This window comes from Pelmatolapia mariae, linkage group LG1 (assembly GCF_036321145.2).
Source record: "Pelmatolapia mariae isolate MD_Pm_ZW linkage group LG1, Pm_UMD_F_2, whole genome shotgun sequence".
In the NCBI taxonomy this organism is placed as follows: domain Eukaryota; kingdom Metazoa; phylum Chordata; class Actinopteri; order Cichliformes; family Cichlidae; genus Pelmatolapia; species Pelmatolapia mariae.
In genome coordinates this window covers 31,954,018-32,098,196 of record NC_086227.1, presented here as the reverse complement: position 1 = coordinate 32,098,196, position 144,179 = coordinate 31,954,018, and the positions used below count along the sequence as shown (strand labels likewise).

Below are 144,179 nucleotides of genomic sequence, written 5' to 3'. Positions count from 1 at the left end.
TTCAAGTGTTTGTATTGTTAGGTCGCTGTCATGTTCACTGTGAGGTGATTTAAGCTTTGTGGTTTGTTATTCTGCTGGAAGTATATAAGATAGGCATGCTGTGGTCAAAAGAGTATGGGCTTGTTGGCTTGTTGTTAAAACATTAAGGGGTGCAAAGTTTGCCCAGGAAATATCACCTACAGCATTACACACCCATCAAAAGCCTGACCCATTTATACAAGGCAGGATGGATCCGTGCTTTCATGTCAGATTCTGACCCTACTATCAGAATGTCTTAGCAGAAATGAAGACTTAGAAGTCAGACCAGGCACTGTTTTTCCAGCCTTCTATTGTCAGATTTTGGCAAATCTGTGCAAATTGTAGCCTCAGTTTCCCATTCTATTCTTATGAGTGGCACCCGGTGTGGTCTTCTGCTGCTGTAGCCCATCTGCTTCAAGGTTTGACATGTTCAGAGATGCTCTGCATACCATGTTTGTAACAAATGGTTATTTGAGTTACCTCCTGTCAGCTTGAAGCAGTCTGGCCATTCTCTTCTGCCCTTTGGCATCAACAGGGCATTTTTGCCCAGAGAACAGTGTGCAGATCAGCAGCTTCCAAAATACTCAGACCAGTTCCTCTGGCACCTGCAAACCATGGCATGTTCAAAGTCACGTAAATCACCTTTCTTCCCCATGTTGAAACTCGGGTTGATCTTCAGCAGGTTGTCTGTATGCCTACAAGCATTGAGTTGATGCCATGAGATTGGCTTAGAATTTCTTTTTTTCGAGCTAAATAAGTGAAGTGGCTGGTGAGTGCGTATGGACAGTGTGAAAAATAATAGTGCAAAATGATAGAGCAGATGTGAAATGTGCAATAGTGTGATACCAGCTGCAGTCATTTTTATTTTACTGACTAGAGTGCGTAGAGTTTAGTTCAGTCCAGTGCCCAGTGTAATTCCTGCGGGTATTTCAATAACAACTTCAACACAGCAGATATATATTAAATATGAAACTCATCCATGCAACAGTTAATGGTCGAAATAATTTCTGGATTTCACAGTCACCAATGTATGTATACCCATGACATCACAGAAGGCAAACAAGAGAATACTGTGGAACTGAAAGAGAGGCTTTTCAGATTTTTCTTACTCTGCAACGATAGAGGTATCCATAGTAATTAAGTAAGTCAAATAAAACCATTGATAGTACAGTAATGAAATAAGCCATGTTATGACTGAAGCCTCAGAGTCTTGGAGAAGCTATTGTAATTGAGGAGCAGTTGTGTTATCCCAAGCTCCATTAAAATTTCATCACCCTTGCACATTTCCATGAATGGCATTATTGAAATTATGCTAAATCACATCAGCTTGCCTGCTTGGCAATGCAACGTTGCCCATTACAATGACCGAGGCAAGATTTCCAAAGTCTAGAAAGGGTCTGCATTTGATTTAACAGCATGCTTCATATTCTAAACAGATGCTGAAAAGCTACTGAGTATTGGCCCTTGGCCTCTGAATATTTGGATAACAAAAGAGTAATAACATTGAAACCTACTCATTTTAGAGGAACCTTGGTTTTATTTAAACAAATGTAGAACATGTTTTGAAATAAAGTATGAATTAAACCGACTTGGGAGGCAGTTAGACCTCATTTTTAAAATTCTGTAGCTGTATTCTCTTTATTGTATAGCTATTTTGTGGATCATACTGTTGTTCATATTGCTGGTATTCAAAAATATTCACGTATTTAATCTCTGCATTTACTAAATAATGTTGGGGGAAAACATTGTCCCATATATAAGAAATTGATTTACATACAAAATAGCATCATGTTATTCAAAATGCAGTGCAATTCATGCTGCACAAAACACATACAGAAAAGCCCATCGCAGCTTGACACTGTGTTGTTATTGCATGTAACTTGGTTTGTGGTGAAATATTCATCTGGTGGAGAGAGTGCCTACTCTGCTGCTTCTAATAAGTCACCTGCTAACACACTGAGTGTTACCTGTCTTAACCTAGGCCACGAGAACATTATTATGATTATAGCAGTGATTTCATGATACCTTCCTGTTAATAATACATGATAAATAGCTGGATGAATGGAACAAAGCACTGTGTAATATTAGGTGACCCCGTGTTATTAGCACTGAGAGGAACCATTAGTGGGTTGCCTTAACCTGCCTTAATGAGGTCTCCCTGCTCTGGGACTGAATGGGACGATTGGTGCATACAATAAAGAAAGTTGAGGCTGGAAAACCCACACAGCAGTGTCTGTTGAGGGAGCGCTTCATTTGAAATGTTATTTTAAGGATGAGGAATTTGGTCCATAGATAGGTTTACTTTATTGATTTTTTTTTTTTAAATACTGCCGAGTTTAAAAAATAACCCTTGCCAACTTAATCTTATTATTTTTTAATCTTTTGTTGAATACACTACACTTTGATCTTCCATCAGTCTATCAAACATCCATGTCAGACATACTTAATTTTAATAGCTGTTCCACAAATATAAATCCATTCGTGTTTACACTGTACACTGAACCATTCAGTCTATAATGGGATTAAATAGGAAAACCAAATACTGTGTATTATTGAAGTAGTAGTATTAATAAAAATTATGTAATAGACAAGTTCTGGTAAACTGCATAAACATAACATTGAGATAATGATAAGCATAAAACTTTCATGGATATGAGTAAAACGTTGGGCTCTGGTTTGAGGGACAAAATAATTTGCTCCACCACCGAGCTCCAAATGTGCCACCTACAAACGTTTTCCCCTAAAAATGAGAAACTATTAACTTAATGTTATGTTCCATATGCAGAAGCAAAGGTACATGTGGGCAAAAAATTGTCTTCAGGGTTACAAAAGTCAGGGTGTTAAATTTGTGTGTAAGAACATGAAAAAGCTGGAAAATCTGCATCCAGAAAGACAAATCAATGATAATAATAAATAAATGTGGGTATTTTGCAAATGGCTTATTATTTTACTATCAGTTGTGGCTGCTTCCTGCTACTTAACAAATGGCTAATGTAGGTAACTGTGAACAGTTAAACAGCTAACGTTAACATGTGTGCCTGTGGGGTTAATGTTCATGATAACTGTTTCATACTTCAGTGTAGTTGAAATGGAAATTTACTAACCTCTACTTAATGAACACTGGGGTGCCAGTCTTTAATATGCTTCACCAAGTTTGTTGCATTACTGTTTGTGTGTTTAGTTGTTAGCAAGGGCGAGGGGCTGTGTGCCAGTCTGCAGTGGTGCTGGTGCAAATGACTAAAATGCAAATGACTCTAATCTGAGTTTAGTAGGAAGTAGTATCACTTAGTATATACAGTATACTGGCTATGGTACCTACTGAAAAAATAAAAAGCTGGATTTTCAAAGTTGTGGTGAAGAAAGGAACCATAAGTTGTGGTTATAAGTTATAACATATCCAGTTATGGTGGCATCCCTACATTTTACTAATAAATTATGTTATAAACAGGTAAATTAAAAGGGGAGTGGAATACATTGAAAAGCACATCCATTTAAATTGATATCTTGTCCCCCAAGCATCCAGAATTCCTGTTTTTACACTGGCAGGAGCACCCAGACCACCACAGTTGTGATGAGCAATTTCTTCATTCTTGTCTGGCATGTAGTGGAACAAAATATCTCTTTTGCATCACTCAGCGCTACAGCTCTATCAGCATGTTGCCAGTTTCTAAAGTCTATTCTAGCAAAATAATTATTGTCCTTGTCAATCACACATTAAAGGCGAGCCCAGTCTCGATAGAGTAGAAGTCAATATTTAGAAACTTTTCCACGTGTGACCCAGAAATTACATGCTATGAAGTAAACAACAAAGGAAGGTAAAGAAACATTTCATGGGTGCAGTTTAAGCTCAATTGTGCTGTATGTGCTGGCTAAATGACGTAATGTTTTAAATATACAAAGCCATAAAGCTAATTAAGCGAGTCAGTTAATTAAGTAGTGTAGTTGCTTGTCCTCTCTAAATGAAGGGAAGGTATGTGGGAGGACTTTTAGCACAGAAGATGGGAGGAAGGGGGCTTAAAGATGTGCTACCAACGATTTATGAAGTACTAGACCAATCAACTGGACGTGACAGATGGCTGCCAGACTATACAGATAGATGTCTCATGGATTTGTGTACTATTTGTGTATATCAATATATGAGTGGACTAAAGATATGTGAGCTGTTGTGTGACAGATTGTGAAGTTGCAACCACAGGGTTTGCTGTGCTGTACGCCCACATACTGCTGTACATTGTTAATAGAGAATAATGTTGTCATGTAGAGCCGCATCTTTATCCAGTTTTCTAGTTTGCAAAATAATCAGCAGTTTATGTCACATTTATTCCTTCTTATGTCATTTCAAAAGATAACCATTACTGTGTGAAAATGGAAATTGACCGCTGTCTCACTTGACAAAATAAATTTTAAAAAAAAGTCCAAATAAGAAGACATGGATGTGACAAGTTTGCAAGGTGACATGCTGAAGTATTATTATTGTTATTGTTTGAGGTATTATTTTCTGGCAGCAACTTGCATTTCTTCCTGTGGGTGTCAGGTGATTGACAGTAAGCGCAGCATAAAATAACGTGCCTGCTGAGATGAAAATACAAAATGCAGCCACAAAGAAAAGGCAACAAAACAGACACATTGCCAAAAAACAGACCGTTAACCTAATTAAGGTATTATATTTACCAAGACAAAATGATATGGGTTTCACAATTTGCAACTACAAGATGAATAAATGAATAAAAATGCATGTAATTCAAAAAAAAGAAAGGGGTGCTCTTTAGAGACACTGCTCAGACTAATTTTATGGTTATCAATCTAAGACATAAAAAAAATCACCTTGAATGTAATGCTTTTGTAATATTTGGCCTGTTTGATTACTGATGGGGTAGTTTATATTAATGACCTGTATGTGGACAAGATGGACATGGAGACACATAGGGAGTCATCGAAATCAGAAAAAAGAAGCAGCAGGAACATTACTTGTCAGTCATGTGACAGACCCTCATTACACTCACACATTACCAAACCAAGTGTTTATTACACTGGGAATCAGGGAGAAATCAATCTAAAATGACAGCTGTTCGGTCCAACCCTGCAGAGAGTGAAGTTGACCTGTGCATAGTGTGCACCTTAGTGACTGGTCTACCTGAAATTACTGTGTTCAGCTATCCAGGGTGAGATGCTATCTTAAGATGTTATCTGGTTACATTATATCTTCTGCTGGCAGCATTTTTACAAGAGCGAAAAAGAAAGATCAAAGAAAGCAAGGTTTAAAATGAGTGAGCAGAGTTGTGCAGAGTAGAAAAATTAGTAGAAAAGAGACACAAAAAAATCCCAGTCTAGTTCAATAAAGCTATCAAAGCAATAACAGGAAATAAAGCACTTCATCCCCAAAATACCGAATATCTTTTAAAAAAGAAATATTTCAGTTACCCACAGATATTCTTGAGAGAAAATGGAAAGAGTTGTTCCTTTTCTTCATTCAGAATGCTGCATTTTCAATATATACGGTTCCCAGAAGGATAAAGAAATGAACAACTCCACTAAGCAACACTTCTTAGTATGATGTGCTGTTCTGGGTCTATGGGGAACCCAGAGCATAGCACAGCTGTTAAGTACTTTTAGCAGTGCTATTGTTCAGTGAAACAAAAAAGCCCATTCAGCTTGGCTGGTTTCCAGAGCACTCCTATAGTGACCAAATGTTTATCATTGTTTTGACACTGCATAGGACAGGACAGCATGGGGTATGCTTATGGATAGCCGTGTTGAATCTGTGTACTAGTATGCGTGTAGGGAGGAAGGTTGCACAATTCATTATCCTACAGTAACAAATGAATGCTATGTTGTACCTAACTTGGCTCTTTGATAACTCTTTGTAACATGCATCCTTTTTCTTTCTTCTACTTAATTGGGATAAATCAGAATCTGCAGCTCAGTGAAGAAGATCACGTAGAAAATTTAGAACATTCAAAATCTAACGTGTTTCAGTATTAAAGGGAAAAGGAAAACATGTGTTTTTATTAGTCGTTTTTCCTATAAGCGATCTTTGTTCTGCCTCTAATAATCACTGTTTTCTTCCGCCCTTGAAGATTCCAGAATTGAGTCAGTCTTTGTTGTAACAGTATAGGACAGAAATGAAAGGTGTTGCATTATCTGTTCTGACTGCAGTCCGATAGCTGCTGCTGCAGTGATTGTGCTTCCCCTTTCTCCTTACCCATTTAATCTCTTCATTCTGGCAGTGTGCACAGCCAGGACAGTTCTGCTTTATTCTAATTGCATACTTTCGATTAAAAAAGCTTGTTTTCCTTGATTACTTTGATGTTGAAATGGGAGCAGGGGAGCAATTCACATTCATTCGGCAGTATGTTTTTCCCCCCCGCTCTTTTGTGCTAACAGCAGAATTCCTATTTATATATTGGCAGTGGAACTAAATTACTGCAAACATCTCTGTGGGCCAGCCAGGCATAACAGATTGGCAGGCTCCTGTATTATATCAGTGCCCCCTACTGGCTGTTAGAGGAAATGCACTATTGTTCATTCCGAGCACGTATGGCATCAGGGGCTGGTAGAAACACAGTGGAATAGGCTCCTCTTTTTTTTTTTCCTTGCTGGGCTGCTGGATATTTGCTAAATAAATCCCTCATGACTAGGGTTCATCAGCCAGTGCACTGCTATGTGCACATACCATGGATTAATCCACTTTAGCTCTACATTTTACACATTTAGCTTACACTATTTTCTAGGAAAACTTAACTTGCCTCTAGCAGGCGTCATCTAAAAAATCAGAAACATTAAGTTCCCTCTGGCTTCTCAAAAAATGAACTTTATTATTGCATGGAATTTGTGTATAGTTTCCCCATGTCCATGCTAAGATAATAAAAAAATGGACTAAAAAAGTCAGATAGAGAAGAAAGATATGAGGTTGGATATGAATCAAAGGGGAAGGACTGACATCCTTAAAGAGATGAGTATTCAAAAGAAAGTCCCCAGAGCAATACATGCATAGAAATGGTATGAAGATAGAGGGTTAATGATTTCTTATCTATGTTAATGTTAAATGCCACATTCTACATTGTTTACATGACTATAGCAGGGCACAGGACTCAACTGTCCATAGAACAAAAGCTTGATCAGCTATGTATCATTCATACCCTTCACTGATGTTAACCCACTAGAGTAAAGGGGCAGGTTTGCAACTAAAGGTGTGGGTTGACTTCCCCACTGGGATGGAAGCTTTTCTCCCTAGAGTCCCATCACACACTGTGACAACACTGGCAAACATCAAGGGGCTTTTGCTCGTTTTATATTTATATCCTCTGTCTTTTCTTCTCACACAACAGTGAAAAAGCAAGTTGCACAAGGATGCGCAAAATGGAACAAACACTGCCTTATTGGTCCATTAGCACTTAGCTACAGGTCAGTTAGGAGTGTTGAACCACAGGTATCTCAGCAGGTAAAAAAGATACAAAGTAAAGCAAGGTATTTGAGAAAAATGATCTTCCTGCGACGAATTTGTCCAAAGACAAATAGATACTGACAGAGACAAAAGTCATGAAGGAGAAAGCTCTGCACACAGCGAGCTGTAATTACTGGAGACATAAATAGGGTCAAATGCAGCCAACATAACATTGTGGCAAATGGGTTATGCCACATAATGAAATATGGATCTTGTATTGACTATGAATTAGAGTGTTTTATTAGAAGCAGTACCATTTTAAGACTTGACACTAATGAATACATAGAAATGCCATGAAAGCCTTTTAAAGAAATTGCAATATCAGTAAAAGTATAAGATAATTAAGCTTTTTTTTTTCTTTTTTGAGAAAAGCTAATGCCAACCAGTGAAATGTCACAAAAAGTCCACAGTAGCCTGAGAACTGAATAATGTTTTCTAGTCGTGCCCTCCTGTCACATTCATAACACAAATATGCATCTTATGCCCTGAACAAGTGCAATTATTTCTGCATTTTTTTTCTTGTAGCAAATCAATGCTGCTCAGTTTCAGTTTTAATATAATGGTTCTGTTGATGGGCACCTTCCTTGTGCCATCATGTCAAAGCTTATGCCAGCTGCACCTTGGGATGAGGTTGTTTGTCTTCATTAGCATCAAGTGATTCGTCAGTGTTTTCATTAACAAGGTCCCCTCCTGTATTTGTCAACTGCAGTGAAAGGCCAGAGACACAACAGAATCTGGGTCACGCTTTAATCGTTTTCATGCTATCTCCACCACTCTCCGAGGTGTTTGTCTTCCATTAGCCGAGGAGAGACTTTCCCACACTGGGGGTTTCTCGAGCAGCTGGTACAGCCCTACCCTGCCAGGCTTGAGAATGGAGGAGAACGAAGCTGTGGCTTCTGTTCTAAGCATTCCTCGTTTCCCACCTGCATGATGGCTTTTCTGCTTGATGGCAGCAATGAGATCCAGATGAGGTGAGGTACAATTTACTCAGCCTGGAGATAGCCAGGTGTCTTGTACAAACACACCCTCAGAGTAAGTAATAGTTGCATAAGCGGCATTCAGTAACAACACAACAGTGTTACGGATTTTAGATTCTATTTTGTGAATAACACTGAAGCGGCACTTCCCAATGACCAAAATTGTGATGTTGAAACTTAAAGCCTGCATTGTAAATACACTAAGAATACAGGCTCAGTGATGCTTTAAACCTGAATGGTAAACTTTTGAAGTAATGCATTCTGATTTTCAATGAGAGAGGACACAAATATATTTATTCAAAAATGTCTGTAGGGGAAATACTTGGCTGTAATATACCTACAAAAATAACATTGCCTTATGTTAAATTTGTTATAGAAATCTTTTCCTGTATACGGACACTTATATTTGCCAAATCCATTATATACATTCGGATATCTGCTTAATTGTGCTAATTTACTATTGTCAGTCTACAAGGCACTCAGCTCAACACAAGTGCTAATGCATAATCATCGCACATTGTGACCCTAATTACACTCTAAAGAATACGTTTCAGCAGGAAAAGTCTCCCTCACTATATTTATGTGTTGCCAGGTATAGAGGAAGAATTAAGATACTGTCAGCAGTTTAATGAGCCTCTCACTTATAGTTTCCTGCACTTTTTTGTGGAACCTCATCTCTGTTCCTAACTCTCAATAAAAATGACTGTAGATACTGGGTTCAGTGTACATTGCAGTGATTAGCAGCTGTGATTTAAGTTCTTTCTTAATTAACCTTGTTCTTTAATTCCCTCTCCCACTAATTTCCAGGAGAGACAATGGAAACTGTACTGACTTTTTGTGGGACTGAGCCTATTCTGACAAGGTTATAGAGATGGTGTATCTCACTGTGAGCAAATTAACCAAGTTAGTCTGTAGTAGGTAATGAAGATAATATGAAATCATTAATCTCACTGACTTTGAGTGCATTTTTGGTTATAGATTTTTAGGTAGATGTCTTCTTTTATCTATTGCCTTCACCAGCTATGTTAGCCTCTGCCACATTTTCAGTAAATATTAAAGCTGTACTTACCTGGTACTGAAATAGGTCTGTTGAAAAAATAAGTTTGTTAAATTGCCATGAATTGATTTCTGCACTCATTGTCAGCAGAGTGAAAATAACGGGAAAAAAACTCTAGTTATGCCAATTTGGGTATAGGTCCTCATTATTCCAAGAAGATCATATACTCTAAACTCGATGGACTATACTCTAAACTAGCTACTTTGACTATCTAATCACTTCTATTGCTAACACAAAGCCATCTTTAAAGTTGAAAACCAGCCCAAAGAGCACTTCACAGTGAAATACTGTCTTAACTGCAGCAGGTTGAAATTGAGGCTAAGCCTGACTGCCCATCACTGCTTTTCTTACCTATTCAGCTTTGACTGCTTGACTTGGGTTGGCATGTTCTCCTTAAACCTGGAGTCTGGAGGTCTTTGCTATTAGCTTTGTGTTAACATGTTATCTTTTTAGATGCTTTACTGTCATGGCCGTGCTCTTTCATGCAATAAAAATGAAAATAATGTCTTTATCTGCGATTTTCTGCTTCCTCCACAGCTGAAGTCAGCTGATATAGCAAGTGTGCTGGAAAATTGTTTTTTTGATTTTTGTTCTATCCTAAAGAACAACTTGTGTAACACTTTGATTAGTATCTATAGTGTGAATACAGAATTTACAGTACAGTACTGCATTACAGAAAAAGGTAATGTAAATACAGTCAGTGAGGAACAGACTGTGAGGTCTCTAGCAAAGCCTTCAGCTTGTGCCTCTTGAGGTAGACCATTGAAGATCTTCAGGCAGATTTATGACAATTATCTTGTATGTTTTTCTACAGTTTGCTAGAATTTAATTGAATCAGTTCTCTCATCTATTAGTGAAATGTTACAACACCAGTGGTATAATCAATCTACCCCCATGAAATAGTTGGAGAGGTGATTTTTTTTCATTAAATTCTTCTCAAAGAAGCCCATCATTTTTTAAATATCTTTAGACCTCAACTTACAGAAACCAGCTTGACCTCAAACTTATTGATAACTGCCATGTTTTAATTATTTTATGAACCAAGGAATTTGCCACCTGAAATTGTTTTATCTACCTATAGCCTGTTTTGTCAGCATTATTTTAAGGAGCTATTTATATATTGGAATTTGCAACACCTGGCTGTTGCTTTCCTACTAATTATTGAGAACAAGCCCAAATCTTTTGGGGTTCCCGACCTTCTAAATCCTGTTCTCTAACTTTCCTATTTTGAAACTATAAACAAAACAGATTTTACTAACCTGGCTGAATATTGACAAGAACTTCCTTCAATTTAATCATCTTTTATTTGCTTAGATTTCAAAAGGAATATGAATGGTTATTGTAATTATGTTGATCAGTATTGAGATCACAATTATTTGTCAGAAATATTCATTGAGTTTAGTGACATGTAAATATAATGGCACTTTCACATTCATGTTGTGCTACTCTGCTAATGTACAAATCTAAATAAAACTGGTATTCTTAAAACCTTATTCTTCTAAATTCTTAGTAAAAAAAAAAAGACAAAAAAAAAAGGAAAATTACATCAACAAGGCACTCCTCTCCTGTCACTTTTATATTGTCTTTCATGCCTGTTAATTAAAGTATATTTACAGAGAAATAAGGTGTTTATTTAATGGAAACGAGTGCCTCACCTAGAGGCAAAATACAGTACAAAGTCTTTCACTCCATTCATTAGAGCTTCGTGCATATGAATAACACTTGTACCTAAGTACTTCACAGCTGTGATATCCCTCTAAATTTCCTTGGTACTTGGTTTTAGGAGGGATAGCATATCTTTTATCCAGTATGTTGACCATTTTCCTGAAGCCTTCATTACCCACTGTATTTATTTATCTTTGACCAAATGGAATGTGATTGCTTTGGTGATTTCAGTGCATTTTTGCGAGCTGGACGGATCCATTATCAAGCTGCACAGGCTCACTTTTATGGACGTCTGAGTTGATGTTGGATGATTTACATTAGCAACCTCTCTATTGTTTTTCCTTGTCTTCATGCATTAATCATACTCTAGTTTGTGGTGTGTTTTCTGCCAGTTGAATAAGTTAGCATAGATACAACTCTGAAGCATTTTCTGCATATGATTTGTCCCTGGTTAACATTTGCCCTGAATCCAAAGTATTTCCAAACAATAAATGATGGTCTGCTTCGGGTGACAAACTCTTGACCTTCTGTTGTGCAAGACATTTGAATTTTGTTGTGAATCTCTCTCTTAATGTAGTGTTATCAAGGCTATATGGGAAAAGTTCAATCTGCGTGGTAAAACAAACAGTGCTGCACATGCAGGCATGTGGTTAGGCAGTGACTTTAGGAAGCACTGCTTTTTGCTTTTGGTTTGTAGTGTGTCAGCACATATGTTCAGTATGGCTAAAACATGTTCATTTAATTTTGGGAAGACAAAATTTTGATCAAAGTTCAATATATATATATATATATATATATATATATATATATATATATATATATATATATATATATGTATATATATATATATATATATATATATATATATATATATATATATATATCAGGCAGCTGATAAATGCAGAATGCAGGACAAATAGTAAGGGAGTGGCAAGCTAAATTCTAAGAACATGGACTAGCTGTCAGCTCATGAGAGGAGCTCTGTGCTCAATGATTATGGGCTGAATAGCTGGAGGCAGGGCATCAGAATCAGGTCAGTCTGTTTACTGATCAGCTCTGAGCCTCCAGAGAGCTATCGGCTAACAGTGCTGTGCAGCAGTGTAAGGAGTGTTTTCACAACCAGTGTAGGTACCCACCGCCAAGGGCCAAACTTGGCAGAATTTATACATGCAATGGAAAAAAATATCTCAGAAAACTTTATATTCATCCATACATAAATACATGAATCTTTATGTCCTTCCAATAAATGTGAAAACCAGGCTAAAATCTAAAATGTTCCCTTTTCATGTTTCCTGAAATTTCAAAACTTCTCAGTTAACAAAAAAATGTAAAAAAAGAAAAAAAAAAAGGAAAAAAAGAAAGAAAGAAAAGAAAAAAGAAAGACAGACAGACAGATTTTATGTGTTTTGTGTTGGGGTTTTTTGTTAATTTGAAATGGAAAATGTTAAACAATGTCAATTTTTTTGAATTAGTTTGGTTTGGCATGTAAATGGATAAACATTTGTAACAATTATTATTCAGCATCTGTTATTGGCACAAGGTAAAAATGGGAGAATCATTAAATGACCTGTGTGGCTGCAGCGTCTCATAGCCGAGACATTTCCTGGGTGAGGATTTGGGCAAAATAGTGTGTTGTTTATTTGCAGTGTATGTATCGGAAAATGTTTAATAAACCACATTTTTCATACATAGTTTTGAGAGATATTGAAAGTTAAGACAACAAACATCATTGCTTGGCTGTTTTTTGTTCAGTCAAGATTCTCAGTGTGTGTCTTTTACTGGCTTTTCCCATCATGCATCACAGTTATTTTATCCAGCAAATTATTAGTGCACTATTCAGTTTAAATGGGACACGCCAATGTGTGTAGAGAGAGAAAGAAAGAACTGTATTATATCCAGCATCGGTAGCAATAGCTTCACCTAGAAAAACCTGTTGTTTTTCCAACAGGGTTGTCTACAGACTGTACAGTAGACAACCATCATGTTGTCTACTGCACAGTCTGCATAACAATAGAGACCATGGGCCAAGTTTAACATATGGAAAGCATAAGGGCAGGATAAGTATTTAGTGCATGATGCAAACTTTAGATAATTTTAGCTGGGATAATACAGACAGTTTACAAGAGTGGAAACAAGAAAGCCTCTTTTGATTAATTCTTTGTTCTACTTGTTTACAAGATGCAACATTAACAATGCAGTACTTTTTTTCTTTACTAAAATGGTTATGGTGTGGGATTTCTTTTGCAAAGTTGCTTTGTAAACATAAGAAGACTGCTATATTCAAGCATCTGCCATGCTGCATCAAGAATATGAAGCTGTGAGAGCAATAAGCGCTAATTCATAATATTAGCAGCTGTGACTTCTTTTTCAGACAAACACATTTTCTGTGTGTTGATGTATATATGGGATTAATTCATGATATAGTAACCTTCCTGGTAAAATGTTTGAGTCAACTAATCTCTTAAAAGTATGAGTGTGTGTGTGTGTTCCCTGCAAGAAGGTGCTGATTATTCCTATTAGATTCGTGTTGTGTTTCAGGCAGAGTAACAGCAGTGTCATCTGCCAATGTTATTTCATGCTCGGTTGGGTGTGAATCAATTTCATTCCAGGGAGCAATTACTGAAGATTGCAGATTTTTTTCCATCCTTCCAATCATAACATTTGAATCAAATCATTGTGTGCTGCTCAACATACAGTGCCAGACTCAAAACACATCAGCTGCTCAGTGCCGTGAACATGCTACATCTATGACAGGCCGTTTCAGTTTCCCTCAGTTTTAACCCACAGCAAAATAATCCTCCATGTTTTCTGACCTCTTTTCTCTGAGTCAATAAATACCACTCCTGACCCTGGTGAACTCTGACTCAGAGCGTTTACATTGTTGGGCCACCATAGTCAAACAATATGCTGGATGGATGGGAGATAAAGCCTCACACATTCTCCCATTACTCACATAAAGAATGCTGGCCCCTCTGCGATGGACAGAAAGCCTGGATTCCAGGGGCCTAGTTGAGCCAACACTGACAGTTATTTCTGGCCTCAGAGCTGGAATGAGGCAGACTGAAAGAAGGGCAGTCTGCACAAGGAGCCATGCTTCAACAGTTAAAAAGGCTGATCAGTTTGAGGTTGTGCAGCTCTCACTAACGTGGAAGCTGTCATTCAAGTCCAGCTACCTCTAACTGGAGGACAGGTTCCATCCATGGATCGCTGAACAACACAGACAGGCCCTTTTCAATTAGAACTGGCTGCAATGTATCCGCCCCATCTTTCACAGGCTTTTAGTTAGACATAGACGACTATACTGGGAAGGCTTCAAATAAAGATCATTATAATTAAACTGACAAAGCTTCCAGGACACAGAAGTATTAAATTAGTTCTCAAATTTATTCTGAAATAATATGTCCAATTGGTTGCTGATTGATAGAAATTAAAGTGGTACTTTTTAAAGTGTACTACAGTAGGTAATATACTTTCACTTTTTCTAATTTTTCTTTTTTTTTTCTAATCTACTTTTTAAATACCAGATTTATAAGATAAAATACTATATTCATAACTGAGAGTTCTTCAAGATTAATGTGCACGTTTTTAATTACTGCATGTAATACCTAAATTATGGAAAAGTGTGGAAAAGTAATAACTTACCGGGTTATCTTTAGCAGCAGCAACTACAATCAAATACTCAAGTATAACTTGGGGTTTTCATCTCTAACCTCACTGTGGCGAAAATTGGGCACTCTCATCTTTGCAGAAATACTTACTTGCAACCATGTTTGAGGCTATGTGAGCATGAACTGCACTTCTCAGCATTACAGTGGGGTTTGGGTCTGGACTTTGACTAAGCTGCTATACATTCTTTAGTGGTTGACTTAATTTTATGCTTGGGATCATTTTTCTTGCTGTTCTTATTTTGGTTTATCACAAATACAGATGAACTGACAATCACCTTTACTTTTATGTCGTAGAAACAAACGTGTTTTCCTCAGTTATAGGAAGCAACTAGTGGTGATGCCATGACTAGAGACCATAGAAGGTCAGTGACTTTAAGCGACTTCAAGCTGTGACATGCAAAATGGTGGGAACACAAAGCAAGCAGGTCTCAAAGTTTGCTTAACCCCAAGATGAGTGATTGAAGACTACCAATCTGATAACAATGAAAGGGTAGTAAATATGTTGGACAGCTGGAGTTTCCCAGCTTTCTGGTTTCCTCTTATAGTCCAAGTTCGTAGTCACTTTCTACATCAGCAAAATATCCCTATTTTAAGTTCAGTGTACATTTATTTAACAAAAACACACACTACATGCAGTTTTTATGTGGGCGTGAACTCCACTCTACATTACATATATTTATGTACATACTGACATAAATACATAAATATAGCAGTAAGATTATAGTAGGATTACATCTGGCACTGTATTTGTTGAGAGATGATGAGATAAGATGAAAACTGTCATTAACCTTGACGATATCAAAGCTTTTCTTGTTAAGAAACATTTCCTTACCTGTATAGGTCTGGTGTTTACTGAAGTAATGTTATCAGCAGTTATACAACCAATATAAAGTGCAGACTGATAAAGTTATTGTAATCAGCCATGCAGTGTCTAGATATGCCTAGCTTTAACAGCTATCCAAATGTTTTGTTCTCTGTAAATGCCCTAAGAAAACAATGATAGGCCCTGTGCATGCAGTGTTAAGACAGTATTTCTCCCTATAGGCCCCACATCCCTGCAGAGGTGGCCAGTAGACTAAAGGTCACCAGCTAATGAGCCTGGCTACAGTAAAGACACAGTAACAGCTTGAACTTTTGCAGAACCTTAAAAAAATGAATTCAAACTTTGTGAACAAGAACATCCATATTATTCAGCCACAATGAATGAAGTGACCTTTTTTCCTAGGGTGCAGTTCTGGAAATTTCATTTAGTTTGTTTATATATTTGCAGGCAGCTTAGTGAAGTTAGTACAGTTTCACTGGAACAGCAATACTTGCATGAAGCCTGTATCGTTTTTCTAACAAGTCCATACTGAGGTATGACATTATATGTCAGCCATAAGGGAACGACTATTCTAAAAATTCTGATTTGGAATCTGTGGAGTACAAATTGCTTTGTAACTCATTCCAGGATAATGTATTTCAGTCGCCTACTTTTTCTTTTCTTCTGGTATTTTTGTTGATTTCGGAATAATGTGCTACTGGTGAGACATTTTAGTCAACTTCATGCCTGTGAAAATGGTCATTGTAAGCGATGGTGTGATTAAACAAAGCTGGTAGTAATCATGTCTGGTTCAGCCGCAACCCGTTATCAGTGGAGTTTGTCAGGTGTTTTTTTGTACTTAGTAACTAAGGGGGTGTACACTTTTTCCCACAGCCGCAGTTTACCCATACACAATTCAAAACTTTTGTTTTCTCTGGTTGCCTTTGTTTTAGATTTTAGATGATCTGGCACGCTACGTAATGCCAAACATTTTGTTTAATTCCTAATGAACACATGCTTATATTGTTGCCATCGAATGTTTTGTATTAGTGTGCAGTCAGATAGGGTTAAATTTTACAGGCGACATTGTTATAGATAAAATGTCTGCCATGAAATGTTTTCTGAAATTGAGCGAGGAGCCAATAATTGCATCTCCCCCTTCCAGAAAGATTATCTGTTTTAGCATCATGTCTTTCCTTTGTCACAGAGGAACACCTGGGAGAGAGTGTGAGCACAGCATACACAGATTTCCGCCTTTCATGCCTTGTGAACTACTCATCCCTTTCCTGTCCATATCACACAGATAGCCGACTGCTTTCGACAAGGCTGCAATCATCGAGCCCTGATTTTTCACTCAGATCTCCACAATATCAAATTGACAAAAGGAGAAGAAGCTATTTCTGAAAGAGGCACAAGAGCATAAAAAGCCCCACAAATAGAAGAAGAATCGATAGAGATTCTCTTTTTGCAACATTGGGGATGTGCGATGTGGTGTATTGTATGGTACATCAACCTTCCACCCACACTTTGCAGATCTAAACAGACACTTCGCTTGTTGTTCGTTGTGTTGCCACAGCAATATTTCTATTTATCCTGTGAGACAGCTATACAAATAGATGAAGTGCAACAACATGACATTTTCTGTACTTCAATTACTTTGCAGGGCTGGGCCACGTGGGTTAAAAGCCAACAAACCATAACTTTCCCTGACATTTCCTCCCCCCACAGTGACCGTTGATGGATTCTCCCTGACAAAGCATTCATTATCGCAGAGAACAGAGAGTGCACTAAAATCTCTTCTCTTTTCTTCTCCCCTCCATCCTCTGCCTCCCTGTCCAAATCGAGATGAACTCAGCTGCAGAAGGAGAATGGGCTCCACACGCACACACCGTCTGAAGGAAAAAGCGTTGAATCGCTGCAGGATATTCACTGGCAATCAAAAAGTATATCCTTATTGCAAGGCAGCCATTATGGTGCAGTGGGCAGAGGGGCATATCAAATGGAAACAACTGTTCTGTGCCAGCTCAGATTTGATCCTGCTACAATGAAAGAGCCTTCTATGGAAATGAGCTACGATGGGATGCCATTGAAGATTAGCTCCCTTTTATCATTTATCTCAGAGTTCAGTGCACTGAAGCTCAGTGGTCCAAGATGCATCAAGTCACCATACGTGACAGGCAGTGCCCCAACCCCACCGCCCCACCCCCCATAAGCCCTCTGGAAGGGTGTAGCTAAGATGTACTATTCAGACAGCTCAATCGGTGAAACAGTTGAGCATACATATGCAGAGATCGAATTTGAAGTCTGGCTCAAAAATAAACCTGTGCTCCTTGTTTTACTTTCTTTTTTTGTTTGTTTAATGTGATCGCATAGTAGTCAAACATGCGTAAGGGAGCAATTTACATGCCAGAGTTAATGTCTTAATCACATCTCTTTTGGATGGATGCAAACAAACATACACAAACACACACACACACAAATACACACACATTTTATTCACCTACAGGCAGGGGACTGATTGTCTGATAGCATTAGCATTCCTGTCCAAGTCTGGTAGAAGCAACACAGGAATCAGGCTCACTTCAAGAGGTGCACATCGCAGACAGAAACACATCCATTCACTGTGGACAGGGTAATAAATAAAAGAGTAACCCTGTGGCAGTAACAAGCCTATAAAGTATAGCTATGTTTTACAAGTGAATCAGACGGATGGGCAAGAAAGATGGTTGTCTCGCGATAGTCAGGCACTCTGTATTTTATAAGGCTGAGAGTAGTGTGTGACTGTGCAATACTGCACTCTGCTGCAGATTGACTCTGCTTCATCATGATATGAAAATCTCACTGTCACAGCTTGAGTTATCATGTTTACACTGCAGAGATGACACGCTTCTCAGGTGATGTGCTTTTTTCGTAAGGTATGAGCTGGATTAGAAATGCATCCAAACGTCTTGACACAAAAACTCTCTTTTAGAGTTTAAATACACACCTGTTTAAAAGCTTCAAAGCACTTTAATTATAAACTTTAATCTGAGAACAAAACTAATTAGTAGATCAATGATGTAGTACATTAATTTATGGTTATAAAGTACTAAAGAATATTTTGTATATATCAATTTCCCAATCCTTATGAGTTGGAAAATTCATCAACTCTTAATAGGGCAAAGTTTTGTTGTCATATAAAGAATTGCTTGAATGGCAGTAGTGGTCAAAATATGGCACTTCTGGCATCTAAGATGTATTGATTTCCTGTTTTGCAGTTTGGACAGATTGACCCAATGATCTCATTCTGAGTAGATTATAAAAAAGTGAAATAACACATAACATGTTGTAGTCTGACTGTATGACAAAATCTTTTTCTTTTTTTTTATTCATATAGAATTTGCAAGGTAGGGCTGTTTTTTTCTCTTCTAGACACAATTTTTGGTGTTTTGTTTCAAAAACAGCTTTCAGTGATGGCACTCAGCATGTGCCGGAGGTTCTAGTCATGCAGGATGACCTGAAACTGTAAAAAATTAACCTTTTAAAATACTAATATGAAAGTAAAAAAGTCTATTTATTCCTGAAAAACTATTGGAATTATTAATTTTGATATTATGTTGTAAATCTTTTTGTCCTTTTAAATATTACAGTATGGATACTTTACATGCTCTCCAGTGTTCTTATTACCACACTAGACATTGCAACCAGAACACAACTATATCACAAGTGGACAAAAGATAGAGAAATTGCTCTGAGGCTCCAGTCTGGCTGTCATGCCACATTCACGCCTGGTGGACACACCACCGCTCAGTAACTGACTCTATGTCAGCTCCAACATATGCACATCAAATTGTGGATCAAAACGCTGGTGGACATAGCATCTGTTTCACAAGAACTAAAAGCCAACCAATCAAAGCAAGCTAACTCTGCTGCCTCAATTACTGGGATCGCCTGAGCAGCCAAAACACTGGCCTCATCATGTGAGCGTTAGCCCTACTCCTGTCCGCCGAGACTGCAATCAGCAGCACACAACACAAATATAAACACATTAGCTTTAATTAGATTGTGGCCAGCACTTTGACTCCATCAAATCTAATACATGTTATGCTGGATGTAATCCAGCTGGTTGCTATGGTATTGTTGCTGTTGCAGAGGATGGGGGCTGGGCCAATGCGTGCTGCTGTGGAAACAGATTTTTTTGACTGGAGATTTAGATGGGAGAATGTAAGTCTGGTTAATATGAATGCGTGTGTAGCTCATGCTCAAAGAATGTATACTGTTTTTCTGTAGGTTTGCATACAAGAGGGGAGTTTGTGCGAGTTTTTTAAAAGTGGTTTGGGCATAGCTGTTTGTGTAAATCCATACCGCACACACATGGGTCTGTACAACCATAAACCATCTAACATATGCTTTGTAGAAGTTCACTTTGGATGGAAAACGAATTGGGGCAAAAGGCAGGTCTGTTCATGAAACGATCCAAGAGGACAATGTGGAGCACGTTTGTGTTGGCCGCACAGATGACCCTGGGGCCTTGAGAAGGCTGGCGATCTGTTTGCGTCATGACTGTTATTGTCTTGTCTGTTTACTGGCTGCTGGAATGCAAGATGCTATACAGCTATGCAGTCTAACATTTGGAAGAAGTGCAGTCATACACATTGAAATGTATGCACAGTTGTATACACATGGCATTTGACTGGTGGACTTGTGGTCGTTTGTATACAGAGTGGAAGCTTTGATGCAAAACAGCTCAGGTCTGCAGTTTATCAGATTGAAACGCAGTGGTTACAAACAGAGTACACATAAGCACACATACTAAAATTATAACCAAACACAAGTGTAGATAGAAACATAACTTTGCAAAGATTAATACACAAATATGCACGCACATTTGTACAGAGTGAATTATATGTGTAGAAACAGTGATATACTGATGCTTTTTTAATGCCATTAAAAATTCAAAACTCAAAGATAATTAGGAACATCACATGAGGCATAGAAAACCATCAAATTTTCATCATTCAGATGCTAAGTGAATGAAGTGGTTTGTCCTTTTGCTTGAGCAATGATTTAAATAATGTGTTATCATAATGGTTCGTTTGATAGGATTGCCTCAGTCTATTTTCAAATGTGTCCATTGTCATAAATACGTCATGGGTATTGTCATTACACCAACACACCATCATCAGTAAGAACTCATTGTTGGCATACTGCCCTGCCTATATTCTACATTTCCCATTTTTACCTTTACCACATGACACTGGGCAGAGTCTGACAGCTCCAGAGATATCACCGCTGCCATAGACCAGAGTCTCTTCAGCCCCCTCAGAAAAGTCCTGCAGACATTTCAGTCCTTTCTCTTTAAATTTATTAAGACGCCTAGGGGCCTGGCCTATCCACAGCCTTGCTTTTTATCCATTATGACCTCAAGGAAACCCTTCAGGTTCAGCTGTCACTCCTACTGTCTGTATTACAATGGCATCCCTATTGCCATATCTTCATTTTGTTTACATGGTGATTTATAATTCAGAACATCTAAATAATTCTAACATGTACTTTCCATGATAAAGAGAGCTGAAAAAGCAGGAAGACTTGAGGAGTATTATTCCAACCTTAAAATGTTAAAGGAAGCATCTTATGTTTCTTAAAAATTAACATTTCGCCTAGTATAAGTGTTATGTTTCACACAGCAGCTATTATATCTGAGCAGGAAGAAGATGCCATTGCTGATGGTGATGCTATTCAAAATACTAAACTCTTATGCAGTCCTTTGATAATCAAAGGCCTTGGGGGAAAAAAAGTAAATAAAAAAAGAATTTGAAAATAGTAATTTCTTTGCCTTAATTACTTTGAATAAAATTAACAGAGGAACTGAATAAATGAATAAACATATATAGCTCCTGAAAGTTATGGGAATCTGCTTCCTTCATAAAGGACTGTTGTGTTTCTGTCAAAATCACCCAAGAAAAGTGTTTATTATATTATTAGATTTATTATACAGCAGGAATGTCATTCAGACATTCAGCTTCAGATCATCAAACTTTGACCTAATCTGCCACTTATACTTTGACAGGATGCGTATTTTCACAACAGCAGTTGTATTCCTGAAAACTATTAATAATTCCTTGAATAAGTCTGTGTTATGGCCACATAAAGTTGCTTGTTTTTGATTGGCTGGGATGACCATTGATGACCAATATTTCAAATACAGTTAAGTGCATCTAATGATGTGTAATGGGTTGGTTACATAACAAGGCTTATATAACCAGCTTGTCATACATTATACTGATCAACCCTGTTGGTCAGTCAAATTAAAGGTAAACTGTTTTCCCACTCAGAGTGCTGGACACACTTGGAGAAAATAAAGTGCCATGTTTATAAATTGCATTAGAGATGACATTAGGTGGTGGGGATGGATAGCAGTTACATAAATTACATAACTCCTCCAGCACAACCTGGCATCCAGAGTTCTGTTTGTGGTTTGGTTTATTCAGCAGAAGCATTTTGTTGAGAACATGCAAAAACTGTGAAAATAAACAAGCTGGAGCTCAAGTCACTGTGGATTATTTCCATTCATTTAAACCAGACCTTGATCTTTCCCCACCCCTTACAAGGAGTTTTACTTAGAAAATTTAATAATTAAAGGGCAACAACATAATTCATGACAGATTTGCCTTATAGTTAATAGTTTCGGTAACACAAAGACTATTATTTTTATATGAAGATAAGTTCCTTGCAGCCGCTCCACAGGATGCAATGTGAAACTTGAAGGTTAATAGTTTTTGATTATCTGTTAAGACAAACAATATAAGCTGTTTATAGGCTATTTACAATATGGTGCAAAAGTCTTGAGGCACCTTAGTTCTTAATAGTTTGCTTCCAATGAGCCAAATGTTCTTGTAACTTTTTAAAATGGTCTCAAAATAGTAATAAAAGTCCAGTCCCTGTACCTGACACATAACACCATTTGAGAAACATAAAAAAGCATTTTTACACCTACTATTACCCTGAAATCTAGCATATCTGGTGTGTAATATGGAACCAGCTGTCTGTTTGTTTTGTCTTTTCCTCTCCCAATATGCACCATGACCAATGTGACATTTGCAAATCCATCTCTGGACCTCCAGTAGAGCCTATGTTTTTACCAAGTGTGGACTAGTTACATCCAAATTGCATTTGTCTAGAACGATGACCCAGAACAAAGAAGGTGCTGCTAAGGCATGCCATCAAGTACGGCAACCACCATCAAGTACGGCAACCATGTCTCAAATATGCCACTTTGTCTAAGTATCAGCCGGGCAGGAGGTTTAGCTGTGCACCTACTAAAGCTACAAAATCTAGCATATCTGGTGTGTAATATGCCCAATAAAAAGTGTAAAACAAAGGAAGTGGCAGAAGGGTAGGATAGAATAGTATCTGAAAGCCATCGTCTTAAGAAATAGAAAAAATCCAGCAAAGACCTGACACAGGACATGAAAGGTGCATCGGACCCAATACTCACAGAAGGGTCTCAGTGTAAGGTTGCTGTCAAGAAGCCAGAGAAACTGTTAGAAAAGGCTGAGGTATTATATGTACCAAATTACACAAAAACTGGACAAAAATATAGTGGCAACATGTCTAATGGAGTGATGAATCCAATTTTGAGATTTTTGGTTCAGATCTTCATCAATACGTACAAAGGAGGTCAGTAGAGAGGTACAACAGTAAGTGCTACAGTCATTTCTAAAATCTGGTGAAGGCTCTATGAAATAATGAACTATAAATTATAATCGAACACAGAAAACTGCCAACAGATTTTGACCCACCAAGGGAGATAAAAAAGAAGAGCTTTAGAATGTCCTTCAAGAAGCCTGGTGAGCTATTTCTGAACACTACTTAAAGAAATTACAAGAAAATTGGCCTAAAAGAGTTCAGGCTGTGTTAAAGAATAAAAGTGATCTTACCAAATGTTAACTTTTCAATCTCTGTGTTTATGCATTATATACTGCATTTCCATGTCTGTCCACACATGTTCCAAAAAACGCTGCACCTGTTTTCCATTTTCCTACCAAAATATAAAGAAATGAGGGTTGGCTCAAGAATTTGTACACTAACATATACTAGATTCAGAATTTAGATGTACTGTACGTGTAATATTGATATTGTTTATGCTGTGTATATTCCTCGATTCCACTTTTATAGAAACAACTCCATAGGTTAATTCTTACTTTGTTGTCTGTCTTACTGTGGTTCTTTATATTACCACAGCTTCTTGGCTATGAAGGGAAATACTTGAGATGGGGGTTTTTTTCAGTGTGGAGTGAACCCAAAGAGAAACCCTACGAATGACACAGCCGCAGCCTCAGCAGATCTCTGGCCAATGGACACAATGTGTGACGCGCAGAGCTTTTGCTGGTGTAATGTGCAAACATTACTGTTTGAGCTGATCTGGCTTTAGCCTGCACTAGTCTCTCTGCCTCTCCAAACTTGGAGAGCAGCACCCAAAGCTGTGTGCAGTTACACGTCTCTAATCCTGTAATTACTGGCCCATCAGCGCCTAGTAAAACCATAATTGGAACCAGCTGTCTATTTGTTTTGTCTTTTCCTCTCCCAATATGCACCATGACCAATGTGACATTTGTAAATGCATCTCTGGACCTCCAGTAGAGCCTATGTTTTTACCAAGTGTGGACCAGTTACGTCCAAATTGCATTTGTCTAGAACGACAAGCCAGAAAAAAGAAGGTGCTGCTAAGGCATGCCATCAAGTACGGCAACCTTGTCTCAAATATCCCACGATTCCACTAAGTACCACCAAGACAGGAGGTTTAGCTGTGCAACAATCCAAACAATAGACCTATATATATATATATATATGTGTATATACATATATATATATATATATATATATATATAAAGGTTACTCAAACATAAACTGACAGGCAACCACAAGATAAGGCCGAATGAGACACTTGTATTTATGTAAGCATTTCCCAGAAGCAGCTGTGTTCTTGGAAGAAATAAACACCTTGGTTCAAGAAATGTTTTCTGCTTTCATAATAGGTTATTTCAACCCTTTTGACCTACAGAAGCAAAAATCTAAATAACTCTGTAAAATAACTCTGTACTGACAATAAAAACATAACTGTGAAAACTTCATAGTTTCATCAGTTGACACGTTAGCTATGTAGACTCACACCACCCCGTTATATGCACATGCATATGATTACTATTGCTAGAATGCACTATAATAATTTGAGTGTGCAAGTGAGGCAATAAGAACTTGGGCATTTCCTCTAATCTGTCATTCATTTGATAACTGCTGCTGCATATGCCCTTAGTTTTATTTGCTTGGCTAATATTTAAAGGCGCTCTGTGGTGTTTCCTTGTACTATAAAAGCACAAAAGTTAAGGTGCAAAGCATTGCAGAAGAAACACCTCCAACTCTGAAAATTGGAGAATGGCAAAAGCAGACTCTTTTATAAACCTCTGCTGCTGTTATGTGTGTCAAGCACAGAAAAAAAAAGAAGGAAAAAACATTTCTGTCTGCAAACATTATTCATTGGGTGAATAAAAACAAACTGATACAAGTTTATTTTCTCACAAATAGTATGCCTTATACACAAGTTTAAAAAAAATCAAAGCACATACTTGATATTTTGGTGCTCATTCCCTGTGCATAGATAAGTGTTTACTACTCCAGAGAAGATGTTCCTCACAGCTATTCTAACCTTCATTTTCATTCTGTTTTCCTGGTGAAGGTCATTGTTTGCTTTCCCCCCTCTGTATACATTACATTTCACAGTCTATTGCTTCATTCTCATCTAATGACTTGCAGGCTCCACTGTCTGATTTGCCAAAAATGAAAGTAGTCATGACAGACTAAATGACTTCAATTCTACTCGGGAGTAGAACTACATACCCTCAATGAAAACCACGCACTTGATAAATAGCGAATAGAGAAGCAGACAGAGCTATCAAGAAGTACAGTCATGATGCAATAAAGCTGAACCACAACAAAAAAGACATGATTAAAGTTGTTTATGCAATACAAAAAAAGGAAATGGTTATTTTATTTTGAATTGTGCTTTTAAAAAATTGCATTTCGTCAGACTCTGCGTGATTATAAAAGCCGCCAGTGCGATGTTGTCTTTTAATAGTGCAACTGTTTTGTATTTGTGAATTTCATTTGGAACAAACATAAGGCACAGAACAATTCAGCTTGGACATATTTGAGTTTATTCCTGATGATTAGAACTACTTTAATAGATGTAAGAAGATAACCTGCTATCTAAAATAAATGAACCAAACTGTATTCCAAAGATTTTGGATGAATTTAGCAATTATTGACACCACTTGATATGCTGTGTAACACTGATGTCTGATAATAGTACTGCTTATCTATCTTATCTCAAATTAGATAATAGCCTTAGCATATAGAGTTTGCAGATTTTGTTCATAGTGTTCAATAGAGTACCTTAAGCCAGCATCGCCTTTGGGCTCAAATTTAAAATGCTACAAATGCTGTAACAACACAGGATAATTTAATAGGTTTCTGACTGCCAGTCCCCAGGAGCCAACACGAGACAGGAGGGAAAAAAAGCAGCTATTCTAATGTGCGCTTGGCTCTCTCTTCCTTGACTCGGCTGCAACTAGCTCTGATAGGAATGATGGTTTTTATATGTATCTCTTTCTGAGTGGAGGCAGATGTTCCGCATTCTCCAGCAGTGCTCCGTTCCAGGGGGAAATCAGGGAAAACTACGCACTATAAAATTAAACCACTGACACTTCACCGGCCCTGAAACCAAACAGGGCCTGCAGCATCGGCAAGCTGGAGCGAATCCATCATTTCTCATTTTTAGAGGGTTCCATCTGCGCTTACTTTCATTAACACTAGCTATATCTGCAGTGAGCTGCTTTATAAAAGATAAACACTGCAATACTTATTCGTCAGGTCCCATTGTGTCCTGCATGAAAAATTTAGGAACACCACATATAAACAGGTACAAAAGCTAACATTATCTGATTTTATTATGTGCAAAACATCAGTAATTATTTACATCATTGTGTGCCACAGTGAGATTGACTCTGTCCTAACAAAGAGACAGCCTGTTCAAAATATGTGTTTCAGTCTGAATAAGATATTTCTGGCTCAGGATGGTACAGATGGTAGGGCTGATTTCCTGGATGAGTCATTAGAGCTTTATTGTTAAGTCCATTTTCCAGAAATGATTTGTTGCTTTTTCAAAGTAGGAACTAAAAATCTACTAGTTAGCAAATGCACTTGAATACTGCACACACACTGGTGTGCAAATGTTTTTGCCCATAAATGTAAATTGGGGATGCTTTTAAAAATGATGGCAGGAATTGTTTTTAATCAGGATTGATTCAGTATAAAGCGGTAAACAAGGGACAAAAATCTCACGCGTGCGGTTTTTTAAAGTAGCTGGCAGGTAGATTGTTGTAAACATCTAACACCTGCTTTACAGAAAAGAAATAGAAGTCAAAAAGCTGACATGGTAAAACAGTTTTGGTGGACGCAAGTTTGTGAGTTCATTGATTATTGGAGGGGCTACAGTTAGAAATTCACTGATATTAAGAGATTTCCTTTCTATAGAAATGACTACAACCTCCCATAAATAATGTTGTGTTAAATATGGTTCTCTAGACTCTGGAAATTGTGGGCTGGTTCTCATAAACATAGTAAAGAAGAACTGTTCTGTTGATTGAGGCTGTTTCAGATACTTGTGCCTCTTTATGTAAACTTAGTCTGATTTGATAATGTTGATAACAGATAATAGATCATGACCACGTTATCAGAGAACTCCATGTTCTTCTTGTGGCTAAAGATGACTGTCTAGTACAAAATGACTCGCAGTATGTTTTTGGTCATTATCATGCTGCAGAAGAAATTGTACACATCCGTTTTTTCATGTATATTTGTTACTGTTGTTCTGTTTAGTAAAATGTTTATTCATACTGCATGAGAATAAAAATAATAAAAAATGAAAGTGAAAGCAAAATGTAATTGGAAAGAAAGGATAAACATTGGATGCGTAGAACAAAATCAAAAGATGCTGTAGCCTGTAGCTTGATGCACTCTACAGTATCTCTGTGTTCCATTTGAAGTCAAGAGTTCAGAGAATTCCACAAACCCTGACTTAACAGTCCAAGAGGGCACCAGCATGCACAAAGATTAGTAAAACTGCACTGCTACTTTTATGTATTTGTGATTTGCTCCACTGGCCAGACTCTGTGCATGAATGTGTTGCAGCAGTGTTTTAAAGTGCAAGAAAACAAGCACTGAGCTACATTGGTAGTGATGCGTGAATGGCTCTACCTCCTAAGGAGCAAAACAAATGCTGTTTTTCTTTGTTTTTCCCACTTTATGACAAAAACACGCTCAACTCACAAGTGACATCACTCCCAGCTCCAACATACCACTTCTGCAGTATGGAATTCAGCACCTGACCAATTTGATCTCCCTAAGCTTAATTGATGGCGTTAATAAAATGTGTAAAATCAGTGTATTTACTTTCCAACACAGATTTAGTAGAAGATCCTCATACAGACCATTTTAATTATAGTAACTCTATTAATTTTTTTTTCTATTTTTTTGAGTGAGTCCATTGTAACTATTTAGCCTTTAAAGTTGCCTCCACTAGTAGCCAATGACACCCAGTTGAACCTGGATAAGAGGATTAGGCCTCAAGCATTATGGAAATGGTAAAGATCAAAAGAGAACCAGCAATGGTCAGGCTGTTCATGCAGGTAGACTGGTGGAACAAAGCCTTTTTAATTACCCTTTTAATTGCCCCTTTAACAGCATGAATTAGCATTTTAATGATGGGTATGTAATTAGGGTGGAAAAGGCTACAAGAGCTGCAGGCTGCTAATAATGCCTCTCAGCTCAGAGATCACAGCAACAGGAGACAAGAGCAGCTGCACCTGAGTGCCAACACACACTGCATCACACAGCGAACAATGAACAGATGCTACATACACACACAAACACCCACACACACACACACACATCTTAGAGCTTTCTGCACACACAGATATATGGATTCATATATACAAAAGTTTAGCAGTCACTGGGGTGAACAATTAATGGATATCCAGAAATGAAGAGAACTCAGTAACAAACATTTTCTCACACACAACTGCTTGCCAACTCTACAAATGCCTGATTAAATCATTAAACTGATCATTAAAATAATTACACATCATCAGTCACTACCCCAAACCTGGCAGTTTCTTGTTTGTGTTACATTGTAGTTCTATATTGGGAGCAATGATCATGTTATCTACAACATACAAAAACAGATGCACTTGCAAACAGACCACTTAAATACACACACTCATACGCGCACATTTCGAGCATGTAGCCTATCAGTGCACGACTTACAGAGGATAGCATTGAGGACCTTGGCAATTACACTATTAACTACAACCTCCCGAGCTTCCCCACTCTCATGTTGAGATGGAAACGATGGTAAAGGATGAGAGTAGTTTTGCTAAAGGCTTTCCAGCTAATTAAAAGACTAACGTTGCTTCCAAATGACCATTAGGATGCATTTGGCTTGTATGCAAAAAAGGCAGAGATGTACATCTCATCGTAACATTGAAACGCAAGTTGAAAGCAGGCACCATCAAACTTGCCAGTGTGTGTGTGTATGTGTGTGTGTGTGTATTATTTGTTTCAACAGAAACCTTTACCTGTGTTTACACGCAATGCAAATTGTTCAGCAATCTAATTTATTTACATATGAACAATAACTTAAATCTGCCTGTAGGAGATACAATGCAGGCAGTAATTATGTGACATAATGACGATGTTTGAAAAACAACAGCAGCCGCATATCTGATTATACTCCAGTAAGAATATCTGCAGTGCAATAATGGAGGTAGCTACCTAGAAGCTCATTGTAAATTCAAAGTATTCTTTTCCTTTTCCACATAATGAAATATAAATGCGCTCCCTCTCATTGACCCTAGATTTGTATTTTATGAGAATCTTTGCTGCTAGTATTTACATTTAGACACTAATACCATGTTTGTTTGCGTGCAGCTTTTTATTATGTGAAACTTGTAATCAGCCGCAGTCTGAAACCTGCCATTCTTTTCACTTGTCTTATTTAACTGCAGCGTCTTTTTACAAGCAAGCAAGTTTTATTTAGCACTGCAATAGGATTATTTAACCAGCACTTTGGTCTATCATGACTGTCTTTGTGTAGTTTTGTTTCTGAGGAAGAGAGAAGGGGTTCTCATTATGCTCTGGACGTTTGTCCTAATTATTTTTCCCACAGATGAGGTTGCATTCCTCATGACCCAATCACGGAGAGGGGATAGCTTGTTATTAACGATCTGAAGACAAACAAACATGCTGACTAAATGGCATCCATTCAAAATAACCTTTTTCTTTTTTTTCTTTTTTATTTGGCTGTTTGTTTGATCAAATTCAAACAAACAAATGTAGAAACACAGCAAGCAAAACAAATAAGAGAATAATCTTAATATTTTTACCATGAGAGTTTCAGCTTTGGAACAATGGAACAGATTTTTCTCTTTTCCCTTGAGGCATGCAGGACTGTGGCATGATGACACAGCGGGCAATAATGCCATTAGCAGACTATTACTGTTATTTGATGTGCATAAAGCAGCCCTTCTACAGATGGTTTAGTAATGTTCAGGGGTATTAGGCCTGTTGTCATGGTGAACACAAAGGCTCCAGCAAACTGTCGGGGAAAATTATTGAGATAATAAGCCTTTCTTGTCCTAATGGATTTGTTTCCAGTGATGTTAAATGCTGAACACACATAAGTGTGACAAGCCAAAAACACAAGCCAAACAGACAAATACAAACATTCAGTTGTATTTGCTTTATTATCCTTTTGATATATGGCATACATTAAATATGTAGGACTTCTCAAGTATCCCCATTCCTTTTCTCCCCTTTTGTGGTGCTTGGAAGTCAGTTGCAATGTTAGAATGAGGCCTATTCTGTTAGAAGTCATGTATACCCCACAGACATGTCAGATGATAATGAACATGAGAGCCTGTGAGTGGGGGTCTGTAGTTAAAGATTGGACTCTATAGCGGTTGGGCTGTTGGACGAATATATTGGCTGTGATATCTGTTTGGTTTTTTCACAGATATTTGTGGTCAGCTTCCTTCAGCTCTGTAAATAACTATCTTGTATGTAAAGGCATATGCTAATGGGAAATGCATATACATATGCTAATGGAAAATTTGTCTTCAGACAAATTTGTCTTATACTAACTAAGAGGAACTACCAGTTGTAGTTAAATGATTTTGGCCTCGTCAAGCTAAAAGATGTTGCAGAGCCTTTGGCACCAGTTATTAAAAGATGTAGTGAGTCTAGGTGTTTATTTGAGCCTAAATCTAAACTTTTGATCTTGTGTGGATTAGAGAAAATTCAGAATAAATTCAAACTTGCACCCAATTCTTGTTTCATTGAAGTCATTGAAGATGTACAATCAATCCAGTCTGGAAAGAAAAACACATTAAAAACCCCAAAATACCATGACATTACTCATGGGCAGGCATTCACACCTCTGATGAGTCATCATATTGTAGATCCTTTTGGGTTCCTGGATGAGTACAATTTCAAATCAATGAATTTTTTTTGTCTTGTCTTTTTTCTCTCTCTCAGTGATTGAGGGTGGCTAACAGCATCTTCAGCATGACCTTGGTTTGTTAAAAAAGGAAAGGCAGTTGGAAAGCCAGTTAAAGTAAACTGGCCTTGTTATCTGAGCTTCTGTAGGCCCCGCTACCATCCTTGCAGTTTACGTTTTGGTACTTTGATTACAAACTCTTTCTGTTTAAGCTAAAACATCCAACCCATAAAAATGAAACAGAATCAATATAATATGCGGTTAATATTTACCTTCATGAACAACACAAAGCAAACACATGTACAGAATAATCACCAGTGGTATTAAAATCAGTTTAGACAACTCACAAAGCCTATATAGTGACACGCGTTTGCTTTTACACACTTTTTCTTATCAAATTTGATATTTCAGAGAGCTCACTTGTCCACAGTCACAATAGGAAGAGCTGATTCTGCTGAAGGTCACCCTGACATCAGAGCTGAATGAATGACATTTAGAGTACAATTTCCTATTTTTCACCATTTTCTTTGAAAGGAGTTATGCTACGTGAACAGACCATGCATGCGTCCACAGAGCCATACTCGCACACAACCATACAGAAGCCTTTCAGCTGCCGCTAAGCTATTGTATTCTACTACAGTGAGTTACATTAATGACTTGTCCTGTTCCCCGGCCACTTCCTTCACGCTTTGGATCCCATCAGATTTAAAATATAGACTGATGATTCAAAATGTATTTAAAATTTGAAAATTAATTGATGGTCAAACACTGAAATAGAATATACTCAAAATAAAGTTCTTAAGGAAACACTCTAAAATATTTCTTAAGAGCCTTTGGTTATCTTCTTAATTCCCAGAAGAATCAAGAAGTACATTAGACATTATTTCAAAAAATAACAAGATTATGTATTATATAAACGTCCTCTTTTTGCTTATATAAATTTCCAGAATTATAGCTGGTACTTTTGCTTCTGTTATTAGAAGCTGGTATTTACTTTCTAACCCTGTTGCAAAAGGACATGTCTCTTTGTGCTCCTTTCCAGGATAATCAAGTCATCCTTGTTCACATGCCTCCCTATATCTTTCCCCCAGCACCTTGACCTTTATCTTCAGCTAAATCTTATTTGCCTTCAAGACTTTATAGGGTTTCCCAGTCATTCATAATCTATTTGCAGTGTCCTACAGACTTTTCATTGGTATGACATTTGACAAAAAACTTAATGGTAAGATATTTCAGTCCCTGTATTTGTTCACCGTTGACTTTTAGTGATTTATTTTGGAAACAGTAAGTGAATATGTTGTGAGATGCTTTCCTCGGGTTATATTTTCCACAGTTTAAGGAAATTGTAGATATATATTTCATCAATCATTTATATTTATGAAGGCATAGGAAGAAATAAGAAAATTTTTTTTTTTAAATATGTTACTGTTTACTGTCAAGTTTCAAGAGAATGCAACGCACTACATAAAAAACTGTAGAATTACAATTATTAAGTGTCACAAAATATGGAATATAGTTTATGTACAAAGTATATTTCTAATCATGTAAATTATGTATAAAAATCTTGGACCTTGAAATTTCTTTCTACACATTTTTTAGGATATTTAGATGTGATAAGGCGTGTTAGAAACCCTTAAAGCTCATATTTTCAAACTGAAAGTACCCTGGGAAATAACAACACGACTCTGATTTGCAGTGGAAAAAAAGGAAGAAGCCATAGATATAGCTGAATTCTTACCATAAACAGCTTCTAATAAGATCTGGACAATATTATCGACAGCATTTGGAAATGCCAAATGATATGTGCATTCTAAAGTCTAGTACCATAGATGCTGTTTGGTGGTATTATGCACCGTTTCCATTGACAAGAGAAAGAAGAACATAGAGCAGCAGGAATAGGAGAAAAATAGTTCCCAAATAGACATTTCGCAGAACTGCAAACAGTTCACACAATGATTCAATGGCTTGTAGAACGACCTTTAGCAACTTGAAGTTAATGCTTTCTATATAAATTTATCAATTTCTTACACTGTTGTGGGTGAATTCAATTGAGGTTTGCAGGGATTTATTTAGGCACAGCTCTGTTGAGGTCAAATACAGCATTTAGTCATTCTGTTGTCGATTTGCTACTGTGCTTGGAATCTCTGTCCTGTTGCATGACCCAGAGTTGACCAATCTTTAGCTGTTGGACAGATGGCCTGACATTTGACTCTACAGTGCTCTGGTGTACAGAAGAGTTCATGGTCGACTCAATGACTGCAAGGTGCCCAGGTCCTTGCAGTCATTGCAGCAAAATAAGCTCAAATCATTACCCTCTCCACCACTGTGCTTGAGAGTTGGTATGAAGGCTTTGTGTTGATATGGTATGTTTGGATTTCACCAAATATTTCCACTTTGGTCTCCTCTGTCCAAAGGCTGTTGTTTTAAAGGTCTTAAGTTTTGTTCAAATGCAATCATTTTCTTTTTTTTTCTCCTGGCAACCATTCTAAACAGGCCATACTTGTTCAGTCTTTTTCTAATTATACTATCATTAACTGTGATATTTAACATACTAGCATGCTAGGTTTTTGTAGTTTCTTTGACCATTGCAACCTTGGGTTAAATTCACTGGGAAGTCCACTCCTGGGAAGACTGGCTGTCCTGAATGGTTTCCGCTCGTGAATAATCTTTCGCACAGTAAAATAATGGACTTTAAATTGTTTGGAAATGGCCTTACAACACTTCCCAGATTGGTGGGGAGCAACAGTTGCTTTTTAAAGATCATTACTGATGTCCGTCCTCCTTGGCATTGTGTTAAAACCCTCCTGACTGCTCCAGACCTACAAACTGCCAAAACGTCTGATATAGAGGTGATCACACTTGCTGATGATCAGTTAATTACCTGCATTTGAGTAACAGCACCTGGCTCCTCTTAATTCCTATGAAAGAAAAATTGCAAAATGGATAAAGACTGACCTCCAAGATCATGACATAATAATTTACCAGGTTTTGCACCATTTGTCACATAAAGTAGATTTAATGAAAGAAGACAGAGGGAGATCCCAAACTCAAAGTATAGTTGCTCTTGCAGGAGCAACACCAAAACCTGCAGCGAAAAGAAAACAAAAACGGATGAGAAGAAAATGTTGGACTTTTCTGAAGCTGCTTGTTGTGGAATTCCAATTTAGTTCCACTTTGTTCCTGAATATTGTGCTCTTGACTAGTGTGCCTTGGAATTTGAGACAACCATATCTTAGTATTTAAAAAAAAAAAACAACTGCAGAAAATGTTGTAAATGAACTGTTAATTTAATGTGTCAGCTCTTCAAATATACTCATTTCCCCATTAAAAAACAACAACAAAAAATGCTTTTAAAAATATAAGGTGATGGAAGCAAGTTATATCCAAATGGAGCTGTTACAGCAATTAAAATTTGCAGGTGTGATAATGTTTGTATTGTCAGACCATGGCATGTTTGACAGCCCACTTTTGCATCCTTTAGACAAGCACCACCAACTCATAAGTGTCAGATGACATACATGCGATTTTGTCTGCATATATGTACCTTGAAATACTGACTTGCACCTTGTTGTGCATTTGGCACAAAAGGTTTGAAAACCGATAGAATAGGGGTTTGCTACCAAACATTTGGGTTTAAAACCACATTATTTCTCTATAAAATAACATGTTTCTCAACAACTCTTCTTCTTTTGACCTTTAGAGCCGATGGACTCAGGACCTCATTTATGATTTGCTTCTATTTCCTGCAATCGGTGGCTATGGCGCAAGCTTCCTTGATGGTCAATCGTCAATTTTTGATATCTTCCTCAATGTGGTTTCTCCACATTGTCTTTGACGCCGACTTTTGCAACTTCTGTTAGGCTGGTCTTTTGCACCACAGGAGCTTGAACGATATCGGCCCGTGATCCCAAGTACTTGAATTTGTTAACCTGAGCCTTGAGATGATGGTTGTTGTGATTTGGCACTGCATAAATAAAACTGAATAGAATAGAACTGAATTTGACTTTAGCCTGTATGAGTATGCATGAGTTCAAAAGGGGTGTCCGTGTCTGTGAATATTGAACTATCACCAGCGAACATCAAATAAGTTAGGAAGCCATCTTCCCCAAAATTGAACTCCAGTGTTCAATTTTTCTCCTTTATAAGAGGTTTGGAGAATAGTTTATGAGTCATCTTTACTAGTTTAAACATATTTGAGAGAAAATAGTTTTTGTTTTTTTGTATTTAAGTGGAAGTGTAATAGTAATATTAGCCTCATCTGCAAAAGATGTCATATAACCAACACAGCGATATATTGGCTAAAGAACCTGAGAGGACTTGTGCTTTGATATGATAATATGCACTACCTCGCGAAAGTTTAGATATGTTGAACCAAAGATTCAACCACAGTAAAAAACAAAAACAAACAAACAAACAAACAAACAACAAAAGCACTTCTTTAAGGTTCCTGATTTAAACATCCTTGTTTACGTCTGGTATCACATAATGAGGCACTGTGACATCCTAAATGTATAAATTCATCCACCACCACGTTTAATGCCTTGAAATACAGTTGATTGATTCAAAAACTATTATTTCTGAGCATTTTCCCAACTTTAGTTTAGTTCCCAAACTTTTACAATTCATGGTTGCAGCTTTTTCTCTTCACACTTGTTTCTGTGGGCATTATCAAGCGGAGCAATTTGGGACACACGAACAGATAGATGTCAGACCCGAAGACTTCTAGCTTTATTATACTTGGAGAAAAATTATTGTTTTGTTTTTTTGTGTATGCCAAATGTACCAGTGTTGGGGGTCTATATTACTTCTTCAAATATAGATTAAACCAAAAACGTGTTATATTTCTGATATGAAGTCAAAGTGGGTTGCTCATTGAGAAAGTCTTAGCTATTTTTATACAATCAGCTGTTTACGAACCAGCACTCCAAAGGCCTCTGGGATCAGATGGTTGTGACAACTTCTTAAGAATGTTTTTTTCTCTTTTTTTTGAAAACACAAAATAAAGAAAGCCATAGCCCTCTAAACAACCAGAAACATGTTCTTGCACCACACTGTGAATAGGATGGTCTCTGTAGCCTGCAGTTGTGGGGGTGTAGGAGAAGGAGGAGGAGGGTGCAGGCTGGTTGGAATCAGTGACATTCTTCAAGGCCAGTGTAAGATTAAAGACCAGGGCTGTCGTGCCTCTGATCATATATTCACAAAAGATACCCTGTGAAGAACACATCTTTAAAGAGAGGCTGGCTGAAAATAACACCACTACTTCTGAATATTTGTGGCAGGGTATTATACATATCATATAAATGGTCTATTACTGAGTAAGGCGCTTACAAACCAAAGACTTTTTTTTTAACTTGCCCTTCTCATTCTTTCACCCTCTCGTTTGGCACAGTTGTGTGAGCAGCTGCCTCCAGTGGCATGAGTTTGTCCTCTGTGATGTTTTATGTGTGTAAAAATCACAGATCCTAGATTTGGATTTAACTGAAAGACTTTGCAGTCTCTCTATATCTGTTTTTTCTGATCGCAATACCTCCAACATTCTAGCATTGTGGCACTGAGCTTAAAGAGCACTGATTAAAAAAAGCTAACAGCCTTGGGCACAGTGTGCAACCACAAGCATTTATGCAGAAATGAAAAATGTCAATAGTGCTTCCTTCCATAATATTGCCTATTTCTCCGGCACATAACACTGGCCTGTGACTCATGAACATAAATTCAGTGCACATAGTATACTAAACCGAGTAATGATTAATATAACTTTCATCTTGGGTTTGCTTCACTTGGTGTGGCCTTGAGCTTTTTTATAGTCATGGCACAGTGGAAAAATGTAATGGCTTGCTATTCTGCATGTCCTTCAAATAAAATATTTCCATAATGGATTCTCATTGGTAGATATATATACATAGACTGCACCATAAGCTTTGCCCTCTTTGTATCTTTCACAAGAGAGTTAATCAAAAACTCTGCTTGATCTCACAGCCCCTGGAAAGCAACAGCAAATGGCTCGGCTGCTGAGAAGTATTAATATAATAATCAAGCGTTTCAGGTTGCTCTTAATTCAATTGTCTCTCTTAACATTTCCCAGCTATGTCAATCAATGTGCCTGCCTTGTCTTTAAAGCAACAGAGGAGTTATCCATTCCGGCACCATTAAAACATCAATGTCTCATTTCTGCTAAATGGCAGAGGAAAGATAATTGGCATGTGTGCATGCATATTAATTAACTGATAATGAGACGATAAGGCCCCCTCTTTATCTGCAGGTGTGGAGCCACTAATCAATTGGCAGTGAAATGGGGTAAAAATGCGCTTCTTTTATCCCACTACTGAAATTAAAAACCTATTTAGTACCACGTTTTCCAACAAAGTGCTTTTCATTTATCTTCTCCGGCACATTATTCAATCACACTTTCCATTTGTATAATGGTAATATTTTCATGTAATTTCCCACTGCCTCTGAGATGGGTATTTTTGATATGGCTTTGTAAAATGGCTATTCCATTCCAGCTCCATTCACTGGTAATAAACTTACAACCTATATTTCAGATTAAATGTCTTTAGCAAATGGAACCAGCCTCAGACGTCTCACAGCAGCGGGGGAAGATCGCTCCTGCTCCCTGGTGGCAGCAAAGGGAACTGTTTCCCCTTTTTCTATGCCCCCTGGTGGCAAGGAACATAAAGTTCTGGAAGGTCTTCTCAATCCAGCTCTTGGCAGCAGTTTGTTATTTGTTGTATAAAGACTGTCCAAATGAACACCGGTAGCAGCCCTCTCATATGCAGAGCATCCCATCTAGCTGAGAGCTGCAAGGTACACAGAGCTAACACATAAGTTTACTGTCTTAAAGAGTTGCTGCTTTAGCCTGCAGCAGTATTGGAAGCATTTAAAAGAGAGTGTTGTAACTATCAGCTCTGACCAGAGGTGTGTGAGTGCAAGTAAAGAGGAGGAGGAGAAGAGAATGAAAATAAATGATTGTGAAAAAACAAAGCAAGGTACGCCGCAGGAAACGACGCCGAAAAAAGAACATAAAGCCAACAGAGGTACAAGACAACACAATGTAATACTCCAAACGATATATTTATCACAAAATAGTTTCTAGACTTTGACAATAGGAGTCGGATTTCTTCAGAAGTGTGCGTATTTGATTATGTGTGCCTGGCCCAGATGACAGACGTTGATGGACAGTAGTGCAGCGTCGCCTCATCCTGCTGACAGGTCCTCCTTCACCCTCGGACAGGCCAATCTGTACACACAGCAACACAGACACCACAGAAACCTTCTCAGTCACCACGCAGCCCATTTGTCACGTCAAACTGCTTCAGATTGACACGGCGGTCAAGTTACAGAGGTGATTGTATCAAAGTGACCCCTATGCAATGGTCATAAATTGCTTACTTTACAGAGGTACTGTATTCTTGTTCATTGATAGAACTAAAAGGAGAATGAAAGGATGTAGTCAGATAATAACTAACAATCTTAAAGGCAGATTATGAATAACATTAAAGGAAAAAATGGTCTTACAAGAAGAAGAGTTAGGTACGGTGTAAAGGTGGCGCTCAGCTGGAACTCTTCGTTTTTTCGTCTTTTTCTTTTTCTGTTGTTCCATTCGTTTCCCCTGCAGGCGCCTGCTTGGTGGAAGTGGCCGTTTTCGGCCTGTCCTCTGGCTTTTCAGAAGGGTCAGCCACTGTGGCCCCCCTACTTGTGTTGCAGCCCATGATTTTTCAAAATTTGAGAGTGTGCAGCGTGTCGTTCAGCTGATAGTTGTCCACAGGAGTATGAAGTGTCAAAACACTGGTCGTCACCTTAAAACTTGTGTGTTGTGGGCTCAGGTGCATTTGTTCTCCATGGCAACTATATGACTTCCTGTTGTGTTAACTTTGTTAACGTGACAGCCTATTGGTTTTATTTTACGGTCCTTTGTCTGTTGTATCACATTGCCTTTTTGCAAATACTTCCCTAAGCGACAGTGGTTGAGAATTAACTCTGAAGCAAAACATGGTTACTGATAAACACTGAAGCGGGCTGTGTGTCAATCACAGAGTAGCTATGGTTACTGACTTTTCCACAGTGGAAAAATTTGTGTTTTGATTCCCTTGGAGGAGTGAGTTTTATCCGTCGTCATTTCACAAAATCCAATTTACATGAAAACTTTATAGAGCAGAAAGAAACAGGTGTAAAAGTCGACAACTTGTGATCAGAAAAGTTAGAATTTAAAAAAAATCTATTTTTTTTTATTTAGATATTGGATCTATACATGACATGTTTCTGAATTATCTTTTTGTGAAGTGTCTTTCAAAATCTTTGAAAATTGGTTTAATTTACAGGTTAAAGTGGTTAATTTGCATTGTTGTAAAGTTTACAGTATTGTGATATGCTGGATGGTGCAGAGCAGGCTGTGGTGTGCATGGTCACTGGGAAGTTAAGAGTGTCAAGGGTGGCCAACATTAAATTAAATTTAAGGGGATGATGCTGTTTAGATTCATTCACTGAATTTGACCTTATATACTAGCTTTATTGTGTCTAAGGGTTTGCTCATATCTTTCTATATTCAACTGCTTAAATCCACAAAGACCAGTAAGCAACTGGTCATATTCTGGACACAAAGTAAACTCTACTGGAGCTAACAACAGGAATTCTTACGTGACATATTTCTAAGTTATTCCGTCGCTGAAGTGCTACAGCTGAGGGTTACCCCACCTTTGAAATCGCACGTTAACCCTCGATGTAACACAACATAACAAAAAGGAAAGAGGCAGTATATTGTGGTGCTATTCAGGAATAGCACAAATTAGTTACCAATTAAATTTTTCAAGGAGGCAGATTAAATTAGCAAAATAAAATTACAAAACTCATACAAAAAAATCACCACAAATAGAACTGCGGCTGAACTGAAATTTGAAAAATGATATAGAAATAGAAAGGCATCTGTTCCATTGCCAAACCCTAGTTTTTTACATGATGTTGCACTGGTTGGCAGTGTTTCTTGGAGGTTTCTGGTCCTCACTGGGTGAAATTAGTTTCAAAGAAGGCGCTGCACTGAACTGGTTGGGAAATAGACATTTTTCCTAGCAACAGGTAGTTGACAGGATGTCACTGACTAATGTGTAGGCCTGCATGACTGGGATATTAGCAATCATTTTCCCAGCGACTGCCACTAACCTCCAACCATTCGCATTCAGCTGAGGACTGCTCATTTTCCCCCTTCATGATGGGTTGTTTGCTGGGGGGGTTCACTTGATCCCACATTATTAATTGTCATCAAGTTAAAATCTTGTGGTTAGTGGTCACGTGTCTTCAAAAGCTCGGTAATATCTCCTTATTGTTAAACTTAGATGTAGAGAAACTTTGTTGCATCAGCAGATGATAATGAAGCCAACTTCTGTCAACTGACACATGTATCATTCTGCGCAATAAATCTCAAAGCAAAACACTTTTCTGTTTGGAAAAGAGCTTTAATAAAATCACCGTGCAGTTTTTGATTGATGTCCTGTTGAATCAGCTGTGATATTCAGTCTGTAATAAACGGTGGCTGAAACTGCTGACAGGATTTTTAAAGATTTATTGAGACTGAATTTGTTTTAGCTTCTACATTTATGTTGACCAGTGCAAGTTTCTGCTACTGTAACAGCACTTTTCATTTATTATTTTTGCAAAAGTCTTACTTTAGTTTATCCTCAATAGTTTTGTGATAAGTTGAATGTAAAAACAACTTTAAATTACTTTAGAGTGGTATGCATCAAACCCCTAGTATCACCAATATGCAGTCAGAATCAAATCACTTCAAACTTCATTCAAACTTTATTCATGCAGGTCATAGACAGGAGTTAATGTTAGCATGTACACTCAAAATTCCAAAAGTAAGTCAAACATAAAAACAGATCAGTCTAGTGAGAACAAATGAGTACATCCTCAAATTAATCACACAGGGCCTTCAAATATGGTGTCAGTTATTAGACTCTTCTTAGAGAGTAATAAGTCTTATTTTAACCTCAGACATTCAGGGTTTGGTGTTCCCCAGTTAATTTAAAATCAATAATTCTGCAAATCATCTAAAAAAAAAAAATCTTGTAGCTAAATTTAGCTAAATTTAAAAAAAAAAAAATAGCTGCCAAATTGTCCATAACGGGTTGCTTCAGCAAATCATGCAAGTCTCCAAAGACCCCAAGCTTTCATGAGAGGATCTGCGGTCAACTCTTTGTGTTGTAGACAGTGCAAAAACCTGATCTGCATAACAGGAATGCCCAAAACAGCAAAGCTGTAGTTTTACAGTTAACATAAAGGCAAAGACCAAGGCTACTAAGGCACATCTAACACAGAGTTGTTCAGCCATGATAACAATACATGTGTGGATATATTATGGTTATGGGAATGCTTTGCTGCCTCTGGGACCTGGCAATTTGCAGTCATACAACTATGAAGTGAGAATAAAAATTTAAAATGCTTTAAGATAACCCTGAGTTGAAATCTTTCAACAGGACAATGATGAGCATGCTGGGAAATCCACCAAAAATTGAGTTTAAAAAGTTCATTGAAACATTTAAAATAAATAAAACATTTTGTACCATGTTATTATTATTATGTGAGATTTAAGTCATTAAGATAACGAACTATAATTATATAAATGTAGGCTAATTATGCAAAAATGACTAAATCAAAATTTTGTTTTGTTATATTAGCTTCAGAGGCCTAAGATACACTTTTTTTAACAGAATTGGTAAATTTGTGCAGAAAAAAAAAGAAACAATTTTTGCCCAAATGTCTATTGGATGCATTTGTGGATACATTTATGTTTTCATATTACTGTAAATATTAATTCCTGTGGATGCAGACAAACACTAACTAATCTGCCTTTTAGTTGCTAAAGTCCTGTTTCAGTCCTTTTTTTTATCTAAGAAAAACTCACTGGGCACTTTGCAGCCTTGTCTTTCTTTAAATTCATACAATATCATGAAGGACACTTCCATCAGGCAGCAACCCAGGATGACCAGTCTTCTATTACTATGCTGGGGATAAAGTGGCTTATTCACAGACCTTCACACATGACTTATGGTATCAGAAAAAATGGTTCCAAACAAAAGAGCCAAGCAATGGAAATTTAGTACTTTGAGGTGACAGAGAATTTGACAAAAAGCAAATGTGTGCTTTACTTCCATCAGATTGGGGGTTGGGCCTGTTAGCTGGAATAAGCTAGACCTGGTCCTGATTCGTTCTTGTAATGCGATCATTGAAGACATTCCTAAGTCGTCTCTGCCAGGCTGACTGACCATCCAAACGAAGCCTTTTGGCTGAGGATCCGTCTCCGTCCTCATCTGTATCCAGTGATACCGCATAGCATCGCATGTTTGGCGACCTGCCCGTTTTGATCATGTTGTTGATCTCACGCAGAAGCTGCGAAAAGAAGGAAGAAAATAATATTCTATTGTGTGCGAGCAAAGTCAACCATTTTTATTCACTAAATTATTTCCAAAACAGGAATGTAGAATGTATTCAGTATCTTCAGCCTAGATTGTACCCCAACATTGTACCCCTACACTTTTTAAGATGATCATGTGAAAAAGAAAACACTATATCCACAGACCTCTGGGGGACTTGAGTTGAAGTAGTAGCAGAGTCCAGTTCTGTGAGGGGAAGGGGTTTCGGTGTTGTATGGTGAAATGGAGATGGACGGGCTGTTGGACAGCTGATAACAGCGAGGAGATGCTTTCCACTGTCGAGGGTATGGAGACAAAGGAGGGGTGTCTCGCTGGACAAGAAATGAAGTGTAAGCGTTACATGGAAAATAAACATTTGCCATTTTTACTGAGTTCTTAGTTTTGTGACATCAGCTCAGAAAAAAGAAAAAATGTTCACTTACTAATGAGGTTTGAGCAAACTGTTTGGCAAAATGCTGCATCTTTGTCGTGTAGACCTGGTTGTAAAAATGGATGAGATTGCCCCGCTCCTCCTGCCCAGGTCTTGGATAATGTGTTGATGGTGTGTTGGGGGTTAGGATAGTGCTGCTGTGCTTTCCATTATCTATAATCAACAATATAATAAAAAGTCACTTATCACTGTGGAACTACTCTTGGATAATGGATATAATGTAGGTAAAATGTTGTAAGTGAATCATTTGGTAACTTGATGGGTGTCATTTTTCTTGTGCAATGAGGCATTGCTATGAGTTCTACCTCTGTATAGTACTTTATTTGGATCTAACACAACACATGCTGCATTCGTTTTCTTTAACTCTACCACCACCAGTGCCACTGTTTCCAAACCACATAGCCAGCTAACAATACATGCGCCTTTCTTTGCCCACAGTGGATTGCAAGCATGTGAGCATGCATTACACATATAAAGCAGTGAGGGCAATGTGTAGTCCCATTTTCAAAACTTGTTGGGACGCATTATGTACATTACTGTAATTACAAGGCTATTTTGTAAGTATGTTTTTTAAAACAGGTGTTCCATAATATTTAAAATGTATGACTTTTTTATTTAAAAGCTTTCTTACTAATTTTTTTAATGGTAGAATTTTCCTCCATCCTTTCTGAAATCAGCACGTTTTTGCAGACCTGCAGATAGAAACGGTAAATGCTGAAACAAGTGCTTTGAGTTGCTACTGTCAACCTGCTAACCTCCTTGCAAGACTGAAATGCTCATGTAAAGCAGGTATAATGATATTGTCACGGTCATTTAAAAAATGTACCTGTTAACATTAAAACATTTGATGATAAACACAAAACAGAATGTTGCTAAAACTGATGGAATCTTGGAATAAGTGGGCCCAGCTGATACACGTTTCAACCTGTATCGCAATATTTTGTTAATTCACAGCTGTATACTAAAGACAGCAAAAAATAAAAACCAAAAATAAAGAAACTTACACTTTTGTTGGCACGTGGCTGTGACTTGTAGCATTTCATTATCTGTTTGAAGGGTATCTCCATCTTGGTAATCTGTAAAGGCAAATGCCGCCACTTAACTGCTGAGAATGTGTTTTCCAATGAAGTCCATGCATTACCAACATGGATTCTTTTTAGGATTACAAATACAGTTTTCCTTTAATTTCATGTCAGTGAAAAGCGATAAAAACTCAGAACATCAGAACATTAATAAAAAGGCTTTTTCAGCTGTCAAGTGCCCTCACAACAGTCTTTAATTTTATTTAAACGCCAAGTAGTTCTTTTCCATAAAACTCCCTGAAGGTTTTACTTCTCCTTGGTCAGGGTGGAGTCAGTTTGGGGCAGGTGTCCAGCATCAGAGGTCTAAGAAGTCTGGCCATTCTGATTTACTGTGGCTTTGATTTACTGCACCATCTCTCTGTTTGCTGTTCTCTCTACCTACATCTTGCTGGTACTGCATTAGTCATCATCTGCAAAATGCTGGTATATCTTAGCCCACCCTGAACATTTAAATGTATTCCCCACTCCCTAAGAATTGTTTTAAGTCTATTATTCATCTTCTCTGAGACAACCACTTGCATTTTCCAGTTGCATTGTCTTGCATTGTTTTAGCTGATTCTGTGCCTGTGCTGAAGTTGCTTTTCTTTCGCTCAGCAAACAAAGTTGATGTATTAAAATTCTGATGGTGTGGTCACTTTTTGTCTGAATCCTTTCGATATAGTAGATTTAGTTTCTGCAAAATGTTTTAGAGAACCGAGCACTTTAGAAACCTTCAGAAACTTGTCTTACGTGTCAGTTGTGATTCGCCTTACCATACAGGTAACTTGTTAACCTAAAAACAATGTTATGTATGGTAATACATAACATTGAGTAACCTGTTATGTATCATACGTAACAGTTTACTCATATCCAGGGTTTCTGTTTCAAAGGAAGGGATACAAGCTAAAAGAATCTGACCTTTTGTACCAATGAATCTCACTGTGTGCGAGATTGTGTTACTAAATCACAAATAACTGTAATTTGTAACACATACCACATCGAACTCTGACATTACTATACTATTCCTCCTTGTTTGATAATTGAAATTTTACTTGGGTGTTGTAAATATTCATGTAGGTTAATTCAACTTTATTTTATTTTATTTAAATAGCACATTCCACATTCCAACAGCAGTTGCCTCAAGGTGCTTAAATAGGTGTGAAACTCTTACTAAGACTAAGACAACATGTCATGTTGTAAGAATAAGTGTAAACTGGTCAACTGGATTAGTCTTTGGAAAACTTCTCAGTACTTTTTAACCATCTCTTTCACTAATAATAGCCTCTAGACAACAGAGACACTTCAGATATTATAAAGATACTATTAAAACCCACCTTAGCTATGATGTAGATAGCACACATGAGCAGTTGGTCCAGGTGACGGTCTACCATTAGACAAGACCAGTGGACCAAGGAATACTCAAAGCAGGTCCAGATTTTTAATCGCAGCTCATCAGATATTTCTAGCGTGGAACACAGCTCCCTCAGACGCTTGGCCATCAAGCTGTAAACCTGAGATAAAGACAGACATGACCACACTAAACATGCCATATAACAACAATGGTAACTGGACCCATGATATAGAACTGACCTTCCGAGCAAACAGATGGAGGGAGCTGCTTCTCTCTTGTCTGTTTATAGCTGATGGGGAACACTGCTGCTCTGTCCTGGCTGAGTGGTTCATCCCCAAACTGACATCCACTGGCAAAAATAGTTTACCACTCAATCTATAATAATAGTGTAAACACTTTGCAGGGAGTGATTTTATTTAGAATGAGTCTTTAGTGCACTGTGTTAATACCTCTTGGCACACCTGGATCCGTTTGCACTGGACCTTCGAGCCTATTTGGATGCATTACCTACATTTGACACAAGGCAAAACTCTCATTAAAACCCGAACTGTTCAAAGAAAAATTGAATTGCTTTGGATATGTTATAAAATGTCAGGCAAAGAGTATTTGTGTTATTGCAAACCTGCTGGCAGGTGGGCATATGGCCCTCGTTGGGTGTGATTTCATCCCACAATGGTGAGTCGCTGGTCCAAGCCAAGTTCTCCAAAATCTTTTCTTCCACTTGGATGAGGTGTGTGACCACATAGTGAGGCAAGCCTGAGCCAACCCGCCAAACAGGCTCAATCACCTGTGAGGACACAGAAAAACAAAAGAGGGAGCATTCAAATCACAGACTAAATGTTACTGTATCACTAAGTGTACAGTATATGGCAAAAAAAAAAAATACCTTCCAAAAGTGATATGGTGCCAGTTTGAGGATCTGAAGGAGCAGCGGGAAGTCACATGGTAAGCTGTTCGAGGTTACAGCGATCTCCAAGCAACAGGCCACCAGACAGCGCTGGAAAAGATCATGCTCCAAGATGCCCTGCATCAAACACACCTGTTTTACATGCATTACAAGCACTAGCTGCTTTACTTCAAAGATGACTCAAAATAAATAAAATACATAAGTTATGAGATCACAGGTGCTGTGAGACATTTATCTGTGACTGCTCAGTTAATATGGTCAAAGCTCAGTTCCATCTTTGGCCACCAGATGGCGTGCACTTACTGAGATGTCACTGAAGCCCAGCCTTTTCCTCTCTTGACTGATCAGGTTCTCCAAGATTCTGTGATACCAAATCCCTGCCTCGTAGCAGCACTTTGCTGCCAACTCTGTGAACAATATTAGATAGATTATTTTTGGCACGTATCAACAACACGGGCTTTATTCCAGAATTTCACACCTGCTATCAAAAGACAGCCTGCTCTCTAATCATAAGAATTTCGGCTATCAACCAGATACACGCTGAAGGCCACATTCCACTGTAAAATCATCACTATACCTTTGGTCTTCTCATTTCCCTCGCCGTCTCTGTAATGCTGTAGAAACATTTGCAGCATGCATTTCAGTCTTGCTTGAATCGCCTCAGTCGAATCTCTGGAGCAAGCCCTGAATCCAAGTCATCGTCACAGAAATTTGAGCAGGACAAAAGGAAATGGAAAATGTAATTCAACAATATTCTGCCATATGCATAAAGTGGAGGTGTAAGTTCTAAAATGTAAATGAAATGCCACACGTGTGTTTTTTAAAGCCCTTGCTTACAACAGTAGAAACTATATTAAAGAATTCCCAGTACAGAAACTTTATCAGCTCTATGTGTTTACACATTATTGATCTTGACCACACCCTCAGTGCTTTTTAGCAAAACACCAGATGTTAACTACACTATGTAGCTGTTAAATTGATCTAGCCACATCTGTACAGCGTGTGAGGCAGGCTGATGAAAGATCTGAGGCGTGTTGCGCTTTATTGCAGCTATTAGTGCTGCGAGTATCAGTATCAGGTTGACGTACACACAGCCTACACAGATAAACACTGTGTGAGTCAGTAATGCTTTGTAACTGCAGGGCTAACCTCAACATTGCGATCAGACAGTCACTAGGGCCAAACCTTGGCTTTCCCACAATCCCCTGTGGCACAGTTGCCATGGTGACCTCCTCACTCACACAGGATGAGAGTCAGAGCAGGAATCAAATGGACACCTAAACATGGAGTGAAAAAATACACATTTTGTTCACAAACTAGAGGTAACTTTGCATGATTCATAATTGAAAATATATTTTAGCTTGTACGAGGACTTGGTGCATTCACTGTCAGTGGGACCTGAGGCATAGGCAGACTAAGCAGCTGCCTATCACACCCCAGATAACTGCAGCGTCATCAGTGTCAACTACTGATTTAATCATTTTCATTCTAAATGGCTCAACGTGGTTCCCTATTGGACACTGTGCTGGCAGACCATAGCGAGCTGCAGTGAATGTGTTTTGCCACAGGGAGGCAGTGTCCAACATTAGTGGTACAATCAGTCTGTGTGCTACTCTTGCTTACGCTGTTGTTGGTCAGTGCAAGTCACGATGTTATAACATACAAAGTACTGAAGGAAAACCAAGTGTTAGAAATAATCAAAAGCGTCCACTGCAGACCCATGTCTGCTTTAATTCTGTATTTTTGAGCTTTGATGAATTTTGGCACTTTTACTGTTCCACTTTCACCCCCATTCTGTTCCAGTTGGCTTGTCAACCAATCAGCAATCAACCTACCTACATCCAGTTGAGCTACTTACTATTTTAGAGGAGCATGTTTGCATAGGTTAAAAACCCCTCACTGTAGGCAAATAACTCGAAAAATACACGCAACCTTTTGACAACGACTAACCTAAAAGCAACTGAACGGGGCTGTGGCTCAGGTGGTAGAGTGAGTCCGCTACTAATTGGAAGGTCCAGGGAGGGATGTCCGGCTCCTCCTGCTCATGTGTCGAAGTATCCTTGAGAAAGATACTGAATCCCAGCTTTCATCTGTTGGAGTGTGAGTTTGTGAGAATGTTAGATAAAAGTACGTAGGTACAGATAAAATCACTGTATAATTTTGTGTGACTGGATGAATTAGACTTTTAATAGAAAGTGTTTTGAATGCTCAAATTAGTAAACGGTACTAAATAAGTACCAGTCCACTTACAGCTACACTGCTATAAAGCTAGCTGTTTGTTAATGGACTGCAACAATTGTGTCTCAAAAAAATAAAACCACACTTTTAAGCCTGTTAATGTATAGTGGACAAATGGTCAAGCATGGAGAATATATAGTTAATACTGACTGGTGATGGATTTTACTGGGAAGGGTGCCCAAAAGCCAGCTTATTTACAGAAACGTCAAACTATTGTCTTACACCTGGAGTTTTATATTTGCTGCTGCCATTCTTGTTATGGATGCATTAGATGGCCTGGTGGTCTTGTTGACAGCACCACTTTCCCCTCTGTTCATTTGCCTTTAGTGACTCATCTGTACTTCCTGTTCTGAGGCAGCTGTGAATAGTCACTTTTGTTCCTGTGCACCTCACATACTGAAAACCTAAGAAAAACATCTCAAACTCAGTTTCCCTGTGCAGGGCAACTGTCAATTTGGCAAGTCGTGTAACAACAGGAATATTTTAGATGCCAGAGAAGACTCATGAGGAAATAATAAGTTAAATACTGAACCATCCTTGGCTCACGTGAATAATAATGGTGGATAATATTGACTGTTAATCTCTAAAAAGTGTGTTTCAAAGCATGGTTTATTCATTCTGCAGATCTGCTGAGAATTGAATACTCCGGCCCTGGCGGTAAAGTCCCCTCTTCTTTTTACAGTCTCTTTGTGTGCTACCACCAGCCTGAACGAGACTCTGTTCCTCTAACCATTCTCACATGTGCTGTTTATTACTGCCTGTGCTGAGTCAGTCTACAATGACTGCGGATGGCACTGTAGGTGGATAAGAAGCAGTTTTGCTCAAAAATGTGCCATAAGGTTTTCAGAGTAGAGCACGTCACACTCAACATTATTATTGTGATTTCCTGATATTTCCTTTCATCTGGCTATACTTTTCCCCCCACTAACAAGACAAAATCAGAACCAGAATTCGTTTAATTCTGACCTTTTGCTTAATCGCCAACATAAGGACATTTCTATATACTTTTGTGATCATTGCAGCTGAATGGATGCCTTTTGATTCTGTGTCCCAGATTTGCTCACAACTTACTGTTCGTGTTGGTTGAAGCAGCAGCTGTCTGATGCGTTTTCCATGTGGAGGAAACTGATTTCACAAAGATGGCGAGGTTAAATGGCAAGAAAAACTCCAACTTTTACTCCAAATGCTGATATCAGTCCAATGGCATCTTAAAACATCAAGTTGTGTCTCATTCTGACTGACTTCCAGCTGCTGCATCTCAGAAGAGACAAACAGGAAGTTGGAAGCATCAATATGCATGCAGCTTCTCATAAATATGAATCACACCCTATCTTGTTATCTTCAGCAGGAAGATCCTGGCAGCACGGTGTCGATTTAAAAACATCACAGATGTGTTTTCTGCATGTTTGTTTGCTGTTTTAATTTTGCTAAAAGCTGGCACAATATCTAAATCACACCCATTTCCTGTTTCCTCTGGACTGGACTCCACTCAAGTCAACTCACATGCAACTCATGCTACGTGAAAATAGGCCTACTTTCACTTTCTAACATGTGCTAGTCCCTTAAATAGAATTAAACTAAACATCGCCTTTATCTTGGTTTATAATCAGACTTTGTTATTCAGTGCATTAAAGCCTGCTGAAAAATAGCTATATAGATGGTTAATGTGTGCAGAGGATTATTTTATTCTGCAGCTTTTAGAAACACTGAAGCAGATCGTGTAACTGTTGCATTTTACTCCAAATAGTCAGCTGACTTCCAGTGCAGTTTATTATTTCTGTGGAACTTTCAACGTAGCTCAAGAAAACAAAACTCATAAACCAGGATCAAAGTCACTCACCAGTGTCAGTGGCTCTTCTGGGATGGTGTTAGGTCAAACTGACAGACTTCTGCTCTTAAAAATCTCTCTTGTGTGTTTGTCTAGCAGCAGCAGAGCAATGCAGCATGATTCAGTGCAGCCAACCTGCTGCTCTGCAGGCTGAGGAAGTTCAGCCCATTGGCCTCTCACCATAGACAAGCCTCAACTTGTCATCTGGTCTGGTTGCTAAGATAAGTGCCAAACAGCAGTAGAAGCGGTTAAACAGGTCACTGAGCACCACCCTGAGGAGAAAAGAAGGACTTGCAGTGAAGAAAGGCCCTCTGCTGCAAGAGTTTGGTATGTAGCCTTGTTCATTTCCAACATTAGTGTCCATATTGTTCCAGCAGAGTTCTGTATCTACTAACGTTTATGCAGTGTTTATGTGCAAATGGATCCATTAAATTAGCTGTGAATTGAATGTTGTTTAAAAAAAAAATCACAAGCAAATATGTAATTGTTTTTTTAAGAAAATACTCAAAGTGAAATAAATTATCAAGCCTCATCTAGAATATTACCAACAAAACTATGTTTTTCCTACTGCGTTATTTCAGTCACACATACTTACCTGTTGTGTCTTTGCTCTACGGCCTAATAGTTTGGGTGCTCACTGCTTCATCATTGTGTCTGTTACTGTGAGCTAGTGCCCTGCTGCAGTATGTGTGTAAACTAAACTGATGTTGAGGCTACACAAATATATTAAATTACATTATTATTAGTATTATAACAATATATATATATATATATATATATATATATATATATATATATATATATATATATGTGTGTGTGTGTGTGTGTGTGTTTTTGCATGTGTTGTGATGCTGAACAAAAATTTGATATATACATGTACAATTTTTTTAAAGGATTCAAGACAAAGCGGTCAACTCCTTGATATAACTGAATTCTTCAAAAAGTCCCTGGGACAAAGTAAAAGGCACACTTAATTGATAGTCAGAAGAATATGTTTAATAAAAATAATTAAACCTCAATTTCCTCTATAGAACTTCATAGAAAGTAATCCAATAAATTACAAATGACTTTTAAGACGTGTTTTCCTGCACTACATTAAGAATTATTTTGACTACACAGACCACAACTTGCAAATATATCAACTGTCCAATGAGAAAGAAAGAAAAAAAGAAAAAGAAAGAAAAAGACACAAACTGACCAGGGTGACATTTAGGATACTATCAAGCTTGAAATAAAAATACAAACCCCATGATGGTAGTTTTGTCATCTCAGTGATTACATGTATGAAAACCTCCCTGTACAGCAGTAGTGTGTTTTGTCGTTCCTCTTGCATATTGGTCATTGTTTTCTTGTGTCTGTGTTTAATGCAGATTCAGCACAGCCTCTTTAGCAGCAAGCAGTGCTTTCAAAGTCTGTATACAATATAACCTTTACAAAAAGAAGAAAAAAAAAGGAAGGAAAGCAATGAAAGCGAGAAGTCCCATCTTGTGTCTACATTTATCTCTTAACGAGGATTAACACAGTCATCAATCCATCGCTGCGGGGCAACAAAAAGTAGCAAAAGTCATCAGTCAGTCACCTACAGCAGATGTAGCAGTGGCTGGGTGTTTGCATAAGGGCACTACAAGTTTAAAGAGCGTAGAGGTGCAGATATACAAAATGACAGTGGCATGTTTAAGTTCATTGCTCAGACATAGAAAAATACCGTACTGTTAGTAATAATAATTAAAAAAAAGAAAAAATGCAATTGCATTGCAAGCAAACCCATGACGAGGTCTATATATAACAGGCATACAAGAAAACCACATTAAAGCAACATTAGAAATCAGGCATGTCTTCAGTCTTTGTTCATGTCTGAACCCACTGGAGAAAAATGCTACAGCTACACTTAAGAACTAAACAGTTTTTTCAGCAGGCTGTCACCCTCAGCCCAAACAGAAACCTCACCTCGGAAATAATTTGTGTATCTAACAGTCCACTGTGTAACAGCAGTCCTAGAGCAAGCACTGTTGTGCTAAGAGAGACTTACAAAAAGGTACTTCGGTTCGAGTGAACTCCAGTGTTTGTGTGTATATCCTGGTTACAGGTTTAAAATGGACATGTGCACGGATGCTGAGCAAAACACACAAGCATGGATAGTGAGCGTAGATGTGAGCGGTGAATGAAAGAGAGTGAGGTACAGGATAAGGGCACTTCTACATCTATCTGAAGCTCTGTTCGTCAGAAAACAGAGTTGAGGGTGAAGTGAAATAAATCAAGACAGCGCTAAAAACTCCCAGCAACAAAAGCTATTATTGAGCCCTTCCTGAAGCTAACCCGTGTGGCACTGCGTAAAATTTAATACTTAGACAATGACAGTGATACTACAATCTTAGCCAGGAACTGAACTATTTTGTGCTTGTGCCCCATGGGCTTTGTAGGAACACAGGTTGCCATGCAATGCGTATCATCAAGGACTTGAATCCTCCAAATTTCCAAAGAGAAATTTTTGACGGTATTAAAAAAAAACAAACAAAAAAAAAAACAAACAACAACAGCAATGTGGTGTTTACGTCTCATAGCCTGTCAGCCCCCACACCACCACCTAACATACAGCCTGGTGAGTTATGGATGCGGCGAGAGGAGCAACTCAGGAAGCAAAACACAGAGGAAGGTTTCATTTAAAATAAAATCAAAAAAGGCCTCTGACACACATTCCAGCAGAGATGAGAACATTGTGTACATTGACAAATCACACACACACCCATGCACATGTACATTTGCACAGTGAAGCCAATCCATTTAGCAAAGTTGAGGTAAGATTCAGTCAAATACACCGGGGTTGTAGAAATAATATCCATCAACACTACAAAGACCAAACAACTCCATCAAGACCGCCAAGGGTCAAAGGGCAGTTTTTTGGCACACAGTAGAAGGTTTTTCTCTGTTACCGCAGCTCAAGGAGCTTTTAGTTATAATTAAGAGATGTGCAGGTGAATGTGAATGCCTACTGTTGGTGGCTAAAGTGCGCCTTGAACATGCTGTGGCATGTTTGTAAGGTGATGGTGAATATTAAAATGTAAAGTCAGACAGTAGAGAAATGAATTATGTTCAACTTCTTTTTTTTTTTTGAAAGACAGATTTAAGATTGTGTACGTCTGGAAAAATAATACTTTTACCATTTTTCCAAGTCCTTACTAAGGAAGGAATCATTTCCTAACTGGACAAGGAGAAGTGATAAATAACCTCTTCAAGATGATATGAAGGTATTTGACAGGTTTGTGAGGCTGTGAGAGTTGTGCACTCGGGTGGAACATGGCAGACAGAGAATCTACAGCTTCAGTGACATTCATTAGCTGCCCAAGTTATTGCTGACATATCCAACGTATGATCTGCAAAGCATAAGTGTCAACGAACCTGTAAAAGTACTATTTACAAGAGAACCCAAAGTGTTTGTCAAGTGTCATTCCCCACACCCCTGACAATCAAAATATATTAATAGTACAGCTCAAAGAGCGTGTTGATGTAGTTTTACTTCTTTTAATAAAATTAATCCTGACATAATTACAATAATGCCTTTTTTGTTGCAATAATTGCATGGTACAAGTTCAGAGTTCAGAAATCTACTAAAGTCTGACATGCAAAATGTCTCAAAACAAGACTGTACCTTGTGAACAAACATTGACATTTTATTTCAGTTTCTTTAGGTCAGTTTTTCCTATTTTTTTTATTTCTTTTTTAAAGGTTTTTGTAGTCTTTATTACAGAACATTGTAGTTAGTTCTTGTATTTACATGTAAAGAAATCACAACAGAAGTGCTGGAAAATCCATATATATATGTGAATATATGTATACATTTCTAGGCAATACATAAATAAATTTATATTTATATATTTGTAGGATCAGTCCTCATCACTGGAGTCTGAATCGTCTGAGGATGAGGAAGAGCTCCCAGACTCTGATGAAGAAGACTCTGCTTTCCCTGAACCTTCAGGACCACTGTTATCCTTTTGTTCTATGGATTCATCCTCTTCCTCCTCCTCCCCCTCCCCCTCATCCAAAGCGTCTTCCAAAAGCTCGTCTTCCTCCTCTCCATCCTTGTCTCCCTCCGGCTGCTCTGTCTCCTGATGTGATGACTGGGAAACTGAAGGTAGAGGAGGAGCAGTTGGAAGGGTGGGGTCACTGTTTGAGCTCTGTGGCTGTGTGGTGGACACAGGAAGGTTAAGGCCTGGAGTGAGAAGCATCCCTGGGTAAAGCATACTGGAGAGTAACAAGGGGTTAAGAGACAGTGGCTGACTGGAGGCTGCAGAGGCAGCTGAAGCACTTTGTGTGGCGGAGGAAGAGGAAGCAGAGCTGGAAGTGGAGGAAGGAGTCGTGTTTGAGCCCTCTGTCCTTTCTCCTTTGGTGTCTGAGGTGTGAGAGGGGGCTTTAGAGGCAGATGGCTCTCCTGTTCCACCGCTGGTTATTCCCTTTGTTTTCTCTTCAGAGCCTCCTGCAGCTTCCTGAGCAGGCTTCCCAAGCAAGCTGCCCATGCTAAGGAGGTTTGGCAGTCCAGCCATACCAGACAGCATCATGGGAAACATGGCAGCCAAGTTACTTGCAGCCAGGTTACTAGCATCAGACGGCAGCCCCATCAGGCCTGCAGTGAGCTGCAGGGACTGCAAATTCTGGAGGTTTTGCTGGAAGGCCTGCAGACTCGTGAGGTCCATTCCAGAGAGGAGGCCGTTTGCCAGCAGTGGGTTCAAACCTAGTGCCGAGGCTGCCGGGTTAGGTGGTGCTCCTGCCGCTGCAGCTGCAGCTGCCGCTGCCTTGGCCAAAGGATTCTTAGGTCGCCGTCCACGCCGACTTACCTCCTCCGGAACAATGGGTCCAGTCAGGATCCTGTCAAACATGCTCTCTGGGAGGTAACCCTGGAAAAGATGGAATGATGTTGGTAGGGTTCCCCAATATAAGCAAATAGTCAGGTAGTGATAGTGGCAACAGTTCACTGTTACTTAATTAGGCTCATTGAGATAAAACTAATGTTGTCCTAAGAGAAGAAGAACAGCACATATTTGAACATATGCATTAAGGTTAGTCAGGCCAGTTTTACTATTATCTGCCCTCAATAACATGAATGGGGTGAATTTAAAAACCATTTCGATGGCACCAAACTGCCGTCTCTAAAATGATCAGAAACAGGTTAAGACCTTCATGACAGTAGAACTTACGCCTGTTTAAATTTTATAAGGTATAAATTTTATAATATGTGAGGGAAGTGTTACTCTGTAACTTACCGACTGTTTAACAACATCGGCCCATTCAGGCGGGACTCCGTACTCTGGGTTTTCCTGAAGGAATCGGCATAGGTCCTTCAGCGGAGGAGCAAAGGCTCCACCAATCTTCAAGAAAGAATACAGACAACATAAACCCAAGTGCCCCTCACTGTTATAATGTACACACTGTCTATATGATTATTAACAAATTAAAAGCCATCTTTGTATTTGTATGGCTGGTTATAACTTAAAAAACACCACCAACACACCTTGCGTGCGTTTCTCCTGTTGATGATCTGGACCCTTTCTTCTCCCGTCAAGCTGTTCACATCAATCTTGTTGGGGTTTCTACAGCGGTGCCTTTTCTGCTTTGGCCGACCATCCTGGAAGTGGAACTGCATTTGCATCTTATTTACCCCCTAAACATGAAATGTAACGACAGTTAGTTACATAGAATGTCTAACTACAAGAAGTTTTCTGCTCATACTGGTTCCTCTGTTTTTTAATTAAATATGTACTAAATAAAATAATGTTTCTAAATATCTATTATTTAAGTTAATCAGAAATTGTCTCTTTTCAACAGACAAGAAGAATTTGAAGCCCTTGGAGCAAAAAAGTAAAGACTTACACAGATAAAAGCTCCTGTGTCTGCCACAAAGCCAGGGTTTTCTTTTAGCCACTGCTCCAGTTCTTTCCTCCTGGGAGCATCATCCCCAGCCAGCCGGGTGCCATCTTTCAGGTTGATAACCGGGACCCTGCTCTCAGTGTCTGCAGGGGCCTGACTGGAGTTCTGACTGTAGCTTGATGCAGGGCCTGGAGCCATGCCCACCTGGCCAATACCCCCCCACCCTGGAGGTACCTGAAAGCATATGAGCATGTCATTATATACTGTATACTTTGCAGAACAGCCACTTTTTAAAAAAACAAATCAGAAGAGCACTTTTAACAAATATAATTGGTTCCAAAAAAAATCAGGAATCTGCCATTTGTGACTGTTTTCTGATTTCTAGCATAACACACTTACTAAGAAGTATGCTCAGCTAACAAAACAACTGCTTACCTGATCGGGAACTGTTGGGACTCTACTCCTGTTCATGAAGAGCAGGTCCATTCCCTCAACGTTCTTCCTCCTCCCTCTCCTCCTTTTAACCACTGGCTGGCCATCTATTACTCCATTTGGCCTCATCTGACCAGTAAGACCTGGAGGAACTGGAGGAGAAACAGCCTGTTAGCAGTGAACTACTGTGTCAGAAAAAGGGCTAACTGTAAATCTTTTCTTAAATTGGAGCCACATTCATATTTTGGTGTCAGGACTTCGACTTTTTCTTACATTTAAGAATTTTATGAACAGACCAGATGATTTTCTTACAGAATTAAGATATTTAATGACTAGAAAATGTCTGTATTGAGTACACAAAGACAATGCAACAGTCCAGACTGTTTTTCTCTGTCATTTAAAAAGATCCTTTGCTACCATCTTGTGGTGCTAAAGAAAAACAGCATTGTCCATTTCAGCACACTGTGCACGAACAGGTGCTCAGATCTTTGCTCTATTTACATTCACATATATTTTAGACAGCACACATCATCAGGCAATAAATTTCTATAGTGCAATGCATTCCCTTTTTGGATAACACCAACTGTTTAACTGCAAACAACTAAAGCCTACTCAAATATGAATGGTCAACACTACTTGGACTACAAACAGAAAACTTCTGCTGCCTAAAGTCTTTCTTGTTGCCTAGAGATTTGCGTATTCATACGCCAAATCTGTTGAGGAAGATTATTTTTAAAGAAACACACCCGTCTGAAAGCTGGACTGAGGTTTGGTGATGTCAGCAAGTCCTGTGTCTGAGGCACTCTGGAGCTCATGAAGCCGAGCCAGGTACTGCTGCTGGGCCTGGGGACCTTCCTCGGACTCCAGGGGCCTCTTCAGAGGTAGACCCTGTTTCTGGAAGGTCAACTTCAGACCTCCCTCCTGTTATACAGACACAACAGTGTAAGACAAGTCTAGGAAAATGACTGTCGGGCAAATGTACAGATTTATAAACAAAGAAAAGCTTTAGACTTTATTTGTTGAGTCTGTCTGAGACTTTCCTGAATGATCACATTCTTTTTGTCTCGTGATTTAAGGATGACTAGGACTGTGCTGTTCTCATTGCTCTCTCTTAGTGGAAATGCTGACTTGAGATCTTGGTTAATTCATCTTGTAAAAAGTTTCTCACAAAATAAAAACAAATATTGTTCAGATATTTTCTGGTTAGTAATACTGGGACACATGGACACACAGTGGGTAGTGCTTAGCAAAGCAGTGGGTGAAGCTTTTTCAGACTGGAGTTGAAAGCCATGCCAAAGCAATAGCTGCTGTCAGCATATAATATCTTAATATTGAAGGTAACAAGCTTCTGGTGTTTAATGATCTGTGATGTTAAAAACCATAAATTTGGAAAATGATCCCCATCAAAAAACAGCATAAAAGGAAAGAATACAAGCAAATCTGAAGCCTGCCATGTTAATGGCCACATTGCTTAGAAGCATATCAGAGAACACCCACAGCAGAGGTCTCCATTTCAATCTGATTATTAGCAAGACCCCCTTCAGTCTAGAGAGGCTTCAGACTGAACCTTATTATATTCTCATGACTGACTGATTTGTGCTCATGTAATCACAGCCCGAGAGCCCAATTCAAATTGAGTGTGTGGGAAAAGAGAGGAAGGCTGCTATTAAATTAATCTCTCCTCCTGCCAGGCAGTCAAAACCACTAATCATACCCAAAGGAAAGCAGGAAGAAAACCAGAGAAACATGCTGAACACGGCAACTAACACCGGTCATGGCAGCAGGAAGTGGTAGGGTCCTAGGATTAGGGCGAAGCGGAGGGAGGAGGGGAGGAAGGGAGAAATCAACATACATCGTTGAGTTTTACTGAGAACTCCTTGTTTTCTGCAACATGCTTGGTCACCTTTGACCCCTGTGGTGAAGCAGAGGGGTCCTCGCACATGCTGTTGGCATTGTCCAGCAGCTTGGTGGTGTAGAAGGAGGCCACAGCGCCTCCAGGCTCATAGACCCGACGTGTTCCCGGCCATTTGCCTTTAAGCACTGCCTGGCAAATGCTATCCAGGCGGTTAATAATCACGCGATCCTTAAAAAGCAAGAGCCACAGAATTTTAGTGTGATTTCCCCACAGCACCTGACCACACTGTAAGTGGACATATTAATGTGTTTTCAGCATTACATCATCAGCAAATTATGCAAACCGCACATATACATAGTTAATCACCTTTGGCCAGTATGATGCAGCCAGCATGTACCCTCCACCCTGGAAAGGGTGTGAAGAGCTGTTGGAGATGCCATTCTCAGCTACATGGGTGTCTTGTGTTTCATCCTGCGTAGCGCTCAGAGATGCCACACTGTCCTCATCAAATCCCTTTACACTTGTAGCAGTGGGGACTGAGAAAAATCACCAAACAGACATTTGAGATCCACAAAGAATGCAACAGAGAAAATGCATTTATTTGAACCTAGATAAGCTCACTGTCAGCACTCCTAACAAAACATTACTTGCTTTAAGTTTTCTGGAACTTACATAAGAAAGTACTCACCCTTCTTTTTTCCTTCCTCTCCCTCACTTTCACTGTCATCAGAAGAAGATGAGGAGGAGGAGGATGATGACGAAGAGCCAGAAGAGCAAGATGAAGAAGAGGAGGAGCTGGACCCTGAATGTGATGAGGAAGATGAGGATGACGATGAAGAGGAAGAAGAGCGTGACGACGAACTTGAGGAGGAGCCATCTGAGTCGGACTCTGAGCCATGCCTGGCGTCCTTGCGGCCCCTCTTGGTCTTCTTCGGTTTCCTCTCTGAGGAGTTGGGTGTGAGGGGTTTCGTTCGTGCTGCCACCATCTGCCTTTCATTGTCCCTGGTTACTGAAACAGGCTTCTCTTCCAGACCTGTGGGAGTAGCTGGTGCTTGAGTCGGGGTCCAACTTGCTCCCTGTCTTTCCTTGCTCTCCTCACCCTCTGAAATTGGTTCCACTTTGGGCGTGACCCCACATAGGTCTGCGTCTCTTTGAGTGGGTGGAGGCAGTGGAGAGCCTGTCAACACTGAGGTGGTAGCTTGGTACTGAGGGTGTAAGAGCGGTGTGGATGTACGTGATTGCTGCTGTGCAGCTTTTGTTTGGCTGTAGTTGCGTTGGGCAGCCATGAAGCTGAGTTCAGGGTCTCTCAGAATGTGGTAATCAGTGCGACTTACACCATGCTTTGCAGCACCAATTAGCAGGTCACGGTCATGAGTACCAGCCTCCCACCAAACAGGTAAGTCAGAGCTCATCTGACACAGTGGCAGACGCTCGTACAATAATTGATGTCGAAGGACTTGTTCCCTCACCTGCCGAAGCAGCTCTATTCTGTACAGGGTACGAGATGCTCGCTCTTCTGTAATGGGCTGGATGTTTAGAGACGGGTCCACTGCAGAGTCTGGAACAAAACGAACAAGCAGGTTTGAGAAAAAGAAATTCTCAACAGGAAACTCCCAGACTTGTTTTTGTCTGCAGCTTCAATGTCACAGTGTTTATCTTTCCACAAATGATTAACCTTATCAGTCGTCTACCTCAGAACTGCTGAGCCAGCTTGTTTACTAAGGTGTTACAGACCTTCCTCCAAAACAAAACCTTGGAGTCTGGATTGAGTGAGCCACATACTACATGAAGCACTGTTTTCACGTTAAGTTATCCAACTAAATGGATTTTCTTGATGAGATCAAATGGCTTAGAGACACTAACTGTTGAAAATAATCTGAAGGATCTTCCCTTCGGATATAGGTGTGATTGGACCATAATATATGAAATTGTGATCTGCATACATGTCTGCAAATAAGAAAATGAGCATCTGACCTCCCTCTTTAGGTGGCAGGCGACACACACGTCGGCACATGGCAGTAAAAGCACAAAGGTATTTCTGCAGGCTCTCATCAGTCTTCTTGTGCAGCCGAGCCATAGCCCTGAACTTGGTCCAATCAAACCGCCCGAGGTTTGGGTCGAAAACGACACCAAAAGTGGAGACAACACGATAAAAGTCAGCCTCTTCTCGTCTGGTCCATCTGTTGAAAGTGGAAAATAAATTTAAATTATATTAATTAAACATACGCTCTCTCTTAAAAAAAAAAAAGAAAAGATTTCTGATGTCTGTGGTTGGCATGCTATTGACCAGTCATGTTTGAAACTGTGGTACTAAGAATGGAATTTGAAAAAGTGCATCAGATAACTGATGGCTATCGTTAACAATCTTGATTTGTATTTACTATTTTTACCATTTTTAAAACTGAAAATGTTGGCATGAATATCCATTGGCCCACTTGAAGTCCTAGAAAATTGGCTGTTGTTCTGGGAGGCTATGTCAGCAGATTGGGTAATGGGTTCCCACACTGCCCATCCCCCGACACATAATATTCTGCTTTTACAAGAGCATATGAATTTTGAATTGCTTCTTTTTCAGCCATCACTCATATAATCTGTGTTCTGACCTTTGTTGCCGTTCAATCTTAGCAGCCATCTTGGGGTTGAGGGTGTCGTTGAGCGTGGGGGGTAGCGGGCAAAGTGGAGCAGACAGCACCATAGTCTGCTGGGAGGACTGAGACTGAGTCTGGTGGATGTGTAGGATCTGGCGGCTCTTGGTGTAGCGCTGAGAAGCTGTTATCAGACGTCTCAGCCTGGCTGTCAGCACTGAGGGGGAGGGCCAGTAGGCACTTTCACTTTCTGTCACTGGAACAGGATCTGAATTAAATAAACAGCAAAAAGAGTGGCATTATTTCTAATATGTTTATTAAATTTACCACTTGAAATCTCTAGATTTCTCCTGCCCGTGGGAGGCCTGTGCTTGTAATCATGATAATTTGCTGTGAATTACAAGCATCTAATACTTACCTCCAGCACTGTCAGTGATAACCAAGTCTCCAGGAGAAGAGGCGTCGTCCTGAATGAGAAGAGTTTATGTTTAAAGAAGAATACTGGAGAACTGGCAACCCCAACAAGTCAAAGTAAGTATCAAATATCTTGATGCACTCTCAATCATCCAGGTAAGGAAATCCTAAAAAGTTGATTCTGTTCAGCTGAACAGAAAAATGCTACATGAACAGAATAAAACTTTGGGGGATAAATATCAAATAGCAACAATCACCTTTGAGTCTTGTGACCTTACCTCCATGTCGTCCTTTAACAGTGCTGGAGCAGGCTTGTATTCTGGATCATCCACATCCCTATCCACATAGAGAAAGTTTGTGTCTTGTTGTTTTTTTGCAGATGACAGATTAAAAGATATCTGGACCAGCCTAATCAAATTAAAGTAAAAGACAAAGTATTTTTCCAGTTCAGGACGGTGTCGTGTACTCACCCATCCATGAAATCATTGTTTCTCTGTTCAGCAGCGATGGCCTTCTCATCTGGTTTTCCCACACGCTCTAGGAAACACAGGGTAGGGTCTCCACGAATAGTGTTGTACTTCTCATAACCTGGGAAAGCACAGGAGGATAGGTAAACACCAAAATTAGTTAAGGATAATGCATGGAAACAGATATGAAGTAGACAAGCTGGTTCATTTCCCACCAACCAAAAATATTTTAGCAGGTTTCCACTGATGGCATGTTACTTTAAATACCAGATACTGACTTTTCCTTTTCACCAAACTCACCACTCTCATCACGGAAAAAGCTTAACTTAAAAGCTAACTTTTAGTTGGAACTTAAAATCCAGAATTACATTTTTTGTACTCAAGTTTAAAAAAAAAAGAACCCCCCCCCCCCCCCCCCCAAGCAAGTCACATTAGTAGAAAAACTGTGTTACCATGCTTAAAGACACCCAGCAGAAGACACTTGTCAGAGATTGCATCCCACCACAGGGCTGGAAGCTCTGAATTGTCAGGCTCTGGAACCCAGATCTTTACTTCACTGTAGAGGACAAGGAAGACGCACAGCTTTAGACAGGTATTATGGGGAGTGATGTTTATACATTTCAATATACTTGCTGATAGCTGTGACCGTTTTTCAAAAGATACTTCCTGATGTATTTTTAAAAAGCAGATGGATTTGATTAAACAACTTAAAAAAGACAAAAAAAACCCAAACCCTTCTACATCTATTTGCTTCAATACAAACATCTTTTATTGTTAATCCATACAAAGCTATTTGTAAACTGTAAATAGTAATTTCATGTTCATGACAGTTGACATGTTTTTGAAAAGATCACAATGTAGTATTATACCTTAAATACAAATAAGGTTGCTATAGTGAATTTAGTGTTGAATCTGACCACGTCAAAGATGCAAAAGCACTGTAGTTGAACCATCTTGTTCTTGAGCAGAAAATAAATAAGTCCCATCTTTCACCAGCAGGTGGAGCTCTGCAACCTTCTAATAAATTTGGCTGATCATTTGTTCCCTCAACAGGTTGATACCATAGGCTAATGACACCACTCCAGGAGAGAAGTCTGTGGCAACGCCTTTAACCCTTTAACCAGAGTTGTCATTTAACATCTCTTTCAAGGCTTTTACTGTTGTATTAAGACTGCGTAATCCATTGTTTTTTTCTGTACAGTGAGACTGCGACTAGTGTACAATTATAAAAATGCTGCATAGAGGTTTAAAAGCTGTCTACTGCTAAGTATAAACAGATGTGTTATGTCCTAGGAAGCGTATAGTGTTTGCCAAATTAAATTCTAATGGAGACCCAAGCAATAAGAGTTGCAGGAAAAACTCGTCTTAGTGATAAATGGTTTTAATTCTCAGTGCAAGCAACCCAAGTTGACATCAGACTAGGTAAAAGTCAAGCTCACCTGGAGTCCCCGCCATCTAGCACCTTCTGGGCCTGGCTTCCTATCACCTCTTGTTTCAGGTAGTAGAGCATTCTGACCCTGAGCAGCACCCTGCACAGAGAAAACCCACTGGTCAGAACAAAGCCCTGACCACTCAGCCCTGCTGAGCAAGCAGAAGTAATACACAATACACAGACATACGCACACAGACTCACCAATTTGTTGGGCAGAATGCAATTAAATGTGTGGTCAGACTACAGACTGTATTGTATACTCATTTCATTTTCACTTATACATTTAGTCACATTCATCAATTTATGCCTATAATCTCTCATCTTTATGTGTACTAAGAGCAAAGTACAGCTATAAATACTCCACTGTACAGGCCTTTGATGGAGCAGGAGACACTACACAACTCTTTTGAAGAGACCGGCATATGTGCCAACCCTGATCAATTAACTATGAATTATTGTATCACTTAAAGTGACATTATTGTATAGACGTCACAAGGGAGTCATGAGCACATCCACAGCTCGGCTCTGAGGACTGAATGAACAGACAAGCGTCTCTCTCCAGTTGTCATGTGGTTGTACTGGCAGTAGATGAAGGCTGGGAAGTCGAGGCTGACAAGGTAGAGAGGAGGCTGACTCACAGGGGAGACATTAGCTCTGTGATGCATGATCGCACATTACAGGCAGCAGGCTTTGAGCGCAGACACAGTGAAGTGGTGGGAATCGATGTGCTGGTGTACCAGAGCTGTAGTGTCTAGCAAGCCTTGCGATTTTCATGGTGACGAAGACCTACGGTCTAGTCATTCTGTAAGAATACATCATGATGCCTGTTGGCCAATTTTGGCTCTAAGGTTTCAAGGACAAAAATAAATAAATAAATGAATAAATTTTGAAAAATCCTAAAATGATTTTTTAGGTCACATCTCTGTTAGTACCATTGTTGGCAGGCTAGTCTGCTTCCTAGTATTTGTGACCACTTTTTCTCATCACTTATACCACTATATTCATACATCATCATATGGATCCATTGCTTCTCCTGCCAAGGCTTCTTTTCAGCACAGCTTTTCTATCAAGAGCACTGAAAAAACTGTGGGCTGCTGCTCACAAATACATCATGTCAGGCATTCCATCTTTCTTCTGGTATAACTAGGCTAAATATTGTTATAAATGAGCCCAAAATCCTTCTTTCATTTACTGACAGGACCATGAACAACCGGAGGGCTCTAGAGTCTGTCCGTCTGTAGGAGTGATGGATGTCTGTGTTGACCAGCCTGGACTTGTGGCTCTGGTAAATTAGAGCTGAACGTCCTCCTCCCTCCGTCCTCCACCCTCCATATTCCTGTGTGACTGGACCCGCCCAGGAGCAGCTGCTGCTTCCTCTGCCTGTCAGCACAACCCTTCATCACCCCTTTTCCAAGCCTCTGTTAGTTGCATTTGTGTTTGTGTGTGAGAGATGTGGTTCACTCAGAGAGGCTGCAGAGGATCTCAGCACAGTCAAACACAGTCTTTCAAAAACAAATAACCCAAGTATGTCTGACATGAGTGGCATGCAAAAAATCTCCAATGGGCTGTACATAGAAAACACCATCAGCGTAACAGAGAGATTCTTCATCATAGATAATATTCTCATCCAAAACACGCACTGACCATAAAATGCCTTCTTAAACCTGCATAGTATAAGTATATTTTCATAATTATATTCTTCAGCATGCAGTAAAAAAGGGAAAAGAAATCTACTGCATTTTATTCAGTAAGGTCCAAGATGTTCACATCGTTATCACCCACTATGACCCAGTTTCATAACCTGTTGATGCTTTAAACTTTTCAAGTCTTTTAGGAAACAGTCTACAGTAATTTACCCCTTTTTCCTATAGCAACCATTGCTGTGCAAGAGCTGTGTCCTACATTTGTGGGTCTGTTAAGAAGCCAGTGCACACCCCCACCCCACCAGTCACATTCCAGGTCCTCAGAGGGAAAACGCACAAGTCAGCAAACCCTGCTAGCTGCATGTCCCCAATTGCCCGGCGTGTCACATATCAGACAATCCCTGGATTCAGCAATACTGGAAAAGGAAACAATGGAGAACTTTCTATGGAAGCTTCAGTGCTCTGCATCCAAAGCCCAATGGACACAAGCTCTGTGTTTTATAGCGCTATTCCCCCCTCTGTAAATAAGAGAGATCTATGACAGCCATTAGATGAGCTGAAGTCTCATGAAGATTCTTATCAGCTAGTCTCAACGTGAAGTCTGTTAATCAATCAGCGGACTGTCAGCTCCAATACATGTTTTAGTGCTTCCTAATTATTGTGGCTTGAAGGTGCCGCGGTTAAAATTTGAGCCATGCGCAAACTGTATTTTCATACACTTAGGCTTCATTACACAAAAAATAAATCGAGATCATCTTTGTTAAAAGAGAATAATCACCACCTGCCAGTTTCTATAATAGCTTAAAGGTTTACATCAGCACTCACACACCTCTTTCTCACGCACGGGAGACTAAACAACGCAGCAATAGACAATTAGTCCCCATCTCCACTATAAGCCAGTTAAATGCATACTCTCTTTTATCTTATAATGATTTTGAAATAGCAATATAGAACCTCTATATTGTGGTCATTTAGAACATTATTTGTTTTAATTGATGAAACTCAAATTGGATGAAGTGAATACTTACTTGTTGCAGTGGTGTTTCAGGTGCTTCTTATAGCCATCGTCCTGAAGCATATGCTCAGGGTTGTGCTTCCTGAGCCACTCAGCCTTGTGGATGTCAAAAGAACTAGATTGGGTCTTCATCTTTTTACCCTTTCTACCCCGAGGAACTGGGGCAGACAAGCCTAGTAAAATAAAAAAGTGTTGTGGTTCAAATTAATTCTTACTACTTACTGATTGTAATAAAGTCAGTAAATGTCAGCTTGAATTGCTGAGACTCACCTAAGTGATTCTGCAACTCCTTTGTGCGTCCATCCTCGGTAGGGGCTATGAGGTCCCACATGAAGCTTTTGATTTTGTCATCTCCACGATAATGGACCAGGCAGTAGGCCAACAAGGCCCTGCAGATGGACTCCACATCCCACTCAGTCAACTGCTTCTTAAAACGGCCATGGTTGAGGATATCCTTCCAACGACCCCATCTGGAAACAGAATGGGAATGCCACACTTAGGAATACTCATTTGAGTATGGAAGCAGACTCTATATAGACTTTTTTTAGTGTTAACGCAAAAATGCATATTGCTGTAATTTATAATCCTGATGGTCTTGTTTGTTTGTATGTGAATGGACAAATTCAAGTGGAGATAATAGGATGTTTAATTCAATGTATTACAAATATTTCAGTAGCCTCTTTGTTGACAAAAATTCAGGTGAGTCCTTCCAAATACCAGCTATGTTATTTAATAGTTAGTATTAAGTTAAACTTATTAAATGTATCTTACCCATAGACAAGCAGGTTCTTCTCTACTCTGAAGCACTCTGTGCGGCCATAGCTGTTCAGGCGATCGTAGTTTCGTCTGAGCTTAGGTTTGGTCTCATCGCCGTCACTCTCGCCCTCTGAAAGCTCTGCTAGCTCATCCTTGGTGGCACTAAAGGGCCTTGTCTGCTTTCTGACACGAGGAGTGTCAATGACCAGGCTGTTCTGTAGAGGGGGGAAAAAATTTCATGGACTTTATGTCTGTTATGCTGTTAAAAGGGAATAGATGTCCTGTGTATGTCACATTCCAATTATCCATTTCTGTGGATATTGTATCCATTTTAGTCTGGTACTCACTCTGCCGTTGACCATATCCATATCAATGTCAGCCTTTTTGGCCCACTTGTCCCAGAAATTAGGGTCATCCAGGGAGATGTCTGTACGGTTTCCAGATGCTACAAAACTGGCCTGAAAGCAGACATCAGAATTACATTAAGTTATAATCATATTTGTTTTTCCCCGTATGCCTGAGTCAGGAATTGGCACAGGTTGAAAATTTTAAAAAGCCAACCATATGAAATCTTCACACTCATGTACACAAAAGGTGATAAAGCTGATGTTAAATCATTTGTACTTAACGAGTTATATTTATCAGATTTCTTGTTTTTTTACCTTGGCAAAAGTGGATCCTCGTCCCTCAGACTCAATGGTAATGGTCTTTGTCCTGCGCTGCAGGATCTGGTCAATGTCCTCCTCACAGAATTTGGCCCCTTCATCCTCCTCATCCATGATTGCCCCGTAGGCCCCACGTCGCAACAGATCTTCAATCTCCTTTTTGGACAGCTGCTGCTGCACAGCCTGTAAGGTAAAGAAAAAAATCACATTAAAGTCATGAAACTATAACACGGTTATAATTACATGATAATAGTTCACAGATTACAAAATAGACTTCAGGTGTGAAATGGAACCACAGGAGGAATGGCACTACATAATGCATGAGTTGATCAAATCTCCAGTTGACAGAAATAGCACACTAAATGCAGGCACACAGATAGAGCGACAAAAAGTGTGCCGAATTATTAAAATGACAAAATTAGCAGCTATATATCCAACCCCGGCATTTGTTTAGTATGCAGATATGTTCAGTCAGACCAGATGTAGAAAACTGCTAATACATCCTCCTTACAGTTCATATAACTCCCAGGGGACACAAACTGCAGCTAAGCATCCACCTACACACCTCACAGTGTTGACACACTCCCTCACAAACAGATTAGACTCTAACAGGATCGGTTACACTTCAAGTGGAAATTTTAAGAGTGACCTTCACGTTTTAGTTTTTATTTTTTTGTTGGCTTGACAAGAAAAAATTGGCTTAGTGTCATTTCCCATTTGCTACAGTGTCCTCCTAACGTAATTCAGTATCCCGGGTATGTATGTCAACTTTTATGTTACTGGAATGGCAGCTGAAAGAAATGCAGCATTGATCTCTTGTCTTTTATAAATGTAATAATTTTCAGGAGATCATTAACTTGTTTCATATCCAGCTTTTCAGAGTTTAAGATGGCAAAGCTGGAGAAGAGAGCGGACGGCGTACTGTTCGTTAACAATAAACAGAACACTTCGATCAAAAAACAAAAAACATTTTATTATAATTTATTTGCATCTCCCCATATGAGGTATTAGTCACTGGCGCTGGGACTCGTGTAATTCTGTTGCAAGATGGTTTCTAATTTACAAGATTTCAAGATTTAACTACTCATTTCTATTCCAGACCGTATGGACAATTCTCAAACTTACCCCTCCCCCAGTGCCTCCTCCCAGGCTGTTATCTCGGCCACTCATGCTCTGCAACACTGCTTTATCCAAACCCAACTTGAGGCTGGCGCGATCAAACATTTCTCGCTCATATGAGTTCCTGGTGATCAAACGGTACACCTTCACTGCCTTGTTCTGACCGATGCGATGGCAGCGAGCCTGGGCCTGTAAAGTATACAAAAACTGAGGAAACTGCACCGAGCATATAATTTGTTTTAATATCTACACATTGATTTGACAGACAGCTCTTCTTAAATGACTCATTAAAATGAGATTCAACAAACAACATGTAAGTTGTTTGTGGAATGACTGAGCATTCACAACATGTACTTTTGACTAGACAGTGTAATGCACTTCCCATGGTGGCTAGTTTTGCTGCCTATTAATTGCACGAGCAGATCTCAGATAACTGTCTCGAAACAGCAATAAAACAAAATCTACAGCATTTCACTGAACCCACTGCTGAGTCCTACCTGCAGGTCGTTTTGTGGGTTCCAGTCAGAGTCGAAGATGATGCAGGTGTCTGCTGCTGTGAGGTTGATTCCCAGCCCACCAGCTCTTGTACACAGAAGGAAAACAAAGCGATCTGAGTCAGGCTTACTGAAGCGGTCGATGGCAGCCTGTCGCAGATTTCCACGAACCCGTCCATCAATACGCTCGTACAGATACCTGCAACATAAATGAAATAAACATGATGAATGTTTGTACAATACCTTTTTAAATCGTTTATTCTGAGTTCTTGTACATGGGATCCAGGTACAGTGCTTATCTAATCAAACACCTCGGTATGTTCAAAATGTGGGTGTTATTCTTTAACAGCCATATTAATTTATCCACACTCAAAACAAGACCACAGTACTTATGGTCTTCACACTATCAAGTATTCTTGTTTTGTTTTGTATTCCCTTTTTCTTAACCCGAGAAATATAAAACTATTTCTACAAGAGGTGAGTATGCTCTTTCATCCTCGTGTCCATAATCATCCCCTCCTACAGTCCTACCCCTTGCTCTTCCTGGGGTTATCCACTTCCACTCAAGAGAAACCTCAGAATCTCCCACTTGTCTAATGTGATGGAGCCCTGAGGGCTTTTGTAACCTACTGCTGAACCCTGTCTGAGGTCTGTGATGCACAGCACCTCACATGTTTACAATAGCTTCAGGTTTGTTCTAGCTTCTGGTGGGCAGCCAGTAGAAAGAAAGACGAGAAAGAGAAAGGAAGAGCTAGAACAGGACAGTGAAGGGCTTTAGCTGGAACTTAGTTTGTACACATTAGCTTTATATCTTTGATGAAAGAGGAAAAAAATAATTCACGTATATTGATTGAAATAGTTCTGTGTATTGCACTCTGAAACCCTGTGATGGAACTGAGACATTATCAAGTTAAAAATGCTAAAGAGAAGATTAAAATAGCAGGCTGTCGTGTAAAGTGACTGGCAGTTTGGTGTGATAATTGGATATCTCTTTGAACATAAAGGAAATTAGAAATGTAAACAATGCAGGTAGAAAGGAACATTTAAAACTACTACTAAGTGTACAACTAAAACGTTGTTTGGTTGTGTACAGCAGATATGGTGCTTCCTTACTACCAGACTGGATAGAACGAGGTCAAAGGTAAGCGAGTAAGGGCGATATCACATTTGAACTGCAGGACTACAGTTTGTCTAGTTACATCCTGTTACCTTCTCTGAATGAGGTAGTCTTCCAAGATGTCCAGACAGCGGACCATTTGGGAGAAGATGAGCACCTTGTGCCCTCCTGCCTTCATTTTAGGCAGCAATTTGTCAATGAGGACGAGCTTCCCAGCAGACTGCACCATAGCCTGCAGGTGAAAGTCTAGGGCAGTAGGGCTGTGCACTTCCCTGAAGTCTTCTAGGATCTTTTCCTCTGCTCCTGTCATAGCAAAGACATGGGCGCATTAAAAAAAAGTGAAGCAGTATTGTCAAAGTTAATTATTTTATTTAAAGCCTGACTTCAATTCAATGACTGATATATAAGAGCATAATTATATAAGAAACAATGGTACTTGTGTACCATAAAAAAGCAGATTAAAGAAAGAATTTAAATTTGCTAAATTTGGCTGTTAGCTCTAGAAGGTGAGAACAAAAGTTGTTAGTTTGCAGTTATTACAGAACAGAACATTTAAGCTTTCAGCGCTGTCCTACCTTTGATTAGGTAGGGGTGGTTGCAACACTTTCTTAGCTCCATCATAGTGTTGACCAGGTTGGGCATATTTGCCTGGCCAGCTCCTTTAGCCAGGAAAGAAAAATTCTTCTCTAGGATGGCACGGTAGTATTTCTTCTGAATGTTGGTGAGCTCAACTTCAATGATGGTTTCCTCTTTCGGAGCCAACTTCTTCTCCACATCTTCTTTCAAACGACGCAGCATCATAGGCTTCAGGATACCCTGAAGCTTTTGCACCTGTGGGTCACAGAGACAGTTTGAACTCACCTTTGGCAGCTGCTTCTATGCTGCACTTGTTTGGGGGCTAAAAATTGTATGTTTGAAAAGGATACAACTGTAGCTGTGTTGGGTTATAACGAACAGTATTATCCAAGTCATCAAATTTCCATTTCCAAATTTAGATGTATTGCATTTAATAAGTGTATTTTAAAAGTTATAGAGCAGCAAAAAATGAAGAAATTCAATTTCTGTTCCATATCATAGACAGACACGTATCATTACACATGGAAATGTGTATTTCACAAGTATAGTGGGTGATGCAAAGAACCACTAAAAGTAGATAACATACATTATGTAAATAATCACTGGCTAGAAGTGTAACTCGGTGTCAGCTCAGCAGTTGACTGCAAAATTATTTTCATTTCCAGCTACTGTTAAGAAATGCCACAGTGGGGGAAACTATTTGCATCATTTTGGTGTTAAGCGCAACCATAGTAACACATACAATTTCGCTCTTAAAGCAGAAGTCGCTGAAGAGTAAAGCTGACCCAAGCACAGTATTTTATATTACAGAGTCACCTTCTTCATATTATCATTATTATTGTAGCTTGCCAAAGAGATATAATCTAGGCCATCTCATATGTATGTCTAGTAATTTCTTTCCTTCATCTTATGAAGACCTACATCTCACAAATCATGAATTTGTGCTGTAGTGTAGCATCACTGCGTAGATACTATTACACTCCAAGGACTGGGCCAGCTTTACAAAGTGCTTTTTTTTTATTACAAACCCTGTGCAGGACTTCATTTAATATCAGTTATGCTGTGTGGAGAAAATAAGTCTCCTAACAGCACCAGCAGCTTTTACTATGAAAAGGATTACACATTTCTAAATTTAGTTCCATGTGTTGAACGCTGGCTGCTCCACATTTTTCAACTTCCACACTCCTGACATTGAGATGTTTTTAGCAGCCTTCCATTGAACACCTCTTTAGTAACACTGACTAAAAATGAAATGCCAAACAGCAGTATGTAGCAGGAAATGCGAAACTGTCACATAGCCCAGCACTGAGCAGTGTAATACCTGTTATCAGTTGTTATTATTCACCATGTGTTGGATGTGTGTGTTTTATGACTGTGCCCTAGTTAGAATAGGCTCCAGTTCAAGGGTTCCGTCTGTACCAACAGTATCTTCACATCTGATGAGCAGTGTGTTTGAAATTTGACTGCCCATTCATAAAAAAAAATTACCAACACTGAAAAGAAAGATCTCTTTTAGATTCTGCAAATATTAAGGTGCTGTGTGGAGCCATAAAAGCACAACAACACAACACACATTGATGCAGTTTTTCTCTAAGGTGTATTTGTGTCATGGAGAATATTGAGAATAAAACTCTTGAGACAGAATGTGCACATATCTAAGCTCACCTGCTCTTCAGTCTTAAGGTCTCCAAACTCCTGCATGAAGGTGTTTTCAGAAGGGAAGCGTGCCGGCTCCAGAAAGTGAAGCAGGCTGAAGAGCTCTTCCACTGTATTCTGGAGAGGAGTACCTGTCAGCAGGACCTTGTGTTCCTTGAAGAGGACAAGAGTTTAAATGTGAAGTGAAAATTGCTTCAATTGGTATTTCTGAATAAAATTTGAACAATGTGTAATAATTTTCTCTAAGCTCATGATTTATCTACCAGGTTCATGAGCTTGAATCCCTCTAGCAGCTTGCAGTTCTTGTTCTTGAGACGATGGGCCTCATCAATAATAACGCAGCGCCACTCTATGGCATTGAGTTCAGGACAGCCTCCAAGAATCATCTCAAATGTGGTAATAACAGCCTGAAACCTGTAGGCACCACGTATGATACGACCCTGAAGACAAAAAGGGGAGAAGTGTACATATTTCATCCGTTTCAAAAGTGGAGGCACTGCATTTGCTTAGTTAAAATATCGTATTTTATCAGCTAAAGTATGCTCAGTGTGTTTTGTGATTAAAACAATTTTGTTTTCTGATTACACAAGCACTGAATCTGAAAAAATGTACTGGAAAAAGTGCTATAAACAGATGCACATGAAAGGTACATAGTTCTTCTGACACAGCTTGCCCTTTTCTGTGTTGACATTAGAAACCTACATATTTGCAACCTTTTTAGCTGTTGACAGCAAACACAGGGTTTCCTTTATTTAGACTTCTCAAACATCAAAAAACATACATTATGGTTAGGAGGCTATCTACAGCATATCCAGTACACAAGCACCTGCCACTGAGTATTTATTATTTGTTTATTTGTTTGTCTGTCTGGGAAAGCTTTGCTTTCCCCCGCCCCTCCATTTGTATCCATTGCCTTGACAACAGTCCTCAAGGGATACTCAGTTATCCAGTAACCCCCTCCCACAGCCAGCCAGCCAGCCAACAGGCTGCTGTTGAGGAGTCAGTCACTCTGATATGCCTGAGCAGCGATGACAGAGATCTCCCCGTGGGGGCTGCTATGACATCACAGGCTGCCTGGGAGACAGGCTGGTGGCGGCTCCACTCTGTTCTCCTCTCGCCTTAGATTCCTCCTACGTTTCGTCAGAATACTAAAAGGTCCTAACTGCCTGCTGTGACACATCACATGGCCTGCCAACCACATAAAGCTTCTGTTCAAGGCTCACTAACTACCTAGCAGCCTACATATTGTCAGGCACGGGCCCTATTTGGATTCTTGCTGTATGCATATCTTAGTATTATAAACCAGATATTTGTTGAAACGCTATCTCTCCCAGTGTGAGCAAACCCAAGCTGTTTATAGATTTATATTTTATACAGGCTGACAAAAATCAGTACAGCTACAAAGTGATACCTTTTCAAGCAATTCTGAACACAGCATTGACACAAACCTTACAAACAACTTGCACCAAGCACAGAAATCCACTGTGCTTGAACTGTTGATTGTTCCTGTCTTACGGCAGATGAGTTTTCCTTGAAAAACATGGTGTTAAATGAGGTTGCTGCACTAGCTATAGGACTGTAAAGGGTATCTGGCGTTTGTGTTGCACATACAATCACGGTTTTCTTGGCTTTTCAATATCCGACTCCTATTGTTATAAGAAGGCCTCCTGCTTTGAAACTTATCATTACACTACTCGTAGGATTTCATGTTACTGACACAGTGCTGCTGTTTTTTAAAAAGCACTGTGATTACTTTAATCAAAGTGAATCACAGCCTTTCACTCTTAAAAGGTAAGCACAGCAGAATTGAGTTCTGCTTGCCTGTCTTTAAAAAGGAAAAATTAGGTATATATATTAAAATGAACTAAAAGACCTCCAAATCCTTACATTTCTCTATGTGGTTGGTAAGAGAGACAAGCTGGGAGCCCCTCTGTGCATCCAGAGCTGATTCTTTTATAGGTCCTTAAGTCTTCTCATAGCCAAAAACAGCCAGCGTGGTGATATACAGACATACTACGGTACCTACTACACATTGGCCAAAACTATATGAAAGGATGCAAGTAATACATAACACATTTCAGCTTCTTAAAGGGCTCCTTTCTATATTATTCTCTTTATTGTGTGACAGAATAACACTGGTACTTGTAAAATAAGAACTACTGTACTCAAGAGCAATAATTGTGAATTCTTGTGTTGAATCTGTCGTACTCATTTTAAAATTTAAAATTTTCTGCGCTTGATATATTCATTTACCTGTGCATCCCTGAAATACATCTCATACTGCTGGAGCATCTGCCTGCTGACCATGCTCCCATGGTAAACAATGACATTGAGGTGGGTCCAGGTACGGAACTCCCGCTCCCAGTTGGCGATGGTGGAGAGTGGGGCAATTATGAGAAAGGGCGCTTTGATTCCAACGCGATGGATTTCTTCTAGGAAAGTGATGGACTGTATTGTTTTCCCTAGGCCCATCTCATCTGCCAGGATGCAGTTCCGTCTTAGAAAAGAAAACACAGTGGATTTAGGACAAAAAGAACGCAGGAGAAAATAAATGCCTTGCTTTGTACAAAAAGTAAAGTAGGTGTGGGGGGGTGCAAATGTTTTGAATCTAAGTACTGTATGTAATTTTATCACAAACACAGAGTGGTGTATATTATAAGAAATTCTTCTCTTCTAACAATATACAAAATATGTACAGACGGCCAGGGGAATCGGTGAAAAGAGGAAGAGCAAGAAAGTGAAAGGAAAATGCAGAACTCCGGTGACAATAAAAAACAAACAAAAAACCAAACAAAAAACAGTGAAAACAAGATAATCAGCAATAATAACAGTCCAAAGATATCATACAACACACAATGGTAAATGCAACTGCCTCTGCTGCGTGGTGTACTCCAGCTAACCATTTATTCAGCTGTCCAGTGGGTGGGGGTATTATGTCTTGATGCTAATTGCAACGTGCAGATATTCCCACTGGCCTCTTAAGCAGCTCTCTACTTTTGATGAATCTCTCTGCGTAGGCATACACAAACTCCTGCATGCTCACACATAACAAAACCAATTCCCAGGGTTAATGCAAGCGCACTGACACTGTGTACAGCAGATGTACTGTGCAGCACATCTTTTGAGATTGTAGGCGAAGAAAAGCAAATGTCGCAGCAGTATGCACCTTGACAGGAAATTTGACTACCCTCACAGCCCTAAGCAAATAATGTGAATACAGAAAAACACAAGATGGTCCCACACACGCAGGATTCAAAGCAAGATAAATCATTCATTATTTATAATCCGCAATGCCAATACACCCAAAAGACCTCTTCTTGAAACACAAAATGTATGTAAAATAAATCAAATATACTACAGTATCCTGAACTGATGGAAGTTTCTGTTATTAATCCAATTTGCACTGATACAAATAGAGCAAAGAAAACAACAAACAAACCTCTTTGTACAACGCTAAACAGATTAGCAACACTACATATTCTATCCCCAAAAGAGACCACAGAATTGGATGAGCACATCTCTGAAGTATAAAAAACAAAATATTATTACCTTTATGAAATTAGGGCACATTACATAACCACTGCAATTTGTGATGTGTATGAAATTATGTGCCTTTATTTTTATAAAACAATGGTTTCATAATTAAATTTGATCTCACTTAAATTAAAAAGAAGTGTGTGTGTGGGGTGGGAGACGGAAACGGGGGGGGGGGGGGGGGGGGGGGGGGGGGGGGGGCTCTGTGCATCGTTTCATACAGTTGACTGCTGTTGGTTTGAATCATATCTATGAAATAGACTCCAATTTGTTCATGTAAATGGAGAGTCCTCTTCAAACACCATAGGTTAATTATGGAGTTCCACAGAGTTACGTGCTAGGGCCAATTCCGTTTACATTATATATGCTTCCCTTAGGCAATATCATGTATCATAGCATACATTTTTATTGCTATGCAGGTAATACCCAACATTATCCATTAAGCAAGATAGCACACACCAATTAGTTAAACTGCAGGAATGCCTTAAAAACTTAAAGACCTGGATGATTTTCAAATTTTCTGCTTCAAAATTCAGATAAAACTGAGGTTATTGTACTCGCCCCAAAAATCTTAGAAACGTGGTATCTAACCAAATGCTTACTCTGGATGTCATTACCTTGGCCTCCAGTAACACTGTGAAGAATCTTGGAGCCATTTTTGACCATTTAATGTGCATAACAAACAATACGTAGGAGTACTTTATATTTGTGCACTCTCTCTAAAATTGGAAATACCCTGTTTCAGAGTGATGCTGAAAAACTAGTTCATGCATTTATTACTTCTAGACTGGACTATTGTAATTCATTTTTAGTAGGCCCTCCTAAAACTCCTTGAAAAGCCTTCAGCTGATCCAAAATGCTACAGCAAGAATACTAACAGGGACTTGGAAAAGAGAGCATATTTCGCTCATGCTGGCTTGGATCTTGTTAAATCATGTCAAATCTTATCAAACAGGTTTCTTTAACACGGCAATGACTTCAATGGAATGAAATGCTCTCCAAGTTTTCTATTGGGCTGTGATATTGCAACCCAATAGAGCATCTCTGGGGTGTGGCTGAGTCGGAGATTAACATCATGGATATCCAGCTGACAACTACAAAAACTACATGATGGCATCATTTCTGTACTGTGATACCAGTTAAAAGCTATTTGGGTTTTTCACAATAGCTGCAGATTTTTTACAGGTATGCATACTCACAGTGCTTAAAACTAACCTGTTGTACCAGTTGAAAAGAAGCCAGTTGACTCCTTCTAGCTGGTAGTCCCTGAGGCTGTTGCCATTCCTGTATTGCCTCGATTGTTCCCTCTTCTTCCACAGATTGGCAGGAGGACGCTCCTAAGTGACATATATGGCAGATTGGAAGTTAACTTTACATTTTTGATGAACACTTTTCAGTAGAACGTAAATATTACAAATGCATGACACAATTTCTTATACATAATGTTAGCATTATGACCGTACAATTGACTGGCACCCCATCCAGGGTGTACTATAGCCGAGATAGGCTAAAGGATCTGTAACTTATACAATAGTAAATTGGATGTGGAGCTAGCATCAGTGGTCATAAGCAAAATGTTGGTTATTTAAGCAAACCGGAGAATGACAATTGTTTAGAATATATAAAAAAATAAGGAAATCCAGCAGTGTGAGATACATGCAATATAAAAAACAAGATCTCCAGCACTCCAACCTTGCTGCATCTGCAAACCTATATGGTAACATTGCACGCAAAAAGAGTATGTCAGTGTATCTGATATATACACAGAGGTGTAGAAAGGTGTAAAAACTAACCTACTGTTACAACCACAGGTATGCAAAGTGTGAACTATTGTAGTGGACAGGGAAATAAAAGACGAAAGATAACCTGAAACAAAAACTGTCAGTCTTCATAGTACAAGTTACACGACTGATCTCTGTGTAGTCTAGTTATAAATACAACAGTTTGTTGCTCAATAAAGGGGAACTATAGAGTATGATAAAAAACAAAACCAAAAAACACTGTTCTCTTTGAAGATTAGTCTATTTCTTTTCTCCTAATTTTGACTTCAGTCTGTTCAGTACATCTTGCGAATCTTCAATAGAAAATGTTTTCCTAGTTTTACCTTTCCAATAAAAACATCATTCACTGATGTTGAAGTGACTGACAGCAGGTGTTTGTCTTTCAAGCTCGCTCACACCCCTGTGTGAGTGTTGTCTTATTTAGATCACTGTAATATGTGTGTGTACAAGCACACACACACACATACACACACGTGCACGCACACACGTACACATGTATAAAAGTGATAAAGAAACATGGAAATACAGTGATAACTGAAGAAGGCTGGCAGGCACAACTTACCACCCTGCGTGAGTCTGGCTTGGCTGCCTGCAGCTGCTCAAACTCCTCAATCTTGCTCTGATCTACATCGTCCTTCAGCTCCCAGGTGCTGTCTTCATAAGGCAGAGAGCACCACTTCACCAGGTAGTACACCACTTCCTGTAACAAGCAGAGGAGAATTAGCACTGAAAAAGACTAGACTGAGGCCAAGCTTTGCTTTTACAATATTAACAAAGGCTGCGAGGAAGCCCATTAGGATGGCCTTGGGCATTTCTGAGATACAAAGACATTGCTAGAGTGGAGAATCTGTTGAAAGGAACAAAACCATGAAAACCGTTCAGGAACTTAGACAAATACAGAACTCACGTATGTGATGAAATGAAAAAGGATTCGCTTACCTCTCTTGTATCTTTGTCCTCGCAATATGACACCTCCAGCACTCTATCTACTTCTACGTAGTCAGGGTTAAATGGCTCCTCTTCCATCTGAGCGAGACAGAAGGAAAACACAAAAGGAAATGAAAAAGATTAAATAAAGGGAATAAACCAAAGTGCCCACTCACCATCTGGAAACTGAGATAAACATTATATTGTATCAAATGAGTGAGTAAAGAGACTCAAATATATGCACGCAGATGTGTTGGTCCCCATAAAAACAGAGTACTGAACGTGCAGTTGCATCCTAAAAGACACACCAAATTGTGGAGACACTCACACCCACTTATAGAAATGTCCTCAACAAAAAGACCCCCCCCCCCCCCCCCCAAAAAATAAATAAATAAATAAATAAATAAAAAAAAAAACATTTGTGTACAGTACGTCCCCAGACACAAACTAGTCGCACATCCTTACATCTGCAAAGAAGAGTGCTCTCTGTGCCTGTTTCATCTTGAAGCGTTTGATCTTCTGCTGAATCCTCTTGTCCTTCTCCAGCTGCTGTTCTGTGGCCCACTCACAGTGTAGGTAGGAGCTGACACACACACACACACACACACACACACACAAGATCAGTAAGGTAAGGGACTCGTGCAATCACCTAAACAGCATCTGGGGGAACTGCTGAGGCCAGCAGGTGTGATCACAGATTGCAGATGTGGTCACAGTCTCTACTGGCATGCTGTTCTCAGTCATATTTGTTTAGAAATATTAAAGTGTTTTCACATTCATATTTCCATCCTCGTTATCATTTGGCTGTGAAATGATGGATGTGATCTGGCTGATGACAGATTATCTGCCACACACAAAAAAAAAATTCTGGGAAGCTGAGTATGACACTTAAATCTTAATTTCCAAAACATTAAAACTGATAATTTGGTGTGTGAATACGCTAGAATTTGTATTCTTCTTTATTAACAGAAAAAACAGTAATCATAACATTGAGGACACGACAATACTAAAAGTTGTCCCATGCATGCATGTGATGTATTGATGTTTGAAAAGTCAAAAGTTCTTAATTACATCCCATCTAGCTTTCATGTTGCCTGTGTCTCTATAGATATATCTATAGACAAAAACATATATGCCACTAACCACCCAGAAACTACACATGAATAACTTACTAGTTTTTGTATTTTACAAAAAACTCTTCCACCTCAATGACCACTCCTGGAGAGACCTAAAGAAAAAGAATGCAAAAGCATAATAATGAGAAGCAATGCTTTCATTTAGTTTTAGTGCTATAATAAGGGGGGAAAAAACATAATAAAACGATACAACTCAATACATAGTCCCAGTCCCAAAAATCTATTAAGCTAAAAATTTGCAAGAGAAGCTTTTATCACAACTGTGCAATGGTTAAAAAATAAAGCAAAACAACAAATTAAATATTTACCTCCTTCTTAGCAATACGAGAAGACATGATTTTGTCAACAACAGCAGCATCCTCTTCACTGGGATTCTCCTACAGAGGACATGATATGGTTAATGTCAACTGATAAATTCATAACAGTCACCCCAGAGCATTAAGTTGCATAAATGTCTTCATAATACGATAACAAAAACAAACACCAGATGCTCTCTTACGCTTTACACATCATAAATCCCTTTGTCAAATTTGTGATTCTGCATTACATAAAAATATCCCAGAACTGAAAAGAGCAGGTTTAGACAACAGAAATTAGAGGACAACTAATTTTATTTTAAAAGCATTAAAATGTTTCTGTGGCCCTTCTGTGCTGTTGCATCTAAATCATTAAAAAAAAAAAAAAAAAAAAAAAAAAAAAAAGGACAGTGAATATTTTCCTTCTTTTTTAAAGCCTTACTGCAGGGGTCCTGGTTTGTACGTCACAGTGTGTTGTTGAAAAGAACAGGCTATTCAGCAGAGCAAGCAGTCCTATTGTTTTTTGTTTTGTTTTGTTTTTTACTGAGTGTGTTTGTGTTCTTTTATGGTACAAAAATAAGATCTTCCCAACAATGTTTATGTGCATCATTTCCACAAACAATTCTATTTCTTTTCAAGTCAAAACTCTTAATACATGTGAAAAAGAGAGACAAGACCAAAGTGGAGAGGTTTGGTCATAGAGCAAAGCACCATGGTTGACAAAAATCAAACAGCATATCAGCACAAACACCTCATACCAACTGTTAAGCACAAGTTGGAGGGGTGATTATTTGGGCTTGTTTTAAGGACACAGGACATGAGCACCATGCAGTCACCAAGTCAACCACAAACTTCCCTGTATACCAAAGTATTCTAGAGCCAAATGTTAGACCATCTGCCCGACAGTTAAAATCTTGGTCTAAAATGGGTCATTGGACCATGACCCCAAACACACCAGCAACTTTACAATAGAGTAATTGGAAAAGAACCAAGTTGTGCAGTTGCTCAGTACAGACTTTAACCCAATTCAAATACTGTGGCGGGACCTTAAGATAGCTGTGCATAAACAAATTCCCACAAATCTGATAAAACCATGCAGAAAATAAGCTACTTCAAGTTATTGCTGCTAAAGATGGTTCTACCAGCTAGTCAATCATAGGGTGTACTGTATCTTTTTCACAAATGCAACATTCACTGATTCCAGTTAATACACTGAAGCTGTATTTTCCCAACTGAAAGAACTGAAATTAAACGTGTTTCCCACGTGTGATGGTGATGGTGCTGTATTTATTATGTTGCTGTTTTTTGTTTGTTTGTTTTCTCTTCTGTTTTTTTTCTCCATACAGGTGATCCAGGTGTTTTGTTTGTTTTCTCTTTCTTTATTCTCCCCTTTCTCACCATCTCTTCTCCCCTCTATTTTTCTTTCTCCCCCTCTTTCTTTCATTCTTTCTCCCTGTCCTATCCCCCAGTCATGTCTGTCCCGACTGTAACAACCGAAAATAAAAAGGTCAATCAAATGGACCAATATGGCAAGGCCATGATGATCCACTTGGTAAAGTAAATCCACTTGGCATCTCTCTTGGCCTTAAGACAACAATTCTGATGGCTAAAGATCCAAACGGGACAGGGGAAAAAAAACCAAAAAAAAACGTGTTTCCCACAGAGTTATATGCAGAATTACTTACTACAAATAGCTGAAGAGCGGGTTCCCTGGATGCTGCAGTACTGGTTTTCTTGGCTTTGACAATAACCTTGACTTCTTCATCTGACAACCTGGTCTCCAGCTCTTCAGCATACTTCTTTCTCTTCACCTGTCGATTAGACCGCCTCTTCTAAAAAATAAATACATTAATTAAAAAAAAATATAAGCTAAACAAAGGAGTAAGAAGCACATTTACACAAAAGAGAAAACAAAGTAATCTCAACTACTTAATTAATCAATTTTGAAACTGCAAAATAAAATTGGTAATTAATGACTGCTTCGCATGAAAATCTCCCATATGGCTCTAAGACTGAAGATTTGATCAAGACTGAGCAGATGTTGCTAACAGAATCTTGAGCATGGACTCATTTCATTCTTAACTAGTGTGCCTGTTACAAACCGGTGTTATTTATTAACAAAAGCAACAATGTAACTACTTCACATAGGTCGCCAAAGCAAGGTAATAAACTTAGCTAAAGAAAACACAAAGAAAAAAAAAACGCTATATGATCAGGTTCGTGATTGACTTATTATCAAGGCTCAGAGTGTCCCACTGCTTAGTTAAGACAAATTACACATGCATTTACACTTAGTGTGATTTAAACTGACAGCAACAACATCTACAAACTATTTTAAAGTTGTGACTAATGAGCATGCTTTTACTCATATAAATCCCTGCCAGTACTTCCAACATTTTATTATTAGAATTTAGAATAAGATTAGAAAAACAATCAGGTCTACTGTTAAATACATTTTCTTTAATATTCTATGATCACAGATGTTATGCTTCTTCTTGCTGGTTGAAAACATGAATGGCAAAAGCACTTAACATTTATACATTTCCCTGTTCAAAATGACAATATAGGGTTTTCCATTGTGCAGGCCACTGCTCAGCATAACCTATTACTGGCCTTACGTTACTAAAACCGAGTCAAAGTCCAGAAAAATATCCTTAAAATCAGGAAAAAAAAGTGCTCTAAAACCCAGCTTCTTTCTATTCCTTCCTGTCAAGCCTTTATAATTATCATATGCGTGGGCAGCTGCATCCTGCATCAATACACGAGCCCCTCCTAATGATAATATGTAGTTAATTAGGAATAAATGCCACTGAGCCACAGTTAATTAGGTGTGCAGCACAGTATTCCCGTGGAGATATACCCTCACATTCACAAACCCAAACTGACCAGAAGCTGGAGACTCAAACCTGCCGCATGCCACAACAATAGGAGCGAGCCCCTGAGGAGATCATGCTCCTGTTCCAGCTGGCGGCCAAGCTACTTCAACCTCTTCCACAAGATCATCATAAACGAGTCATCCACCGACTATTTTAATTAAGTCCTGGGGTGCCACTTAGCGGGCGTAATTATATCATACAACACACTGTAGTTAGTGGGGTGTCGTCCCCAGTCATTCATTCATGTCACTCATAACCTTTTGGATATCTGTCAGAACCTACTAGTGAGAAAAGCTCCACACAGCCCAGAAGTGTGTTTTAAATGCTAAAGGGTAAACTCAGGTGACACCTACTTCAATTTGCCATTCTATCATTGATGCTCTGACCTAGATAAAAACCTCTGCTGTCAGTTTTCTCAATCATCAACACAGATGAGAATGTGTACTTGAGATAGCCACCCACTGTATGACCTCCATATGAACCAGAGAGTGGAGCCTTCCAGGATCAGACTAAAGCTGTTAAGTCTTCTACAATACTCAGCAGCAGTGTGAACAACCAGGCCGAGGACACCACTTAAGTTTTATCAGAAAGCTAACAGAAAAAGAGTCTCGTATTTCTCGTCTGCTCTCAATAACGCCTGCACCACATCTGAATAAAGTGGGGAAATAACACGGTCAAATATAGCCAAGTTCCAACTTAAAATCCTAGTGTTGTCTCATAGTGTAAGGTTCATACTTTGGTTTGATAAACGGCAATGAAATGCACTAATTTCTCCCAGTCTCATTAGAGCCCCTGTTCCTTGTTGGCTTATGCAGACATGAATGCACAGTACAAGTTTGTGTATACTTTATACTGGAACTCACAGAGTCATCATCCTTCAAAGTGTGTTGAGGGGGAGGGTCATCATCTGACTCCTCTGAAGACTCGGGCTTTCGCCTTTTCTTCTTTCCAATCTTGATGACAATTTTCCTAAGGGAGAGAAAAAGACCCCATGAAAACAATGAAAAACATGTACCAAATACACAATTTTTACTCTGCTTTAGGCATATTTTAGCTGGACAAATGCCCTAATGGTACAATCCAGAGGCTTCTGATTAGTGTTTTCTGCCTTTTCGTGCTTGATTCTACACTGTGAAATTAATCTACATTTATTTTCAAAACATTGTTAAAAATCTTGTTTATCTCACAAATGTGTCCTTGTCTAGAGTTCTTAAATGTGAAATTATAAAAAAAATATCTACCCAATAAACTTGTTCAAGAGTATGAAGTCCTGCTAAACATTCTACAATCTGTTTATCACGCAAGTATAAATATACTACATGGGCAATTTGGCTTGTTCATTGTTTTTGACAATTCTTCATTTAAAGATGCACTTGCATAAACTTTATGGAGTATATTAATGCAAAGTGAATGCATTTTTAAGAGCTCATCACAGAAAGCAAAAACACCTTAAAAGAAGTGACATTTATTTCAGAAGAAACAGGGTTATTTTGAACTAAATCTAAAGTGAGACATTTTAACAGCTTTTAAGTGGGTGGATAAGGAACTACTTCTAACAAAAAGGCTATCATTAATGGCTTCTAAGAGAAGGATGGAAAGACAACCAAAACTATTGGGCTTTAGAGAACACATGAATAGCCCCTTGCAAACATATACATTGAAAAAGAAAAGCATTTGCTGCACTGTATTCCAAAAGGAATAAATGCAGTTAAATGTAAAACTCCAACATACATATAACAACAGCAGTGGAACGATTGTAGAGAATGGCTGCACGTATTAACATGCTCACAATGGACGCTGCCTCAGTTTATACAGCGAGGAATTCGGTGCTTTGTTAAAGCTCCTCCTTAAATGGAAGAGTCACACCAACGTCATTCGATCCTAATTTGGTAAATATTTTTTTCCTCTTTAAAATACCATTCCTAGTTTGTGGGTGATGAAACTCTTACCTTGGTCTAATATACATTTATAGTACCAGAGCTCCAGATATCTTCAGCATCTCAGCAAATATCATTAAACTGCAGAATGACTATATGCAAGCTTTTAATTTTTTGCCAGCATTTCATATTCTAATCCCCTCTCCTCTCTTTCAGTCACATATCATTTCTGTGACCTTTCTCCATATATTCTCTAACCACATATGCAGACACTTCCCATCTTGCACTTCTCCACATGCATAATCTCTTGCTAGCCACAAGTGGTAAATCTTTGGCTTGGTGTGATATTGATAGGAAATATATATCTTCTTCCCTATGAGCTTTCAAACATGTTAAGGGTGTGAGAGGAAAAATATGTGCAACTAGGAAAGCAAAGAAACAAACTGTCAGGATAGCAACTTCAATATTTAAAGCCACTAATTTTGTTGTTTCCGATTTATCATTTTATCCCCCTTACTCCTCCAAGATATTTTATGTCCAATCACAAAAGGGCATGAGTGAGGCATTCCCTTCTTTATTCTTATTCCAGCAACATGTTAATTTAACCGAGGGATAACCACAGCACAGCAAACCAACTGCATTTTCTATACTACTGGGCAACAAATATATCCAAACCCTGTCTAACCTTAAGACTTCTTTAAAAATCTTATCTTCGTATATATTTGTAAGTGTGCATAAATATCATTATAACCCATTTTTTTTCATAGTTAAAATAAAGTAAAAACAAACAAAATAAAATTCCTCGAAAACATATTTTTGACACTTTTTCACGCATTTCACTTTTAATTTCAAAAAATTAATCATCTGAAGCTTATCTACATGGAAAAATACTTGAAGCAACATAGAATTAGTGGTCCGATAGACTAGATACATTTCAGGTGATACAAACACTCATCCACATACCCATTATAATATCTGACTGTGTAAGGTAGAAAATAACAGACTTCCAGCAACACTGAAGAGCTGTCCCCTCAGCTGGCATCCCTGTCCCTGCCCCCCCACCCCTCTCTGGATGATATTACATTTCACAAATCCTCTTGACAATGACACTTTATGGTTGCCATGCAACATGCCCTTGGGAGTGTATTTGGCTATGTGGGTGTTAAATCTTCCTCATGACATTACTTCCTGTGAAAACAACACCAGTACATGGTTACTGACGCTACGAATGGCTAAGATATATGTCAAGTCAGAGTGACACAGTGGAAGAAAAAAGAAAGTTGCCAGCTCTGACGCCAAGAAAAGAAGACAAAAACCAAAACGAAACAACACAAAAACAATACTGATAATAATGATAATAATAAAGTAGCTAAATGGGACTGAACACAATGTTTATCGTTGACTAAATAAAAGCTGGCTGTGATATGGGTCTTGCTGAATAGCAGTGTCACATCACCATTTAGCAGCTCGGCAACTAACAGCACATAACAGGGCTAAAGCATCTCTCTGACCCCCATATGGGAAAACTTGAACTGTGAAGCAAGATACTTGAGGACTGTAGAAACATCAATTGAGCAGACAGTGAAGACAGAAAATACGGATGCCGGTGTGGTACATTTGTATCGACATCTGCTGCATGTGTGCATGGCATTTACGAGAGTCACGTGATTTACATAGATGCCATCGTAATGAAAAATAGATTCTACACTTGCACACACAAAAAACAAAACCCACATCTTAGTGATGGTAACATCCTGTTCCAACGCTTATGTGGCTGATACACAGGACCACCCAAAGATTTACTAACATCAGTACTAATGCACATTCTCCCTTTGACTGGATAGCCTTCCCACAAGCTGAAATATGGTAACTCAAATGACAGGGAATAAACTCAGACTTTGAAGTCAACCCCTTACTGACAAAAAGTGGTACAAAAGCAGACTCTTCTGGGTAGTAGTTAGTTCTCCCTGATGCAAAGAACTTTAAAAGATCAGCATGAAAACCACTGAATTACAAAAATTCTATCCATTCTCCTAAGTACTCAAAATGCCTAACTGCCTGACAAGGCAAAGAGACAGCTGTAAAAAGAGCATTTTTTTATATTGAAGGAAAATGCCAAATTTATGAGAAAGTGAAGACAAGGAAAAACTGTCCGCAACAAAGTCTCTGTGGCATGTGTTAAACAAACAATTACCTTATAATAGCAACAGTCAACCCAATATTGATGCAATTTCCCATATTGAATTTTATCAATTGGGTCAAAACCATTTCAAATTATTAAATTTGTTCTCACTGATGTTTTCCAATCTTGAGCAAAACAAATGACCTTCAGACCAACCCTCCGAAACATTATTCGATGAATAGTTTGTCCATTAAAACCAACTGATATCAGAAGGTGACTTCATAACTTTGGCAACCATATCATGTTTCTTGACATGTGATAACCTCTGTGGTTGCAGAGTACACCACTTCTACTCATTTTTGTTTCCTATATTTGTACTTTATGGTGCATTTCCACCCAGAGTTGCTGGGTGGAAATGTTTGTTCCTGATAAAGATTCTAAATTTTACAAGGCCATGTTCAAAACATAATCCTACATCTTTAATTTGACTACAGTTGCCCCTGATCTGACATTACTCTGTATCACTGATGATAGGCTATCACAAGCTTTTTCCTGAGAGTAATAATCTAGTTGCTCGGCTTTCTTGGCTGCTTTTCCCCCATTGTGCCAAATAACCCCATCCCTTGTCCCCCAGTGTTGTCCTGTCCTACTTGGCATGCCGCCAGTGAGAGTGTATGAGTGAGGGTTTGATTTTAATAGAATCAAGATCTGATGGTGCTTTGCCAGCCAAAACTGCAATGAGGCATTTCAGCATGTCAGAGGAACAGTATTCACCTATTAGATAGCCTACCTCAGAAAATTATGATTTTGAGTGAATGAATTATACTCAAAAATGCCGTTAAGTATGCTGCGTGTTTGTGTGCGTTTCTTATCCTGAGGGGCTTATTGACACAGCAGTGCAGGTCGTTCTCAGGAAATCCCCCTTCTTATGAATGGAAGGCTATAATCTCAGTACCACATAGCAAACAACTGGAAACAGTAGCAGCAGCAGCTCTATCAAGCACCCTCTAAAACACAAATACTATATCAGCGCAGAGCACATGGCCTCATGGGATTTCTGCTTTATACAGCAAACATAATTTTTTTTTTTTTTTAAATTAAAAACGGGTAGTAGCCTCTCTCTCTTCCACACAGATACACGCGCGCACACACACACACACACACACACACATATAAGAACATCTGAGTTTGCATTAAGACATGCACAGACCCCCAGAATGTTTATATATCACATGCCTGCACATGTGAACATGCACAAAAATGCACCCTGCAAGGGATTAACTAGGAAAACAATTAAAAAAAACAGCTTTAGCTTTCCCTAATGAAAAAAGTGAGGGAGAAGAGATTAGACAGCTAGCAGGCAAGCATTGAAATATGAACAGCTATACGCTGCAGCACATACACTAGACTTAAACCTCCATTTTCTATCATGTAATTGATCTCACAAGCACCATTTTGTTTGATATTTTCCTACTACCCTGCTGCTTTGTAGTATCAGCATATTTATAACATGCCTGCTCACAGGAAGCATTGGATGCACAGCTTTGAGCATGCTGATTGAACCAAATTTATATTAGGAAAAAAAATGTAAAGAGGAGGGGGAGGGTGGAACAAAAAGAGCAGCACACTGCTTTCATCTGATAATTATTTGAGGGTATTTTTCAGCAGGTAGGCTGCACAGAAAAGCACATTCCAGCCTACAGAGAGCCGTGATCGGTCAAGCCTATCCAGTAAAATAACCACCTCCTCTCCTTAGAGTAGATAATGTTGGTTAATATTTAAATTCATAAAATTCTGGCTGAAAAGCGAAAAAAAAATCTATCAGTGCCTTATTCCTGTTTATTAAGATTAGGTGTATTTACACAATATTAAAAACAGGATATGCAGGTCCTATGGTGACCCTGAAAAAGTCATCCTGTCCACAACATCTTTTAGGGTCAGTCCATCATGTCACACTGAAAGCAAGTAAAGCTTTTATAATTAAAAATGAACTATTTTACAATGATGGGTTAACTCACTAATCTGTTTAACTATTACGATCTGTCATTTCCAAAGCATACCACAAGCAATTTTATGTATGATATTATGGTATGATATATCTTTGAGGCACAAATATGTGCTTAAGTAAAGCCCTTTTGATTAAAACAAAAAACACCACAAACGAGTGAATCTGAAGATTCAAGATAAACACCTGTAGTACTAACAGTTGAAATGATTCCCCAGGGTTATCGCACCTTATAGCAGCAAAGCACAAGAGCTTCCATGATGATGTGTCTGATTTGCCCAAATGCTGTGGGATCTAATGGTCTATGTTTAAGCTTTGATAAATGTTCAGCAGTCATAGTGATTAAAGTCAATTTAATTATTAAGACTGTTATAAACCAAGTTGAAAATTAGTCTCTATAATTCCCCAATAGCTGATTTTAATGTACCACATCTTGTTTTGCCAAAGTAGGACATCAGTTAGGACTTTAGTGCTGGAAAATTCTTGTTGGGCTATAGTTTCATTAAAAATCCCCAGATAAGAAGAGTCATTTGATACTGAAGCATATTAGCCAAGACAAAGATAACAAATATGTAACATTTGCTCTCCGGTTTGATTTTCCTTGGATATCTGTCATGTCCACCTGTCACAGCGGCTGTTGCATCCATATTTTAATCGGCTGCATTCATTTATTTATTCTCATCAGACAGGCAGATTTTCCATATGATTGTTTGACCCCCCAATTTGCTTTCCGAGCATCTGGTGAGCAAACTATCCGAGTAATCCAGAGGACACTTATTAGGCATTAAACAGAATTGATTCTCCGAGAAACATAGGTAGTGATGACAGTATAGTGGTCTCAGAGAAACAGAGCCTTAAGTATACCGACAATTAGGGTAATGGTCTTATCGTGGGATCCAATTCCCTGCTTAAAGAACAGTCAGGCGATGCGATGGAAGAGTGAGCACATACTCAAACAGCACCAAATACACACAACCTCCAGCTTTCTGAGCACAGCCAAGCACACACCCTCAACAGAGCAGAGCCTGAATTAATGACTTTAGCGGAAGGTTAGTACCTCTGCAGTCGGTATACATTAATATTTTATGTGGAGATCCTTGGTGGTGCATGCATATAAACAGGACTCTCTCCACTATGAATATAGAAAAGAAGCTTCATGTTATAGTCTCAATCACCGCAGTCTTCATCACAAGTGCAACAGATCTACCCCTCACCGTACATATATAAACATACTGCAACTGCATCTGTGTGGAGTAAAAATAGAAACTGTGAATCTTCTTCACAAAAAAAGAAAGAACTAGTAAACAGACTATGCATTATACAACATATCTATAATTAATTGTGTACTCTTGAATGTATGCAAATGTGTGTAGAATTGGACTTTTATTGCCAGACCAAGAGTCAACCCAAAATCCATTTCATCTATAATATGGGTAACTAGACTTCAATTCAACTGTAACTACCCAAGTAGTTGAATGACAAGAAGATCATGACAGGTATGGCACATAAGGGCAAGAGGCCACAGTCAGAAATACAGCCATTCATAGCCTTAATGCAAGAACACTATTATGGATAGGCCCTGTGAAGTAGTTCTACAAGTCCATAGTCAAAATGTACAATACAAAAATGAAAATAAACACTGTAACTGTTACAACAGTGCCGTGTCACTTCAGTGTTTTAGCTGGTATGTTTGTTCTGTTAGGCTGGAAAGTTTTCTCCTTTCTGTCTTTCATCAACAAGTAGTCACTCCCTGTGCATTTGCAATAATGAATTTAATTCATTACTGTTTAGAAAAAAGTTAAGTCAAAAAGTGGGTGTTGAAAATGGCATTTATGACAAAATCAGGCCATCCAGTGCTCAGGGCAATAGGTTTTACTTTTTATGTTTATGATTAGAGTGCTGTGAGACTGTGGCGGATCGTGTTTTGACTTTGTGATTCAAGGTCTACACCTGCCTGTCTCAGTGAAACTGGACTTGCTGGATTTAGGTGAATGCACATTCTATTCCTGTAAGTGTCTTTGTTTATATCAACATGGCCATCAAGAGTCACAGTTATTTTAGTTTTGAGTTTTCAAGCAGCATCATTAAGTGTAGCTCTTGAAAAAGATCCGCTCCAATTTGTCTGTTCTTTATTTGCTAATTAGCAAAGTAAAAGCTCCATTAGCCTCAAGATTTTCTTAGCTATGAATCTTCACACCTCAGAGGAAACATTCACACACTCCTACAAACCTCTTGTCATATACAGACAGCTATACGTCACTGCCGTGTTCGCACCAAAGTCTTTTGCATTTTAACAGCTTAACATATTTAAGAGCAATTTTAATTTAGCTTAAATCACAAAATATGAGGTTCATTAATTAAGGCATAGTAATGTTATGTAATGTTTAGCAAAATCTAAAGCAAAGCAGTCAAACTAATTTGAAATGTCATGCACTTTATAAAGTTCTCTCTAAAGAAAACAGTATGGTCATTCTAGTCAGATGACCGGTCCAACATCTGACCTGAATACATTTCATTTTTCAAAATGGCTGGAATGCATGAAGAAATGGGTGCTATAAAATGTGGTCCATATCACTGACTGTATTTTGGTCTGACTGTTTTTTGTTTTTTAAAACAATATTTACCCCAGGTATGGTTGCTTGAGTTACTTAGCTCATTAGCTTATAACAACAATGACTGTTATCTGTGACACATTTAAATGACAGACTGCAAACACATTGTTAGCTGTCCTTTAAGGCCATCAAGTCTTAGATTGCATTTGATTACATACTGATGGTTTTAAAACTGTGTCTCAACGGATGCAAGGTGGTTAGAAGAGTAAAAGATCTGGGTGTGCACTCTCTAACCGATATGAGTGAAGCTTCCTGATCTTAAAAGTCAAAGATAAATAACAAGTTCAAACAACGCTTTCATTTTAAGATCACACCTGAGCTTGTTCAAAAATTCAATCACATCCACAAACCTCATGGAGCTCATCATGGAGCTGAGACATGACTTAATGTGAACACCAACAGACACCTACCTCTAACTAAACCTGAAAGTGTAGGCAGACTGTATCACAATGACTGATGCCTCCATCATCTCACTGTTCTCCCAAACATTAGCACTTCCACAACTTTGTCATTATCACACACAGGACATGTGAAATTCATTATGTGCTACAGCTTTTCTCCCTCAGCATACCTCATCTAATTATTAATCAAGGCCGCAACCAGCCAGATATTCAGTTTGACCATTTCCAGCCACTCTCACACTAGGTCTCAAATGTGGGTGCTGCTTTAAAACTAATAGCGATTTTTTTCTAGCTGTACAATGTGATATATTTAAACATTCCCCCATTCCTTCAGTTCCCTGCCTCTGCATTCACATCTGCACCAGCTGATATCTTAACAGGCTGCGCTGGGTGTGGCTTAGAGCTACATACTGCTTATAGCAGTTAAAAACGGGGGGATGGGAGGCAGATTAAGGTATCTTTACATCAGCACTACTCACCAAAACATACTAAGCAGCACTGTCCTGCATGTAAATGCAGTCTTTGTGTGCTCCTCCCATGTCTATGCTGATGACTGAGCCTGGTTTATTGTTATGGCGTGCAGTAAAGTCTGTTGAACTTTGAGCTTCCATCTTGGCAACCACAGGCAGAAAATAAATGTAAAAATGTACCAATAAAAATCAACCGATACACAAGAAGCTAAAATCAGTCAAATGCTGCTGCTTTATTGATGCAAATAGCAAGAAGACATTACCTATAAGTCAGAAAAAGACAAAGTGCATGTATAGTAACATTAATTCAAGTTTAAACTTACTGAGCTGTAACTTGGGCACTTGAAAAAAATGTTGTTTTTTTCCCTATTGAACTCTTTTTAAACTGGCTCTTGAATCACACATTTAGAACAGTCATCGTAAATATGTAATAGTTTCAAACTCTAAACTATCCCTTTAAATTCCTAAGCTTCAGTGGGAACTATTAGAAAAGTGGATGTGGATGAAGTGAAGAGCCTCAACATAAACTTGACTTTTACTGAATGCAAGCTATGTGTTAAACCATTTTCCAGTAGTGACAAAACAGTGATCAATAATGTTAACATGATTTTCACTACATAATCTATAGAAAATACATTAGCTGACATAAGCTTTCCAATATGTAAGATTTGGTCCTGTAACTTTTCATTTAATATGAATCTCTGTCTCAATGTATTGTTTATCCTATTTACATATTAAAGTGAAAAAAATCCTAATTTGAATTCTGAAACGCTGAAGCTACGATTTCTTTGTCTTCTATAATGACAATGAAGTATAATGACAGATCAGTGGCACATGTTACTTGCTCATACGGGCTCAGGAAATGCCGCTGTTACTTAAGCATGAGTTGAGTTAAAAGAAATGAGATCAAAGCAATGCTTAGTGGATTATTTTTGCCAAACCAACAGCGCACTGCAGCAGTTTATAGATGAGCATTAATGGTTGTGACTACATACCCGATTTTGGCCTTCTGCTTAGGCTTGGACGAGGGTACAATACAAGCTTTCCTGCAGGCCTTCTCCTTGGACCGTGCCTTCCCATTTCCTTTGTGCTCATGATCACGGTGGGCTTTGTACTGCGAAGAAGAGCTGGGGAAGCTCTCTGGGCTCATAACCCTTGGGATGTTTTTCTCCCCTCTTTGCCGAGCCTTTGCAATAGCCTCTGATATTATCCTATTGGCCTTCTCCTGCTTGTCCTGTGGAGTTGACTCCATCTGATGATGCGTCCTCCGTGGAACCCTCTTCTCTGATGAGGAGCTGGATGAAGATGAAGAGGAAGATGAAGAGGATGATGACGAGGATGAGCTGCTCTTCATTGGGGGACTGAGGACCCGTATCTGACTTCCGGGACCATTAGCGTTCTTTCGAGGCTATGGTCAAAGAGAAAAATAAACAGAAACATAGTGAGCATGGTACTGTAAAAGGCGTTTCATAAACAGCAGTGATGTCATCTAGCCTTCGAAACAAAAAGCTGCACCTTAGAAAAATCTAGTGATGCAAAGATCTTTAAAAAGAAAAAGCTTAACAACAAAACAAATGTCCAAATACTAGCTTCAAAACACTGACTCACAAAAAATAAATAAAAAAATACAAAACAGGAAGAAAAAAACCCCCCAAAACATCAGCCTTAATTTACATAATGCATATAACAGATTACAAAGCCAATGAGGTACAATGTGGATGTACTGATACAGCCTGCAGCCATTTACAGGTTATGCATTTCTACTTATATAGGTGTGATGTCACTAGGTTTGGTAACAAACAAATTTTTTTTTAAAAGAAAAAAAGAAGATATTGTTCAAAACATCTTCCTGTTTTGTAACACCATAAGCATGTATTTAAAAAAAACAAGCCATTAATACCACTACTTGTATTTATAGCTGCATTCAGCATGTGGATCCACTATAGTCACACAGCTCAGCTAACACAATCGAATTATTGTTTCCTTCATAGAATATCGTGGAAGCACAGTGCGATGCCATTTTACTGTACAGTAAGCAGCTGAATGTAATAATGAATGAAACAAGGTCTAAAACAAGGAAGAAACTAAATGTTAAAATCCAGCCTTCTATGAATTTGCAACATACTAGGGTGCATTCGTGTGATTGATGAAAATATCACTCATTCAGAAAAACAGAACCTTCTAAAGGCTGTGTGAAGCACTCCGGCAGCAGAGCTTGTTGCTGTCCCCATCGCAAAAGCTGGGGGTGGGGGGTGGACCTGCCATGCTCTGCATGATGCTCACTTTAACTCTACTAGTAGACACTGAGCTTGATGAAAGGCCAATGTTTCCTCCAAGAATTCATTTAGATCAAGGGCAGAAGACCCTCTGTCTGAACCCTGAAACCATGTGACATCAAAAGTCAAATGAAATTCTTTTGGCTCAAGTAAGCTTTTCAAACAGAGGGTTAAACACTGGTTCAATGTAGAAGGTCACAGTGAGCCTCGCAGACATAAATAATCTAGCCTGCCTGATACATGATAATATGTGCATAATAGATGGCGTGACTGCGGTTATGACTATACAAGCACCCTGTGGTGGGCTTTAAGCCCAGCAGAGAGGGAACCCATAAATGGATGACCTAATCTAAAAATGTGTTGCGTATGCCTACATGGCCCAGGCGCGGCTGGTTGCTTTTTTTCCACACTGCTAGCTAAATAAAGAGAATTAGCTTGAACCTCACTGACAAAGTGGGGGAGGGAACTGAATAACTAGCAATTCATTTGGAAGAAGTGGGGAGAAAAAAAATACACACATACACACAAAAGCTGCATTATGATTTTCACGTGTGCCACGCCGCTGAGGCTATTAGGAGGAAATTTACCAGATCATGCTGGAATGTTCTCATTTAAGTTATTGGTGAAAAGAAAGAAAAAAGAAAGAGAGAGACAGAGGGAGGAGTAGAAAGTAATGTTTAAGAGCGGAAGAACATGAACGCACATGAAAGAGGTAGGAAAGAGGAAGACTAAATATGAAAACAGGTTTCTATCAGAAAGGCAGCGCAAGGGAGAGAGAGAGAAAAGATAAAATGCACCAAAAGTGAGAGCACTGCAGCTGTGTAATACATCTATAAATAACTGAAATTACAGCCTGCCAGCACTGCAGTGATTTCAATCTCTCTAGCAGCACGCAGTCCCATGAAAACGGCAGGGACTATTACAGCTAATGAAAAGGTAGAGTAAGCTCCATTTGGGCCGGACACCTTTCCCTCGCTCCCACCCTCTCATTTCCACATGTAGTGAGGTCTCTGGTGACTGACAGGCTCAACTCATAGAGGGCACAAACACATGCGCGCACACGCACACACGCACACACGCACACACGCACACACACACACACGCACACACACACACACACACACACACACACACACACACACGATACACTGTACATAAACTACAGAACAGGGCAGCAGAATTCAACTGAGAATGAAAAGTGATGTATGATTAGACAGTGGGGATGGGGAAAATACTGTACATCCAGTAAACCATGCTAAGGTCCAGCACAGCAAAGCAAATGAATATAGAGGGAAAGGGGGAAAAAAGCAGCAATGAGTTCAAGATGGCGGCAGTGCAGCATGAGCCAGTAGCAGAGGAGGTTGTTCAGTTCCTGCCGGCCCCTCCTCCTCCCCCTTGTCCCTCCTCCCTCCCAGCTCTCAGCACAGCTCACTTACCCTTCCTCTTGGCCTCTTCACTGTAGACATGGTGTTTTTTTTCCCTTCCTCTTTCCTCCCCCTCTCCAACCGGCTAACAAAAGCCTTGCCCTTTCGCTGGGTTTCTTCTCTCTCCGTTGCTCACTCACACTTTCTGTTACAAACACACTCACTCTCTCCTTTTCGTTTGTCTCTCACTCTTCCTTGAGCCGTGTGTCCCCCCCTCCCCTCCCTCTCTCCTCGTTTGCCTCCCCTCCTCCTTCCCGGTCAGCTCTTCTCCTCGGGCAGTGCAAGAGCGCCGGATCTGTTCGTCTCCTCCTCCCCCAGCAGGCAGGGCTCAAGAGGAGCGCATGGGAGCTCACTCTCTCTCCTCTCTCTCTCCCACTCGCTCTTTCTCTCTCACCCTCGCCTGTCTCTTCACAGGGTGATGGGGGAGCAGCGCTGTTGGCGGTAGAGGAGGTGCGTGGCAGTCCAGGAAGCTCTCATTCTGCTGCTGTGTGCTGCTTTACTGTCGTCCGGCTTCACCCAAGTCTCCCTCACTCACTCTCTCTCTGTGCGTGTGTCAGAGTTGCCTTCCTCTCTCCTCCCCTCTCATTGATTCCTCTTTTTGCCTGCCTTTCGTGAGTGCTCTCAGTGCCTCTCTGAGCCTTCACCCTCTTGTTTCTTGTTCTTTCTTGCTCTTCCCGCTTAGCCGTTTCTCTTTTTGTGCCTCTCCTCGTCTTCTTCACCAGCTGGGATAAGGTAGGTTACTCCTTTTATTACACACAAAAGCCTTTTTTGTGTTATCTTGCTCGCTTGTTTGGCTGATTGTTTTTTCCTCCTTTCTCCCCCACTTATCTTTTTCCTCGTTCTCCCTCGCTGCCCTCCCCTCTCCTTGGCTCGGGCGTGTGTGGCGAGCTCGAGACTCTGGCAGGCAGAGCGGCGGAAAATGAAAGCACAAAGCAGCAAAATGCATCAGCATGAATATTAGAGATGTCGTTAAAACCCAGACTCGTTTTTCTCTCCCTCTCTCTCTCTCTCTCTCTCTTACTCACTCTCTCTCTCTCTCGCTCTTTGTAAGGAAGTAGGCCAGCAGATGGTGCTAGCAGTTATTACATTAACTTTCACAACTTAACCCCCAAAGTACTGGATTTCTCCCACGCCACAGATTGTCAACATCGTAGCTTTTCACTTCCTCATATTGGTTACTGATAGTGATATGTTGATTTATAAATAGAACAGCAGATTCCAAGAGAGATAGAAGAACAAACAGAAAAACAAATTTCCAAAGGCTAAAAATAAATTTCTCATACAAGCAGAGTATAACAGACTTTCAACTTCCTAATTAAATCTGGCGCACACAGCCTACACTGTCTCCAGCGGTGAATTCAAACACTTTTACCGGGTCAAGGCCAGGTCACCCTGCTACGAGTCTTGGGGGAGGGGTGACCAAGAGTGGAAACTGGGATGTGTCCAAGACATGGAGCTCTTCCTGTGAACCACAAACTCTTTGAGCAAGAAGGCCTTTCAGGAAACTCCTGACAGCACGATGTAGGGGCCATGTGCACAGCCTGGCACATGGTATTGGGAATTATTTAGACACAGGCTGGCTTGACGCCAGGTACAATACCCCCCAACGACTGGGTTAGGCCTGAGCTACTGACGGACGCCATCAGCTGTTTTTAGTCTGTGTTTACTGTGCAAAACAAGGTAAACCAATATCCTTCCCACACAACACAAAGTCAATTTCAAATGCAGCTGCACACAACAGAGTTTGTTGTCTGTCCAGTTCAATTCAAGGAGGGATACACTTTTCATGCCGTTTCTAAAAAAAAGTTATTCTAATGGCCAAATCTAAGACACCAAGAAACTAAAGAACTAAATGGTTGCATTCATGGGATGAATAATTACCACAATTCAAAACATGAACAGCTTTTGAAACACATGCCATCTGACCGGTCAGGGTGACACAAGCTGCATGGCTGCTGTGAAGACATTAGTAAATAAAACAGAGTAAGACATCATCCTAGGAAGCAAGGAGTCAGACTTTCAGGCAGGAACACATCCCATATAGTGTTACTTTATATATAACTTATTATATTATTAAATGCCGATCCTCCTCACATGTGTTGAGAGTTTATGGTGTGAAATGTGTGGGGTAGTGTGTTGAGGTTACAATACAATATGGCTTTACACTCCATGTTGTACACATATTCTAACAGCCTTATTCAAAATCTGTATGTGTGTAAATGGGGGTGCTGTTATAGCAGTGGCTCTCACTGCTATAATTCTCACACCATCTCCCTCTGGTTTGCTCTTAAAGCTCTATATTGTCTTTTCTACAGAGATCATAGCCATGTGTGCACAGCAATATTCCTTTCTAAGTGTTTGCAGCAGCGTGCCTTGTATCAACCTGCCAAGTCAGGCCTTGGAGTTTGGACTTTAAAGCAGACCACATGCTTGCTGCGAGCAGAGCAACAGCATTTTCTCCAAGCTAAACAAATCTATTGTCAGATAATGTCCACCAGGCTACAGTCCCCAAGGATGACTCAACAACACACACACACTCACACTCACATTGTAATGAGTCCACAGTCATATATTGCATAGTCATATATTCAGTCCGCCCTAGACAAACATAAAAATAAATAAAAATACAGTCTCCTCACAGTCCTCATTAAACTGCAACAGTGAAAACATAAAAAAAATGTGTCATTCATTACTTTAACTGCCACAGGTTTACACAAGTATGCAATTTTGTACATCCCACAATGGTTTATCTTCAGGAAAAAAAAACATCAAGTATTTGAAGAATAAAATAACCTGGTACAAGCCTCTAGAGAGTCGGAATAATGCCTCATTTAAAACCAGATTCAGTAACTATGTTGCTTTTAATGAAATGTTTTTTCTACCCGGACAAGATTTTAAAAAATGAAGGGGAAAAAAGAGTATAGCAGTCAACAACGTACACATGCTTCAATGGTCACATGGCATGAAGCCACAGCTCCTTGGCAACTAGACAGTTAATATGCAAACAAGCCTGGCAACTCTGTACAAGGGGAGTGGCTTCCTTTTAGGACAGATGAGGGAGGGGAAAGGAAGAGGGGAGGGAAGTAGAGAAGGGGAGGGGAGTAGCAGAGCTGGTAAAAGGAAGCGGGTGGAAAAAAAAAATGTGTGTGCGCATAGAGAAGCAGCGTGGCTGCAGAGGCACAGGTGTCTGTCTCTGAACACTCCATTACTTCCTCATCAAAGGGTCTGTATTAGTGCGCCACTGCTCTCATTTCTTGCCTGAACCACCATGAGAGTCTCCACCAACTCACCATTAAGAAAATGGAGAGCTCAGAGCTAGCAATGCACTGGCTGTAAATGACAAGATGGCTAGCACCCACGAGGCACTAGAGCCAAAAGCCAGCTGTTACTCTCATATCCCAAAAATTAATTCCTTATCCAGCTCAAATGCAATGACACCAAGTGTCAGTGACAACACTGTGCGGGATGGAAAAAAAGGCTGCACTGGAATAGACAATGCACACACTTCACATTTTTAAATGTTATTTAAGAATTTTGAAATTTGAACAGGTGATTGATAAAACACTACTTGTTTCATATAATGAGGTTTTCACTGGTGAATAAGTTTACTGCCGTGTTCTCAAGCCATAAAATACACACAAAATCAAGGACAGCTATTCTGTAGTAGAGACTCAACTGTGTGATTTTGTTTTGTCTTCAGTGACCAATGCTAGATCCAATCTATCCTTGCCATGATTCTGAATTAGACATGCTATGATGAAAATGGATGGTGTCCTGTTTAACCATTTTTCTTTTTAGCCAAAAAAAAAAAGAAAGTTTAAACAGGCCTCAACAATATAATGATTTATGCATTTCTTGGAAAACAAAGCCAGCCTTCAAAATTTAATAAGAATCAATTCACAATATTCTACTATATCTATCTACTATTTTCATTTCATTTTGTAGCACAGAAGTAGATAGTCCACTTAAGTTGCAAGTGAATGAACACATAAAATCACCTGTAGTGAATTCACCAAATAGTTACCTGCCTTCTTGTGCTAAAAGTATGGTCCTGTGATTTGTCCATTTGCGCATCTATTTGTTTATGGAGAGCCTAAGAGTTTTCAAACAATGCAAACGTACACTTGTGCAGTCCTCCAAAATCCCAACTGCTCATTGCTGGATATGGATGACATGCATTGCATTTAACAGAACAAGTAAGGGAGTGATAGTGGCATTTACCTGGAATGGAAAAAGCACAACCCCCCCCCCCCCCCCCCCATAAAACTCCAAAGTTAAAAAAATAAAAGTATGAAAGTAGAAACCTAGTTGCAGTGGACTCATTTTGTTGCTTTAAACACTGTTTCATTTCAGCTCTTTGTATGTTTATAACTTCGCTTTTCTGGCTGATGGACCAACAATAGCACAAGCAAGAGTAGCCCACAAACCGGTTTTACCACATACTTCTGATACTGCCCCTATCTGATGATTTATGCTTTCTACAGGTAGATGGGCAGTTTGTAGCTGCCCATAGACAGCTAACACACTGCCAATGCACTACAATCACATGTGCACAATGAAACATGACATGGACCTTTTAACTAGGGAGCTCACAGAGTAAAGACCACTTGATGACTGTTTGAGCTGAACCTGTCATTTGTGTTCTTACCTACACCTCAATCTGGAAAAATTCTGGATGACCATGACTGTTTAACTTCAGCCAGGTTGTATATGTTTTGAAAGGAGATGGGCAGGTTATTCATTCACCTACCTTCTAGTTTATCAAACAGAACAACAGAAATTGTTTTGCAAATATTTAAACTTAAAAAACAAACAAAAACAAAACATTGATACCCATTTTGGCTTTCTCCAAAAGAAAAAAAAAAACAAACAAACACCAGAACTGCTATTTTTCACAAGGACTTTCTAAGCTGGGTTTAATATACTTAAGATCAAAATGTATTTTTCTTTTTCATATGGTGAAATTTAAGAGGGAAATTGAGAGACCTCACTTAAGTTGCTGCCTAAACTATTTGTTCAGTTGTTCTTATATTCTGAGTCACCCCCTAAACATTTAAACCAGGAAGAAGCCAGCTTTGAATATTTTTAATAAACTTTAAATTAGACATAGTTTTTCTCTGTCTTCTGCAAGTGTGAAAGGTGTTAAACCATCAAAATGCTTGTAATGTAGGTGTTTTTAAAAAGGTGATGCTGCAGCTAGAAATAACAATTGGTCACATGGGAGTTGTTCAGGCCACTTTCATCTTACTATTAGTTCAAAACATTTTGTATAATACAGATAATTATAATGCTGCATCCACTGGGTTAACCATTCAATAAACCCAACACACCCAAAAGAAGTGAATGAGCATGAAAACTGTACTAGCCTCAGAAGAAACAACACTGTCAGCACACTATGCATTGTGTGTGCACATGTATGCATCTGTGAAGATAATCATAGATAACGTGCAAGTAAACCAGGATCTCAAAGCCGAAAAGGAAAAAAACCAAACACAATGCCCCGTTTTCTTTCCTCCATCCTTTAACAAACAAACATTCTCCAACAGACTGCATGATCTTTACATCAGGGTTATTTCAGTACAAATACAACACTAAGTGTACTGGATACAGTTAACTAACAGGTCCAGCAAATTGAAGGACAGGCTTTACAAACGTAATCATGCTGCACTCCTTAGAAGCACAACAACAGATCCAACAGGCTTTCATAAAGAAAGCCTATATGCTTGTGTTTGTGCAATGCACTATTTGACTTCTTCCTTTATTTAAACAAGTTCAGCGCTGAAAGACATTCCTAATTCCAACAAAAAGCCTTTTGGGCACAGATGTGATATAGGTATAGTATGCTGGATGTAATCATCTAGCTATGTCAGTATTAAACACTAGGGGGTGACTGTGAGGAGACAAAGCAGGAATGCAAGTTATAGAGAAAAGATGTCTACAGCCACCTTATGTGATTCACATCCAAGTACGAGTCCAGAGTAAATGTCAGGCCTTTGTCTAAATTCCACTAATAAAGCAAAAGAGAAAAAAAGAGGAAATATGCAACAACCCACACCATCATGACAGTGATTTTACATTAAACAGCATTGTTTTTAACTCCTGAAGTACTATGACAAATGGGTAAATATTTGAAACTGTTTCTCTCTTTGACTTACTACCCACTTAACCAAATAAAACTGAAGCACTGTCTGCCCCTCAGCAGTGTTCCTAAAGTTACTAATTAAACTAAAGCCATGTGAATAGCAATAACGTCTTTCATTATGCTGACGACTAGATTTAAAATCATATTTTGTTAATTAACATACTGAGGAAAATAAACTCAGGCCTCTGTTTTGTGTTTGCTTTGCTTATGATGCTCATTTTCCCAGTGATTCCAAAAAATGAAAAATTTTAAAAAATTAACAGCCATGACTTGGGTTTGGGACTTGGTCAGAATACATAGTATGGTCTAGTCTGGGCTCTTTGACAACCAGGGCCAATGACTGAGAAGAGAGAGAGCAATTCTAAGTAGGGCATTTGCCCCTCTTGCATCTTTAAGTGTCAGCTCAGAGGGCAGACACTCAGTGAGATTTAAGATGATATTTCAAGGACTAGCACTGCTTGCATGCACGAATGAGTAGGAGTCAAAATGAAAGCAAGAGACCATCCATCCAGAGAGGGACAACTCTCACAATTAGTAGCTGACAAACACTTTACATACCAGCAGTGCAACTGAGGAACCTCACTTCTGAGTACTGGTTAATATAATTAGTATACTTTATTCTTGACATTCAAAACAAATCTGTGTATAATGTCTTATCACACATAAACATCCCCACACACTCGGTCTTATCTCTGTGGAAGTGCTACCTAGTTGTATATCACTTTCAAACAGAGGAGAGGACCCTATCCTAGACAGAATATAAAACACAAAGTCATTGTGACAACGCCAGTTAGGGAAGTCCTGTCATGAAGGGTCAGTTTTGACTATTGCCATCTTGTTGCTTTGAAACTGGACTTTTCAAGCAAGAAGTGTAACTGACTAAGAAACTGATGGATGGTGCATCATAATTTATATGAACTTTCTCAGTCTTGCCACCCCCTATTTATACATCACAGTTTAAGTGTAGGGAGAGTTTGGAAACTCATCTATTCCCTACAAAATCTGTTTTTATGTTGAATCAAAAAAGCTATTTGAGCTACTTGTATTGTAATATTTTTGATTCACATGCATTCTCCCAAATATATTTCTGTAGAGGGTCTACTGTTAGTCTCAAATGCGAGTAAAGGCTTATGCTGCCCAAGATAACTAACATTGCCTCCCTGCTGTATTTTCCGATCCACATCAGCCTCTTTACTTCACTTTAATGTGGAAAAAAACCCTACTAACAAGGGAAAAAATCATTAGGGATGACTGAGTTTGCATTTTTCAAGGTAAACTCATAACTCTTATTGGTGGTAACCCCATCACTGATCATCACAGCTGGCCAATCAACACTGTTTTTCCTTTCAACTCTGATGAATCCTGAGCTCTGTACTCTTTAAAAACATCTGTAGCCATGACATTGATTCATCATCAGAACAAAACCAGAGAATGCAGGAGGACCTCTCTATCTGTTATCTTGATTTAAATTAAAGCTTAATGTAAAAGTCTGTTTGCAGAGATACTCAGTTATTTTCTTTCCTCAACTTATTTCCCCCCTACCTCACTGGGCGTGTTTGCAAATGAAAGACTCCAAAGTGTGGTGGGGAAGAGAGACAAGACAAGCTATTTAATACTCATAGCAACAGAATGAACAGAACAAGTTAGAACTTTAAGCATAAAGGAAAAAAAAAAGCAGCAGCAAATTCAATGACTTAACAGTTTTAACTTTGTAGGTGATATCCACAAATGTACGCCCACTAATTATGGTAGGCTCGTTATGGTCATTCAACACCGTATATGCACAAATCTCTCCTGCTGGTATAGCCTTACATGTCAGGCTGGAATTAGAAAATAAATCCAATTGTGTCTCTTTATTTCGCTAGCAGTCAAGCTAGTTGGATAGCTTTGCTGTGTGTTTGAGCCACACAGTACACAAACATGGAGATTGGACAGTGCCACCTTTGCATAACTTGTCCCAGCACAAGTGGTTTCACTTACTGGCAATCTCACAGGAGGGCAACAAGACCGATTCAGAAGATTGCCCAACCCTACCATATTCATACAGTGGAGACTTGTCAATCACAATGTAGGCCCACTCTAAAGGATACCCTTCGTTACTGTACTTTTTCACTATCAACTGAAATGATAAAGTAATAAACATCATAACAATCATAGATCAACTGAGCAGTAGGGTGGTTTCCATTTTCATTTGTAAACTCCTACTTCTACAAATGGACATCCAGATGAGTTACCTGGTCATGAGAAAGAATGCATGTTAAAGGAATCAGTCTGTCTGTCCTTTATATGTAGTCCATGGTCCATTCTCAGGGCTATGTGCTCATTCTAAAGTCAAATTTCATGGGACTTTGTTCATGCTGGAAGACTCCACTAAGGCAGAAACAATTTAATATGGGTACCAATCTGAATTGCTTTCTTAAAAATTGTGAAACAGGACATTTGCCTCGGTGGAGGATGTGCTTTGAAAGTGCCCTTCTAGAGGTTTTTTGTGTTAGTGTGTGCTGTGGTTGTTCTGAGTAATGATGTGGTGCTCTCTGAATCAGAGATGGCACAGCAGGTCAGACACCAGGCAGTGAAGTGGAACTGAACTGTGCAAAACAAGCAAGCCGGATGATGCCATTCATTAATGGGAACATCGGTGCAAACTGAAGAGTGGAGCCGAGAGGAGGTCCCTTAGGATGCAAGAGAGAGAGAGAGAGAAGGAGAGAGAGAGGGAGCCAGACAGAGACAGAAGGAGAGGGAGGGAGGATGGGAGGGATGAGGTGGAAGAGAACTCAGCAAAGGGCTTACTGCCAGACCTTTACAGCTCCTTCATTATTGAAGCAGTGCAAAGGCAGAGCAGGGCCAGTGCCTGCGTAAGGAGGAACACACATAGAGGCAACCACGTACATTCATGCACAAGAAGCACAGTGCGGGTGTGTAGTCAACCTACAGCCTTCAAGATTTGATGAAGTGAGGACTTTTTTTCCCCCCAGCTTTGATTTCTACCTTCTCCTGTGTGCATGGCAGATATCTATGAAACGAAGAGAGCGAGAGTGCAGAGCAAAAGCGTTTTCACCGCAAAAATGGAAAAAAAGGAAAAGAATTACCTTAGTTGCATCTTAACTTTATATTAAGATAATGACATTTTAACAGTTAAATCCAAATTATAGATCATTTTTATGACATGTCTCATAAGCTGCAACATAAAACTGAGTTGTTGGTTGTTGTTTTTGTTTTTTTTCAAACTAATATGCAATCTGAGCTAAAGGTAAAGAAGGTAAAAGAGCATGGTGAGGTCTAACAAGATCGGGTTGTCACCCCCAAGCCAACTGAGGCATAACGTGATTCACACCTCATCAGGGGTTCCCTGTTGACTAATTTACTAGTCAATTAAACATGAAAGAAAAAATACACTCAAATTGAGAACAATGAAAAAGGAGGGGAAACTGTATCCAAACAAACGTGGTTACACACTGCTCCTGTCGAGTTGCTATGTGCCAATTTACTCACTCATTTTTTTGGTCAAACTACTGCAGTCATCTGCCTTACTTTACCCCTTACTAGTGGTAGGTGGGTGTGTTACATCTTTGAAATGAACCTTATGTGTAAGTTCAATAAGGAAGATGTGTAATCACACATCTGTGTACTACCCGGATGTTTGGAGGCTAGACAGTGCTTTTCATTACTTCCACTTTCCCAAGCTATCAAGCTCATTGCTGAAATCACTGGTCTGGACCAATCATCTTTCGGCCCACCATCTTCAAGCCAATTGGCCTCCACTTTGTGAACTTTCAATCTCAGTGCTCATCAGCCAGTCTCCCTCAAATTCAAATTCAAATTTTATTTGTCACACACACACAACCATACACAGTATGACATGAGGTGAAATGCTTATAGCTGTGCAATGCCCGACCATTAAATGCCAGTAGGTTTACAGTAAGATATACAATAAAATATACAAATTTACAGGTTTCCTTCGTGTAAACCACCTGCTCCTCATCTCCGCCTCTCTCCCATTACCAAGAGCTTCATCCAAGCCTTCGTCTTCATCACCACCACCAGCATCTAGACCAGGGGTGGGCAATCTCAGTCCACGAGGGCCGGTGTCCCTGCAGGTTTTAGATGTGTCCTCGAACCAACACAGCTGATTTAAATGGCTAAATTAGCTCCTCAACATGTCCTGAAGTTCTCCAGAGGCCTGGTAACGAACTAATCATGTGATTCAGGTGTGTTGACCCAAGGTGAGATCTAAAACCTGCAGGGACACCGGCCCTCGTGGACTGAGATTGCCCACCCCTGATCTAGACTCCAGGGGGTCTTGCCTAAGTCATCACTAGGAATCTGTACAGCTGTGATGGGCCATTAAACTCTAGTTGCCAAATAGCTTAATTCAATCATGACTCGTGTTCAATCCACCCTAATGATCTTTTCTTATTAAACTTAAAGCTAACTGAAGTGAAATTAACAATATGTGATTAGTTTAACCAACTAGCATTTCTGGTGCCAACATTTCATCAGCTAGTCAACTAGTCACACATTTCACTAGTCCCTTGCGGGGACTATATTCCTGGCTTTACTTAAATTGACAAATTTGTCCATCTTTTGTACTAGTATGAAATCACCTTAAGTCAAAGACAGACAGATGTCAGCCACAAATGTCTAAATGTCTAGTGGCAGGGACGAGTTATGGCCAGAGAAGAAGCAGCTTCCCTGCTGATAATGTTAGAGCTGAACCCCAAAATAAACACAGAAATGCAGGGTTTAACACACACTTCATTTCATAGTTATTCAGTTTCAAACAGACTGTCAAATTTTTATCAGTAGAGAACAACATTATGAAATGTTTGGCCACAAAATCTAAACTAAGGCTCTTCAGGTTTGTTTTCCTGATGCATTATTGAACAAAGTACAAGAAACAATAGTTATTTTTGATAAAATTTGTAATTTTAAGACTATTTTGAATATTTTTTATTTTTAATCACAAAATAAAATACAAAAGAGAGTCCAAAATATATATAACTGAGTAAGAAATACTAAAATGAAGTATAAATATATTAAAACTATAGTTAGGTAAATTACTTGACTAAATATACTGGTACCAACCATGCTCTTATTCAGTGGCAACGAAACAAGTTGTATGAATCATATCAACAGTATTTGTACTATATTTTATTTTTACGTTTTTATTCTTTTCCACTATGATCTCGAAATTGTAATACAGATTTATGGTGTGTGAAAAAGTTATTTTATGCTATTTGCATTGCTTCTACAAATAATCCACATATAAATGACAAAAAATAATTTAGCAGTTTTTAAAGGGAGCAAGTTAAAGCAAGTCTTCAATTATGCTTCTGATTTCAGCTTTATTTAAAAAAAAAATCTTGGCTATGGTTGAGTTTAATGATTTCAGAATGTACTTTACAAAAATGTAAATGTATTTTTTAACATACAGTATATGTATTAATTTTACTGGTGTGACCTGGTTGTAATCAAACTGGGCTATAGACACTACAGTACAGCATAACCCCCTTACCTCACTCTAAGACTGCAGACTTACTTTCCTAATGTACTTAAAAGTAAAGTGGGAGGTGCAGCTTCAGCTTCCAGACCCCTCTTCTGTGGAACCAGCTCCCAGGTTGGATTCAGGAGAGAGAGAGACACCTACTCTACTTTTAAGATTAGGCTTAAAACGTTCCTTTTTGATAAAGTTAGGGCTGGATCAGATTACTCTGAATCCTCCCTTAGTTACGCTGCAGTAGGTCTAGGCTACTGGGGACTCCACATGATGCATTGTTTCTTTTTCACTCACTATGTATTTATACACCACTCTGTATTTAATCATTAGTTATTATTAATCTCTGTCTCTCTTTCACAGCGTGTCTTCGTCTTGTCTTCCTCCCCTCATCCCAACCAGCCGCAGCATATGGTCGCCCCTGCCTAAGTTCTGCCGGAGGTTTCTTGCTGTTAAAAGGGAGTTTTTCCCTTCCCATTCTCTCCAAAGTGATTGCTTTAAGGGGGTCAAACAATTGTTGGGGTTTTCTGTTTTCTTTGTCTCTAAGGGAATGGGGTTTTGGGGGGCTAACAGGAAGAGAGAAACTGCATAGAGCATGCAAGACTACAGCTCTGCTTGGTCCCAACTCTACATAGTTATGCATCACACAAACAGCAGGTGCTGCTCTCTCAAACCGATTATTTTCAGTGGTTTTCACAGTACAACAAAGAATGACTGGACCTTGTGGTAACTTAAAATGGGCCTTGGGGTGTTGATGAAGCAGCTAGGTATGATTAACTCAATTGCATCCGCACTTTATATAGCGATATAGCATTGTCCACATAACTGTTTGCATTTGTTAAAACAGGCCCAAGAAAAATCCTGGTGCCAAAAAAGTCCACCAGAGGATTAAATGACTACAGGCCTGTCGTGCTAACATCTGTGGCTGTGAAGTCCTTTGAAAGACTTGTGTTAAGCCACCAGAAGGACATTGCACTGGAAGTTCACCTAGCTTCCACCTGTCAGTGGATCACCAGACCATTAGCACCAGCCTCATCCAGGGATGTGTTCTCTCCGCTGCTCTTCTCTCTCTAGACAAATGAGTGCACCTCAGGAGAACCATATGTGAAACTCCTATAGTTCATCAAGGACACCACTGTCATTGGTCTGATCCAGAAATATGACGTGTCCGCATACAGACAGGAAGTGGATCCCCGCAATCTGAAGTGGTCCTCACATATAGACTCTGTCTGAAAGAAGGCCCAGCAGAAGTTGTACTTCCTGCAGCTACTCAGGAAGTTCAACTTGCCACTGAAGCTGCTGGTCATGTTCTACACTATCATCATCCAATCTGTCCAATGCATGTCAATCACTGTCTGGTTCAGCTCAGCCACAAAGTAGGACAGGGCCAGACTGGAAAGGACAATCATGTCTGCAGAGAGGATCATCGGTGCTGATGTTCCCTCCATCCAGGACCTGTACAGGTCCAGGGCTAGGAGATGTGCAGAAAACAGCGCTACAGGATGTAGAACCTAAAACATTTGCTTTTGACCACAGTTTAGGTAAAAAAAAAAAAAAAGATAACAACGCCCCCCCCCTAAAAAAAAACCCCATCTGCATACGTACAAATAGCAGCTGTTGATATAGCAGGTGTGAAACACCTCCAAACGGCTGAACAAAAGAGAACGGCTTTGATTGAACTGATGGATTGTCTCATTGTCACCAATATGCGATCCAGTTTTTTTAAATCAGTATCAGATCAATATTTGGTTCAAATACTTAATTGGCACATGGCTAATATGGTTAAGTGTGGGGTAACTTACTTAACAGAACTCTGTGCATTTTCCTGTTGTTTCTGGCCATTTAAAAAACAAAAATTAAATTGAAGCTTGATGAAATGAAATTTTAATGGCTGTTTTTTTGTTTTGTTTTCTGGGTTGTTTTTTTTTTAATGGGTTTCAGATATGTTTTTACAGAGTACTGCTCATTTTCCTTTGGAAGGCCAGCACCTCTTTGATGGTGACCAACATTTTTTGTCATATGCAAGAAAAACCCTGGCTCCATGTGGATTACATTTTGTAGGTTTGCTACGGCATGATCAATAAAAAAAAATATACCCAAAAAGACACAAATAAAAGTCAGATTTTCACATTAAAGGCCCAAAATTAAGGTGACTGAAATACTCTTGTCATTTTTTTAATCTTTGCAAAGCCTGTCTGACAACACTGTAGCCTGACTCACTAAACGGGGAGCAATGATTGATTAATGACATACCGGTTTCAACAGTCAACCCTCTTCTGCTAAGGTAAACAGTCAACTGAGTAAGTCAAATGTTGTTAAAAAAAATTAAAAACGAAAAACACACACACAAGCATAACACACAATAAAAGTCTCCACTTACAACGTCTGCATCCATGGCAACTATTTAATGACTTCCTACTGACACAAACCTGTTTGCTGAAGTTACAAATCACTAAGCCAACTGCCGTCTCTCGGGACAATACAATTGACATTTAGTTTGTCAAAGTCAAGCTGTGGTGCAAAAACCACAGACTGGAACAGAATGACAGACTTATGCACTTATTCCAGTCGTATTCACTTTAGATAACTTTCTTTAAGTTTTTAGTCATATTAAGGGTTTGCTTTTATCCTCTCAATTTTCTCACTCATTGTATTAGGTGTAAACACAAGGACAAAGGGGTCATTACACCTCTGCGTCTTTTCTTATTTCATCTGTTGCACCCTACACTGAAATAATTTACAAGTGATTTTTAAGCTGTCCCCCTTGAACTGAATCTTTTCATACTCAGAGACACTGTGGTAGTCCAACCGCCCTTTCTGCCAGTCAAAGGTTAGCGTGAGTTCAAGAAGGTTGCGTCACAACCAAAAAGACATTCCAGTCACATACACACACAAAAAAAAACCCTCCACATTTTGACCGCTGGGCAAACACTCACCCACCCATCACCCCCAAAAATATTCAAAGCCATTTAATCCCTGGAGAAGGAGGCAAAAGAGAGTAGAAAGGAAAGAAAAGCAGCATAAAAGGGCATACTTTAAATTCAGACCTACTGTGCAGTTGAGGCTGGCAGCGTTCCCACATGCTCCTGACACACTCAATCCAAGTACAACTCCCTCCTCCCTCTCAGTTCTCAGCCCCTCCCCCCACTGAACCCTCCCCTTCCGCTCACAGCAAAAGCCGCCTGACTTCCTGTCTACCTCTGACCCTCAGTTATCCCCCGCCCTTATCTGGCAGGCCTCCAAACAGACAGGACAATCAGAGCGGATGAAGCAGACAGAATGCTTCGGAGAGTGAGCAACCAAGACAGAAAGTGAAAGACAGACAGAAGAAGAAATGCACACATACAAAGCTCTGCGTGTCACACTGGAGCAGGTTATTAGAGAAATTGGAAAGTGTGTGAATAAGACAGGCTATCACCATGTGGGCACAGGTTTCTCCAAGTACAAGTGTGTGTGTGTGGCACATGTCGGTTGTGGGGTGACAAACGGGGTGACGCATGGTGTCATGTTTCAGTACTGATTATGGCATTGCTTGCCCAGTCTGGGTGGCTAGAGGTTACATAAACCCCAGAGAGGTCAGGAAGTACTCAAGCTAGCCTGTCACAGAAACAGCAATCCTTTTTACAAGCATGCATGCATATTCAAAGTTGATGACTGGAAATACAACTCAGAGGAAAAGGCTGGGCAGAGAGGGGAAAGCAGCAATACACCAGCGATATAGAAAGCCAGTGGGGAGGTACCTGCTCAGTATCGCTGCTGGGGGGGCCCCCAAATGACTACAGCCACCCGGGCAATCAGTGTCCATCAGTCTCACTTCTCTTTTCTATTCAGCATGAAAGCCGTAGCCTCTAGTGTTATGAAAATTACAAACAGAGTGTAGTAGCATGCCAAAAAAAAATGACAAAGCCATTCATTAACACAACAAAGCTAGCACTCCACACATCCAGGTGCCAAAACAATGACAAATAGGGCCTTATATTTGCCACAACAGAATAAAATGAACTGAAGCTGAAATAACATCACATGGTAAAAACATGACTCCATAAGAAAGCGAGGCTTAATGGCAAAAGTAGTTTTTTCTTATTTCTTTTTTTATAAACTTGCAGCATCAAAATGCCAGTCCCAATCAAATGTGTAAGACCAAAATATGCAATGTAATGTCATATCGGCCTTATGGACTGTCAGTGAGCTGAGTGCCCAGAAATATTTTGGTTTTGAATGGAAATGGGTCCTCAACACCAAAGGCAATACATTCAGTATTGCCTTTTGTTTGGCAAATGTCTGTTTGGCAAATATCTTTCAGTTTGAGTACACTAGGAACAGAAGTTTCAAATAAATGAATTTTCGTTTTTTCCACCCAAATTTAAGCCAGCACACTGGACTGCTCTGAGACGTCAGAAATTAGTCAAGTACAACATTCAACCACTAAAACTATTTTTTCTTTTTGGGTATGCAAGTGAATAACAGTAATTTGGCATCTTAATAAAAAAATAATACTGTGCTTCACTTTTTCCTGCTTTATATAAAACAGTCCATTTTAAAATTAATGGATAGCAACAATATGTATTAAAAATTTTAATTTTGATAAATAGCATTTTGTTAAAAGAGCTTGCACACGTACTGGTGTATTAACCACTACAGAAACATAGAAATTTCATATTTAAGGAATTTGCCAATCTTCTCAGAAGTGGATGCCCAAGGCTCAATGTTTTATCCAGTTTTCTTTCTGATTTTAAATCAGAAAGAAATACTTTTTTTCAATTACTAGTTATTTTTTAGTTTTACTAACTAAAGCACACAAGGTTCACATATTCACATAGTGCTTTTAATACGAACATTTCCTATTACACATATTTACTCCTATGTCTGCATCAAATATGCTGCTTGCAGCCTGTATTATATACATTTACCTTCTTAATATTTTTCTAATATCACAGAATCATCATATCTTCCTTTATAAAATTGGCCGCTTTGCTAATATACACCTATAATGTAGAGCTGTCCTTGTTTGTGACTGGTCATATGCTACCAACTCTGTAGGCTGTGTAGGCTGAACTTGTTTTGTAGTATAAGCCTTGGCTGACCAACACACACAATGAAGCATTTTCAAGTAAAGGTGGTTATCTAGCTAAAAAGCTCTACCTGAGCTTGCTAACTAGTTTAGTCGATAGCTGATGTAAAAACAGGGCTAGACAACATATTGATATTCTTAAAAGAAGAAAAAAGGGAAAAAAAGATGATCATATAACTTATATATCTAAGGAGATATCAATGTTGAGATTTTAGAATCATCTGTCCTTCACAACTAGAATCTCAAAATTCTGAGGGAACAGCTGCCCTGTTTCTTTGTACAATGATAAATAAAGTTAGAAGAAAAAAAAGCAAAAACAAGAGCATGTCCTCGGGGTTGGAAAGGCCACAGTGAATTCAAACCCAGGACCTTCTTGCTGTGAGATGACACGCACCATTGCACCACCTATATAACCAACAATTAATTTTCAATTTGTAGCTCTAAAGGATTACCAAACCCTTAAGTCTTTCCTGCAAAAAAGCCTAAGTCAATAGTATGACTTGCAAAAAATAAACAGAGTGATATGTGTGTGTATTTAGCAGAGTTTCATTTTGCTTTACTGGGTACACTGCCAACATAGACACCAAACATTCAACAACCTATGACACTGGATAAATGTCATTATTTCAAACATGCCTTTATCAAATCAATTCAAATTTCAGTGGCCAGTGTGACTGCATGGTGGATGAATATAAAATGAGTATTCACTGCAGTCTTCTCTTTGTATTACTCAATACAATTTCCTGACAGCACTAGGGATGTCAGAAGACCGATCCTTACAACACAATTTAATATCAAAATCCTGAAAACGTGATGGTACTTGTTTTTCTTTGGCATTGTAAGCAGTGTACTGACTGAGGTGGCTACTCTTCCAGAACTGCAGGGGGAGGCACAAGGCTACAAGTATTCTAGTCTAGCCTTACCTGTTGAAGAAGAAGGAAGCAAAGGCAAAACTAGAAATGGCACAACATATGAAAAATAGTGACTAGTGTAGCGGTCACAATAGCTCTGTTCTGAATCACTGATGAGAAGGGAAGATTCAGCTATAGAAGCACTTTGTGTTTAGAGTAGGGTGGGTTGAGTTGGTGGACCAAGGCATTGATTTAATTGATTCACAAAAGCCAATATCCAAACGATGCTATTTCAGTTTTTGAACAAAGGGACGAAATACTTCCAATTTAGTGAAGACAAGCCTCCAGATTTCCTCAAAGTTTCAATTCACAGTAACGACATCCACAGTATTACCTCTCTAATTTTATCCTGAAATGCTTGTTACTATTTTGTTTAAGACAGCTGAGACTGGTATTCTGAAATCAGCTTTACTCCATATACTAAAATATTTTTCAATGGCTAAAATTAAATGCCTATTCTAACATAATATAACTAACATTAGTAGGCCAGAACAGCACAGTAAGGTGGTGGTTAGCACTGCTGCCTCACAGCATAAAGGACCACACAGTTTGCATGTTCTCCCCTGTGCTTGTGTGGGTTCTCTCAGGGTTCCTCTCACAGTCCAAAGACATGCAATTAGTTGGGTTAAGTTAATTGGTAAATCTAAATTGCCGATAGGTCTGACTATGAGTGTGAATGGTTCTCTGTTTCTCTGTGTACAACCTGACCAGGGTGTACTCTGCCTCTCGCCCTATGGTAGCTGAGATAGGCTCCAGCCACCCCCAAGCAAACAAAGGACTTTGTGTTTAAGTACAACTGAATTTGGCATTGTGAATCATTTAGTTCTATTGGTATTGGTACCAACTACTAAATTTCTAGTACTGTAAAATCCCCAGTCATCACTAGCTCTAGTTTCATTATTGCTTTTACTACTGGATCAAGATGCTGAGAATTAGAGATGAACCCTCAGAATTTTCCCACGCCTAAAAAAATAAATAACAATGTAGTATGATCTAATTGATTATTTACTCAAATTTGCAACTTAGTGTAGAGATGAAATGACCAGAAGAAAGGTACTTTTTAGTTTACCCATGTTTAAGGAACAAACTAAACAATTACCAAATGACCAAAGAAATGAGAATCATCAGAATCAGCCCACTAGCACGGAATACATGTTGACAAATTGATTCATGGAAATAAAGCAAGAGTTCTACACATATCTAGTAGTAGCTGAAATACTGCTGTGGTATAATTTTCTGTCACTGTGACAAAATGTGGTACTATTGCTTTTGGAATAGCAGGAACTATTCCAATGTTGTCTTGAGTACATCTGGCAACCGTTTATGTTTGAGGACTGATTTTTGTCAACACTACATTCGTGCAAAACCAAGTCCAGAAACTTAACAGGTATGTAGCAAAAACCAAAATGGGTGTGGTTCTGTAATAATGCAGAAATTGCTACCAGGTAGGGTGTACCCAGCCTCTCACCCTATGACAGCTGGGATGGGCTGCCCTTCCTCTAAGCGAAAGAGGATAACCAAAGCTATCTCACTGATTTAATGTCAGTATGCTGACAGACATGATATTTGATTTGGTTCCATTGCAAGAAGGTCTCTTGTTTGATTTAAAATTTATTTCAACCGAACTTTGAAATTTTCTAAATATTTAATTATGTAAAAGTTCAGAATCTGAATGAAACCTGTGATAAGTCTTAAATCTTAACCCTGGCAAGTCATTACATCTGTAGCTGACCATTACAAACATTGGAAATCCTAATTAGCCACATTCACTGTGGGGGAGTGAAGAGTGGGCCGCTATCCCCTGATGCCTTGCCTGTTCAGCAAACACACTATCAGCAGGCTCTTCACACATCAGTGCACATGAATAGCACAGTCAGCCTGTAAGCATCAACACAGGGCTGGATGTTGACACAGACAGGGAGAGGCTTGTTCATATGGCTGTGGTTCATGGCCCCATTTCAATCAAGGACCTTTGCAGATGACCAAATGGCCTGTGTGGATGAGCTCTGGTTTAGGCGCAGCACCAGTTTTGTTATCACCTGCTGAATGCTGGGGTATAGATGAGCTACTCAAAACACAAGTTGTGTTTTGGCTCTGGGGCATATATTTGCTTTTTAAAATTGGGGAGACATAATGGACCTGCTGCTAGTAAGAGGTCCCTGTTTACAGAGATTTAAATGAGTCACTCAAACACATACTGTAAAATTGTAGTAATATAAGTGTTTACTACACTAGGGTAAGTGCAGATACAGACAAAGGTGAGGTTGGTACAATATTGCCAAACAACACTTCTGTACTGTTAGTGGTTATGAGATGTTTTGTCAGTAGAGGGCCATGGGAAACACAAGTGCTTTTATGGTTTTAAAAAAGTGCCTATATATAAAGTGTGCCTTAAAAAAATAATTTTCATTGTTATAGTAACAAAAATTCTGAAATCTAACACAAATGTTCTCAAAAGAGAACACAAAAATATGTTTCTATCTACATATGCACATAAAGTGTGCAGAGCATGATGAAAGGTCTGTGGCTTTAGCTGGTGGTCATGTGTCACTCATGGGCGATGGTAGTGCATGGATGCTGCTAAGTTACAAGCCATCTGAGGTCCAGGAACCGCCTGAAGCCTGTTACAGCCAGCTAATGCATTCACCCAACCTCCCCCTCCGCTTCTCTTCTCTCTGTCATGCTCTTCCTCTCTGTCTCTTTCCCTCCCTTTCTTTCCTAAGCTCTCCTTTTTCCATGAGCTGCTGCCCTCTCCATCTCTCAAACCCCCTCCCCCGCTCTGAAGTGCTAACCACTCTCCTTCACCGTGCTCTTTTCCTACCGCTCACTCTCTCACACGTGCACACGCACTCACGCGCAGACACACACAGAAACTGTGGCAGCTACCACAACAGCGTGCAACCTCCCCCACACTCCAGCGAGGCAGTGTGCAAGTGCTTCTGGCTTGCCCTGACCCACATCTTGATATAGCCCTAAGTATGCTTACAGCTAAGTCCTGAAGACTCTCCTGCCACTCTTAGCCTAATCAGGCCTGAGCTGCTGTCAGTGCACTGGCCAGACAGACAGGCCAGGTTGGACTGACCATTATCATTTTCAGATAGCTTTCAGACTGCCCAAGATACACCTTCCCCTTTCCACTGCTGATTGCAGGTTTTCTACTAGGCAAGCACATGTTCTACCTGAGATAGCTAAGCATTATATGAGTGGCCGAATTTTGTGCCATAATATGGAAAGAAGAAAATATTTCTCCATTATTAAAGAAAAAAAATATTTAAAATTGTGAAATTCAACACATCACTGTTTCATTTCATTCAGCTTATTCATTTTCATTCTTGTCACTGACTATAACTTAGAAATGGGTGTTAAGTATGAGGTGTGTGGTTATATATAAAGATCAGTGCAGTGCCTTTAAACAAATGCTTTAGGAACAAAAAGGATGAAATGTGTTACCTTATCTTCACTGTACTCAATGGGTGATGGTTTCCTGTACTCAATTCCCATCTCCTGAGTAGTATCAGTCCAGCCACAGTTAGATTTGTCCTCTTGCTTAAAAGCATGCTCAAGCTGGGGCAGTAGGTCAGGCAGGAGGTCAGGAGGCTCCAGGCCATCCAAGTCTTCATCATGAGCTGCTGATGGTAAAAGGCTGTCTCCCAAAGCTTGGTATCCATTAGTGTTGATAACCCTACAACTCTGAGGCTGCTCAGAAGGCAGGTGGGTGGTGATGTTGGGGTAGGATCGCATAGATTCACCAAACATCTCAGATGACTTGCAGTTTCCCTGGGTTTCTCTGGAGCAACGAATAGCACGGAAAGGACATTCCTCTGCCTGGCTAATTGGGGTCCTAGTGTGCTGCTGACTCAAATGTGCAGTGGCTGAAAACTGGCATGGTGTCCCTGTAAGTTCAGGTATTGTAGAAGTGAGTGGTGCAGTGGTGTTGCTGGGCCTAGACACCGAGGCTGAGGACAAAGATTGCTCATTGAGACTGGGTAATTCTGGCTCCCCAGGATAAGTAGGGTACTGAGTCGGTTGATAAGCTCTGGCAGAACTGACAGAGCATGTGGGCAGGGAATGAACCATAGATGATGAGTGCATGGGAAAGGACAGGTTAGATTCTTCTAGTCCTGTTCTAGGGAAAGCTTGACATTCCCTGACCAACTGGTAGTTACCTTGCTGTGGCTGTGTTTGCAAGCAAGTTGCAGTCATAGAAGCATTCTGACTTTCCAAATAATGCTTACTTGGAAGAGCTCTTGAGTGGAACTGCTGCTCTCTCACAGTTAGTTGGCGCTGAACCTGCTGCTGAGTGTGGTGAATTTGCTGTTGGCTGCTGGACTGGCCTCCCTGGTGAAACGGGAAATTGTGATGCTGCTGCTGCAGGGACACAGTCTGTGTGTTAATTTGTTGGTGCTGGTTTAACAGCTGTTGCTGATGACTTTGCTGTTGTTGCAGCTGCTGCTGTCGCATTCTGTGCTGCTGCTCCTCTTGCTGATAACAGGGATGGTGCTGTGTTTGATGTCTGCCATGAAGTTGCTGGCTTTGTAGTTGTTGCTGTTGATGACAAAGCTGCTGTTGAGGTAAGGCCTGGTACATGTTCCCATTCTGGTCTTGGTTACCCCACATCGGACTGCCACTGTTACAGAAGAGCCCATTGGATTGAGGAACTTGACTCATGGGAGCATTATGGTATGAGCCATGTTGCTCTGTAATCATGCCCTCACTTATGCCCTGAGAACCAGAAAATGCCTGAGCCACATTGGCCTTAATGTCAATGTAATGAACCATTGACTGGCTGTAACTAGGCATAGCTTGTTGGGTAGAAGCTGGTGGCATCATGTCTTGATGCTTCCCAGGGCCAAGAGGCTCCACTTGGAGCGGTTCAAAGTCAGCAGTAAGATTTAGCTCATCCACGAGTGATGGTGCTGAAGCGAAGCCATCGTCATCCAGCCCTTCCAAACCTCCACCAAAGAGGCTGGGGTCATTAAAGAAGTCCATGGTGGAGGCTGGAGGATGACTGGAACCTCTGGAACACCAATGGATCCAAACTGGTCCCCAAATGCCTCTCTTTAGAGCTACAGCATGCCGACTATATAGTTTTCATGCCCTAAAATGGAGAGAAAAAATATAAATTATAATACTTATATCAGGTGATAAAGTTTCAGCTGGTAATCTATGGCCTACATCAGATTTCATTTGGTAAAAAAAAAAGTTACTTATTAGCATAATCAACCTTTAAACACCCGCACAAATAATTTCCAGTTAAAAGATGACACAACAGTTTATCAAGTATATTTTTGTCCACCATATTGAACTTTGTCATCCATTTCATCATCAATGATGCATTCTTTGAGAGCAGTAAAACTGCATGACTCTATCAATCTGACATATAAAAGCACTTATCCAAGTGAAGGCTATGTCATGGTTCTGGAGAAACTTGGTACTGTCAGTTATCTGTCAGCATTGCCTTTCATGTGTGCAGCAAAGCAGCTGGTGCAAACCAACCGCCAGCCACCAGCAGGTGCCTCTTCCTGTACCCCCACCCTTTTCAAATACACACATACGCACAAATGCGCCTCAACCCCCTACCTCCACAACCAATGAAGCTGCCTGCCCTGCTACTGCAGAATGTGTGGGAGGTGCAGACAGCTGATAGAATTTCAACAGCTAAGGACAGAGGCAAAGGAGGCCTTTTAAGCATGCGCATGTGCGTGTTCTGCAACCACAGACCAGCGGAAGATGACAGAAGCCTACCGAGGTCAGTTATTATGCTGACTTAACATGCACACAGGCACACAAATGAACACAGACATCTTTTTCTTGGCATCTTTTTCTTTGGTTATCACAGCATATATTTAAAATAATAGCCATGCTAGCAAATGGTTTAACATAACATTCTACCAGCATAAAAAAAAATATGGTGCTCTCAACTACTGACTGTGTGATTTGTTATCAGAGACACCAGCCTAACATGGATAATATTATACAAAAAAACAACAACAACAGAGCAATATGCACAAGCTGATAAACTAAAAAATGATTCCTAAAAAAGATAAAGTCATAAGTTTGATTTTTCTTGTTTAACTGGCAGTTACCTAGCTGCTGCTGCAGTTTTGTGATGGCTATAAGACAAGCCCACCTAAAAAATCATTTAGACTAAGTGATTCTAACAGCCAACTTCTCTGTATGCAAGTTAAGTTCACCTTAAGGTGAACCAGCATAGGTGGCCTGCTTGGGCCATAGCAACAGAAATGTCTACATGAACTCTCAGAGTTAAACAATTCCACTAGCTACATTACGAGTTTCATAGTGACTTTATAACGTTACTAACATCAAACCTGAGTAATGTGTAATCTCATATATTAACAAACAATTCATAACATTCTCACCACCTCATACCACTGCTTTGCTTTTCGAAAGCAATATTTAAATCTTAAATTAAACATACAGAGAAAGGAAATCTACTTTACTGTACTATCACTACATTTCCTTTTAAGACTCATTGTCGTGCACATTACCACTCTCCCCACTAACCACCAGGTCCCTGCAAAAGTCAATTCACACAGGCATGAAGCAATTCCTGTTTTCACATTAGGCTGTTCTTCAAGCTCAAGACTCTCTCCAGTGCTTTCTCTAGTGATCATTATGTTTATTGGAAAATCATGTGACTGCCATGTAATTACTTGTCAGTTTTAAGTTTCTGTAGATCCCTATCTATATGTAGGTTCCCTATAGCTAAACCAAGCAACTGCTAACCTTCAAACGCCACCCATCTGGCCCCGAGGCATAGACCAGTCCCCTCTGATGCTTTCCAGCTGTTTCCTTCATAATTGTGACGTTGTGAGCACCATCCAGGCACGTGCAACTCATGCCTAATATCAACATGAACTGTGTTTATAAACTGCCCCTGAAGTCTGGGACAGATGTCCGTGTAAAACTAACAAAATTGAAACAATATCAATTTAATTGGAAGTTGACGCAAAAGCTAAGCGCGTATACGAACGCATTTCAGTCCACTTTTAGGAAACTTCCAAGGTTGTTATTGGTAAAGTGGTCCCGTATCTCAGTTGGCGACATGGCAATACATCTGTGGTGTTTTCAAAGCCCTTAAGCGACCATGTTTAAGTAAGACACCGAGCTCACCTCTTGAGTTAATATCATCCTCTTCATCTTCCCTCAGAAATGGCTACAGCCTCTGCGAGCGCGGTGGTTGATAAGCCGACGAGGCGGCAATGTGTTGCGCTACTTTAAGCGCAACTGCTCGGCGAGCGGAAAGAAAATGAACGCACGTGGAACATTTGAGTTTTAGATATAAAACTGTTTGTCGAGGTGCGCACGTGCACTCGAACCGTATAACCTAAGGATTCAAAAGGTGTCGTGACGCTGCTCACAGAAGAAGATAGGGAGGGGGAGGGGGCCGGAGATGGATGGAGAGGTCGTCAATGATTGTGACCGTGATAACAGCCAACTAGTTTATCCTCGCCTGACTTTCGTTTTCATTTCAAATAACCTGTCGAAGTATTGGCACTGTTAACTACATCGGCGTCCACATTCAAGTGCCATGCTGCTTTGAGCCCGGCTGGTCGCTGTCAGTTCAGGACCACCATGACCAAGAAGAACCCACCAAGGAGTACTTTGGAGACACGCGCATTTACATGTAGGCGTCAAACTCTGAGAAAGTACGATGATATTTGCTGCTTTCGATGCGAATTCAAAGAAAACAAACAAGTTTTTGGCTCCTGAACACCCTTGCTTCTACAGGGAAGATACACAGCCAGCTAGGCGGTGTGTCATCAGACAGCTGAGGCGACCCTCATTGACTCACTGTCCGAAATTTGACAGCTACTTGACTGTATGAAACAGAAGCCCACAAGTCCAAACGCGTCTCAGAAAAGTCAACGAAATTAGCGCAGTTTCTTACCTGAAAAGAACCACAAAGCGCAGCTCCAGACGCCAATGAAGACAGAGTGGTATTAGCGAAGTTGTTACTGTGTTGTTAGTTGTACTCCTGCTGGCGACCACGGCACAGCGGCTCTGCTGCTGCTGCTGACGTGACTGTGATAACGCCGCATTTGCATATTAGTAACTCCCTCTGTGATTGGACCGCTGACAATTTGCCAAAATCACTCATTTCCATGTTAAATTAAAAACCGGTTCACCAACTGTGACTACTTTGAGGACGGTGGCGCCAGGGCGTTGCTGATTAAATCATGTCATCGTTTGTAAAGTTGCTGTGTTGACAGAGTGCATAAGATGGCCGCGTCTAAACCGGAGCCAATCCGGAGAGGTTTTATATTCGCACATGTACCCTAGTCTGTCCTCAGTGCGAACGTGACAGGAGCCGGAGATGCTTTCAGCTGTGGGTACATAACGCCATCTGTTGCCAGAGGGAAATACTTCGCTAAAAATAAGTAACTTCAAATTTGAACGTAGTTTTCTTTGATAGAATCATTTCTAGTGTAACAGAAATCGCTACTTTGTATCAGTAACTGTATTGAGTAATTACGTTTGAAATACGTTTCTTGTAATTAGGTTTTCATTAGTTCAGAAGAAACACACACTTGAAAAAATACATAAACAAAACATAGCTTTTAAAAATCCTTTTATTGATTTCAAAGAATACCGTTTCAATTTCAAATCTAAGCAGTCAAGAAATGGTTCCACACATCTGAACTTCTGAAGAGCCCAAATGGCATCATGTAAATTACAATTATTGTTACAACTTTCCCTCTTACAGCAGCTCAAACAAGTTTGGCCACCATACCTGCTGTGCTCATTTCTTTATGGAATTTCTACTGATTTTAAATCTATTTTCCAACAGTATTTGCATATACAGCAATCAAGCCAAATTCCTCTGCTTGAAGACTTCAAGTTTGAACTGACACTGGCCTGAAACTAAAGAATATGAAGCACCCCAGTTTATTACTATCATATTTTGCTGTTCAGAGTGTCCTAAATAACTAAACTTTATCAAAATAAAGGTGTTTGTCTTCCAGACTTCTGTAATTCTAGAGTAACGTCATTTATTTGGGAGTAATTTACAATTATCTACAAAAACAAAAAACAACAAAAAAAACGACATTCTCTTATAGAGCACCAATGCAGATGTCTCTTAAACCTCAGCATAGAATCCATTATTTACACATCAAACCTTTAATAACCAATGATATATATATATAAAACATTCAAAATGATCTCAAATCTGGCAAAATACATAAGCTTACTTACTTAGAATCTTATTTAAAACCATATTTGCCAACTCTGCTTTACATAAATATTAGGAGCAAAGTAAGACAACCGTTTACACAGTGGAAATAAAAAATAACTCATTGTCCAATAAGACACAAATATAAAGCAAATGTCAACCTAACTTGGTAATAGAGGAGGATGTGACAGGGTTTTTTCACCGACACAGCTGTGATTAAACATTCCAAGTCTTACAAATAAACAGTCCTGAGCCAAATTGAACAAGTGGTATTGATCATGCAATCCACTGTACTTACAATAAGAATGAAAATAATTTCTTCCACAGCCTTTTGCAGCTGTATGTCATAACGTAACTAAATATGTGAATGGATAAGAAAACCAAAATGAGAATGCACTTTGATTGCATCTTACCCTAAAGGATGTTGACGCATCCATTTGTCATTGTTGATTTAAATATGATACAAACTTGGTTTCCTTTTTCTAAAACTCTTTGAGGAGAGGCCTACAAAAGCTTTTAAAGCCAAGCAATAAATGTGAAGAGCTAATATAAAGTTGCCAACTACCAAGGTTCCACTTTCACACAGATGGCTGATGCAAGCCTGTGGCATGGAATCTGATGCTTCTGACTCCCTCTAGTGGCCACTATCTTGACATTGCAGGTTCAGCTCTGGGGAGGATTGTCTTCTTTGCTGAAGGGCTGTGTCGAGCCAGGCTTTACCCAAGACAACCCCGATGCCTGAGATGCCTTGTGGTGATCCTCAGGTCGTCTCTAGGGCAACAATAACAAATTAAAAGCTGCATAACAGGAATCACCTGAGAAAACATACAGATTAAACTCTCTCCTGCTTCGAAAGTGCAAAGTTTTAATTTAGCAAAACTTACCTTGTATGTGAACATCCTCTCTTTTGCTTCTTCATGTACAGCTGGGTTCCATGGGGAAAAACTGAAACCAATGGATCAAAGTGGAGAATTGAACACAAGATAATTTTTTTTCCCCCTTTAGAGTTTCAACAAACACACACACTTTTTTCCTTATTGTGGTCAGCACTAGAATGTGAAATGGACAGTTGACCAACCTTATTGCGTAGGGATCATCGATCTTCGGCTGATCAAAAAGATGACTGTTGCATAGTTTCACACTATCTACCACTTTGCTTTTGAACAACTGCACATCCTTCTCATAGCTGGAAAAAAAATAGCCAATGTCAAACTTATTTAGCCAGAAACATCACTTTGCACCGAGTGCTAAAAGACCAGTTTCTTAGTCGAGATTTTAATTATGTTTTTCTATTAATGACTAAATATTTTTTTTTTAACATTTTCAGAGGAAAAATAAAATATACACACACACAACAAGTTCCATTAAGGAAAAAAAAGGCAAAAACCAAGAATGTTAAACTCACAGTACAGCAGCCTCTGGGTTGAGTGGTTCTGTGGTGTTAATCTTGTAAAAAACTGTACGTGCATACATCAGGACTTGCCAGATGTGGTTGTGATTCCGTCTATACACACACAGGTGGATGAAATCAGTAAATGTTTGATTTATTTTAATTCAGTTACATATCGTTTATAGAGAGCCAAAAAAAAAAAAGAAAATCAAAAATTACTGTCGCCCCAAGGTGCTTTATATTGCAGCATAAAGCCCATATAATATTACTTTATGAATTAGTTGGTGTCAGAGAGAAATACTAAGTTTGTTGAAGAAAACTTGCTAGCAAGCAGGTAATTTGTAAGTTAACTCTGCTTCAGGAACAGATGAGTTTTCCTCATCCAAGAGTTAACAAACAGAGCTGTTAGCGACACCTGCATCATGGAAGAGTGCCAAGATGTCTTTAAATGCAAAACTTGTACTACAGTCCATGCCATTGTCAGTCCTTGCTGAATAGCATAATAAACTTGTTTTTACTGCCTTGTGTGTAGTTCAGTTTTTGATAACGTCCAGAAGCACAGCTAGTCATGGCATATAGTTTTTGGATTTGTGTTACTTTTCAGAACCATGTTCTTTGGTGCATCTCTCTCTCTCCCTCTCTCTCATATTTTACACCTGTTCAACTGTATGTTACAGCAAATATCTCAGGCAATCACATGACAGTAAATCAGTCAGGCATGGAAACCTGGTGATGTGCTGAATTTCAAACCAAACATAAGAATGGGAAAGAAAAGTGATTTAAATGACTTTGAATGACTGGGTGGTAGCATGGGTGTGGGCACCAGACAAACTGGTCTGAGTATTTAAGAAAATGCTGATCTACTGGGTTTAAAACACGGTCTGAAAATAGAAAATATCAGCAAGTGGCAGTTCTCTGGCTGAAAATGCCTTGTAGGCACCAGAAGCCAGAGGCAGCCAGTTTCCTTCCAGATGATGAAAAAGTAACAGTTACTCAAATAAGCACTTGTTACAACCAAGGTATGCAAAAGAGCACCTCTGAACCTTAAAGCCTATGGGCTACAGCAGCAGCCCACAGTGAGCTTGGTGATTCATTTAGTTGCTCAAGTTTTTCCAACCCCCCCCCCACCATTTCTTCTACTGCAAAATATAATTTGAGAAAACTAACAAAGCAAAGCACATAAGCAGAAAAATGGTAAACCTACCTCCATTTGGTAAAAGCTCTTCTGACATCAAGCTCTCCAGACACAGGGTCAACAAGTGGATGGAAGACTGGTATGTCAAATACTAATTTCTGAAACAAATTGTTTGCACCATTTTTTTTCCTTAAACCATATTTTATGACAGTTTATGTATACATCATTTATAATGACATACATCTTGCATTTTCCAATGTTTACTCTTTTTAGCTAAATCATACAATCTCACTTTTTGGTAAGGGGCAAAATATCAAACAAGAACATTTTTTAATACTTACAGGACACTCCCCATCTGGATAATTGTCAGGAATATACACAGTGAACTTGAAGACACCATCCTGGTACAAGCCATGTCTGATGAATATGACACCAAACCACACTAGACAGTGAGAGATGCCATTTTACAATCACTTATCACTTTTTTTTCTTTCCCCTGATATGTAAAAAGTGATTAATTGCATGAACTTTTAAAAGTGGAATCCTTACTTAGTGCAGACTTGTAGGATGGCTGGACATAAATTCCAGGGAGCTTCTGCTTTATCACTAATGTGCTGCAGGTCACAAGAAAAATCAGAAGAAGGGAAACCAAATAAAAACAATTTAAGTGATACTGTGAAACTAGTTTAATACAAAACGTATACAGTGGGTATTTTAAAAACAAGGGCTACCAGCATATTGGAGCATGCCAAGAAATTAACAACAAACTGAAATTTAAATTCTGATACTGGACCAATACGTACAACTCAGCCAGCAGAGAGTACTCCAAGTAAAAAGGGCCATAAGAGGCGTGCGTGCCATTGGCAGACTGGATTGGAGTACCCATTGGGGAAGGCTTGGTAATAGGGGCTGCATTCTTAGGAATCGGCGGAAGCTGCTTTCTGCCGAAGGGCATCCGGGCTGGACTGGCCCTCTGCTCCCCATGCCCGCTTTGTTCCTCGTTGTCAGATCTCTGCTGTTCAGGATTGAAAACATGACAGGGATCTTAACACATCAAACATTAAAGCCCATGCTATGTGGGAGGGGGGAAAAAAAATCAGAAGGAACCCCCTGAGTCGAATTTAGATAGTGTATATAAATGCTCAAATGGTAGACCTAAGGACTAATCCAATGGCACAGGGTAGTGACCATGTGCTGTGAGTGACCTCTCAGGTTACACTGCCCATCTGGTTTGTAGCTCGTCAGGGAGCCATGTCTAGACAAGAGCAAGCGTTTTCATGCCTAGCTGTAACTCCATCTTACTGATGATGCAAGGATGATACGAGGAGTTGCGGTGAAGTGTCACAGTGCACTCTGAACACAAAACAGAAGAATGCTGTTTTGAAGGGTAGAATACATCAGGAAGCCATAAGAAACGGTGCAAGAAATGCTTGCAATAAATATTGCTATACACCAAATTTAGGCTGCATAATCACTAAAAAAAAACAAAAACAAAACCTTGACTGTAGAATGTGCTAAAATGTACCTTAGATGAGACAAACAAGGTCACTCACACTGTTTTCGTCCATCCTAAATCCCCTCCCCACCACTGTGGGTGCTGGTGGAAATTTAGTCAAGCAGTAGCAAACTTCACCAAACACCACAACACAGAAAGAGTGGAGACTTTGTTATAATGTAGTTTTAAATCATATGGTTATAGTTAAACGTCACACAATATAAGCATATTTCCCCCAAAATGAGTGGAAAAACCACACCCTTAGGTCGAGTATGAAAATTTTCCAGTTTAACAAGATTTGTTAACAAGATTAACAATATGAAACCAAGTGGGAACAGGTGTGGGAATCAAGGCTGAGAAAAGACAGCTATACATTTTCTCAGTTTGATGTTTGTCCCCTCAAATGTTAAATTATTAGGACTGTCGAAATCAAGTTTTGGCAGACAAGTACAGATTTTATTTTATTTTATTTTTTTTAAATCTTAGGAAGTGCAATCAGCAGAAGTACAACCTTTGTAACCCATAGTAAGCTCTACTATGCTCCAGGTTTAATAGGCAGTCAAAACATTTTATATGCGAAGACTTTAGATAAAACAAACAAAAAAAAAAAACTTACTGCACTGTTAAGTCATCAAAAATCTCCTTTGCAAAGCTCATGACTATCATGTGCAGCACATTTTAGAGAGAGGTTTCCACAGGCTTGTACATATCTGAAAGGCACCTAAGGGCGAGCTTCTGGACACTAAAGTGTTGTATCAATATCAAGTTTGCCATTTTTTCCACAAAAAATACCGAATGGGAATGGCAATGTTTACAGTATGTTTACAGCTTAAAAAAACCAAACAAACAAAAAAACCTCCACGTCGTTTACCTTACGACTTGTATTGGTAGACATGCTCCAGAAGGGGTTTAAGTTCATCACTCATTCAGAGGTTCAGACTGATGTCCCTCTTTTTATGAAGGTCCCACGACAAGTAGTCTCCGGGCCATTCGCTGCCTTGGTGGAAACAGGAAACAAATGCTATAGTTGAGGTCAAACACACACAACCTAAACACGTATCTCAAAAAAAAAAAAAAAAAAAAAATAACAACAATAATACTAATCAAGCATCCCATGCAAATTTAGCTAGCATAGCTACTTGCAACCACAAAGTTAACACTAGGACGGGTTGTTTCGGCTAGCTTAGCTTCGTGCTAACCTAGCTGTTTCATTGAAGACGTTTTAAAGCTTGTGTGTCTAACGTTGTTTGTCAGAGCCGTAACAAATTTTAAACTAATGTTCTGATTTTAACCAAATGTATTGTTAAACTCTCGTCATTTCTGGTACAAGCATGAGCTATCGTGTCATTCACCACAATCTGAGATTACAGTGCTACGTTAGCAAATGTTATGGACCAGGGTGAGGCAGCTGAACGTAACATATTTCTAGTTGACAGCTGGAATTTTGGCAACATAAGCTGTCAAAGCATACGACGAGTTAATTTTACCAGATTTACACCGTCTCATTTGTTTTACTTGACTTACCTAAAGTCAGCTTTAGGTTTAAGGTTACATTTGACGTTGCTAACAAAACCAGTCTTTTAACTGTGGATCTTGCACTTAAGAGAGCTGATTAATTAAACTCACCGTATTTGCTTGAACTGTATAAACGTCCCTTTAAATATTAATAAATGTTAAGGCGTGTCCCACCTTAATTTTCGAAGGAAAGTGCACAGCTGCTCACCATTCCTTTGGTTACCATTCCAGCTAGCTGGCTAACGTAGGTTAGCTAAATAATTTGACAAACACAGAAACCGAGATCAATCTAACAAATGAAGGGCGTTTTGCTGCTCTACAACGCGTCCTTATTGGTTCATAAGGAAACACATCTTAACAGGTGATTTGCTGGTGACTTCGTCACGTGATAGACAGTGTGCCCTTTAACACAGAGCCCACGAATTCAATGGGGACTTGGATGTTTGAAATAATAATAATAAAAAATAAATCCACAAATAAATAGATCTAAAAAAAAATAAAAATCTAGAGAATAATGACATCCAGAAAACCCCAAAAGAGAGCAGTTCCACCAGCACAAATATTACAGTCTTCTATTTATGGTGACTTGAATTCAAAAAAGACATGATGAATTTCAGACAAATACTGCAATGTGAAGAAAATGAAATAAGTTTAATTTAAACATTTGCGAATAATACATCTTAAAAGTCATTGTCTGTAATGTGGATGATTAATTTAATTTCTGTACTCTAAGTAAAAAAGTAAAATAATAATAATTATATATATATATATATATATATATATATATATATTTAGAAAAAAAGCATGTAAAGCAGGCACTTTTATGATAGAGACATTGTAATTTATTTTGTGAATAACTCGATGGATGAAAACATTTGTTTTCCAACCCGTCTTCTCATCATTTTTGGTAAGTGTCGTACAAATAAGGTGAAATGGACCAATTGGAAGCCCAACTCTGTTATATTTTCAACTGATATCAACAAGTTTTCTCATTCAGTTGAAAAATAAGAAGCAGCAAATAGCTTAACATTATCTAATACATTACTGACTAATGTCAACCTCTATCACCCCATGTTTCAATTTATTTTTCTTCTTCATCTCTCAGTGTTATGTTTTACGTATTCCACCCACATTTTACCTTTTTACTGTAAGTCTGTTCATATACTGTTAATATTATTGTTATGTGAGAAAAAGTAGATGTTGATGGAATCAGGTTATTAGACGTTAAACACTTTTTTGAATCATATACAGTGGAAACAGTAAACCAGTGATTATTCAGGGGTTACATGTTGCAGAATTTTGAAATGATTTACCTTTTTTTAATATGAATTTTTCCTGCAATAAACTATGTATGATTATTTTTCTTTTATTATTTAAGAGTATGTGTTCCAACTCCCATTTTAAACTTGTAAGAACAAATCCCCAAGGTTTTTACTTTATATGTAATTTTCCATATTAAAGAGGTTAAATGAACCTCTTGTAGAGGTTCAGCTCTTTTAAAAAACATGTTTGTGTGTGCGTTTAATAGTCAACTTTCTAATGACTATTTTCTCCCTACCTATTTGTTTTTTGTGTATGATGTTTAAAGTTTTAACATATTTTTCACTTTGAATAAGCTACGTTTTAGATTAAATAAATATTAGTGGATCCATGGATCTAGCATTTTAAATAAACATCAAAATACACACTGCGCTGTTGCATTACTTTAATGTTTCGGTGTACTGCATAACAAATTCCCCTGGGGGCAAGATGGATCCAAGCCATGTGTCACACATTTTTTTAAACTTTTGACCATGCTTCATTGACAGTTTACTCTCTTGATTGATTGATTTCTTAATAATTACCCCTAATTATTTTTCTGGGTGAGAGAGGGGAAAAAAACTAATTTAATGCATGGGTGATCGCACTAATTGGGAGAAATGACATTGTCCAAGTTTCAGAGTAAATACAAATTATTGACTCTGTTATTGTTATCTGATTGTATATTGTCCCAAGTACACTTCACTGTCAAAGGTAATTAGTGTACTGCTTCTTTATGGGGCAGCCAACAAGGCAAGGTCACAATCACTACTTTGGCATGTACAAATCAAAGACCACCTCAAAACAAATAAGTTTATGCCTGCTTTGCCTTCATTGACATTGAGATAAACTGTGTGACCCCAACAAGGGTGCAAATATCCACACCACTGCTCCTGTAATGAGTTTTTTGTCTTTGCCATTGATTCTTTATCTAATCAATTATTGTGACCTTGTTTGGTCAAACAAATATACTAATGAATGTAATTAAAACAAGGAGATTGGATTACCTAATTAAATATGTGACCTGTTGGAGCTGGATTTGCTTTTAAATTGAATTTTTTTGTTTAGCTGAAAAGGCCAGAGTCAAATAGCATACCCTCAGTAGCATTCACTTTTTTTTCCTTAAGATATATTTGAGCAGGCGCTTAAACAGATTCTAAGTTTGCCAGGAGATATACAGCAAATCTGGAGTATGCATTTGAATAGGAAGCATCATATTGGCATCAGATCCCTTTATATACATTTGCCAAGTAGATCAGTGATGTAATGGGATATTTCTCTGTCTGATTGTTCCTGTCTAAAAGATTTATACAGTATATAGTGGTTTCAGCAGAATTTTCCAGCTGTGCACTTTTAGATGGAGCCAGAATTTAAATTTAAGATGAAATATGTTCCCTTCTGTCAGTCCATTTCTTCAGAGAATTTTAGGCCCGCTGATTCAGATCTACAATTTGGTTTAAATGACAGTTAAAAATTACAATTGGCAGTCCCTGGTGAAACCTGACTTGACAGCACATAGATAAAAAAAGTGAAAACAGATGACTCCACATCCAGATAATATGTAATAACAATGTTAGTTTGAATAAAGAAAGCCAAATCTAGATTCAAATGTAATATTCATTTTAGAAATATGAACGACTGGGGAGTAAAGGTTAAAAAAAAAGAAGAAAAAAAAAAGACAACATCAACCAAATCCTTCATATAGCAATAGTCTTTCCTTATCCCTGAGGCTATGGCCTGGCTAAAACCTCAATGCAGCAATTATTTGCTGTAATGACTGCAGTTGAAATAAGCCTGGAGATTTTATTAAACCAAATGAGAGAATCATCTGTGTATTATCACCTTGTGATTGACAGTGACAAGTGTTGGGCAGGCTCGGATGTGAGCATGATGAAGAAGCTCTCGGCAAAGCTCTCGATAATGTTACCCCTGATAAAGTTGCCTGAAAAACCTCAGCCAACATACGGGGAGGGAAAGCTCCACGCATATTAATTCCAATTGTCAGATCCCTCCAGTATGTGTGTGGGGGGGGGTTCTAGTCTGGCTGGCAGCCCTGGCTGCCCCTCTATTCACTGACTGGCATTTTACACAACTAATGAAAAAGAAATCCATTGTGCTGATCATATGCATAGATTTCATTCTATAATAATGACGAAATAGAAATATTCATAATAAAAGTAAAGGTCACTCGCTGCTGTGGCTAAGCTTCCTAAGCTGCAACCTTTGCAAGAGCAGTTGTTAGGTTCCAGTGATAAAATAGGAAAGAAAATGGAGAGACGTCAAGTTTTAACCATACAGAAGCCAATATGTGAAACCCTGTGACCAATCCAATCTGCTGCGAACTATATCACTATGACTCGGTCATGTGTTTATCTCTCTTTGCAAAACAACACTGCTGATGTCTTCGGATTGAACCAACAGGCCTGTTTCTTCAGTGTCCAGTGGCAAGGTTAAAAGTCAGATGCACAGTTCTGATTTACATTGTTCTCTCTCTGGAGTGAAGTTTGACAGCTAGTGTATACACACTGCGGATTTGTCTGTCTAGTTAATAAAACACAGGGAAATATTAACAGCCACCTTTCCTCTCTGCAGCACACTCATCCTCCATATGTAGGTCATCTGAGCTCCTACAGGTATATGAGCAGTGGAGCACAGGGGTGGAAGACAAGCATGTCTCTCCTGTGAAGGACATTCAGAAGATTATTATCACCCGCTACCACTTCCTCGCTGAGCCTGTCTTCATATGCATCATACATTGGCATTTATTAGTGCCATGCTCTAAGTACAGGCCATGTTATTGAATTTGAATATCAGCTCCTAGCCACATTCACAGGCCTTGGAAATATATTATATTAAGATGAAGCAATCTCATTTAATAACACACAACTAATAAAAGGAGAACAGATTGGAAATTAAATTTATGAATATTGCTTGGCAGCAGGAGAGATAAAAAAAAAGCCAAGTTGGTCTGTCATATGCAGATATTTCTTTAGCTGTAAGCACAGGTATTGGAAATTTTCTGAGACCCCCCCCACAACCCATGAGTAACATGTTGAGAAATTGTATGAATTGTATGTTTTCTGTTCTTCAGTTTTTGTCTTTGTTTAAAAGTAGAACTACAGGCTACCTTGACCTAACTGGATGGAAGCAGTTTGGACAAATTTTGGAAAATCTTATGCTAAATGCAGGATGGTGTGTTACGCGTGAGCTTGTGTAGCATTAAGTCTCCTAAGTTTTGGTTATCATTATTTTTTCCCTTGTTACATTGTGTGAGCATCTTATGGTTAAAGAGGATTCTTTTAAGCCAGTGACAAAATGTATAAAAAAGGACATGGCCAGCAAGTACAAAAGCCTTTTTCCCTTTTTTCTCTAAAATGTTGAAAAACTGTCTTTCTTCCAAGAGGAGTCATATCAGTCTGTGCCAGAGCCTGGTAGCTCAAATTATAAAATGTCAGTTCTTCACTTTAAAGACTGCGCTTCAAATGAGCCCATAATTTTTCCCTCTTCTGTCATTTATGGGCAACATTCTGTTGGTCAGTGTTTCAGTGCTGCGTATGTGTGCACGTGCATATATCCAGCAGCGTTTTGCCAAGACATCCGACAAGCCCGGTCCATCTGTGTGTAAATGTTGACTCCCAGCGGAGCTGTGACTGTCACTTTTGTCAGCCTAGTGCCAGGCATTGATCGCTACATATATCTTGCTCTGTAGGCTACTTCCAAAACTTCATCAACAGATGCAGCTGCAGAATTGATTAGCAGCGAGTCAATGACCAAATCTCTTAGAAAACATTTTTATTTATGTGTGTGTTTATGTGGATAGCTTAGAGGGCCATTAGTGGGATTACCTTTGAGGCTTGGCTGAACAACAGATGTTCAAGGACAACTCAATCAATTTGACTTACAAGAGGCCGCAGTTGCCGGAAACAAGTGATAGGATTTTGTGTGTGTGGGTGTGTTGGGGGGAACTTGGGGTGAATAAAAACAGTTCACTGTGGTAATGAGCAGGTGCAGTACGCCCATTTTTTAGAGTGAGATCATTGACAGATTTTCTAAGATTACAGCACAAACTTACCAAAAGGAATACCTCTCTAAAAATCTTACAAAAGGTTATTTCTTAAACAAGTTATGTCTTCTTTGACTGCATGCTGTTATTTATAGATATAGGTAAATACACAAATAAATATAAATTCCTAATTTTTATTAAAGTAAGTAAATGTTTAAGACAATAATGTGTTTGGCTTTATGCTAAAAAACCTCATTATTGCTGTCATTTATTATAAGAAATATATAAAGTACAAAATATATGTATTAATTAAATATGAGCCCAAACAAAACTGCATGGGTATAAGTAAAACATTTTCAATATAAGGAGCACCAGCCTCCAGGAAGGCCTGTTTTAATTTGTGTGGAATATTGCATATAATTATACGAGCATCTATACCGAATTCAAATGAATGTTTGATATGGATATTTCTTATTATATTTAAATAATCTCAGTTCGGCACAAAATTGATTATTTCTCAGAGAAGATCGCGTTCTTTCATTCTTTTCAATTTTCCCGTTTCCTCTCATGAATCAAATGGTGAATAAATGTGTTGCAGAGACTCACGATCTGCCTTTCAAGTCCATGCTTATGCTTCCTTATCTGCAAACTTATTAAAATTAAGTCGGAACACAAAATGGTATTTAAAAAGTTTAAGTGAAACAATTTGCATTGGGAGTGTGTGAAAATGCTAATGCATTCTTTCACTAAGCCTCACAATCACTGTCATCCACTTTGAGCTCTGATTGTTTTCCACATGGATGGCTTCATTCATTATTGCAAAATTATAAACATAAAGAATATCTCTGTATTAATATTTCTGCTTTTTGTAAAAGCTCAATCAACCATAATGTCCTAATTTTTTCTCTGTGAACCTCATTTTATATTATCTCACTACTCAAGGAATGGATGTCCCAAAAGGGATTTATTTCATTTATCAGGATTATTGAATTAAATTAAACGAGACACTTACCCCAAGCCAAACAGTGGTACCTTATCCACTTAAAAGGTAGGCCTGCTCTTCACTGCTATTTAGGCAAACACATTAGGCAGCAAATACCTTTTGTTGGCTTAGCTTATGTTACTGCATAATTAATTTGTTCATTAAGCAAAAGTGTTGAAAGTGCTTGAGGTAAGTGGAAATGGTCTAGTATTGAATGGATCTTTAATTAAGGTACTCTACAATGACAGCTACACAACTGACGACATATGCATCATACTTGTTTACAAGCAGAATTAGTAGGGTAAAAGACAATAACTTTAAAACAATGGAAAAGAGTTAGATGGGCTGAATAGGTAAATACACATGTGAACTTTAAAAGAGTATTGATCTGTGCATATGGACAGTATAAGGTGCATGTGCGTCTAAATCAATTTCACAAGCTATCGTTTAATTTTTTAAAAGCTTTTTTGTGTGCAAAAATGTCATTTTTATTACAAAATATTTACCTCAGAAAGGCAAATATCTAAAAGCTGAAGAGTCTGGAGAGGCATTCAAGAAGCCTCCTGTCATACTTGTGCTCAGCAGCAGATGGCAGGCTGTTTCCACTGATGGACTAGATCCTGACGCGAGCACATGCTGAACTTGTGTACCCTGCTGTTGGTTTCCCAGACCTCACTGCTCTTGCCTGTGAAATGCATTCCCATTAAAAAGGCATTTCTAAAGCCAACGCCAGTGCTATAACAATCATCTCCCCAAAGCCAAGCCTCCACACCCGGGAGCACGGCACTGCCACACAGGCAGACATGTGGCGGCTGCCACAAACAAAGGCCCTTACTCTCCTCCCCATTCCTCTTCCCTAAGTCTCCACATGGTTACAGGCCGGCCTGCCAGGGCCAATTACACCCACAGCCCAGTGTGTGAGGTCTCACAGAGACCCCAATCACCACTAACAAGATCAAGGCTAACTCTCTATCACATCACACACACTACAAACACATACACCTGCATATGTGTGTGCAAACACTCTGACGCCTTCGCCTAACCCAGCCTCTCCCTCATTCTCTTCCTCTCTCTTTGGCATGGTCTGAAATTATAACACATTTTGAGTGGCTGTGGAAAGTATATAGCTTTTTTTTTAAGAGCAACAGAAATAACAGGGTGACAATCACTGTGTCAGACGTGGCTGTCTCATTTTACTGTATGTCACCAAGTTCAAGACTTTGTCTTGGTGTCAGTGTAGCATAAATACATCGACATGCTCCACTACACATATCCAGTGCATGAAACATTTGCAGTATATTAAGACTCAAATGGTTAGCTAAAACCAGAAATAGTCAACCAAAGTCATGTATACACAGTAGACCTTAATTTTAGATATGTTTGCTCCTGTAGAAGTTTTCTTTTGTCTTTTTTTGTTTTTTAAATGCACCACATTTCTCCTTTGTACTATTTCTGTTAGGTCTGTGTCACATTTTCCTCAAACAGGACTGATATCTGATATTGTTTTGTCACTGTTGATTACAAGGGCATACATTTTACCCTTCTTATCAGACCTGGCGGATGTGGACAGGGTGGATGGGTGACAGAGAGAGAAACTGTACCCCTGTACCCTGATACAGCCATCAATACCCATGAGGCCGTGTGTCATGCAGCAAGCTGCCTGAACAAAGGTTCACATACCTCCTATGATAGGCTATCTTAGTGAGAGCCCATGCTTCATGTCCTCACACCAAGCACTGATGTGGCAGCTTGCTAAATAATTTGTGCTTCTTTACCGGGGTCATTGGATAGAGAATCTGGCTCTTGAATAATTAATTGAGACATAGTCTAAGCAGCCGACTTCTGTTTCTTCCTAGTTTCAGCCAGATTGTCTGTCTCTGCATTCGCACTGACTTGCTGTCTAATTCATCTGGATCGAAACCTCCATCATAATCATGCTGTAGGCAGACTGGTGTCAGGAGTATCTTGTCCTGAGCATGACCCATTCTTGAAAAAGAAAACCACACACAGCCGCAGAATCTATTTTAATTTTGTGGATAAAAATAAAACAACAGCCTATTACCACCACAGCTTTGTTTAGCTGCATAATTGCTTTTCATTATTCAATGCACAATTGATACCCACAGCGTAGGTTGAAAGAGGCACAGTTGTTGGAGTAAGGCTGGAAATTAGATCTTTTATTGATACCGCTGTGTCTCAGATCTGATTCTTACAAATGCTGAGTGATAAAACTGGAGCCTGATTGTCTGTCTGTCTTTGTGAATACTAATGACACTCTTCGGGCAGACTGATAGAAGCCTAGAGGGTGGTGAAGCTGGCGTGTTACTGGACAGTTCTCATTCAAGTGAGATGTCATAAAGGGTAAACTGCTACAGAAATGATAGCTCTCATTTTAAGGGAGGTTTTAACATTTTGGGGAAATAAGCTTGTTTGCTTTTCTGCAAAAAAAAAAAAAAAATTATGACTCATGTCTGTAAGAAAATATAAGATGACTACAGCAGCCATTTAATTAACACAAGGACTGGAAACAAAAGGGGAATGAGTTGAACTGGCTCTGTGAAGTAGTTGCTGGCCACAGTAACTCATAGTTTTTAACTCATAAATGTAAAGTGCCAAAGATAAAAATACATACAAAAGGAAGAAAACCATAACAAATGTATTTGCAGCATAAAAGTGAAAGCACTCTGTATATACAAACGAAATACTCTGTAATTATTAGATTTTTTTAGTAGAATTACTAAATTTAATAAGTTCACAAAATAACCCCGTTTTTAAATTTTCACACATTTTAGTAAGGCACACACAACAGAATAATGAACGAATAAATAAATAATTTTTACCACCACTGAAGTTTCCTCGAAAAAGGAATTAATGTTTGCAGATAACAGTTCTTCTCTGAATAAATAATGCAGTGTGACTAAAAAAAAATAAAAATTAGACAGCTTTTTAAAAAATGCTCCAAAATGCCCCGAGGGTATCAGCATTGAGCGTGCCTGACCCCAGTGAGAATCTCACTTCGAAATCAGAAATTCGAAATCGCATACTGGGAGTGTCATTATTGGGAAATCAGACACCAATGAGGCATAGTATCACTATTTTGACCTCCAGAACCAAGAGTCTTGTGCATGCATTCCTGAAATACTTTCCCATCACGGCAAATCACACTTAGCTACTCTATCTGTCACTGTGCTCATCACTAATAGTGTCCCACTTATATACTTATAAATTCTCTTTGATTTACTTTCATATATTGTCCTTTTTCTGTTGTTTTGTGGTGTATGACCAAGGCTTGTACCTCGGGATAATTCCACAACACGGCTGTCATGGTGTGTGTCCTTCCAGAGCAAGCGTGAGAGATAGGGCTATAAGTCTGAGGTGTACGGTAAAAAGGACAGTAAGAGATAGAGCTCTTTAGAAAAATACACCAAGACAGGAAGAATGACACTTAGCCCTTAATCATCTCTGTGTCTGCAGGGATCCCCTGTACTTTTGTGTCTATTGCAGATAATGGTCTTTCCTTACTTGACAGCATGTCTTTGCCGAGCTGGAGCTCTGTAACCAATGCTTAAGTGTATCAGGGTGACAAAGCGTTGCTAGATTCGGTGGTGTCACAGCTCATCATGTAGTGACATTGCTGACAGCTGTGGTGTTAAGACAGGGAGGCTGTTGAATGGAGTTAGAATAGATTCTAGTGTACTAGACCCAACTTCCATAACAATGCCTTCCCCAAGGATCATGCTGCATATGCAGTCCAACAACACCAGCTGGAACCACTGGAAGACAGGGAGGGGAAGTAATGGAAATCTGGGAGTGCAAACCAAAATGCTGCTTCAGTTATTGGAACACATGGGTGCTTGTGTTTCAGGATAAAAACCAGAGGCAAAAAGAGTACAAGAATGACAATGTTTTTTGTGGGATTGAGCTCTCACGCGCTAGAGTGGCTAGAGGGCTGTCCAAATATACTGGCTCCTTCCTTCGAAAAACTAAGGAAATAGTCTTAGCCTTCAGATATAACCACACCATCTTGAACGTGTCCAATCCCATCAGTTCTTTTCTATGAGACTGTCAGAGAAGACAAGTCCTTGCCAGGTTCTCTGCTAGTTTTAAGCGACTTCCTGTTTGCTGAAAACGGTACCGACAAATTGTATAATGACAAATGGTGGCCCAAACGTCGTGGGAGCATGTCGTCTCGGGACCTCAAACTCAGTTGCAACTAATTTTGCCTCAACCCCAAAACAAGCAGAACAACATGACAATGACCAGGCTTTGTCTGTTTCTATGCAAAAATGGTCTGTGAGGTTTGGCTTGAAGTGAAGAGAGCTATACTTATACTTATCCGCTTTCAGCTGGACTGTGAAAAGTTTTCTGAATAAGTGTGTTCAACATTACACACGAAAAAGTGCATTTTCTTCTGTCTTTTTACATGTAGCTCATTTTACCCAAGTTGGAGGCCAAGTGTTCAGTTTAGTACCATGATGTGCTTGAGAGACTTTCCTTCTAACTGGATTTCAGTGTTTAGGCTGCTGATTGAGACCCTGGATTAGATTACTGTCATCCTCTATCAGAAGTTAAAACTGAATGAATCCAAATGTTATAGAGTCATGTTGTGAGTCATCTTTACGTCCACACTTATTAAACTATATAGTCCCGCCTGTGATTTAGGATATGCTGGTGTCTTTCACCTCCTTGTGTCTGGTTATCCTGCCTCTTAAAAATGTAAGAATGGGGGAAATAAAGCTGTAGTAAGTGTTGGGGGAAAGGCTTTACAAAAGGTATCTTTATGCAATAATCACCTTATCTTATTTCATGCACAAAGTAGAACTAAAACTCTGGTTATGTTGCTGAGATACAAAGAGTTAATGTCTCCTGCTTCCAACTTAATTAGCGTTGGGTTTTAATGCATCACTTTGTAACTTTTTACAGTAATAACTGATAACCTTTTCACTTAAGTGCTGTCTTGCTAGGTTGTTGAGTATTGAGATCAGTCTTGTTTCCCTGTTTTTAGAGGACATTGTCATTAATTGTTAACTAATCAGAGTGAAGATGATGTCCCAGATTTTCAGATTTATCATATGTTGTATTTTGTCTTGCTTGCTGGCTTGTTAACAATGATGCACACTCAAGAATCATCTTGTTTTGTAGAACAGAACTTTAGTGGTACTTCTTATACCACCTCATCACATATGAGAGGTAGTATCTATCATAGCATAACTTCAGCTTAAATGTTGCCTCATCAACAGCCCTTTTCATTTTTATCGCTCTTTGTTGAATTACTTCCTTCATTCTTATATAGCAGCAATACAACAGTATAAACATTTCCTTAGCACACAGCACAAAGTCCTTCATATCACCAAATGGCCATCTTTAGAAGCTGCAATTGTTTAAATGAGGATCTGTAATGCTGACCGTGTGCTTATGTTTGGTTGCTCACAGTGTCACTGAACTGTAATAAATGTTGTGGTAATCTATTTCATCCCCTGACCATTAGCAGGCTGTGAACACTCTCTAATACCAGTCTAGGCCTCATTTTCCAGGCCTCTGATCGCACCAAGTAGTGGGCACTTAATTCCCTCAATGAAATGGGGCTAGTGATTACCCAGGCAGAGATTTAATATATCACAGAAAATTAGGTTGATTTTAATAAATTACCCATCCCACAGAATAGCAACATATGCTCCCAGTAGAGAGGTGGAGAGGTAAAGGGAGGGTGGCGGTTCTCTGGTGCCAGAGCCAGTTGTTTTAACAGTTAACGTGTATTAAAGAATAGCAGAGGAGGAGATGGGTGGGTCAGCTATGGGGTGTCCCATACCTAAATAAGGGATGTTAGCACTTCCTAGTTGCTTCATGACTTTGGAGTCCTTGTAAACAAGGCCAATTAAAGCTTCTGGTTTTATCTTCAGGCTTCTCATTGGACTCCATCAACCTCCAGATCTAAACGATCTATATTTATAGCTTCCTGGACCTCCCAAAAAGCCACTGGCCCTTCCATTGGCAAACAGCAACTTGTCACACAATGCCTGAGTAAATAAAATATGACTTAGTACATTTTCACCATGTAGCACAGGGTGTATTTTACTTTTATGGCAGCATATTTTGCTCATGATGGAGGGTGAGCGCGAGAGAAGTCGAAATGCCTCTATAAATCATTCCTTGCGTTCTACCTCAAAAATAGTGCTCACATGATGAATGCGAGTTTACTGGAAGCATTTTAACTTTGAACAATGAGTCTGTGTGTGTGCGTCTGTGCGTCTGTGTGTGACAAATCTGGAAGCATTTTATGGTCAGCCGCAGAGGCCTCTGTGATTGGACAAGATATGTCACTCCTGGTCTTAAAAGGCTTTGCACAACTGCGAGGGCATCCGCGAGTCATCCCGACATTTGTGGGATGAGAAATTCCACGGATTCACCACACAGTTCATTTCTATCCAAACTGCTTATTCTATCCGCAGGCCCTTACAGGCACACGATTCAGCTCGGTAATTTGTGAATGTGGTACATAATCAATATCCTTGGATTTCTGAAGCTTCATACTGACTAATCTTAAAATGGATTTGTCATTGTTACTGGAAGATATTGTAGCTCTGAATCACATCACTAACTCTCTAATGTCTGTATGTTATTGTGAGCCAGGCACTCAGGGAACTACAGCTTCTCAACGGTGAACCTCATCATTTTGCTGTCTCAATGAACTGAACAGGATAGAATATTTTCTTGTGGCATATTTTGTGCTTTCACTAGTCCATTTATTCATTATGTTTTGTAAAGACTTTGATTTTACCTCTAGTGGCCATTTATCTACACTTTTCAGGTCAGTGGTTTCCCTTTTGCTCTCTCTTCTACTCATCTAGGATGACTCATGAGTTGTGCTTATGGTATTTGCTTCTTTTGTCTCCTCAAGAAAAACTTAATTTTGATATATATAAATTAGCAACTTAAATGACCAACTTCACAGTTAATTCATGGGGCGACATTAACATTTATTTGACTATATATCTTGAATACATGCCATATGTGTTGACATATGTGTTGCTATTTGATGAATTCAAGATCAGCAAACCAATTTCTGGCTCTTACAAGACAAATTAGCTTGTTGCTAATTGTATTTGGCTATTGTTGACAATATGACTTTCCTGTTTCTTATGTGAGGGCATGAAATGAAAGTTTTGGACCAAAACAATAACGCAGTTTCTTTGTAAGAAATACCTTTTTACATTGCTTATGATCCATCCATAAATCCTTCCATCCATCCATCCAGCAAAAGGTGGAGTAGACAGGTCAAATCTATCAAAGTGCTAACACAGAGAGACAGAAAACTCTTCATAATCTGCATGTATCCAACAGTGTTAACCATTGCACCACCATGTTGTCCTTGTTAACATAATGATATATAAACTATATTAATTAAACAGTTGTTAAACAGTATTCCAGTGTCCAGGGATGTCGTTGGGGCAAAGGTATATGCTTAAACGTTTGTTAACATATTGGAGTAAGGCTTAGTGTAATATACTAAAACGAGTACTGCAAGAGGACATGAGGAAAATACCAAAGATATCATAGCGCTGTAAGATGAATTTTACACATTTAATTCAAAATTGTAGAAACATATTATGAATTGCAGACATGATGAATTATAGATGTGAAAATGACATCAAACAAGTTTCATTTCTTAAATTAAAACTCACTCGCTAGTAATATATTTACACATTCTTGCTAGTGGATGTTTGGGTTTTGTCATAAGCTCTGTGAAACGCAGGGCTTCCAGAATTCGTCATATCACCACATTGCTGCTTCTGTATTTCTCAAACCCATTCCAAACACTCCCCCACTTCCCATTCAAGATAAATATGAAACCAAAAGAAGAAATTCATGCTTGGAGCAAGAGAACTAATCTCCCTCCTGCCTGTTTCACTTCTCTGTGTTTAATTGATAGAAATTGCATGCATCAAAGAAAACGCACACTGAGATTTAATGGGCATAAAATGGACATTAGCATTTTAAAGAGATGGATTAACACATTAATCCGGGCAATTTTCATCCAGCACTTCCAATGAGATCGTCACAGCACACAGGCTCCTAATGGGGCTTAACTGGCTTTTTGCTTTAGTGCTGCTCTTAGGGATAACACCAAAACTTTTAGTTTTTGGAGAAGGGGGAACTGAAGGGGCTTAATTTGTGTGACGGATCTTTCAGAAGTGAGCTTTTACTTCTAAGCGAACAGACGTCCGCATGACACATTACACAAGTTGCAACAGTGCCATGGGTGCACTCTCGTTGTGCGAGGGGAGACGAGAGACGTGAGTTTTAGATGGGGAAATTGCCCGTGCCTAAAAAGCAGTCATCAAAGGACTTGCTGTTGGATGAACATCATGGAGTTGACTTTTCATCCATGCTGAACATATGTGGTTTCGGTCAGGGAGGCACACTGGATTGTTTAGCACAACAACTATACGTACAATAGAAGTAAGTATATGATTTCGCCACTATGTGGTCTTGTTTTATGATCAAACGATGTACAATGTGTGCACCATCCAGCCATATGAAACATATTTGGGATGATTTTCTGTGAATCATATCTACAGATGTGCAATGATTGGAAGTTCCCATACCCGACCCCAAAGGTAGAAGCTGTACTTTACAGCTATGGATTGTTTTTGACATGCAGCTTGTCAAACCATGTGGCTGCTAGCTGGCCCCAAAGGAGTGCTGGCTAGGTTTCACGTGCAAGGGGACAAACTTGTGAAGGATGACGAGTGCACGTGTCCCAAGCTTTTCCCTCACACACATGAATATGAAACATGTTGACACACACGTTGCACCAACACAAGTCATCATCAGTGGCACAAATCTTCCGTGGTGGTGTTTAGACTACACCAAACTCTCTTGATGCAGTGTGTCCTCTACAGTGCTACGTGCTTTCATTTCCATCCCCATACGGCTGCTCCACCCTTTTGTTCAAGTCATTTACACCGCAGTTTATGCACACAGAACATGTAAGCCCGCTGTACCTTCATGCAAAGAGAATGTAATGTAGGTCATCAAACAGAGCCGAGTGGGAGACAGTTGTTGTTTGTGAGCAGTGAGGAAGCCTCCAGAGTAAAGAACTGATGTGAAAGGAAGGGTGTAAAAAAAAAAAAAAAAAACAAGCCAAAAGAAAAAAATACAATGAAGCAAACAAAAGCTTCTTCGACAAACTGTTAAAATGTAGAGTGCGTCTGTTTTGGGTGTTGTCACTAGTGGATAGAGGTATGGAAATGCAGGAA

At 39.2% G+C, this 144,179-nt stretch overlaps 3 protein-coding genes and 1 long non-coding RNA gene across 13 annotated transcripts; 1 reads left to right on the top strand and 3 right to left on the bottom strand.

The window, feature by feature from the left end:
- Positions 1-41,008: 41,008 nt before the first annotated feature.
- Positions 41,009-50,637, bottom strand: LOC134620458 (retinoblastoma-like protein 2). Of its 4 annotated transcripts, none has more exons than XM_063466661.1 (16): positions 50,477-50,637; positions 49,708-49,887; positions 48,349-48,488; positions 47,548-47,675; positions 46,976-47,082; positions 46,702-46,805; positions 46,378-46,530; positions 46,114-46,278; positions 45,941-45,998; positions 45,731-45,840; positions 45,475-45,651; positions 44,084-44,155; positions 43,711-43,771; positions 43,072-43,232; positions 42,796-42,960; positions 41,009-42,605 (listed from the first exon to the last, which is right to left on the bottom strand). In XM_063466661.1, the coding sequence occupies exons 4-16, from the start codon at positions 47,619-47,621 to the stop codon at positions 42,405-42,407; spliced, it is 1,608 nt and encodes a 535-aa protein (XP_063322731.1). In that variant the 5' UTR covers positions 47,622-47,675; positions 48,349-48,488; positions 49,708-49,887; positions 50,477-50,637; the 3' UTR covers positions 41,009-42,404. The 4 variants fall into 4 exon arrangements, with proteins under 4 accessions (XP_063322731.1, XP_063322886.1, XP_063322970.1 ...); XM_063466816.1 differs by having other exon boundaries at positions 46,378-46,515; XM_063466900.1 differs by having other exon boundaries at positions 47,584-47,675.
- An 801-nt stretch (positions 50,638-51,438) lies between these two features.
- On the bottom strand, positions 51,439-121,921 carry chd9 (chromodomain helicase DNA binding protein 9). Of its 3 annotated transcripts, none has more exons than XM_063478997.1 (39): positions 121,817-121,921; positions 117,355-119,002; positions 93,582-93,994; positions 83,963-84,068; positions 81,909-82,055; positions 80,236-80,304; positions 79,964-80,019; positions 79,257-79,374; positions 78,804-78,890; positions 78,427-78,564; positions 77,299-77,420; positions 74,803-75,046; positions 72,813-72,989; positions 72,559-72,702; positions 70,893-71,148; positions 70,410-70,620; positions 69,204-69,399; positions 68,713-68,895; positions 67,585-67,770; positions 67,270-67,380; positions 66,938-67,137; positions 66,437-66,636; positions 66,180-66,339; positions 63,516-63,605; positions 62,529-62,632; positions 62,080-62,197; positions 61,888-61,945; positions 61,614-61,662; positions 61,214-61,463; positions 60,585-60,790; positions 59,299-60,168; positions 58,977-59,146; positions 58,608-58,838; positions 57,502-57,676; positions 56,759-56,907; positions 56,327-56,557; positions 55,968-56,117; positions 55,720-55,824; positions 51,439-55,353 (listed from the first exon to the last, which is right to left on the bottom strand). In XM_063478997.1, the coding sequence occupies exons 2-39, from the start codon at positions 118,891-118,893 to the stop codon at positions 54,346-54,348; spliced, it is 9,027 nt and encodes a 3,008-aa protein (XP_063335067.1). In that variant the 5' UTR covers positions 118,894-119,002; positions 121,817-121,921; the 3' UTR covers positions 51,439-54,345. The 3 variants fall into 3 exon arrangements, with proteins under 3 accessions (XP_063335067.1, XP_063335076.1, XP_063335084.1); XM_063479006.1 differs by having other exon boundaries at positions 58,659-58,838; XM_063479014.1 differs by lacking the exons at positions 117,355-119,002; positions 121,817-121,921 and adding an exon at positions 96,299-96,429.
- On the top strand, positions 96,554-109,517 carry LOC134631072 (uncharacterized). Of its 2 annotated transcripts, XR_010094358.1 has the most exons (3): positions 96,554-97,018; positions 108,286-108,689; positions 108,770-109,517. It is a non-coding gene; the product is annotated as an uncharacterized LOC134631072 (long non-coding RNA). The 2 variants fall into 2 exon arrangements; XR_010094357.2 differs by having other exon boundaries at positions 96,560-97,018; positions 108,286-109,517.
- Positions 121,922-122,496: 575 nt separating the features above from the next.
- aktip (akt interacting protein) lies at positions 122,497-128,907 on the bottom strand. Of its 4 annotated transcripts, none has more exons than XM_063478956.1 (10): positions 128,747-128,907; positions 127,992-128,117; positions 126,429-126,640; positions 126,175-126,239; positions 125,967-126,067; positions 125,695-125,783; positions 124,506-124,604; positions 124,179-124,286; positions 123,985-124,045; positions 122,497-123,871 (listed from the first exon to the last, which is right to left on the bottom strand). In XM_063478956.1, the coding sequence occupies exons 2-10, from the start codon at positions 128,037-128,039 to the stop codon at positions 123,764-123,766; spliced, it is 891 nt and encodes a 296-aa protein (XP_063335026.1). In that variant the 5' UTR covers positions 128,040-128,117; positions 128,747-128,907; the 3' UTR covers positions 122,497-123,763. The 4 variants fall into 4 exon arrangements, with proteins under 4 accessions (XP_063335026.1, XP_063335055.1, XP_063335036.1 ...); XM_063478985.2 differs by having other exon boundaries at positions 126,429-126,637; XM_063478966.2 differs by having other exon boundaries at positions 127,992-128,113.
- Between the last annotated feature and the right edge of the window lie 15,272 nt (positions 128,908-144,179).

Excerpts from the sequence above, each read along its gene's own strand:
- aktip (XM_063478956.1), bottom strand. The coding sequence starts at position 128,039 with ATGAACTTAAACCCCTTCTGGAGCATGTCTACCAATACAAGTCGTAAG. Across the intron at positions 126,240-126,428 it reads TACTCTCTGCTGGCTGAGTT|CACATTAGTGATAAAGCAGA; the intron begins GTACGTATTGGT and ends TGTGACCTGCAG. Across the intron at positions 123,872-123,984 it reads AGAGGATGTTCACATACAAG|AGACGACCTGAGGATCACCA; the intron begins GTAAGTTTTGCT and ends TTGTTGCCCTAG.
- LOC134620458 (XM_063466661.1), bottom strand. The coding sequence starts at position 47,621 with ATGGCAACTGTGCCACAGGGGATTGTGGGAAAGCCAAGGTTTGGCCCT. Across the intron at positions 47,083-47,547 it reads TGTCTGATCGCAATGTTGAG|GGCTTGCTCCAGAGATTCGA; the intron begins GTTAGCCCTGCA and ends ACTTGGATTCAG. Across the intron at positions 46,279-46,377 it reads CACCATATCACTTTTGGAAG|GTGATTGAGCCTGTTTGGCG; the intron begins GTATTTTTTTTT and ends GTGTCCTCACAG.
- chd9 (XM_063478997.1), bottom strand. The coding sequence starts at position 118,893 with ATGGACTTCTTTAATGACCCCAGCCTCTTTGGTGGAGGTTTGGAAGGG. Across the intron at positions 63,606-66,179 it reads CTGAAACACCACTGCAACAA|GGTGCTGCTCAGGGTCAGAA; the intron begins GTAAGTATTCAC and ends TTCTCTGTGCAG. Across the intron at positions 55,354-55,719 it reads CCGATGTTGTTAAACAGTCG|GGTTACCTCCCAGAGAGCAT; the intron begins GTAAGTTACAGA and ends CATCTTTTCCAG.